Below are 144,179 nucleotides of genomic sequence, written 5' to 3' on the forward strand. Positions count from 1 at the left end.
ATGTGTTTCTTGCAGGGGGTGCTGGTAAGAACCCGGTGGGGTACAAATCCAGTGCAGCTGGAAATAAAGCTGAAAAAAGCCAAGGGTTATGTACAATGCTTGCAAAGCACCTATCAATTAAGTATGTGTCAATGGCACCCAATTAGCACTATAATTTTTGTCATTGCACATATCCAATGATTGCAAAAACCCACAAAGCATGTAGGCCCAGTGGCCACGGCCTGTACTTGAACAAATAAAAGTGATGGAAGAAGCTCTTTTGAGCCATTGTCTGTTGAAGTGTGTGGACATGACAAGGTCATGTCAAGTAGAAGCCAAAGCATCTTCCAATCACATGACATAAGCATAAAAAGTATATATATATGTAATATTTTTTGAGGGGTGGGGATTCCCCCCCCTTTTTCTCCCACTCTGATTGCCCCCACTCTCTGATGATTGGCCCCACTCTCTGAGCCATCCAGGTCACTGCTCCACCCCCTCTGCCGATCCGGGGAGGGCTGCAGACTACCACATGCCTCCTCCGATACATGTGGAGTCACCAGCCACTTCCTTTCACCTGACAGTGAGGAGTTTCATCAGAGGGACGTAGCACATGGGGGGATCACGCTATTCTCCCCAGTTCCCCCTCTCCCCCGAACAGGCGCCTCAACCAACCAGGGGAGGCACTAGTGCAGCGACCAAGAAACATACCCTTATCCGGCTTCCAACCCGCAGACATGGCCAGTTGTGTCTGTAGGGACGCCCGACCAAGCCGGAGGTAACACAGGGATTCGAACCAACGAGCCCCGTGTTGGTAGGCAATGGAATAGACCGCTATGCCACCCAGACGCCCCATAAGAAATATAGTTAACCATGCTCACAACAAAATTCATTATTTCATAATTGCTTCTCAATACTGAGACACCCACTCTGAAAATGGACACTAGGAGCGCTGTGAAGTAAATGTAAAATTAATGGGCATCCATGGATGAATTTCACGAAATCACAAACTATCTTAACTTTAGGAAAGTTTAGGGAACCATCTTAACTCTGTATTTCCTCAAGATGGTAGATATTCATTTATAATTGATGAGATAGAAATTTACCAAATGTAACTGACATTTGAAAATGGAGCATGTGTGACATCATGATGCCACACACGCGCTTGTTGAAGCTGATTTACAGTAAACATTTTGATGGGAAATGGTGGTCATGAGATGGCTACTATTGTTTTATTCTTATTACCAACACATCATGGACATAAAAGTAGATGAACAAATATCAAGTATTGTGACTGTTGGCTGGAACTGCTAATTAGCTATGTGACATGATGCCATAATATTCATGATCTGATATTGCCTTGTTGGTGTTGTTCCCACGACATCATAATTAATGTTGGTCCAGGACCATCATTGCAACGGACCCATCACATTGTTGCGATGTAGTGCCTTTGTGATGCAGGGAAAAAAGACCAGAAAAATACCAAAGCTAACCTAACGTAACCTCAACCACAACCTTACCCTAACCTTAACCGATTGCTAACCTTAACCAATAGCTAACCCATAACCTAATCCCACAACTGTCTTCTTTGCCCAAGTTTCAAAGGCACAACAGTACAACAATGTGATCAATCAGTTGCAATGATGGCCCTGGAGCAAAATGAATTATGATGTCGTGGGAACAACCCCAACACGGTGATATCAGATACACCGTCATATTATAGCAGCGAACAACATTGCATCCTGAACAACTGACATGGCCAATCAGCATTGTTTAGCCTCACGGCTACAGAAGCTGGCTTCTAAAAAAAGATTGTATGAATTTAGACTTATGTGGTCCTACTGATTAATGGATCTTGAGAGTATTTGAACATAGCACCTTCTAGAACTTAAAAAAAGAGAAACTGTAGAGTCATTTAAAGTACGTTTTTAGGGGTCCGCGGTGGTGTAGCGGTCTAAGCATCGGCTTTGTGTCGATGCAGTTGCCCACTGGGGACCGGGGTTCGCGCCCCGGTCTCGTCAGATCCGACTATGGCCGGACTCGATGAAGCAGCAATAATTGGCAGCGCTGTCTTCGGGAGGGGGGCGGTGTGGGCTTGTGTTCGTCACATGAATGCGTCTCTGTGTGTGTGTGGGGAAAACATGGGGAAAAAGCAGTGGTTCAGCCTGGATTCACCTTGTCACGCAAGTGGGGAGGCGTCTCCTTCCAGACTGCCGGCCGGAGAGATGCAGTTGGCGAACGCATGCAGTACGAGGGTGGGTGTTTGAGCTAAAATAGGGATCGATTGGCCACTAAAGTGGGAGAAATCCGAAAAAAATTTTTTTTTTAAAAAGTACGTTTTTAGTTACGTAGCCATGTCTCAGCCCTATCTTGCCCATTCATTTTAGATGCTGGTTGCACTTTCTTGTGGCAAGGTGTGCTCACAGGTGACTGAACAGTGGAAGAGATAGTGAGTGGTGCATCTTATTCAGGTAAACTATCTTTGGCGTGAGTGTAAGACCGTGTGTGGAGGAAAAGAGGAATCAGGAGAAGAGGACAACACAGACAGACAGTACTGCTGCTGTTAAAACTACAACACATAGCAACAATGCCACAAAGATCTGGCTGCGTTGACATCGAGGCTGGTGGCCGGGTTGCTCCTCATCTACAGAGAGCAGAGCCAGAGAAGCGCTGTCCGTGCTGCTTAGTGGGTCGGCGGTTTGCGGGCCGTGGGGCTCCACCATCCAGCGCAGGACATTGACCTTCATTTCCATGTCACTGATCATGTCGTCCATGCGGCTGATCTCCTGCTCCATGGCGCTAAGTTCCTGGGTTTCCAGGCTTTCTGGGATCACCGGATTCTGAGCCTGGTTCAGGTCCTGCAGACTGAGCGCCCTCGCCGCCACTTCACTGCCTCCCCCTGTTGCCAAAGACAACACTATGTGTTATTATCACATTAAACACTTTTTAAATTGTTTAGCAGCCAATATCTCCATCTTTGATTATATACCTACATCTTAGTGCAGCATTTGACCCCACTGATCATAGTTTTGTCTTTGATTGCCATGTGAATTCTTTCTTGATCGAAGTCCTATCTATCACTTTGTGAGACCATTGTGTTGTGTCTTTCATTTCGATAGTACATCTAATCATCCTGCTGTGGACTTTGGTGTTCCTCAGGGCTTAGTTTTTGGTTATTTCTTTTTTTCTCAATATATTTCACCTCTTGTCCAAATAATTCGCAGTTATGGACTCAATTTCCACTAGTATGCAGTCAACACTCAGTTGTTTGTACCTGTAAGGTGATCATAATCCTCTTTCCTGTTGCATGTCTGGAAAATTAAGCTTGTACAATGGGACATTTAGATATGCAATATAGTATTCATTCATTGCATTGGCATTGGGTGGTAGGCAGGAAGACACCCTGGACAAATCGCTGGTACATCACAGGATGTGCATGTATCCAGACTGTGTAGAATGTAGTAGAACTGACAACAATGCTTACCACAGCTGGTGAGTGTAAATCCTAATCAGATAAAATAGAAGCTACATTCTCCTCTCATCTGCTAGCCTCCACCCACAACACGCTTACACTTAATACATATGATTTGGCATAGTGTAATGAAGCAACACTGATACTGGGGAGAAAACAACCATAATTTAGAATCAATTGTAGATAGTATTCATATCCTGACGTCAACTAAGGAGAAAGATGGGGGGGGGTAATTACTAAGAAACAATCTAGTTTGTGTTACTTTATTTGTACCTGTAGGTACAATCAGCCTGCAAAACATAATTTCCTCCCCTAATTTGCTGGATCTCATATGTGCTATAATATCTGAACAGCAAAATGTTCTTTTTCGTTTTGGATTCTAATTTGCAATATTTAATATATGTTATCTATAGCACCAGTCAAAAGTTTGCGACACACTTATTCATAGTAGAGATGTTCTTTAATTTTTCAAAATTTCACTCAAGTACTAAATGAAACAACTTGCTGGTGTGGGGGTCATTTCAAAATGTATATTTTTTTAAAATTTAGAATTATTTTGGAAAGAAATTCAGAAATAAGCAAGGATTTCAAGATTTTGAAAAACATATTCAGTCAGGTGTGTCCAAACTTTTGACTGGTACTGTATGTTAGAAATAGATCTAGAATTCTTTAAACATAAGTCTTAAACGTACCATCTGTAGGATGCCCTAATTACAGTTAAGTTCACACTCTCCATCTTGTGATGGCATTTAGTCTCTGATTGTAGTTTACACAAAAAGTATTAATTTAGACCCGACTGGTGGTTAGAAACTTTCCCTCACAAGATGAGGGTCCTGGGTTTTGTTCCGGACCCTGTGTGTGGAGTTTGCGTGCTCTCCCTGGTCCCAGATAAGTTTTGTACCACAGTCCAAAGGCTTGATAAAGTGTCCATATGGTATGAATCTGAGTGACTGTATGTGTTTGTGCCCTGAAATGGACTGGGAATATTTCCAGGGTGCCGAATGCATGCTAGGGTAGACTTCAGCCACCTGTGTGACCTGAGCTGGATTAAATGGGTAGAGAGACTGGGTGGATGATAGTTTTGATGTTGTTTTAAAAGTCCTTTATTATTTGGCTGGTGAATTGCCTTGGCCCATTTGTCTGTTGTACAGGCTCGTGAAACGCAGCGTGGACGTTGCATAAGCCAAGATTTTGCTTACCTTGAATACCAGTCTGCACTAAGGGAGTAGTGTTGGCCAGAGAGAAGATGTTCCCCATGTTGAAGACTTTACACATGTCGGCATGCAGGAGCTCCATGCTGGAGGAGAAGGCCACCCATAGGAGCTCCATCTCCCGCCGCTGTGCCTCCGGCAGACTCTTATCGCGGAGATGTGTTGTCAGATGCTGACAGCAGCTCATGGCCAACTTTTGGGCCCTTTCCCGTGTTTGTCTCAACTCATCCCGCAGCTCCAAGCTGTCTGTACACCCACCAACACATGAGGCCAGGTGCTGGTAACATGCCACCACCTGTATAAAGACAGAAGAAGAACCGGAATCCATTTTCAAAAATAAGTACGGACCGCTTCACATTTCTACCCAGCATACAGAGTTTGAACAAATTAAAATGTGACTTGGGGGTTTCACTGACTTGTGAAAACTAACATGCAAGGACCTAGAAGAGCAGAGATGTCCCTAAAGAAGCCGGCACAGGATTTTCAGAAGAGATCCTTAATGCAACCTGTGCCCTGGTATTAGTACCGTAGCATACAAAACAAATAGCTGAGTAGAATATTTACTATATTTACTAGTCTATAATGTCCAAGGCTGTGTTTAGGCTAAGCACAAGAATGTTTTTTTTTAAAGTATTTTCTTCTTCTGAATTTATTTTGTACCACCTTTTCCAAAATTTGATGGTGGAATGTATTCCATTCCATCCATCCATTATCCAAGCTGCTTATCCCAACCAGGGTCGCGGGATGCTGGAGGCTATCCCAGCAGTCATTGGGGGGCAGATACTCTGGACAGGCCGCCAGTCCATCACAGGGCCCACACACACACACACACACATTCACACCTAGGGACAATTTAGTAAGGCCGAGTCACCTGATCCACATGTCTTTGGACTGTGGGAGGAAACCGGAGCACCCAGAGGAAACCCACACAGACACGGGGAGAACATGCAAACTCCACACAGAGGACGACCCTCCAAGGTTGGACGACCCTGGGGCTCGAACCCAGGACCCTCTTACTGTGAGGTGACCGCGCTAATGACTGTGCCACCGTGCTGCCTGAGTAATATGTTAGTTTATTTAAAAATGACTGAAATGACTGGTTATGTTCAAACAGTTATCCTTTTGATGTTTTGCATCCTTTCCCACTGTGCCTCCAAGAAATACCTGACTGGTCATTGAACTCAAGTGGATGAATTGTGAAGTCTGTGAAGTTGTTTAGCTTCATACGAATTTCTCAAACCCACAACATTTCACTTTATTTTTACAAAGTACAATACAAATGCATCTCACTTCCGTTAGTTTGGTTTGACAGTGCAGAAAACTGACCGTGCACAGACCGTCCTTAAGGCCTAAACTGAGCTACAAGTCCCCCAACCAGCTTCCTTCTATGAGCTACCGACCCTCCGAACACCATCCCACCACCGTCCCACACTATCCATCACATAACTCTGTTTCCTCGACTACAGTCACAATATATTCCTATGCCGTGTGTTATCGTTAAAGTATTTTTGGTTACTTGTTACTTTTGCTGCACCATTATTTGCACTTCTGTTCTGACACACAAAAAAAAAAAGAAGCTGATGCTCATAATATTAAATATGATACTCACTCACATCTGAATCTATGGTAAGGTTAATTTGCACTCTGTCACTTCTGAGTTGGGGGATAATCCATTATTTACTCAGGTCTGGTCCCTGTATGTGAAAGCGTTGAACGTGATCGGTCTGTTTGATGCTCTGATGCAGGCTGAGACTGCTCATGTGTGTGATATGTTATGAACCAGCTATGTGACAGTTAGCCTTCGCAAAAAAATATATTTGTACGACATATGATGATTTTCTTTGGCTCGGAATTATCCCCAATATCCACGGGGGTCAATTCTATAACGTTAAAAGTACCTGGAGCAAAACCTCAGCACAGCAATACACAGAACCATTGATTGCAGTCATCTTGTAGTACAATGTGTTAATAGGTCCTTTGGGGCTTACCGTGGGGAGGATTAGACAGTGTCGATCAAATGAAAAAATATTATCAATAATCTGATTATCATTGATCTATTTCTAGGTAAGCCATTGGGTGTTGTGCTGCCATAAATAGAAATGTAAGCATCCGATTTCCCAAGTCGTGCTTGATAAAGAGGTGGCTGCAGGACCACTACTTTTGTAGATAGATAAAGGATAATATTAGCAATAATAATCATAAGAAGAAGACCAAGAAGAAGGGAAATCCTCACATTATTACTAATGTACATTGCAATCTCTCTCTCTCTCTCTCTCTCTCTCTCTCTCTCTCTCTCTCTCTCTCTCTCTCTCCCCCCTATCTATCTAGCTGTATGTCCATCTATCTATCTGTTTGTTTATCTCTCTATCTATCGATCTATCGATCTATCTATCTAATTAACAACTGTGCTGCGTGATTTCAAGACAACTCAAATCGCCATAAAATAACCTCAGTAAGCAGAAGACTTCTTGTTCTGTTCTGGAAATGATAGAGATGAATTCTTAACTCAGCAGCAGGCTTTGCTGTTTGTGAAAAGGATGACAGCATCATTTAAGTGTTGCACTCCAACGTGAAATGGTATACTTCCTATTTGGTCATTTTGTTAAAAAAAGAACTGCACATTAGTAATAATGTCAAAGAAACAAGAAATAGTTGGTAGTTTGTTGGAAATATTGTCCTGAAATGATCGTGGAATGAGCCTAAAAATGCACTGGACCAAGACAATCTTTTTTCTTTTTTTTTTTCCTTAGTCAAAGTGCTTTTTTAGCCATGGGGTAAAATGATGTTATCTTTGTCTTGAACATAGTCACAGTTAGCATCTGAAATATTATCCCAAGAGAACATGTCAACAGCAGACAGAAAGACAATCTTTGCATCGCAATCTTTGCAAAATTTCAAGCCATTTTCACTAGTGTAACACAAAATTAAATCATTCTCCTGTGAACAATAGTATACTGGCACGGACACTTTCCATACAGATTTGCAGACTGCATGCGTTATAGAATAAAACTGTTCATGCAATGCTTGGCTGTATATTCACATTCAGGTTCTCAGGTTTGCCATCACTGGGTTTTTTTTAAGCCATAGTCCTTTTTAACATTGTGAGAAGTCAAGTCATGTTTATTTGACTAGCCCAAATTCGCAAGGTAGTCCTGAAGGGCTTTACAAGCAGTACATTATACAACAGTATACGAGAGTATGCGACATATGACGTGAAAAGCCATGTAGAAATCTGTCATGACAAAAAAAAAGCAATTTTTCAATGGGAATGGTGCATTAGCATCCTCTGGATCCACAAACAGCCGCAGTTCAAACACAAACCCCGTTCACTCACCTTTATCAAGGAATCCACCAGAAGCTTTCCATCAGCTAAAGCCTTATCTGTGCCGGCTGTGGCATCATCACCCACTTTGTTGTTTACAAGTGGCATGAGGGTGACTTGTCCGGGTGGGGTGGGGTGGGGTGGATGGGGTGAGGGTCAGACTTTTCCGGGTGCCCCTTCTCCTCTTCCTCTCTTCAAGGATGCTTCATTCAATGTCCCACTGCTGTGACCAACTCAGTCCTGAGGCCGGGCCAGCTGAATGACTTGCTGTAACATTCCAATCCACTAACTATGCAGCACTTACCAATATGCATGGCTTCAATGTGCAAAGGAAGAAAAAAAAACGCCTCAAAAAATATGTGGGGAAGTTAAAGAAATGTGATAAAATAAGAATGTGTGTAATAAATTGATGTAACACTTAAGCAACGGAGCTAATCCTGCGATTGACCCCTTTGCACTGACGCAGGCGAGGGTGAAGGGCTAATCTCATTAACTATCACCGGGAGCCGGGGGAAGATAGAGGAGCAGCTGGCCGCCTCCGCCACAACCCCTCACTTACTGACAGGAGGATGGCGGCAGCTCTGCAACCTCGAACACGCCTCCTTTACAAAAGTCATCACGAACATCCAATACCAACGTTTTCTATGCATGGCGACATGGTACAATGTCTGTGTGAAAGACAAGTCTTGTAGAAAGCTTACATCATCCAAATCCAATGTACACTGAGTTTTATGTTCTCCCATCTGGTTTATGTTAGAGGCCGCCGAGATTGAAGTGCAATTGATATTCCCACTGCAATCAAACTGATTAACAGAGACCTTTGAGGAACATATGTAGAATATGTACATGAACATGTAGAACATGTACACAGTTTTTGTCTCTCTACAGCGACATTTCCTTCATTTTATGTCCTTATGTTACCTGTATTTTCGGTGTTACGGTTTTATGCTGCAACCAGATTGCCCTTTGGTATTATAACAAAGAACTTTAATGAATTGATCCTCACAACTTCACACCATTTTCCTTGGACAACAACGATTTAGCATCAAAGCAAGACAGATTTCTATGATGGCGAGTAAATATAGACTAATAAGCAAATTATTAAATTTAGCATCAAAGCAAGAAGGATTTCTATGATGGCGAGTAAATATAGACTAATAAGCAAATTAGACAGTGAATAGTGATGCACTTAGTGGACTGGGATTCTGCACATCTTTGTAATATCAGGGTCTTTTGTGCTGCACTTTGCTCCGGGCTCCAGATAATGGATGGCCTCCTTTGACCAGTTTCATACAAGGTTCACAGTGACTTCTGGGGAGAGTAATGTACGTAGAACAAAGGTTTCTACACTGCAAACCACGAGACGCACGCGATAACATTTTATCTTTAAAAGCTGCAAATAAGGAAGGGATTTTATGAAGAGGCCAGTTGAATTGTTGGAGCCATTTTCCAATAAATTTAGTAATGTGACTTTGACATGTTTATGGATTATATTTATTGTCATGCTATTAATATTTATGTTTCTGTGTGGCTGTACTGATGATTTGATATCTATGTTCCTTAAGCTCTTAAATTGTTAGTTAGAGGCCTTTAGACAGGAAGCCCAGAGGTTAAAGGTCAGTGGCATGGGTCGGTAAGCATCTTTTCAACCATGTTGAATAGCTAGACCAGGGGTGGCTAGCCACGTGTATGCAAGTTCTGATTCCAGCTGGACCCCCCCACCAGGTGATGGAGTGGGGTTGGAGAGAAAACCTGCATACACACGGCCCTCTCCTTGGCACATGGCTAGCCACTGCTGAGCTAGGCTGTTCGGTTTTGAGTTTTCGTTTTGTGTTTATACTGTAACGTGGATGTATTAGAAGACACGCTAATTGGCGGGTCCGACCCTGTAGTCTAGCGGTTAGCGATGCCGCCTGCGGTGCGGGCGGTGCGGGTTCGCTTCCCGGCCGCGGCACTTCCGGTGGTTGCGTTTTCCCCCGAATTCACTACAATACGCGTCAATATAACACATGTAAGTCAACGAAAATGGCCGTGGTTAAATGTACGAGATAAAACGAAACCCTGTTGATGGAAAAAAAGAAACGGTAAAAAGTGAAAATCGTAACGGAACAAACCCGGAAGTTTAACGGAAGGAACGCACTCGCGCGACACATTGAGTTTGATTGACTGGTCAAAATCGAGCGTCGGTTAATGCGGCGCGTTGACCGCGTATGTTTTTTTTCCGTCTTCGTGTGTCGTTGCCCGGGGAAAATTACTGTAAACGAGACATTTCTTTTCAGCTGGACACGAATTGATGTTCTTCTTATTTTCGGTGGGTCTTTTTTAATTTAATTTTCCCGCTTTTAATCTGAGCAGGGTCTCTATCGGCGGGGTTTAGCTAGCGTTGCTAACACAGCAAGGCTGGCGGGAGAGGCGAAGGTTAGCTTAACTAACACACGTGTTCAAACCGCCCTGACGCTGGCGGGAGAGGCGAAGGTTAGCTTAACTAACACACGTGTTCAAACCGCCCTGACGCCGGCGGGAGAGGCGAAGGTTAGCTTAACTAACACACGTGTTCAAACCGCCCTGACGCCGGCAGGCAACCGCTGTTGCGCAGCCTTCACTGTAGGCTGCATTTATATTTACATTTCATCGTTTGGTGGACGCATAAAAGCGACTTAACGCTGCAAGACTGCCAACAGTTAGCGTTAGCAGACAAATTCCAACTGGCATCACGTTAGTGGTAGACATCACGTTAGTGGCAGTAGATCATAGTAATCATATAGCAGCACACGGTTATATGAAGTAGTAGTAAAGGCACATTTGCACGTTACATAGTAAACATGTCTTTGTTGTGGTAATAGCAGTACATTTGCAAAATAGTAGTAGGGCTACTATATTGCTAAGATTTTCACTGGGAGTAACGAAGAAGGACAGGATTAGGAACGATTATATTAGAGGGACCGCTCAGGTTGGACGGTTTGGAGACAAAGCAAGAGAGGCAAGATTGAGATGGCTTGGACATGTGTGGAGGAGAGATGCTGGGTATATTGGGAGAAGGATGCTGAATATGGAGGTGCCAGGGAAGAGGAGAAGAGGAAGGCCAAAGAGGAGGTTTATGGATGTGGTGAGGGAAGACATGCAGGTGGCTGGTGTGACAGAGGAAGACGCAGAAGACAGGAAGAAATGGAAACGGATGATCCGCTGTGGCGACCCCTAACGGGCGCAGCCGAAAGTAGTAGTAGTAGTAGTAGGGCTACTATATAAATCAGTAGTAGATTTGTTACATATCAAGAGTGCGTGTCATGTCAAGTACATTTCATGTAAATAGGAGAATCAAAATCCAAAGAAGACTTACACTGTAGATGTACATATCTTACATTGTAGATGTGCATATCATCCCCACAGAAGCATAAAATGACAATTGCAGGTAGAGGGAGAGCTCAATGGTAGACAATAGCCATGTCTGAGTAACTAAGGGTGCAACGGTGATAGTATTACATGATTCATATTAACTGCAGGGTGCCAATAGACAGTTTACAAATCTTGCTTTGAGACCATTTCAGCATTACGGTAGGCCATGAAGAGGAAAGTTTATAAACGTGTCATGATGGATGTTAGCTAGTCAGTAGCTTTAATGGAGACTGGCAGATCATTTCGTCAGCTTGGGGCCAAGGTGAGAGACAAGTATGGACCTAGATCTTTGGCCCACTGCAGGCTTACTGTGGTCTATTCATGGAGTTGGAAGAGGTGAGCTGCAGGGTTAATGATATTTAATCATGTGCCATGGAGGGCCATGGCTGCCACGTGTATGCAGGTTTTCTTTCCAACCTATTGCTACACCAGTTGATTTCACCGATTAACACAACTTCGACCAGACAGGGGAGGACTAGTTGGTGAAATCAGTTGTTGGTGTAGTTTTGAGTTGGAAAGAGACCCTTCATTGTACCTGGCATCATCAGCTTATGAAAGTAAGGCGATTTGGATGCAGCATGGGCACAGGCACATCACAGTGCTTGGGACTTGTGTTTTAAGTAAGATTTAATGTATCGAGCCTGGAACATTAGCAGTTCATCTGATGAGATATCTGTTATAACAGTCTCTGTCTGTTTCTGTTGTGACCTCCTTCCAGAGGGAGAATGGCCGAAAAGAGGAACAAAGTCCATTTTCAGGTCAGATCTATCACCGAGTCACTATTGTTTTGATAATCTTTTATTCCTGTTCTCAGTCAGGTCCTCTTATACCACTTGCACTGCTGGTTTTCCATTCTGTTAGGTAGTTCATTACATTTACCTGTTTTTCCAAGTGTAAAACCTCCCCGATTGGTGGCTGAAATAACTCGGAACAACAGATGAATGTAATAAACTACCGGGTAGCAAAGAAACCTAGCGGTACTGGTGGTATCTGAGGACTTGATTGACATTTTCTTTTGTTTGTCTTGTTAAATGATCTTATCACTCATGTTTGTTTGACACGCTTGTCCGAAACTAATGAAATACCTTGTTATCCTTTGTGCCATCTTGGTATAATTACCTAAAATATGAGAAAACTTGTAAAACTTAGTTAAGGAGATGTTGTTTTTGTTGCACAGGTTGAAATTACAACTGGAGCGCAATGGAGAGAGGCTTTGTTGAATCCGTCACTTATTGGTATGAAGAAAGTGGCAGAATGAAACAGGCAAAGAATCATAAAGAGGACAATTACATTCTTAAATTTTTATAGCTCTTTTTTTAACCAAAGTTTAGTGTTTTCATGTAAAAAAAATACTCAAAAGATGAAAATCAATGCAACTTAAGCAAGATCAATCAATCACACTTTATTTGTGTAGCACTTTTCATGCAAACAAATGTAACACAAAGTGCTTCAAACAAAACACTAAAATCTCCCCCCTCACAAAAAAACCAAAACAACAACAACGGTCAGGTAACACAAGTCAACAATGGTCAGGTAACACAAGTCAGCACAAGTCAAGATGGGAACACAAGATAAGAGACAAAAATAAAGTGTCAAATTAATAAATAATAGTTTTCAGTTAGATTTACCTGCTTAATAACAATAGTACTAATAATATGAATGCTAATAATGCCAATGCTACTATTGCTATGATATTGATAATAGTATTTTATCAGCAGCAGTAGTAGCAAAAGCAGCAGTAGTGATAATAACAGGAGTAACACTGTTAGTAGTAGTAGCAGTAGCTGTAGCAATAGTAGTAGAAATAGTAGTAGTAATAGGTCAATTCCTTTGACTGCACTCGTTGGATTCTTTTGTAGTAATTGATGTATACCAGAGATGGTGTGGACCATGCAAGGCAGTGCGAAGAATGTTCCAAGAGCTGCAGGCCGAGTATGGAGAGGACATACTAAAGTTTGGCGTGGTGAGTGCTTGGAGTTAAATCAATTGATCTCTTTGGCTAAATGTTGGACATTGTCACTTTTAAACGTAAAGGAGTTAAGTTGGTCAATCAGGATGTCACAAGTTCTCATTTTCATAATAGTCTGATTAATCTGTCCAAAACTAAAAACTCCTGTTTGTAGGAAAGATGTTGTGTTTGCTTCTTTTTGGGGAGCGGTTCAGTTTGCGAATAAAATTAAGGGGGGAGGGCAATCTTAATGGCAACAGAAAAATTACTTCTTCAGGGTTGGGGGAATAGATATCAAGGAATATACAAGAAAAAAAAAGCTGCTATTCGCTTGTGATGCCTTGATTTTCTCTCTTTTTTTCTTTTTTTTTTTCTTTTTTTTTTTTTTTTGAGCAAATAAACTCCATCTGAACGCTTTGCATTTGATTATGTGTGTCTCTTTTTCCAAGCAGTTTTAATAGTCAGGTGTGACTGGTCCAGATGGTCGACAAGGATATTGGAAAAAGTCATTTCAATAAGAATTTTTGCTTAAGAAATGCTTAAACTTTGTTGTTTCTTGAAATAAATGGGGGGAAAATCCTTTCAGTGGTGTTTTAATCCAGTATGCTGTTGAATTTGTTTGCAGGCAGAGGCTGACTCTTTACAGGAATTATCTTCACTCAGGGGAAAATGTCAACCAGTTTTCCTCTTCTACACTGTAAGTCTTTATATTCTATAAATTCACTTTTTTACTTTGATTTGCTTGAGTTTTTTTTTGTTTTTCCTTCTTTTTAAGTTAGATATAGTCAGAGCAATGTGAAGTGGTTGATTTTTAAACTACAGAAGTGAAATTTCAATTAATATTGAAATTGTATTGAGATATCCACCAATGGAAAAAATGGCTACCTTTTCAACATTATTGCTGGCATAAAAGTAAGCTATAATATCTACATTAAAAGACATGAAATAAACTGGATCAAGTATTCATATGGCTAATTCAACAACAAGTGGTAAAAAGTCTTCCCCTTCCGGTGTGGGAAGATGGCAACTTCCCATTTGTAGGATGAAGGCCAATGTTACTTGCTCTCTTAATTTCATTCTGTGATGCAACCAAATGGAAGTACAAAGAAATCTAAACAAGGATAAGAAATATAAAATCCACTTATTTTGGTGAAGCATATTAACAGCCATTAGAGACACCAGAAGAGTATCCAAGTACGGAAATGTTATGAAAAAAAAAAAAAACAGAAAAAACCCCCAACAAAAACATTATTCTGCAAAATCTTTTCTCCAGAGTGGTAAACTGGTCTCCATTATAAAGGGAGTCAATGGACCTCTTCTACAAAAAACTATTTTTGATTTGGTGGAGCAAGAGAAGAAGAAACAAGAACTAGGCTGTGAGTATGTACTGGAGGTGAGTGACTTTATGAAAGTTGGTCATCATCTACCTTTCTTGTTGTCAGCACCAGATTTTGATGAAAGCTGCATGTGGATCAGGTGATGCCTGCATATATGTCACACAGCTTTTTATATGTTTTAATGGACCAATATTAATACAGTTTACTGTTTCTAATGAGGATATGTTTATTGCAAAATTTAAAGTACCCCTCCACTCGGGAATGAACAAAATGTCTGACCTTGACTGTAGACGTGTTCCCTTGTCTACATGCGCCAAATGTGCATGGGCAGATCGTGAGGCAAAAAGGGGCCACGAGTCTTGTGTTTGTAAACGTTACTTTGTTCATTTTGAAGAGATCATGGAGAAATTGATTTAAAACGAAACGAAATGCCTCACAGTTGTTGCGCTGTCAGTTGTGCAAATCGTAAAGAGGGTAACAACAAGCATCTGCATTTTTATCGCGTGCCGAAAGGGAAAACTCCAATCGAAAAATGAAGAAGAACAGGTGTGGATTCATGCCATCAGTCAGGAGGACTAGAAGAAGCAAATATCAAATGCGAAGATTTGCGTAGAACACTTCATATCTGGTATGTATCCGTTTCTTACACAAATAAGTATTGTGACTGAACATATTGAAGTAACAGCTCTACATGTGATACTGTCCTAGTAGAGCAACTGCCAAACCAAAGTTTGAGTTGTTAATGTTAAGCCTTCCTCAAGTTTCCATCAGCTTTCTTGTGTCACGATGTTTGAAGTCATAATTTGACTCCAGCCTCGATCTCATAACCGTACAAACAGCTCAACTTTTGTTGAATACAAACAGTTCAACCGCACAAACAAACTACGAGGGCTTACCTTTGAGTTGATGAAGCAAAACTTGTTTTCCTTCGATAATGGATGGTAAAAGCAGTCTTGGACACGTCCACCAGCAAAGTAATCGTATGCTTCTAAAGACTCGTATACCTTCATTGATTCTTTGGTAAATATACTTGGTGTGTCTATGAGGTGTTCAGTCATGTCCCTCCAGCCGATGTTTGGCAACTTCGTGATGTCGCTTGTCCACTGAGCTTCAGCAAGCATAAACGGGTCGGGAAGTTTTTCTCCAGTGCTTAGCGTAAGTCTCGACTTGTAGTGCTTCCTGTCTTCCTTGCTTAGACCTTCAACATGTTCTGACATTTCAGTTTTCTCATATTACTAACTTTTTGCCGTTTAATTTGAAGTTTTATACGCTTTCATCTGAGTTTCATAGGTACGCACGTAGTTTCTCGGCCACGTTTTGCCACACGCTCTGCGCGCGCATCTTGTTTACAATGCAGCTTTTACATCACGTGATAAGGGGTCTGTACTGACTTGTGTCTGTGCAGTTCGTCACTAGAGCGGTGTTTTCACACTCATCTACTGTAGGGGGAGATGTCTGTTCACTTTCCGAAAATGTGAGATTCAAACGTACCCCAGGCAAGCTAGATTTGGTACATCTCAAATCCAAGAGCCAATTGCTGTTTAATATGCAAAGACACCTGAAACTTCCTGTGCAGAGCGGAGTTGTTGGTACAGAGAGCGAGTAAAGTTTTGACAGCAAACATGGTAGAGTGTGGAGTTTTTGGATGTCAAGTCAGTTTTATTTGTATAGCCCAATATCACAAATTACAAACTTGCCTCAGGGGTCTTTACAGCAACACAACATCCTGTCCTTGGACCCTCACATCGGATAAGGAACAACTCCCTAAAAACCCTTAAACAGGGAGAAACACTAAGAAGAAACCTCAGGGAGAGCAACAGAGGAGGATCTCTCTCCCATGACACACAACGTGCAATGGATGTTGTGCATACAAAATTTACACAATACAACTGGCATTATAGAATATATGAAGAATATGATGAGGAGGATGCCAAGCAGTGTCCAGACGCCACCGGAACAACCCAGGACCTGAGCCATGCGACCACCGTCACCATGTAGAACCCCCCCCCCCAAAAAAAACAAACAGTCACACATCTGAGGGATATAATGTTGAAACAGGATAAAAAAAATTGTATGGGGAGGAGAGTGTGTACATAATTATATACGTCACATTTTCTTTGTATACATAAGATATATACAAAGAAAATGTGATGAGGGGGATGCCAAGCAGTGTCCAGGTGGCGACCACCATCACCATGGAGACCTGGGAGGAGGACAGACTGCACATGCACACAAGGGAGACTCACATCACTCCCTTCACACACACAGAAGAAGAGAAAGGAGAAGACATCATTCAGAGAGAGAGAAAAGACGTGAGAGAAGACAACAGTTTGCAATAGTCAATAATCTATTCTCTATAATCTGGTCGGCAGAACACTGGTTGGTAAAATCATTGAGACAGAAACCGACCTGCCGTGCAGTACAGATTGTGAAGCACTCAATTTAAAGGCAACTAATTGTAGGTTAAGGCAAAAAGATGAGTTTTAAATTTAGACTTAAAGGACTCAACAGACTCTGATTGTCTGACGGCAGCAGGCAGGTTATTCCCCAAGAACGGGGCCCGATAGGAAAAAGCCCCGCCACCAGCTGACTTCTTTTTAACTTTGGGTACACACAGGAGCCCTGTATTTTGAGAGAGAGAAGAGCTCGAGATGGATGTAAACTGGACCCTGGTGCTTCCTTCCACTGTCTACCAACAAATCCCACGATACTACTGAAATGGTCAGAATTTATTTACAGACATCGGGCTGACATGCCCACAAACAAAAGTACACCACTTACCACTTGTGCATGACTGTGGCAAGTCTGTTGGCCATGAGGGGATTTGGACAGAAGGACAGAGGCAAATATCATCAGTCACAGATATATTTATTATGACACACACATACAGGCACAAAGAGTAGACAGAGCCAACCATAGATCAGGCCAGCACGGAGAGCTTTCCCAGTGGTTCCCTGGCGCACCTCGTGCCCCTTCCTCCCTTCTCCCGTTCCACTTCCTCACGGTGACAGCTAACCGGCAGCGGCCCCGCCTGGCACACTGTGCTGTCCACGGCACACGCGGCATCTCCCTCAATCCCGTGCTCACTGCCCAGAACTCCACCCCGGCATCGGTCCACTTCAGCTGTCCCTCCATCTCTCTCTCTCTCTCTCTCTCTCTCTCTCTCTCTCTCTCTCTCTCTCTCTCTCTCTCTCTCTCTCTCTCTCTCTCTCTCTCTCTCTCTCTCTCCATCTCTCTCTCTCTCTCTCTCTCTCTCTCTCTCTCTCTCTCTCTCTCTCTCTCTCTCTCTCTCTCTCTCAGTCTGCGCCAGACTGCCATCTCTCTCGTCTGGTACAGTCACCTCTGCCCAGTTCACACACACACACACACACACACACACACACACACACACACACACACACACACACACACACACACACACACAGATGTAGCTTGGCATACACAAACACACACAAATATGCAAACAACCACACACACATATGCACATTAATTAAAGCTGGGCCTGCACACACACACCACCTTACATACACCACACACTATTTATTATTATTACTGCTTTTTTGTGTTATTTTATTGGTGTTGTTGCTGCAGTGTTGTGGAGCCGGAACACAAGAATTTTACTCTCTTGTACTTGTATAACTTAACAAATAAAGAATCTTGGGTCTTGGTGAGGCTCCAGTTGCCATGCTGGCCCAAGAGGGCGAAGCGGTGTGTCAGCAGCCAGCATAGGGGATAAAGACTCCACAATCACACCAACTCACCTCAGGTGTGTCCTTCCCCCCGCTGGCACTAACAAGCCACAGCAACCCTGTCCAACTTGCTCCTCTTCTTCGGAATTGGTTTCCGGTTTGCACATGTACGGCTGAATTACTCCTATATTACCACTTGCCATTGTGTAGCATACAGTAACAAGCAGAAGCTGCTGTTTGATGAGCAGAGTCAACGGTGAGCAGGTATATGCACTACAGGTGAGCGGCAGAGAGGTGGGGAGCTGCAGACTGGGGGTGGGGGAGATTTGAACTGAGGGTTGGGATAGACACATATATACACACACACATATATATATATATATATATATATATATATATATATATATATATATGTGTGTGTGTGTATTCCCCCCCCCCTTTCCTCCCTAATTGTATGCGGCCAATTACCCACTCTCCCGAGCCATCCTGGTCACTGTTCCACCCCCTCTGCCGATCCGGAGAGGGCTGCAGACTACCGTATGCCTCCTCCCATACATGTGGAGTCGCCAGCCGCTTCTTTTCACCTGACAGCGAGGAGTGTCACCAGGGCGACGTAGCACGTGGGAGGATCACGCTATTCCCCCCAGTTCCCCCTCCCTCCCCAGACAGGCGCCCTGACCGACCAGAGGAGGCGGTAGTGCAGCGACCAGGACACATACCCACATTCGGCTTCCCGCCCGCAGACACGGCCAATTGTGTCTGCAGGGATGCCCGACCAAGCCGGAAGTAACACGGGGATTTGAACCAGCAAGCCCCGTGATGGTAGACCGCCACGCAACCCGGACTCCCCTGATTCTGGATTTTTTTTTAATGAGGGAGGGAGTAGATGTTATTTTCAGGGTTTTAGCAAGATAATTGAACTTGTTTTGCAGAAAAACACATCAGACAATTTATTAGATCAAGCAGAGCATTTTCTGTCTTAAAACATGACTGGAGGGGGACTTTAAATTCAAATTTGAACCAGAATATAAGTTTGACATTTTAAGAACTGAATTATGCTGACTCCTGAGTGTGAGCATCATGTATGAGCTCTAGAATTGCCATCTGATAACAAGGATAACAGTTGAGTTCAAATAGCTGTATTTCCAGTTATTCTCTGACTGGGTCCCATTCTATAAATCTGATTTCTTTGGAAATGCTTTGGTATTTTCAGATCACTTTAAATAACAATATATTACTTCTTACTTAGTACCTACAGGTTTGTATATATCTGTAAAAGATCAGTAAAAGTAAAATTCACTTAGTACAGAAGTCTTTATTTACTGGTTTATTTAACTTGCCTACGTAGATGGTAGATACATGAGAATCTTAGTCCTTTTTGAATTTGATTAGATACTCTCAGCATTTCTTCCTCAAGATGCCCTGTTGTGCCCTTTGTTTTTTAATGTGTGTCATTAAGTTACACTCCCTCCTTGTTCTCTGGCACCGAATGGACCACAGAACTTGACTTCACTCATTTTCTGTTTGACTTCTACTCAGATGGAAGAACTTTTCCTGGATGAAACCCAGAGAGCCAGAAAGAGCATGCTGACTCGTCTTTCTCCAAACTCCAAGACTTATGGTGTGTAGACAATACACAAACCTATGGCTACGGTAGAAAGAACATTATGGTCCACTGTTAAGGGATTGTTTCAGAAGAATATAAGGTGAATTTATGTTAAATTTTGATTGGAGGTAATGTTGGATTATGTGCAGGTACAGTAAAACTCATGCATTATTAATGAGTCGGCGAGACAAATTGTAGATTTAATATGCGTGGCGATTAAGGTGATTCTGATTTCAACTTCAGCTGTCTGTGTGTCTGTGACTTCCACAGACATGTCAAAAGGCATTTTAAATTCAACTGATGCTGAAGTTTTGATTACTGCTCTGTTGAAATATGTTAGATAATAAGAAAAAACTGCCTTTACATCAGAGTCAGGATCATGTTTATTGGCCATGTAGGTTTGCACATACATAGAATTTGACTCCGGTTTCGTGGCTCTCTCAGTGTACTTAACATAGAATAACACAACAATCTTCATATATATATATACATACACAAGGATTGACTTACAATATCAAAACAAAAGATTTATCCTTTGGTTTTCTTTTTTTTTCATGCATGGTGTTACAAATGACTTTAAATGAACGTTTGCATTTTTTCCGACTTTGTTTATTCATGAGCCCTTTGATGAACTCAGTACTGCCAGCCTGGCAGGATGTGTACTTGCTGATCTTGTATAAATATAAATGCAGTGATCAGAAGTTTCTCTTTTATTGTTCAAACTGCATTTTAAAGCTAGAGTGTGGCACATTTACATATAAATGAATATCTGTGATATTCAAGCCCTGGCCACACGAGTTCACACCATGATGATTAAGCCCGTCACCGCCAGGTAAATCTCTCTGTATGTCGCAGTATACCAGAGTTTTAAATCTAGTGTCTGGCGACGTTCCCGCACTGGCACACCGGAAGAGATAGGTAGTGATGCATTTTACGTCAGCCAGCAATGACTGCTTTTCCAGCGCTGTAGTGCCATGTGATGAAAGCATTTGCATGCCTCTGATTGCCTTGTCTTCAGGGCTATCTGTGAGAAAGCTTCTGGGCTTGGAAGCTATGGCGGTAAAGTGAAGGACTGTGGTTATGAATACCACAGAGTTGGGCGGTTTCAATTTTCTTGATTTTTCCTCTTTAAATAACACTTTCAAAATCAATTGTGATGGCACGGTGGCGCAGTGGTTAGCGTGGTCGCCTCACAGCAAGAAGGTCCTGGGTTCGAGCCCCAGGGTAGTCCAACCTTGGGGGGGTCGTCCCAGGTTGTCCTCTGTGTGTGTAGTTTGCATGTTCTCCCCGTGTCTGCATAGGTTTCCTCCGGGGGCTCCGGTTTCCTCCCACAGTCCAAAGACATGTAGGTCAGGTGAATCGGCCATACTAAATTGTCCCTAGGTGTGTGTGTGTGTGTGTGTGTGTGTGTGTGTGTGTGTGTGTGTGTGTGTGTGTGTTCCCTGTGTGTGTTCCCTGTGTGATGGCCTAGCGGCCTGTCCAGGGTGTCTCCCCGTCTGCCGCCCAATGACTGCTGGGATAGGCTCCAGCATCCCCACAACCCTGAGAGCAGGATAAGAGGTTTGGATAATGGATGGATGGAAAATCAATTGGATCAAACAATTTCTGTCCAACCCTGTATCTATATGGAACTTTATCCCTAACTGCATATTCCCCTAGCTAGGTGGCCTCCCTTTTGTATTAATGTGTAATACAGCGCCCCTAAAATACCCTCCCTTTTGTCAAATTTTCATAATCAAATGCTTTTTTATTGATCCTTACTATACAAGCACAATTTCTCTCCCCACAATTATTTAATTTGGAATAATAAAAATATTCCTTATAAAGGACAAATCTCTTTCTTTAAAGAACTGGTTCGACAATATTTTATTAGTCAACCAGCTGTTCAATTCAGAGGGCTTTTACTTACCTATTCAGAATTTTTTTGAGAAATAGGGTATTCCTGTGACTCCCAAAAAATGTTCTATTGTCATGGATGCTCTCTCCCAAGGGGTTACTGTGCTCCTGAAAGATGTTGTTAAAACGCAGCCATCTTGATCCTTTCAGCGTAACCCTTATGTAACGTGCATGGATAAGTAGACACATTGGCTGCTGGCTGACGGGTGGGACCCTTTAGTCGACTGGTTAACATTGTCGCCTGCGGTGTGGGAGCCACAGGTTCGCGTCCCGGTTGTGGCGATCCCAGACTGCCCCCCGAATTCGCTACATTGGTGTCAGAAGTGGGATGGTGAGGCCGTGAGATCTTCGGAAGCGCGTGCACCCAGAGGCGTGGGGGAGCTGATATGCTGAAGCCCGGGGACGCGCTTCCCGAAGGAGGGGGGTAGTGTAACGTGCATGGATAAGTAGACACGTTGGTCCTTGACTAACGGGTCGGACCCTTTAGTCGACTGGTTAACGTTGTCGCTCGCGGAGTGGGAGACACGTCGACTAAAGGGTCCGACCCGTTAGTCAAGGACCAATGTGTCTACTTATCCATGCACGTTACACTTACAATACCCAGGTAGGGAGAAAATACTTTATGTCTAGCCCCTCTGCCCGCAACAGACAAGTAGATCACCTGTTCAAAAAAGAAATTGTTACAACTCCTGGTGTTATTCCATACTGGAACATCTTTGTTGCTAACATCAGTTGGAAAAAAGTCTGGCCATACCATTAAAATACCTTATCATTAATAAAATAAGGGTGGGAAGCTACAAACTAATTCATAGATATTACCCAGCTAAAAGTTATCTTCAGAAAATGAAGGATAACATTGAGACAATCTTCTCATTTTGTGAAAACGGTAATGAAAGCACCTTACATTTATTTTGGACATGCCCGTATACTCAGACATTTTGGAAAGCTGTGTGTAAACTTAGCAAGAAATATTTATGTAATGATTTCTCCTTGTTATACAAAGATGTATTGCTTGGCTTCTGTGATGCCCGATCAAAAACAAATAAGTACTTTCTAATCAACCTCCTTCTTTTATGAGGCAAATTTCACATTCACAAATGTAAATTTAACAACCAAAAACCTTTATTTATTGTATTTGAAACATGAAGTCAGGCGTTATGTCAAAACTATTTCAACTTCCAACAACACCAAAGCTGTTAAAACCCTCAAAATGTGAGGACTTTTCAGCGTCTCTACATACTCTGTAATATAAGACGTGATACCCCTGGCTGCCAATCTCCATGCGGTAGTTTGCTTGTTTTCTTGCTGTATGTGTGGTAGAGTATGAGTGCTATGTTGCAAGCAAACAATTCTGTGTATTTTTGTATTATTAAAATTTAATTACTACTACTACTACTTTCGGCTGCTCCCGTTAGGGGTCGCCACAATGGATCATCCGTTTCCATCTCTTCCTGTCCTCTGCATCTTCCTCTGTCACACCAGCAACCTGCATGTCCTCCCTCACCACATCCATAAACCTCCTCTTTGGCCTTCCTCTTCTCCTCTTCCCTGGCAGCTCCATATTCAGCATCCTTCTCCCAATATACCCAGCATCTCTCCTCCACACATGTCCAAACCATCTCAATCTTGCCTCTCTTGCTTTGTCTCCAAACCGTCTGGCCTCCTCTATACTTCTCCATCAACGTTCTCAAAGCAAACATCGCATCTGTGGTGTTCTTTCGTGGCATGAAACCATACTGCTGCTCGCTAATCGTCACCTCTCCTCCTCTTAACCTAGCTTCTATTACTCTTTGCCATATCTTCATGCTGTGGCTGATCAACTTTATACCTCTGTAGTTGCTACAGTTCTGCACATCGCCCTTGTTCTTGAAAATCGGTACCAGTATACTTCTTCTCCACTCTTCAGGCATCCTCTCACTTTCCAAGATTGTGTTAAACAATCTAGTTAAAAGCCCCACAGCCATCCCTCCTAAACATCTCCATGTCTCCACAGGTATGTCATCAGGACCAACTGCCTTTCCACTCTTCATCCTCTTCATAGCTGCTCTCACTTCCTCCTTGCTAATCCACAGCCCTTCCTGACTCACTAGCCTCACATCATCCAACCCACTCTCTCTCTCATTTTCTTCATTCATCAGCCCCTCAAAGTAATCCTTCCACCTTCTCAACACGCTCTCCTTACTTGTCAGCACTTTTCCATCTCTATCCTTGATCGCCCTGACTTGCTTGTATTATTAAAATTTAATTATGGAATTTGAAAAAAAAAAATGCTGTGGCGGAAAAACCTAAGGAGCTGCCAAGAAAAGTTTCTGATGCTCCAGATAAAAAAGAAACTTGGCGTTCAGAGGAAGGATTAAAGTCAAAAAAGAAAGCGATAGATGGCGAGGTCAAACAGAAAACCATTGGTGTAGCTTTTCCTCATTGGAGAGCGCTGACAAAAGAGAAGTAATTAACTTCATTGCCAGAAGGGGGAGACAAAAATTCCACATTGTAGATTTGTTTTTTTTTGTTTTTGTTTTGAAACCCCCCCCCCCCGTTTTTTTTCTCCCCTTGGGGGGAAAAGGGGCCCTTCCGAGCCGTCCCGGTCGCTGCTCCACTCCCTCTGCTGATCCGGGGAGGGCTGCAGACTACCACATGCCTCCTCCGATACATGTGGAGTCACCAGCCGCTTCTTTTCACCTGACAGTGAAGAGTTTCACCAGGGGGACATAACGCGTGGGAGGATAACGTTATTCCCTCCGGTTCCCCTCCCCCCTGAGCAGGCGCCCAAACCAACCAGAGGAGGCGCTAGTGCAGCGACCAGGACACACACCCACACCAGCTTCCCACCCACAGACACCGACAGTTGTGTCTGTAGGGCTGCCCGACCAAGCCAGAGGTAACACAGGGATTCGAACCGGCGATCCCCATGTTGGTAGACAATGGAATAGATTGCCACGCCACCTGCCCCCCCATTGCAGATTTCATAAGAAAAAACAGAGGAATGAGATTATAAAAACATTTTGGGATATTATCATGACATGTGTAGTATATGTAGGAAATATATTTGTTTGATATTTTTCTCTGTATTCTGAAATGGTTGATATAGTACTGTTAACCTGGCGATGTGTTTTGATTTTCCTTCTCTGCTTTGGTGAAGTAGGTCTGTCTTTTGTTTCCTCTCCGGTCCTGCCTCTCCTTCGTCCTTATTTGTTAGTGGCACTTGAAGTTACGTTGATGTGTAGTGCCCTTCAGCTAAAGTCGAGGTTATGCTTTACTGTACAAAGAGGCGGGATGGCCTCGGTCAGTGGCGGATTAAGGTGGTCATGGGCCCCTAGGCTACTCTTTGTGTGGGACCCCCTTACTCCTCACGCTTTACCAGAAAACGAGCATGAAACTGTCCAGGCCAATGGCGGACCTGAACTACACATGTAGGCGTAGTACAGCGTGCAACATTTAGGATGTGTGTGCCTCCTACTAAACGTCCCTTTCAGGTCATCCATGAGTGAGTGAGTGACCACAATTTGCCACACAAAGCCTACGGCAGAATTTGCGTGCACCGTGGGAAAAAAGTAAGTTAGTACCATGTGTAAAAGTGTGCTAGGAATATTACACAAATTGAACCGCTGTCCAATACTCCAATAAAACAAAGCCATAAAAATACAATAAAAACAGCAGCAGAACATAACAGAAATAATGCAACAGCAGCACAATCATAAATATGTATTCCTACCTTTAGAAGTTGTTCTTCCTTGTTTTTCTGACAGAAGTCCTAATGAGGCTGGTAAAATCCACTTTGCACAGGATATCACTATCAATGGACATCAGAGACAGGTGATTCAGTCTGTTTTGGCACATTGTGGATCTCAGTCCATTTTTTTTTTTTTGCGTGTGTGACTTTTCCCCCTTTTTCTCTTGTACTTGGCCAATTACCCCACTCCTCTGAGCTGTTCTTGTCGCTGCTCCACCCCCTCTGCCGATCCAGGGAGGGCTGCAGACTGCCACATGCCTCCTCCGATACATGTGGAGTAGCCAGCCGCTTCTTTTCACCTGACAGTGAGGAGTTTCACCAGGGGGGACGTAGCATGTGGGAGGATCACGCTATTCCCCCCAGCCCCCCCTGAACAGGCGCCCTGACCGACCAGAGGAGGCGCAAGGGCTTCTCACCTGCAGACACGGCCAATTGTGTCTGCAGAGACGCTTGACCAAGCCAGAGGCAACACGGGGATTCGAACCAGTGATCCCCGTGTTGGTAGGCAACGGGATCTCAGTCTATTTTTAAGTAGTCTCAGTTCTGAAAAAGAACGCTCCCTTCTTACATTGGTTACAGGAAAAGTCATAAATAGAGTGCTATATCTCTATCCATTCCATCCATTATCTGAACCGCTTATCCTGCTTTCAGGGATAATGGAGCCTATCCCAGCAGTCATTGGGTGGCAGGCAGGGAGACACCCTGGACAGGCCACCAGGCCATCACACAGGACACACACACACACACACACCCCTAGGGGCAATTTAGTAGGGCCCATTCACCTGACCTACATGTCTTTCGACTGTGGGAGGAAACCAGAGCACCCGAAGGAACCCCACGGGGAGAACATGCAGACTCCACACCAAGGATGACCCGAGACGACCTCCAAGGTTGGACTACCCCGGGGCTTGAGCCCAGAACCTTCTTGCTATGAGGCAACTGTGCTAACCGCTGCGCCACCGTGCCGCATAAATATTAGCCTAATTGTTGTTTTTTTTCTACAGTTTCAACCTCAAGATAAAACTGTATCTTATTTGAGAATAAAATCAGATTATATAATGTATTTTAAGTATTTCAAATACACAAAATACAAGCTCTTAAAGTATTTTGTTTGAAATTACATCTTATTTTAAAATACTTAAATGTAATTAAATACATATTTTAAATACATTTAATTCAAATACTGCCCATCTCTGGCAATTGGAACATCGTGGCTAATTCCTGGGGTGTTGGAGGTACAGCAACTGGTATTTCGGGTGGTTGAAGTGTCAATTCCTCTGACTCCTTATCTGAGTGAGATGGTTGTGTGGCACGGTCGTGGTCAGCGTGGCTGGCGTCTTTGTCATGGCTAGAGCTAGGTGCAGCTCCCATTGCAGTTGTTTCAACTGCACCAATGTTAGCCCTTAGCTGGCAGTCCTCCTGCTGTGGATCTTCATTATGCATTTGTCGACTAGATGAAAATTCAGCAGCCTTGAAATATAAAGTCAATTTTTGGATTTTCTTTAGTAGATCTTGGTCACGCTGTTCTTTAAGCAATTTTGCTTTTTGTCCTCTGCTATCATAGTGTCTTTATGACATTTTGCTGCTGTGGTGCCAAGTAGCAGTGATGTTCTTTCATTCATTCATTCATTCATTCATCTTCAGCCGCTTCTCCCGGGTCGGGTCGCAGTGGCAGCAAGCTAAATAGGGCACTACAGACATCCCTCTCCCCAGCAACACCCTCCAGGTCCTCCTGGGGGATTCCAAGGTGTTCCCAGGCCAGATTGAACATGTAGTCCCTCCAGCGAGTTCTGGGTCTACCCTGGGGTCACCTCCCAGTTGGCCATGCCCAGAAAACCTCCAAAGGAAGGTGCCCATAGAAGTGACATATCATTTAAAAACCAAATTGACGAACCTGGCCACATGATATGGCCAGCAGCTGATTGGATAAATGTGGCCCACATATCTACCCAATCAGCTGCTTAATTTTTTAAATGTTTCTTTTGGGCCAGTAGGGGTCAAGGTTTTTTTTTTCCTGTTAAGTAAATTTAAAATAATTAAAAATAGTCTGGCCTCTCCGGGGCCCTTGCACGCATGGGGTCCCTAGGCTGCAGCCTAGAAGAACCTGTGCATTAATCCGCGCCTGGTGTCAGTGGAGCTGTAAAAAGAAGCCAGGGCTCTTCATTAGGTCGAAGCTGTCATCTTTCCATAAAAAACAATACAGGAATATATTTTTTTACGTTCTCTAGTGGACATGGGTCTAATTCTTTGGAAAATTTCAGAAAATCACTTGCCTGCTTGGACTCAATAACAAGAGTGCTTCACAACTTGTTCTCTGTGTGATTTTTGTGATGAATATTTTCACTTCAACCATGTTAATTAGGATGGAGAACATACAGTATATATGATCTTTGTACCTGTCTCAGAGCTGTCAGAGGATGGGGTCTACCACGTGGTCATCACAAAACCCGATTCTGTGTTCAAAGGCAAAGCTGAGGAAATCACCAAAAAAGTAAGTGTATGTTACCAAATCTGAATTCCATTTCCCTTTGGGCATGGGGATGTCTCACTTGTCCATTTTTTTCAATCAGGAATCTGAAGAACCAGAATGGTACGTAGAATAAAATTGTTTCCTTCTATTTTTGTGCTGGAGTTTTTAAAGTGTTATCGCAGGAGATGGCGCTATAAAGATTAGTTTTACTTATTGTAATTTAACAAAGTCCCGGTGGATCAAGTGTTTCCTTGTGTATCTGGTGTTGATTGCTAAACTTTACCAAGAGTATACACACACTGCCCCGCAGGTCACATGACAGAGCCCATTGTTTTTCAGCCTTTCTAAATGTTAAAGGTACTGTTGATTGCACACATTAGTGCTGAGCACACAAGAGCATAGAGTAGTAAGGGAACGCTAATATGTGTGTTTGCAAACTTAAAATGCTATGAACAAAGGGAGTGCACACTGATGAACTAAAACATTATGACCATCTGCCTAATATGCTGTTGGTCCTCCATGTACCGCTAACACAGCTCTGACCTGCTGAGGCATAGATTCTACAAGAGCCCTGAAGGTGTCCTGCGGTATCTGGGACTAAAACATTAGCAGCAGATCCTTCAAGTCCTGTAACTTGCGAGGTGGAGCCGCCATGGATCGGACTTGTCGGTCCAGCACAAATGCTCCATTGGATTGAGATCTGGAGAATTTGGAAGCCAGGGCAACACCTTGAACGCTTCATCAAGTTCCTCAAACCATTCCCAAACAATGTGTGGAGTGTTGCAGGCCGCATTATCCTGCTGAAAGAGGCCACTGCCACCAGGGAATACCGTTGCCATGAAGGGGTGTACCTGGTCTGCAACAATGTTTAGGTAGATGGCACGTGTCAAATTGACGTCCACATGACTGACCGGACCCAAGGTTTCCCAGCAGAACATTGCCCAGGGCATCACACTCCTGTCACCGGCTTGTCGTCTTCCCACAGTGCTTCCTGATGCCACCACTTCCCCAGGTAAATGGTGCACACGTACACAGCCATTCACGTGATCTGAAAAGAAAACAGAACTCGTCAGACTAGGCGACCTACTTCCACTGCTCCAAGGTCCAGTTCTGACGCTTGTGTACCCATTGTAGGAGCTCTCGATGGTGGACAGGGGTCATCATGGGCTCTCTGACCGGTCTGTGGCTACACAGCCCCATACGCAGCAGGGTGCGATGCATTGTGTGTTGTGACACATTCCTCCCATAACCATCATCAAAATTTTCTGTGACTTGTGCCACAGTAGACCTTCTGTCGGTTTAGACCAGACAGGATCGCCTTCATTGCCCTCGCACATCGATGAGCCTTTGTTTGTCCCTCCTCAGACCACTGTTGGTAGCTACTCGCCACTGCTGACCGGGAGCACCCCTCAAGCCTTGTAGTTTTCAGAGATGCTCTGACCCAGTCTTCTGGCCATAACAATTTGGCCCTTGTCAAAGTCGCTCAGGTCTTTACTCCTGTCCATTTCTCCTGCATCCAACACGTTGACTACGAGAACTGATTGTTCGCTTACCATCTAATCTACCCAGACCTTGACATGTGGCCTTGTTTGGAGATGGTCAGCGTCATTCGGTTCACCTGTGAGTGGTCATAATGTTTTGGCTCATCAGTGTATCGTGTTAGTGAGCTTAGTAAAAAAAAAATACTTGTCACTTTTAAATCCCTTCTGTTACTTTCTAATTTTGTTTTTTATTTAAAGAAATGCCTTTCAGTGATTTATTTGATTTTTAATGGGTTTTTTTTATGTTAATTTTTTTTCCGGTAATTATTCCAGTTTAATCTCAGTGCACCATCATCCAAAAGAAACGGAATAAAATTATTTCAAAGCAAAGATTCAGCATCAAGACCTGGAGGATTTTCCACTACAACACAGAGGGGAAAAGGACGGGTGTGCATAAAAACAACCCATCGTGTGTGCATGAAATCAGATATTTGTGTATCTTAACCTGTTCTACTTCATATCAGATAAAAGCTCCATACTTTCATTAGCAGTCTAGAAAAAGAAGCCCAGGCTGAGGGGATTTTTGTTGTATACTTTTGGATAGGCTTTAGGCGCTGGCTATTCCATTGTAGCACAAGTGGAAAGTGTCTTGAACAAGGAGCAGGTTCGTGATTTCTTCAAAGAGAGAAATGAAAAGGTATGAAATTTTCTTTTTACCTGTGGTACCAACGGGTTTATACCATTTTGTTTTCAAAATCTGAATTCAGTGAGTTGATTTAACCTTCTTTAATTATTCTGTGAACGACTTGGATCCCTGTCATGTTAACCCAGTTAAGAAAATAAACAGCTGATGCTGAAAGTTGTTTTGATCAAAAATGTAAAATTCACAATAACTGAACAAAAAAGAGAGAATTTCACAGTTGTACAGATCCTCCAGTGCTTCTGACACTCATTTTAAAAAAATTTTTTTTGAAATAGTTTGTGAAAGCCATGACCAGTGGGCCCGTCCATGCTATGATTCTCTCCAAGGGGAAGACCAGCGTCCTCAACTCGGATCACGCAGAGCTTGTCGAACCAAAGAAAAGGTTTATTCTTTCTGCACAAACATAGAGACAAGAAAATGACATTTGATTGGCAGGTCCAATAATATGAGGAATCCCTGGCCCAAGCCTGGATTCAGACCCCTGGCACAGATCAGTCTCTATCCTCTGTTGGACCTTGTTTCTCATAATTATCATAACACAAAAATCACACTCATTGTTACTTAATAATGGAACGGTTATGGTATAAGAATCATGATACTGCCAGAAAACCTGTTTGAACATAAAGCACTTAAAATCAGAACAGGACAAAAACGGCTATACTGCTGGCATTCAGTATCTTATTGTCTTGTGATAGTTTGACAAAGGGTACAAAATAATATTCTTTTTGATAGGCCAGACGAGGAATCAGTCAGAGACCACAGCTGGACAGATGCTAATGAACTGTCCAGTAGACAGCTGGCTTTCTTCTTCCCAACTGCTGGCATGACAGGAGCGACACGGGTGGAGGAGGAATCCTCCAATCCTCGAATCCTGAAGACCATCGTGCTCATTCACCCCAATCTCCTCACAGAGAAAGGTGTTTCAAACAACAGCATGATGAAGTGAAACTCCTGAGAAAACGTTCAGAAGACACTGTACATAAAAAATGTGTCCACTTTGTTTTTATTTCGCCCTTAGATGAGATCCTTCAAACAGTCAAACGTTGTAGTTTCCAGATAACCATCCAAGGGAAAGTGAGGCTGTCTGAGCAACAGGCCACAGTGTTTTACAAGGAGCAGCAAAACAACACAAACTTCTCTGCTCTCATCAGCCCTGTCACCAGGTTTGACTTTTTCACACCAACCCTGCAATATGTTTAGCACCAAGCCAGACTGAATGGAAATCATTCACATACCTTGCATCACTAATCCTCCCAACATCGTACACTGAAAGCATGCTGCAAGCAAAACAAATCAAGAGCTAAAGAAATCTCTATAAGGATGTTTATGTACATGTTTTAAGCAGTACACCCCATAAACATATATAGTGAGACATTTTAGTGTCTTTATAGCCTACTTCTAATAATGAACTGCCATCTGATGTATGTGATCCGATGAGCTGTATTTTCCATTCGACTGTGCTGTATTTATTTCAGAGTTGAAAAACCAAAATGAACCTACTTTAATTTCAATCCCATCTTGTATTTAGTGAGCCGTTGCTAGCATTGGCTTTGGTTAAAGAAGATGCAGTTCAGCGCTGGAGAGGTGTTGTGGCTCCAGAAACACAGAAGGAGACAGAGGAGGACTCTTCAGAGAGGTACTTCCTTCACCCTGTGGATTCTGACAGTTACTGCAACACATATCAGACCCTCACCCTTCAAATGAGTAGTATCTGCTCACGGTACATCATTTACAAGCATTAGCTGATAATTTATAAATGTCTGAACATCATTATGAATCAACATTTAGTAATGGCAACTTGTGTACTTCCGGTACTTATCCAGATTCGTGTATAGTCCTGCCTGCTTCTCCAAAGTGCGGGCATGCCGACCGCGATCTACTGTAGGTAATAGACTGACTGTGGAGAAATACCTCACACAAGCCCGCTTCAAAAAATCCGAACCATCCCTTTAACCTTACCTGAGGCTAGTGCCCAAACAGAGTTGATACTGATCTCAAATGTAACTGCAACTGAAGATTGTTTGCAACAACTTGACTGCTTAAGTTTAATGATATTTGAAGAGGAAGAAAATTTCCCAAATCATTAACCAGTATGCGATGGATGGGTCAGGCTTGTTGAAGTGCCAGATGAACAGCCTTGTGTCAGTAATTCATCTGAGAAGAGAGACCGCTGCGATTTCTTTTCCTCGGAGCAGATCACGGCTGGCGTCAAACTTGAGCACAAAGGTAAAAATGTTTGTTCGATAGCGAAATAAACATAAGATGTTGAGTCTGACATGATTCTTAAGGGCTGCAGAAAACGTTTGAAAAAAACTATAAAAGATTAAAATGTATATTCCTATGGTGTAAATCCCAGTGTACCATCTTGAAATGTGATGCAATAAAATTACTTTAACATGAATATAACATAATAACATTACTTGGAACTGTTCCATGGAGGATGAATTTGAAGCTTGGAGAGATTTACTCTCTGATCAAGGTTACTAATCAAGCCTCTTTTGATGTTCTGAAACTTTAATGCCAGTGTTTCCATTGGAGTAAATCGGTGCTGGCCTCCTGTCAGCATTTGTTAATGCAGTTCAGTGAAGCACAAAAGCTGTTCCTTTTCAAGTCCTGCACAGTAGATTGTATATTCAAGCCACACCTGTAGTGCTTGTAGGAGAACCCCTTTCAAAAAGAGATATGTTTTGTGAAGGAGACTGCAAGTACAGTGACTTTTGTTTCAAGGTTCACCACCCCCCCACATTCCCAGTAATCACATCTCAATTTTGTCCCAGAGTAAATTATGCAAAGTATTGTTATATGCAAGGAACATTCTCCTTTTACAGATGTGATTATCGGACACTTCAAAGAAGCAGGGTTTAACGTGTCACTGATCACAGAGGCAGCCGTAATACAAAATATAGCTGCAGAGCTCGACCGTGATGATGAGGGCAAGGTCGTCAACGGTCCTTTGATTAGATACATGACACAGTAAGTTACTGATCAATACTTTTGGCTGTCTGAATTTTAGTGATGTGTCCTCTCCCATATGCTCTTACATCAGTTCACCATTTGGTCTAGTTGGATAAAATTTAACATGCTAGACACCAATTTTGCTTCTATATCAAACTTGCTATCTTCCATATTTGCCTACAATGTTAAACACCAAGCCATTTTACCTGGGCAAGACTGACTAGACAGTCAAAAAGAAAGGAAAAAACAACAACCTTGATTTGGATAGTCATGGATTAACCATTTTCTTACATATGCCAGCAATAGATGTTATCAAAACGGAAATTTGTTTCAATGTTGATCTTCAGGATTTGAGGTTTGTCTAGTTGCACAAAAAAAAAAGAAAGTGAAAAACTCTTGAAAATTACTTAATTTTTGCAGGGGTCTCTCCGTCATGATGATCCTGAGTAAAAACTACGCCATGTCAAAATGGAGACCTATGACCAGTCCCGAGAAGGCCGAGAGACTTGAACCAAACTCTTTGCATGCAAAGTTTGTCGGAAGCATCCTGGAGAATGCCACTAGTGAGGCGTTAAATGTTCAGCATGCCATAGAGAACATCAGCTTTATCTTTGAAGAACAACCTTTGTAATATATAGCAAATATAGGACAGGAGCATGCACACCGTACCATAATCTGTAAATGCTGTGTGAAGAATTAAAAAAGAAAGAAACTTGAGCACACACTGTTTTTGCAACAGCTCGGAAAATTATACAAACCTCACGTAAATGAAGTTGTAACAGCATGAATTTGAATCTTAGCAAAATACCTTCATCCTCACTACCACCACACACAAAAAAAAACTATTTAAACCGACCTGAAAAACTTGACCAAAGCCATCCAAAAAAGAAAAAAAAATTGCTGCATGGATCCTCAAACAGCATTTTATACCAGTTGATAGTCAAGCTAAAGACTGCAGCTCAGAAAAAGCCTTCTCTCAAAGAAACCATCATGCTCCTAGTAAGTTCTGTGATGCTCTTTGTATGAGCCTGTAGTCAAAATCCCTAAAGCATGTTCCAGATAATACACTGGAGGCCAGAGTGTTCAATTTCCAAATCATTAATAACACTGTAATTAAGTGGTATATCTCAAAAAAAATTTCTGTAATAAAATTTTTATTCACATTTTAAAATTGAGCAACAAAAAAAAAACCCTTCTGATAAAAACACACACAAAAAAAACCCCAGGAAACTTAGTGTCCAGCATAGTAGTTGGGATTTGTTTTTCCAAACTGTCCAAAGTATTTAAAATATCTCCCCCTTATAACTTAGGGTGCACAGCCCTGTCTAACTCTTGAGGTTTTTCTTTGGCAGTGGCTTTTCTTTGACTGTCTTCCTCAGCGTTCGACTGATGACGCTCTTCCCCGGAGAGGTGACAGACTCTCTGATGTTGGCCAGGAGGCCTCGTTTGGCTTTGGGCTGCACAGGTGACATTTCAGATAGTTTGGCAATTTCAAGTTCTTCCCTAAGTAAGGCGATCGCCTTGTCTTTGGCCGCATTTTCTCGTTGAAGGTCGTCAATGGATTTGACCTGAAGGAGAAAAAGATAAATTGAAACCATGTACTATATACACAAAATAGCTCCTATTCCAATCCATTATTACTCCTCAAACGGCTACACCCAGCCACTAAAATGAAGAAATGCATGTCCAATGACCTGTTGATAAGACTCCTTTTTGTTAAAATGATCATTGTTGTTATGATTCATGAGAAATCTATATTTTGCTATTTTCCTATAATCTTTCCCTGCCATTCTGCCACTTGTGTTTTACTCTGGCGTATGAAACACTTAACCTGTTCATTGTTTTTCCTCAGCAGGACCTCCATATCCGCCGACTTCTGCAGGTAGTCATCTTTGACCTTCTTCAGCTTTTCACTCAGTTTCAGCAGCTTTTCCTCAAGAGAAACAATCAGCTGGAAGACAAAAACACTCGCAGTGGCTTTCATGTAGAAGAGGCAAATAAGGTTTAACCAAAAACTTATAGTTTGAATTTTGTCTCCTTCACCTGTTTCTGACAAATTTCTTCCATTTCGCACTTCTCTTTGTAAATATGTTCACATAGCTGATCAGCTGTGGGGAGGAGACAACACAACATTCTTGAGCCATCACGTCCATGGGTACAAATTCTTAAGACTGCAGATCTTTTACTGTGGACTGTAAATCGTCTGAATCAGTTTTGCAAATCTGCATTTTGTTAAGCTGCGCTCATACCTGGGTGTATAGTGATCTGTGTCTGGATAGACTGGTCCAGCATTGGAACTGGTAATGGACTGGTTCTGTTACTCGATATAATGTTCTCCATCTCCGACAGCTTGCTTCTCAGCACCTGCAGAGATCAGTTGAGGAGAAAAATTCTTGCCGTGAATAATGAGGATATGGAGTTTGGTGGCATTTGGACATATTTATCTAAACGTACCTCTACTTTCTCCTGCTCGACGATGAACTCATCGAGAGGAACGTAGTTGTCCTCTATGCTGTTCATAGCACACTGGTAGGCGTGCTCTTTGATTGCATCCTTGTACATCTCGAACGTATTCTCCAGCTTCTCCTCGTAGCTCTCTTTCAGTTCTGCAATCTGTCGACTTAGCAGTATTTTATAAAGCAAATGGCATTAATAGCAAAATTTTACATTTAATGTTTAATGAGTTATCACTAAGATCATAAGTGAGCCTCAACTATGAATAAAAACCACAAAAGGTTATACTCAGACAAAAAAAAAAATCTAAGCAATACAAATTTTTGAAGGGTCTACAGCCTAGTATTATCAATGAGTTCTTTCGATTCAAAACTGCAGGTGGTCAACTCATTCATGCACATTTAATTTTTAGCTCACATTTTGTATAGTCGACCCCAAAACAAAGACAATAGGAGAAGACAGAACGAGAGATTAAGTCTAGATCTCTGGCTAAATTATCCCATTTTTGAAACATGTAGTTCCCAAGATTTAATCTGAAAGACAGTGACAAGTGTGTATTGTTAATTCACTTTCTTATAGTTTTTCTCCGATTACAGGATCTCAGATGAATGTCTATGGTGTGCTGAAGAGTATCAACAACCCTAAGCTGGCAGTACTCAAATGTACACGGACAAAAATCAAGGGAAATCGACCAACGCCAAATCTGCATATTCATTTTTACTGCTATTTAACACTTGTCCTTACATCAATGTCCTTTGTCGTACTGTACTTTCATAAAGTGCAATTTTATAGATCCCTTATACCATATAGAAGAATTGTATATATTAGACATTTCTGCATTTATTTCCAATGTCCCTTTGGTAATCTGAGTGAACTCATGAATTTAAAAAGTAAGGAATGAATTTATGTCAAACCCAGGTTCAACAAATATTAGCTTCCCTCGTCTTATATTAAGAACAATCCTTACAAATGAGTGTACAATTCACTCTTATTCACACTGAATCACACTGGTCCACAAGCAGGTAACATCTGATAAATTGTCTTTAGCCTTTTTAAAACACCTTCATGTGCTCAGGATTCATGTAGGAAACACCCCCCCCCCCAAAAAAAAATCAGACCATCTTCAATGTCTGGAGAGGAACAGGCCTTTACCTGCGGAGCTCCTCACTCTCCATTAGCTCCTGTAACATGGCATCTCCCATTTCTTTGCGAATCTCAATTTCCTGGACCAGGTTTTTTCTCCTCTCAACAAGCAGCTTTGCCCGAAGATTTTCGATCACGTTCAGAAGCTCCTGGAAGTAGGTGGCCAACACGTGGAAGGTACAGACACCAATGGAAATTCAGTGTTAAAAACATTAGTAACACTACAAACAGTGAACCTTGTGGTGACTGAAGGGTAAACCACATGCCCAAAATATTTCTGCTTCCTATTTTTGACCAAGCATTCACTAAGTCCAAACTGTTTGACCAACTGGACCTACAGTTGCCTTGACAAGAAGTATGAGTCTGTTCACACAAGGCTCGTTAAATTAGTGATAACAGTAACACAACTAAATTTGTGGATATTAGAAATTAGACATTTCACCGGAGATGCCGTCATCATTTGAAAAGCTTCAAGACATACATTTTGAATTTGTTACAAACTGTCATAGACCTTCAGGATGCACTGAGCAGAGGTGGCTTGAGGAACGAGTTAAAAGCAAAAAACATTTTTCGAGCATCAGTGGCACCACCGATCTTGTTCTGATGGTAAATGGTCTTAGCCGTTTTTAAGCTGGAGGAGAATGATGCTCGGAGACACCGATAGTCATTGAGGTCAGTTTTACGCCATTTTTCTCTCTACCGCGCTGAGCCCTGCCCTTTGCTTTCTGATGACCTCAATGAGCCATGGACTGGGGGGGGGGGGGGGGCGTTACAAGCAGGTTTTGATGCCAGAGGGTGATATTGGTGCATTCCTACTGCCTTGCTCTCAAAAAATGTTTGCAACAGAATATTTGATCCTGATAATCAAAGAGGAATATTAAGTGATTGTACCTCCTGGGCCATGATGGACATGTTTGTCTCATCCTCTTCATCCAACAGCTCTTCTTCAGACAGGTAGCTCTCCAGGGCCTGGCTGTCAATCACCCCGTTCCTCACCAGGGGTTTGCCGTCACGACCGACCAGACGGGGAGCCAGAGACTCTGTGGGAATCACCGGGACCACCTACAAACAACATTTATGGGGATGGGTCTTATTGAAGTGGAAACTGAGGTGAGTTTATACTCATTTTACTTTCTATTTGAAAATTAACCTTTGGTGTCCACACAAACCTGTACCATGTGTGATGTCTGGTAGCAAAAGGACAACACTATAAGTGTGTGTTTTAAATGGACAGACAGCTGTGGATGCCGGCTCATCTAACATTCAAATTTGCTCCTCAGACTTACTTGTTGAGCAATGGCAGAGAACTTCATCACATGCACGTTCTCATTGTAGGTGGAAGCACACTGGTTGATGTTGACAATCATGGCGGTGCTTCCCTTCCCGCACAAAACAGTTTGGAAGAGTTTGGTGAGTTTGCTTTCTCTGAAAGGAATGTAGCTGTTCTTCGTCCTGACCAACAAGGGACAGAAGTACATGGCTTAGCAGTGTGTGTGTGTGTGTGTGTGTGTATATCTAGACATACATATAGTATATATTACTGCTATACACATAGCAGTTATATTATACACACACACGACTGACAGGTTGTTAGATACTTCTCACAACAATGCCATAAAAAACCATACTTTGTCAAAGATTAAGTTTCACTTCTGTGGATGTTTTTTGGGACTACGAAGGTCAATGAAAGGTTCTGCTGAAAAGTAAGGTCCCTGGGAAGTCACAGCCATTTCATACCTGATCTCTTGATTTGCAATCAAAGTCCATAAATGACTCACCAATTTCTCATCTTGATTTGGTATTAAGACAGTGTACTCTTCATTATTATTTTTTAATAGTATTTCTCACATTCGTCTTTGGTTCACAGGCACTACAGAACATTTCTTCAGTCAGTGCAGCTCATTGAAGTGGAAAACAAGCACATTGAACCACACTGAGTTAGACCATTTGGAGACTCATAACACGAGAGGGCCCACAATCCACTTAGATCCTGATGCAAGCCCAGAAGCGAGTCTGGAGTCTCCAGATGCTAACAACGTTCATCTTCAGGTAAGTTAAATAACATTCACCTTTTTCTGTCTGTGAACAAAAACATTAACCACCTGATTCCAATATTACCCAGTGGGACTACTGCTGAAGTATTCAGTGTGGTACTACCAACAATGACCAGCTGTATGAAGGCTAGCATACACAACTACACAGACATGACATCATTTCACATAAGCGCCGTAACAAATTAGTCAAACCTGATGGGGAATACTGGGTAGGTGAGGTAAAACAATTACTTTGGGCGTTCAGTGGTAGCTTTACCTGTCAGTCTTGTTGTTGCGGAGGGCTGTGATGCACTTCCCCAGAATGAGAAGAGAGTTGTTAATATTCCCCGCCTCCTTCAGCCTTTCTCCAAACGTCTTCGTTCGGTTGCATCTTTCAGAGCCAGCTAGATCACACAAAGAGAACCTGACAAACAAGCCAGTGTTAAACTGTTAGTGTGAAGCATTACCCACAACTGACAGCTAAGTCAATGTTGATGTACTATATTTCAGGTGTTGTGGAATTAGAGAGGTTAATGCAAGCTGTGTGGCCTTTAGCTGAAAATCACCCAATTAAACTAGAGCTATAAGTTGAAAATGAGTAATGAAATAGTCCTGCAGTCGGACCCCTGCCCTCCATTCTGTGACCATCAGCCACTTCCGACTGAAAAACCTGGCCATTTCCATCAGGTCCTGTGTCTTTCAGTGATGGAATAACCTTCCCCCGTCTCCCAACTGTGGAGTCAAAACTTTCACGAAGCAATTCTCTTACATTAAACGATACAATGCATTGCACTTAACATTATTTCAAGGTCCACAGACAAAGATTGTGTAATGTTAACAGATAAACAAAATTAAATTATAGGGATAGAATGAAGAAAATCAAAGAAAGAAATGCATTTTAAGAATGTAATTGAGCTATGACATATTGAATTGCTATTTCTGATGCAGAGAAGACCAAGTACAAGGTCATCGCAGATGTTTATGACTTAAAGTTCAGGTAAATGTACTCAATTTTTAAACAAAAAGGCGAAACTTCAGAAGAACTTCACCGTTCTTCTTCAGCGTAGTCCAATCGTAGTGAAGTATTTTCTCCTGACATTGCATTGAACAGGTGGCTGAGATTTAACCCCAGAACAGTTGATCTTCCAAGCTGCTGCTTTGGCTTTACAGAGAAACTTTGACAGTCGGCAAAACTGAATTCAGGATTTATATTCACATTACAAACTACTCACTCAGAGATCCTCTGAACAGTGGTGCCATCGATCTTCAGTAACTTCATAGTGAATATGCTGTGGCTGTGTGGAGGAGAGTCAGTCAACGCTGCAGAACAGATTTCCATGATAAAGTCCAATAAAAAAGTTCTCACCTCCTGCTCGAAGACTGGTTCAGCTTGGTAGATGCAGCGCTGCGGTTTTTGTTTCCAAACCGCAGCAGTTTAGAGGCTTCCTCCAGACTTTGGATGTTGATCCACTTTAGACCTGAAATGAAGTGAATTAGATAAGATTCTAAATATTACCTAAATATACATGATTGATAGTTAAAATTTCCAACAGACAAAAAAGCTCAAAGGTTTGACTGTAGTGGTTTCAGCAATGCATGCATCGGTCATGAAGACCGCTCATTCCAGAAAAGGAAACCAAAAGTATTCTTGTTAATGACATTCTTCTCAGTGTGCATCATCATAACCTATTACTTATCGAGTCACACAGAAAAAAAACCCATTAACGGCGATGGAAAATGATGCTACAGAGGGCAGTGTTCGCTCTATGTTCCATGTCATAACTGAACAACACCGAGTTGATGCTATGTTCCCACCTCGAACATACGTGTTCCCATCGCTGTCCTCACACACGCGCAGGGCACTGCGCTTCTTGAGTTTTGAGCAGGAGGTGGCTTGGAGCAGGTCATACACGCACTCATTGTAGATCTCAAAGAAAGCCACCCACAAAGCAAACTGAACGCCACTTGGCTCTGCTTGGCTCACCGACTCCACTGGACGGAGAGAAAGGTAGTAAAGATTGAAGTGGAGAATAACAGGGAGAAAGAAAACCTTACAGTTTAATTTTTACATTACAGCCGGCGTTAACACTCAGGGTTCCCTCATCTCATCATCAGCCACTTCTCCGGGGTTGGGTCGTGGTGGCGGCAAGCCAAGTAGGACACTCCAGACGTCCCTCTCCCCAGCAATGCCCTCCAGCTCCTCCTGGGGGATCCCAAGACATTCCCAGCCCAGACTGGACATGTAGTCCGTCCAGCGAGTTCTGGGTCTACCCCGGGGTCTCCTCCCAGTTGGACGTGCCCGGTAAACCTCCAAAGGAGGACGCCCAGGAGGCATCCTAATCCGTTGCCCAAACCACCTCAACTGGCTCCTTTCGACGCGAAGAAGCAGCGGCTCTACTCTGAGCTCCCTCCGGATGTCCGAGCTCCTCACCCTATCTCTAAGGCTGAGCCCAGACACCCTACGGAGGAAACTCATTTCAGCTGCGTGTATCTGCGATCTCACCCTTTCAGTCACTACCCAAAGCTCATGACTATAGGTGAGGGTTGGAACAAAGATTGACTGGTAAATTGAGAGCTTTGCCTTCCGGCTCAGCTCCATCTTCACCACAACGGTCCAGTACAACGTCCACATTTCTGCACCAATCCGCCTGTCAATCTCCCACTCCATCCTACCCTCACTCATGAACAAGACCCCGAGATACTTGAACTCCTTCACTTGAGGCAACAATTCATCCCCAACCCGGAGGGAGCAATCCACCATTTTCCAGTAGAGAACCTTGGCCTCACACTTGGAGGTGCTGACTCTCATCCCGGGTTCCCACTCTTTGGAAAGCTTGACTTTTGCTTGGATATACATGACAAGTGTTGCTATTATTCACTATTAACCTTCAGTGGAAGCCTCAACAGTCTCTACTAAATCGACAGTGTAGCTTTTAACTGGTCAGTGAATACACTGCTCAAACTTTACACCACTGATGTAAAATCCCAGTGGCTAAAAATTAATTTAGCTAACATTTCTCAATATGCCATCTCAGTAGATAAACATGACCTCAGTTTAACATTACGCCATAATTATAGGATCTCAGGTTATACAGTTGTATTTTGAGCTGCTAACTTTATAATGTTCCATCAGCTTAAATATTTCCAGGACATTTAATCCATTCTATAATTGTCCAGGTGTTTTCCATAATTAGAAAACTGGTCTATAAATTTCCAGGTTTTCCACGACATGTGGGAAACGCCAGTTAAAGGCCAGGTGGGAACTGATTCTTTCGGAGCTCCGTCAGTTTTAATCAGTGTTTTCGCTGCCTGATTTGAGACGTCAGCCTTAGTGTTGGATAAAGACTGTTAGCCTTCATCAAGGTTTTTGCGATAAACGATCAAAAACCAAGAAAAATCAGCGGAGATTTCAAAATTCCACCTTTCACAGCTTCCTTTATCAAAAGCCATTACTCTATGCAAAATAGTAATTTATCTGTACGAGTTTCTACGTGTTTGCTTTTCCATACTGGAGTAGGCAAGAATTATGCACCATCCAGATGGAAATACATTTGTAAAATACATTCAGTGAACCTTGGTTAAAAAAAATTTAAAAAGTCAACCCATAAGTGATAAAACCTTAAATTTTTCACTTCAGATCTACCAATTTGTTAATGCAAAAAATTGCCACACACGCACACACAATTTTTCAAATATTAGTGCTATAAATAACATGATTCAGCATCACCATTTTTTTTCCAAGGCTCCATCCACTATCTACAGTAAAATATGAAAATTACAATAATCCAATAAAAATCTACAACAAAATGCATTTATTTTATTTTAATTTTTTATTTCACCCCTTTTTTCTCCCCAGTTGCATCAAGCCAACCACCCCACTCTTTCGAGTCATCCCGGTTGCTGCTCCACCCATCTCTGCTGATCCGGGGTGGGCTGCAGAATACCACATGTCTCCTCCAATACATGTTGAGTCATCAGCCGCTTCTTTTCACCTGACAGTGAGGAGTTTCACAAGGGGAACATAGCAGTGTGGGAGGATCACGCTATTCCCCCCCAGTTCCCCCTTCTCTCTGAACAGGTGCCCTGACCGACCAGAGGAGGTGCTAGTACAGCAACCAGGACACATACCCACATCTGGCTTCCCACCTGCAGACACGGCCAGTTGCGTCTGCAGGGACGCCTGACCAAGCCAGAGGCAACACTGGGATTTAAACCGGTGATCCCCGTATTGGTAGGCAACAGAATAGACCGCTACGCCACCCGGATGCCCCCAAAATGCATTTATTGAAAGCCCCATGGGTTACAAATGCTTAAACCATGAGTCCTCTTCCTTGAGTAAAACATAGAAAATATTCAAATTATGACATTCATAGATGTAGAAGTCATGATATGGAACCTCTCTGCAGAATCTGTTCACTGCGTTTCAACATTCTGATTCAGTGAAAATGCTGCGATATTAAAACATTCACACCTTAGTTTCGCTATTTTAAAATGATTGTATTTTTTCCTCCTACCTCTACTGAGGATTGTGTGGGTTTGGTGGGCTAATAGGTTACCTGTTGGCAGGTGGGACGGTGCAGACTCTGAAGGGCTACTGAACCTGAGAGACTCACACTCCTGAACAGGACAGAATGCATGTACATAAACCACAGGTATTCAGCACTCGTCAACTCCTGAGGCAAACCAAACAAATCTGATCTTTATTTAGCTTATGTCCCAGTTAACGTGGCATGGGTGTGGAGCTCTCTCACCTCTTTGAATGAAGCAAAAATAGCAGCTTTAATGGTCCTCTCCTGCTTGACCTGGTCAGGGCTCAGACACCTGACATCATTCCCAAGGTGTGGTTTAAGATCCATACAAGCATACTGACGTCCTCCAATGTGCTGGAAGATGGTGTCCAGCACCTGCAGTAGTATTCCTGGCTCCTTCGGAGTCCCTAAAACCATTTCAAAATGTATTTAAGAATGACTTGGTCACCTTTTGGTTTAAGTTGAATAGCCATTTTGCAGTCCCCACACAGCGACAATAGATCTCCTACCACATTTCAAAAGATAATCATGTTAACTGTCATGTGCCCTTTAGTAATGGATGTTCTGTATACCAGTCATGGACCCAGGCCACCTTTGTATTTTGTAGCAAATGTAAATTTAATAAATACCCATCATATCTCATCTTCATTTTCCATTGTTGGTAGTTAGATTTATGGTCAGTAGTTGTTATTAAAAATGGGTCATTTTGACCTGAACAGAACATAAGGGTTAGAAATTAATTGTACTCCTGAATTACAAGGACAGCATGGAGGTGCAGTGGTTAGCACGGTCACCTCACAGCAAGAAGGTCCTGGGTTTGAGCCCCGGGGTAGTCCAACCTTGGGGGTCGTCCTCTGTGTGGAGTTTGCATGTTCTCCCCGTGTCTGCGTGGGTTTCCTCCGGGGGCTCCGGTTTCCTCCCACAGTCCAAAGGCATGTAGGTCAGGTGAGTCAGCCGTACTAAATTGTCACTAGGTGTGTGTGTCAGCCCTGTGATGGCCTGGCGGCCTGTCCAGGGTGTCTCTCCGCCTGCTGCCCAATGACTGCCGAGATAGGCTCCAGCATCCCCGCAAAACTGGGAGCAGGATAAGCGGCTTGGATAATGGATGGATGGAGGAATTAGAAACCCGAGTATCTGAATATACGGAATAATTAAAATAGTTGAGTATGTGCTGTTTTTGTAGCATGTGTGGTACACTTTGTTGAAAGAGGAATAGTCTTGGACATACTGCTAATTTTAGGAGCAAGATATTTCAGTAGCTAAAATCCTGAAGCTGGTTTGTTTGCCAGACAGCAGTAATGTAGCAGTGTACGAACATCCATCACAGTATAACTATTACTTACCCGAGTCACGAATTGACAGTACGACTATGGACAAAAATGACCTAAGTGTTACACCCTTACCATGTATTGTGTACGTTTTCCCAGCATTTGTCACACCATAGCTGAATAACAAGGTAGTCTTTCCATCCAAATATTCAGATACGTGGCTCTTGACGGTGCCCTCAAATAGCTCAGCCTGCGTTGTATCCGGTCCGAAAATCTGTGATGGAAAGGAAAATCATAATCCACAGACGGAACTACAGCCACCTGCAACATCCACCCGGTAGTCTGCATCATGTCAGCGCTGCCCGCGGCGTCTGAACTGTACTACTGGAAACATGTGTTTTCTTACAAAATTATACCTACCCAACATCAATAACTGGACATTATCAGCAAACAAAAATGACCCGTTCAAAGTTACATTGACACGGGGCTAAATTACTCCCTCCCTGAAATACAGTAGTCCTCAGGACCAAGAAGGCCAAGTTATACCCATAAACAGCGTTGGGCCTGTTTGTAGTCCATGTGATTCTCACCTGAGAGAAAGAGAACTTGTTGACTGGCAAGCCAATGCCCTTCCCACTGTTCGATGTAGTGGCAGAGCCCTTTGGTGCATGTAGCGCCACCATCCGGCTGTTCTCAATCACTACGCAGCCCTGAGGGGAAGAGGATAAACGGGCTGTGAGGACCCACATCAGCCCAAAATGAGGAAGAGACACTAGTGTGTAGAAAACATTGTCATCTAATAAGGGCTGTACATGGTCTTTGGTCCAGTCATTTGATTTTTGTATAGGTTTAGATAAGCATTATGGAGCTCAGTAAGGTTAAAACATAACAGGAATCACTGTGGCATTAGATGTTGAGCTGATAGCAGGTTAGCTCCTACTTTTTGTCAAGGCTGGTTACTATGAGGTACATCCATCCATCCATTATTGAAACAGCTCATCCTTACTCAGGGTTTCGGGGATGCTGGAGCCTATCCCAGCAGTCACTGGGTAGCAGGCGGGGAGACACCCTGGATAGGCTGCCAGTCCATCACAGGGCCAACACACACACACACCTAGGGACAATTTGGTATGGCCGATTCACCTGACCTACATGTCTTTAGACTGTGGCAGGAAACCGGAGCACCCGGAGGAAACCCATGCAGACATGAGGAGAACATGCAAACTCCACACAGAGGACGACCCGGGATGACCCCCAAGGTTGGACTACCCCGGGGCTCGAACTCAGGACCTTCTTGCTGTGAGGCAACCGTGCTAACCACTGCGCCACTGTGCTGCATGAGGTACATACAAGGAAAAATTTGACCAAAACTGATTTGTTTCCCCTCATTTTCTGTTTTGGTAACCACTAAGAACATACGTTTTTATCTGTCTGCAAACTTAATTTTTGGGGTAACTTCGCTGTCATTCCCCAGCGGTGTCTGGATCAGAGAAACGGTGTGGTGTATACACACTAGAGATCACTTTTTACCATCACGCCTTTTACTGTACCTGATCCTCGTTGTCACAGACTTCCTCCTTGGAGAAAGGTCGAACTCTCAAGTAGACCTTCAGCATCTGCTGCTGGTCGGCACCTGACACATCCAGCTTTAAATATGGTAGGATCATTAATAAAAGGCACAGACAACAACGTCAAACATCAGCTTAGACCTCATGTAGGATTACTGCAGTGGTTTACATCAGAAAGGTCCACAGGAATTAAAGTTTGCTATGTAAGCACTTTTGAAATGTGTGATACATGATGGAAGTATTAAAACCTTTACTTCTAACTTACAGAACAGGCTTAGAAATTAAGTTGGGAGCAGCTCAAAAGATGAAATATACACCAGGTTTTATGTGGGGGGGGAAAAATGAAAGCCAGTTTCGTTGTCTAAACAATTTCAACATTCAGGACACAGATGGAAATGGGTTGACAGGCATACCTTTGAATGAATGGGTTGACAGGCATACCTGATTTGAGAGGCGGGAGGACATTTTAGAGACCTCCAGTTGGTGGTTTTGATGTAAACTGCTGGAAGGCAGATGATCATTGCATATGGACACCATCACGTCCAGCTGCACCAGGTTTACTTCCTCTTGGGTAATATTAAGTGAACTAATCTCAACACAAGACAGCTCAGGAAAACACTAATCCATATACATGGACAGTATTTGCACAAAAAAAAAAATATTGGGTTAACTGTCAGTAACTGCTAGACAGGTTTGCCGGCCTTCCTCCACGGAAACTCACAGAAAAAAGTCACGTCACTTTTTTAATTGAAAGCAGGTGAGACTTACCCTGTTAAAACCGAGAAAACAAGGGATGACCAATCAGTGCAAGGGGGCGGTCCCATCACTTCCACTCAGGTCCAGGCAATTTAAACTTTGATTGATGATTATTCAATTGATGACAAATTTAAAAGTTAAAATTGAACTTACTTTGTCACTTCAACTTTACTGTTACTGAATTGTCTTTGAGTGCTGTGACATAAAGGCTCCATAGGACATAATCAGTCATTCAACACAGGAGCATGAACCTTAATTCAACCTGTTAATTTTTCCATTTTATTGGTTTAATTTCATTGTTTTTATTCTGGTTTCTTTTCATTACCTTCTTTTTTAATCACTGCACTTGCATATTAATATGCTGTATACATTCAAGTATAATTTGTACGAGTAGCACAGAATGCACATGGCATTGTGGGATGGCAAAGGGAGCACATGCTTGTGGGAAGTCTCATGTACAATTTAGTGAAGCAGGAAAGGGTTTGTGTTGCTTGTTTTGAGGGTGTGCATTTTACATTTTCCTTAAATTGTGCCTCTCGCACTCGTGAGCCCAACTGTCCATGGTTAGTTCAAAGTATTTGGCTGTGAAGAACTTTGAAATAAAATACAAACCAACTTCATGTGTTATCTGCTGGGTAGTCCAATATGGGCTGTTTCCAACAAAGCCAAAATCATGTGTTACATTTCCAGCCAGCATACGAAATTGAATGTCACGAAAGTCCTTCCTCATTTTGCAATTCTTTTATCTGATCATGAGCACAATTTTAAAATACCCATTTTAATACTGTAAATATAAACCTGCAAGATTTTAATTCCATAGGACAACCCAAAACATTCAATTAAATTGGGGCATTTAGGATTTTAAGTGTCCATGCAAGACTTCCTCAAATACAAAGACTTCTTTTTGGCATTTGGGAGGAAGGACAGGTCCAACTGCAACGTATTAAATCATCCAATTCTTAACTTTAAGATTTGCAAACTCAAATCTTAACAGACGTAAATAAATACACACAATTAAACAAGTTTCTTTTCTCTTTATTTCATCATTTATGCATCTGCAATGGTGACCTCGACCTCGACCCCTGGTTCGATACTGATGGAGGTGATCTGCTTGACAATCTCAGATGGGCTGTGAAGGTCTATCAGGCGCTTGTGGATCCTCATCTGGAAGCGGTCCCATGTCTTGGAGCCCTCACCGCAAGGGGTCTTCCTGGTGGTGATACGAAGAGTCTGGAGGTATGGGGGAGGGCACAAGATTTAATTTCAGTTAAGTCCAGAGGAGGGACCCATGAATGGTTCAGTTCATTGGAAAGGGCCATATACATTCAGCTGATTGACTTAATAGTGTTCATGTATTACAAAAACATCTCAATTCCGGATGAACACCCTTACTTGGTTGATAATTTGACGGCTAAATAACCTGACAGTTTCTAAAGGCTGTCGTGTCATTCAATGCCACTTGACTAAAGGCCATCAAGGCAATACAATAAACAGCTTGAGATTAACCTTTCAGTGAAATGTCTAAAAGCAAGCCATGGTAAATTTTAGAGTACATCTTGATTAAGAGGCTGTAACTAAAAACTTAAAATTCATATTCGAATACACTTTTATACAGAGTAAACAAATAGGTCTAGAATGACATGTAAGCAATCATGTAACAACCCCAAAGTTATTAGCCCATCTTATGCTGCAGGAAACTGTCAGCATCTATTTGTATTGATATTCAGGACCAAGGTACTATATTCCAAGTCATCTGATATAAAACAGGTTCTTCTGATGTTGGATGGTCATCTTACTGACTGATCATATCCCCATTAATACTTTTGAGACTTAAAGAACAAACTCAGTCAGCCTGGTCAAGAGAAGCTTTGTCAGGCCACACGGGTCAAATTAAAAAACTGATTGATAAATAAATGATACACTGAATTAAACATATCCAGACAAGAAGGTGTTAAAAGTGATATTTGATTTAGTAAGACTCTTTTCATTGCAGTACCTTAGTTGGCATGCGGACTGGTCCCTTAACCTTCAGGTTCTTCTCCTTGGCGCCACGGATCAGGTCTGCGCACACTGAAGGGAGAAGAACATTAAAGATCAATAGAGCCCAGTAGCCTGCAGATCACCCACAGAACAGCTTTAACCATGGCTCAGAATAGCGTATAAAGTAATCAGGTTTTAAAATCATTGTCACATTTATATCCTCATAGCTCAGGTCAAACAGTACCAATTGTTTCTTTAAAACATTATACTTTGAGATTAATTACCCTTCTCCAGAGATTTCACATTGCGGCTGGTGAGTGTGATGCGGATGCGGTGAATGACCACCTCAGTCTCAACAGGTGCCTTACCGGTGTCTTTGAAAGCCTGAGGAATTTAAGTGAGTTATTAAAAATATGTCTTGATGCATGCTCAATAATCCAGGTAAGAAAGTCAAAGAAGGTTGAATCAGTTCATCTGGATATGTTTGACAGAAACGTTTCATCACTCATCTAAGTGACATCTTCGGTCTAAACTGACTGCAGGTATCCCCACCCTTATAAACAATACAATTGCATAACGACCCAAACCAAAGACCAGTGAAACTCTAGTTAATGGTCACGTCCATATTTGCATATGAAACTGGTCACTGGTTTCAGTCATTACGCCACTGTATTGTTTATAATGGTGGGGATACCGGCGGTCAGTTTAGACTGAGGAGGTCACTGAGATGAGTGGTGAAACGTATCTGTCAATAAATGTTGTACCCAAATGAACTGATTCAACCTTCTGATTATTAAAAATGTGCTTCAAGAAGAAAGCTGAAAGCACCCCCCCTCCTTTAGAATAGGAAAGTTTTTCATTTAAGATTACATACTTAACCAATGCTTGGATTTTACAAAGAAGGCAAGTCAGTGAAGAGAACACATGAACACAGCCCATCATTTTTGATGCATGACAAACACACTGGCCAGTCAGCTCTGAATTCATGTCAGCTGGTGAGCGACTTTCAAGACAGTAGACAACAAATCACAGCTAATATACAAGTCCACCAGTGATTTAGGACAGCTGATCAGAAGATTTCTAATGTGCAAACGACCAAGTAATCTACAAACTAAATGGGTGTTTCCCCACCTGAGGTGTAAAACCTTTTATGTAGATACTATAACCACGCTAGAACACGTTGAATCAAAGCCAGCTTCCATCTGACGTTGTAAACAGTGATCGACTTTGTATTGCGTCAGCTGCACAAAGACTTGTTGCTCTTACAAGTTGCTGAATCAGTAGGTGTTCAAAGATTGATGGTTTATATGGGGCATCACTTATTTAACATCAGTATGTCTGTTGGAATAAGTCTGAGGGTGAAACATTCAAGTTAGGCGTCTTGGTGGTACAGCCAGTTAAACGTTGTTGGTTCGAATCCAACCTGGCACCTTTGCTCCATGTCTTCCCCCACTTTCTTCAACATATTTACAATAATAATTCAGTTTATATGGGGCTTTTCGAGACACCCAAAGCGCTTCTGGTCTATCTCTGCTGTCCCACTGAATACAGGCTAACCCCCCCCCACCTACATCTTTTAAAGAAATTCTGCATAAAACTCCACTGGGCCCTCCACTCGGAGATTTATCCATTTATAACTTCATACCACCAATGCAGCAAACCCTCTGCTGACCACACCACCACTGCTGGGTTTGCGAGTGGTTTCAGCATTTGTAATACTCGGGCGTTCAATGTATTTCTTCGCCACATCCAAATCTCTGATCTAGCCATCCAAGTACGCGCCCACCTATCCTCTATCGATCCATCCATTATCCGAGCTAGCGATCCCAACCAAGCTAAGAAGCGCGCCATCTTCTGACGGTGCGGCTGTAGTGAGCGTTATAACGTGGTGCTATAGTTCGCGTCTTTCGGTGACCCATCTATCCCTAACACGACTCCCTGGTAGGACGCAGTTCGCCATGTGACGGTCTCATGTGAAACGTGCTCCTAGAGAACCGAGCCTAATGTCGAGATTTTCAGCAGCACGTGGTAAAACGGCTCCACTTTCTACCTACTTACTGCTCCTCACATCGGATTCAGATTCATCCCACCGGACCTGAGCGGTGGGACGTTAACTAACGGCAAAGCACAACAGACGCTCACCATTGCGTAGTATTCTTCCTGACCGACTTATTCGGGAGAGAACCAGGCGAACAGCGGTGAGCCAGGAAATAGCGGCGCCTTCGCAGTCCAGGGAAAGGCCGAGAAACGGCTCGTTTGCCTTTATGTACCACTCATCCGGGTACTTTGGGTGTTCTTCTTCGTCGTTTTACTGGACTACAATTTAAACTGCGCCATCTATGGACTGGATGTGGACTTTTAAAGTCCCAAGAAAACAATAGAAACGGCAGAACTTTGTTTTATTGTTCTTTCACATTTTCTCTCTTTGTTTTTTTGTATATTTTCTTCGCTCTCTCTGAATGATGTCTTCTCTTCTTCTGTGTGTGTGAATGGAGCGATGTGAGTCTCTGTAGTCTGTCTTCCTCCCAGGTCTCCGTGGTGATGGCGGTCGCCACCTGTACACTACTTGGCATCCCCCTCATCACATTTTCTTTTTATATCTCCGATAAATCTATATAATTTTGTTATCCTGTTTTATTGTGATATCCTTCTCTCACTAAGATGTGTGACTAATGTTTTTTGTTTTTAACATGGTGATGCTGGGCATGTGGCCCGGGTCCCGGGCTGTTCCGGTGGTGTCTGGACACTGCTTGGCATCCTCCTCATCATATTCTTTGTATATCTTATAATTCCATTATAATTCTGTTTATTGTCTTTCAATGTGTTGTGTCAATTGTGTAAGCACAGCATCCATTGCACTTTGTCCGTTTTGGGGGAGAGAGCCTCCTCTGTTGCTCTCCCTGAGGTTTCTTCCCATGTTTTCTCCCTGTTAAAACCTGTTATAGGGTTGGGTTTTTTTTTAGGGAGTTGTTCCTTATCCGATAGGAGGGTCTAAGGACAGGATGTTGTGTTGCTGTAAGGCCCCTTGAGGCAAATGTGTTATTTGTGATATTAGGCTATACAATTAAAATGGACTTATTTAGAAATCATAATAAAAAATGCCCCATGGGACGAAACTATTGACCCATCACAAAATATACAAATATAGCAAATCTTGTCTTTGAAATGTGACCAGAGTAGGCTGGTCTAAATAAAACAGGCGTAATGAGCAGACAGCTGTACAGAGGGAGAGGCTGAGAAGGGCAGCAGTGGACTTTTCACGGTCTCTCTCTGCAAGGTCTAAACCTATTGTGGTCCCCAGAGTGGAAAACCTAAACTTCTCAAGTTATACGATTATACCAGGTCTGTCATGTGACCATCCAGCAGTATGCCTCTTTAGCCATTTTGTGAACCCACAGGAGTGTCCAGTACCACAGCATCGATGTTTTCATACGAGACAAAACCTACTTTAAATCACCCATATTAAACATTAGGTCGGAATAATTGGCAAAAAAATAAATCAAGCACACGGTAAGAATTATTTAATGAAACCCCATTAAATTAAAACACATTGTTTAACGCTTCACAACTGAACACAATTTGTTCACATTAAACATATTCTCCCCATTTTAAACACACCAATCTGGGTAAAACACATTTGCAAATCCTCACAACATCCTTAACAGTTAACAAATAAAAACGACAACTGACTAAATGTCAAAAGACCACAGTTGTTACTGACAAGTACAGAGAAAATTAGACCTGCAGTCCAGGGTGGGGGAATTTAATGGGCGTGGTCGGAGGGTTCGGCGCGTGCCAGGCAGGGCAGACCGTACGCAGGTTTTCCCTTCCAACCGCACGCCAGCCGACGTCACCGATGAGCACGCCTTCAACCGAGCAGGGAAACCACCTGTCCCGGAGTCCTGCTGGGATGAAAACCTGCACCCTCCGGGCCCTCAGCTGTACATGGTTGAGTACTACCGGCCATGCACCAGTGCGATCCGGTGCTGGTCCTCAGGTACCCCTACTACTGACTCCCAACAGGTAGTTCACTACAGACCCTGTCGCTGCAGTGACTCAGGAGGCTGTTAGACCTGAAACAACACATGAACGCCATTAAGTACCCGGCAGAATGGTACCAGTGGTGCCTCAGGACCAGGACTGGGAAGCACTGCACCGATACAACACGGGGCCACTGGCTGGTCCACCGTCCTGCAGGCTATATGCACTTTAAAATACCTTTAACAACCAGCCGCCATTAACGTCCCCCTTCCTAAAAGTCCAAGAAAAGCGAATCGGTGCAGCAAGTGTCAGCTGTGGGTGCGCATTTCATCAAGGTGCCCCAGCAGCGCCGGCGCGCTCGGCCGGGAGGGCGCGTCGCCGCTCCAGCACCGGCACACCAGAGTCTCGCAGGCGCGCCCCCGCCCAGTCTGGAAGGCCGGCTTGCCTTGCACCGGCGGCCGCAGGTTGTGCGCCACAACCGCGTAGAGGATGTGATGCCGGTCGCCGGTGTAGGGCTGCTCCCGGACCAGCAGCTGCCAGAGGGTGATGCCGAAAGAGAAGATGTCCGCTTTGGCCGTGACGCGCTCCCCCTTCAGCAGCTCGGGGGCCCGGTGCGTGTAGGTTCCGCCGGCGGGGGACGGGGGGCGGCCGGCGGCGGCGGCGGCGGCGGCGCCGCCGCCCTCGCACGCCTTGTCCAGTTTCAGCGAGCAGCCGAAGTCGGCTATTTTACACACGCCGTCCTTGGACACCAGCACGTTGGCCGGCTTCAGGTCCAGGTGCACCACGCCGTGCGAGTGGAGGAAGCCCAGGCCCCGGACGATGTCGGTGGCGTAGGCGAGCCAGCGGTCCGCCGCTATTGCCTCCGTGCTGCCGTAGATGACGCTGTGGAGGTTCCGGCTGCCCGCGTACTCCATCACGACGGTGCCGATGCTGTTCTCGTGCTCCAGCGTGCTCGGCACGCAGGCGCTGGCGGCTATGACGCGCACGACGTTGGCGTGTCTGAGGTCGGCGGCGTGCAGCTCCGCCCAGAAGCTCTGCCGGGACGCCAGCTTGTTCTTGGCACACTTTTTCACCGTCTTCACCGCAACCGTCTCCCCGAGGTAGCGAGCTTTGTACACCGAGCCGAACCCCCCGGAGCCGATGGGCTGCATGGACCTCAGCTCTTTCCACTGCACGACGGAGGACCAGAGTCTGCCGGCGGCTCTCCTGGGGAAGTTGTGCACGGGAACTTTTAAAGTGGCGTCGCCGGAGTATTTCGCCAGAGGGCTGCTGCAGGTGCCGGTGTCCGGAGACGGGTAGAGGTCTTTGGGCAGCAGGCGGGTCGCGGGGATCGGAGACGGCATGCTCCCGTTCAGCGCTCCCGACTAGCGCAGGTGCGTTCCCTCCGTTCGTATCACGCGCACCTTTCTTCTTCGTCTGCTTTAGTGTAACGTCGAGCCAAACCCGCTCCTCCCTGTTCCGGAGGGTTTAATGCAGTGTTTCCCCAACCCGGTCCTCAAGGGAACCCCTATCCTGCAGATTTTCATTGCAACCCTGAATGGGTACCTGTTTGTAGTTATTCAACCAATCAGCAAGGAATGATGTCAGCTGTTGCACACCTTGCATAATTAAGTGCTGCGAGATGATTGGTCGAGTAAGTACAAGCAGGGCAACCCTGAATAGGTACCTGTTTGTAGTTATTCAACCAATCAGCAATGAATTATGTCAGACGTTGCACACCATGCATAATTAAGAGCTGCGAGATGATTGGTTGAGTGCAGGGTTGCAATGAAAATCTGCAGGATAGGGGGGAACCCCTATCCTGCAGATTTTCATTGCAACCCATTCTGTCAGCTGTTGCACACCTTGCATAATTAAGTGCTGCGAGATGATTGGTTGAGTAAGTACAAGCAGGGCTACCCATGCAGGGTTGCACTGAAAATCTGCAGGATAGGGGGTTCCTTGAGGACCGGGTCGGGGAACGCTGGTTTAATGGCACAATAACGACAACCTGCGTTGTTCACGCAGCATGCTGCGTTCACGCAGCTCGGGGTGCTTTTACATCGCAAACAGGCAGGCGGAGTTACAACAAAACAGTCACAACTCAAGCAAAAGGGAAGCGTCAGAACAATATTGTGTGAACGATCTGTACTGTGGTGATAAGAGGACGGCAGCAGCCCTACAGAGAAGCCCTCGCGCTGTATGCGTGCAATAGAGCTAATTTAGTTTTTTATTTTTTTCAGAAAGTTTATCCAGGGGAAGTTGGCGCATGCGTGGATCTTCTGCGTGCAAACCAGTGCCGCGCATCACAGCACAGAATAGGCTCGTATTGATGGGCACTGCAGCTAGTGATGCCGGTTCAGGTGAGTTTTAAAACTATTCTGTACGTTTACAAACTTGCTTCCCCGCCCCTAGGGCACCCCACCACCATGACGCACCCCATAACGCGTCTCCTTATGCTGGCGGGGGTAATAGAGGTGGAGGGGGGAAGGGGGGTTGTAATTTAAGATGAAGGGCAGGGTAGGGTTAAAAAAAAGTCTGACCCCTTAGGTCGAGGGTGTGCTGAGGGTGCAGCTGGTAGTGATGGGGCACTCCTCAGTAGTATATCTACTGCAAGACGAGGCTGGTGATGATGGTGGTGGGGGGAAAATGTCCAGCTGTGAATCTGAGCATGCGCCAACTACAACCCCTGTGTTCAGCCATACACCGCAGCCGGCGTTATTCCAGTCACTGTAGATAAGCTGTTGTTACTTTCTGATTTTGTTAGTTTTATTCCTATTTATTGCTTTTCTTTAGTTTTGATTCGCTAATCTACACTTTTACAAACTTCTTGGTAAAATAAGCCCATTAACCCTTTGAGATGAAGGAGTGTCCTTTATCTCAAATGACATGCACATCAGTTAGTTAATCAGTTCTTTTCTGTTGTTGAAAAACTGACTTCCTTGTGATCTTGGATAGTTCACTCGTGAGTTTTTGTGTTATCCCCCCCCCCTCAAATGTTGGCAATAAGAATGCTGGTTTCTCTCGGGGGGGGGGGTGATGAAGAGATAGGTAACGGGGATTGGTCAAATAACTTCTTTCAGATGTTTAGTGTTAAAAAAAAGGCAGTTCGTTACTTTTGTAAAGTCACCTCGATGTTCAAAAGCCGGAGATGATCCGGAGTTCAGAATTGACAAAGCAAGTCTCCCGTTTGTAAATGGCAAACGGGCGACTACACGAGTCGCCTCGCTTGCTGACAGCAGAGAGTAAATCGCCGTGATCAATACGTCACTATTTCCACACTGGATTTGACCAGAAGGTATAAATGAGCTGTGTGTCGAGCGATACAGGCGTGCTCAGATTTGTTGGTACCCTGACAGCTCACTGAAATGATGCTTCATCCCTCCTGAAAAGTGATTAATCTAAAAGCCGCTTTGTCGTGCGTACTTGCATCTCTTTGGTGTGTCATAAAATGAAGCAGAGGAGCTGTGAAAAGAGAGGAATTATTGCTTATTCTACAAGGATTTTCTAAAATGGCCTGGGCACATTTGTTAGTACCCCTAGAAATGATAAGTCATTGGATCTTAGGGATATTTCCTACTAATTAGTTTCTTTAAGTGGTGTCACATATGTCTCCAACCTTGTAAGCAGTCACTCGGCCTGTTTAAACGGAGAAAAGTAGTTGCTGTGCTGCTCGGTATCATCGTGTGCACCGAACTGAACGTGGACCAGAGAAAGCAAAGGAGAGAGTTGTTTGAGGAGATCAGACAGAACATAATAGACTAGTCAAGCTGCAAGACCGTCTCCAAGCAGATTGATATTCCTGTGACAACAGTTGAAAATGTTATTAAGGCTTTAAGGTCCATGGAACTGGAGCCAACCTCCCTGGGTGTGGCAGCAGGCAGGTTTTTCCGCAAGAACGGGGCCCGATAGGAAAAGGCCCTGCCACCTGCTGACTTCTTTTTAACTTGGGGTACACACGAGCCCTGTATTTTGAGAGCGGAGAGCTTGGAATGGAATGTATGGGATTTTTGTTTGTTTTTGGAATTCCCCCCCCCCCTTTTCTCCCCATTGTATCCGGCCAATTACCCCACCCTCCGAGCTGTCCCGGTCTCTGCTCCACCCCCTCTGCTGATCTGGGGAGGGCTGCAGACTACCACATGTCTCCTCCAATACATGTGGAGTCCCCAGCCGCTTCTTTTCACCTGACAGTGAGGAGTTTCGCCGAGGGGAAGTAGCGTGTGGGAGGATCAGGCTATCCCCCTCCTGACCCGACCGACCAGAGGAGGCGCTAGTGCAGCGACCAGGACACATACCCACATCCAGCTTCTCACCCACAGACACGGCCAATTGTGTCTGTAGGGACGCCCGACCAACCCGGAGGTAACGCGGGGATTCAAACCGGTGATCCCCGTGTTGGTAGGCAACGGAATAGACCGCCACGCTACCCGGACGCCCCGGAATGTACGGTTTAAGAAGGTCAGACAGGTAAGATGGGGCAAGCCCATTTAGGATTTTACAAGTCAGCAGAAGCACCTTGACATCTGATCTAACATGGCTAGGAAGCCAATGAAGGGAGGCAAGAGTTGGTGTGATATGGTCAAATTGTCTAGAGTTAGTTAGGATTCTAGCTGCAGCACTCTGAACCATCTGAAGACTTTTAGTACCAGCGTGTGGCAGACCTGACAACAGAACATTACAGTCATCAAGTCTGGATGAAACACATGCATGATCAGAGTCTCTGCATCATGGACAAGAAAGACCGGATTTTAGCTGTTACGTGAGTGAAAAAGGCAGCCTTGGTGATTTTTTAAAATGTGCTTAAAAACATTGGGCAGATGAGTCAAAACTGGAGCTTTTTGGCAAATCCCATCAACTCTATGTTCACACGAATAAATGAAGCTTTCAAAGAAAAGCACCATACCTACAGCGAGACATGGAGGAGGCTCGGTTATGTTTCGGGGCTGCTTTGCTGTGCCTGGCACAGGGTGCCTTGAATCTGTGCAGGGCACAACGAAATCTCAAGACTATCAAGGCATTCTGGAGCAAAACGTACTGCCCAGTGTCAAAACTGTCTCAGACACAGGTCATGGGTCCTTCAACAGGATGAGGACCCAAAATACACCACTAAAACCACCCGAGAATGGAAAAGGAACAAAACGTTGGGACTATTCTGAAGAGTCCTGAGCTGAATCCTATCAAATATCGATGAAAAGAGTTGAAACTTCTAGTCTGGAGAAAGCGGCCATCAAACCCGAGACAGCTGCAGCAGTTGGCCCAGGAGGAGAGGGCCAAAATATCTGTTAACAGGTGCAGAAGTCTCATTGGGAGCTAAAGAAAATGTGTGACTGCCTCTTAAGGTTCCACCCATCCATCCATCCATTATCCAAACCGCTGGTCCTGCTCTCAGGGTCGCGGGGATGCTGGAGCCTATCCCAGCAGGCATTGGGCGGCAGGCGGGGAGACACCCTGGACAGGCCGCCAGACCACCACAGGACCGACACACACATTCACCCCTAGGGACAATTCAGTACGGCTGATCCACCTGACCTACATGTCTTTGGACTGTGGGAGGAAACCGGAGCCCCCGGAGGAAACCCACACAGACACGGGGAGAACATGCAAACTCCACACAGAGGACGACCCGGGACGACCCCCAAGGTTGGACTACCCCGGGGCTCGAACCCAGGACCTTCTTGCTGTGAGGCGACCGCTGCGCCGCCATGCCCCTAAAGGTTGTGCAACCAAATATAAGGTTAAAGGTCCCATCATTTTTTGTCCATGCCATTTTCATTTGTTTTATTATTTACAAAATTATGTTGAATAATAATTTTTTTTAAAATCGAAAGCTAAGTCTGGTCTCTATGACATATGGAATAAACAATGGTGGAGGCCGATATTTCAGAGAAACTTGTGCGTTCTTCGTATTTTTCGTGGAGGGGATACCAACAAATTTGAGCGCGTCTACGTCCGGGGAAAACGTATGAGATGTGGCTGATCATTTTAACCAACAGACTCACGATTGGATCCTTCTTGTAGTTTATTGAACTTTCCATACATTGTGTAAAAACACTGGAGTTGAAGACTGCAGCTCTTCTCTCTTTCATAGCAGCAAAGGTATGAAGATCAAATCAGGTTATTCTGCCAGACAATAAATAATCTGCCTCTTTGGATAATGTCAATGTTAAAAATAAAAAATAAAAACACAAAAAAAGGAGAAAAAAAAAGATAAAAGCTGCGGCATTAATTTCTATTTTACACAACTTATAAACATATATATTTATACATATGTTTGTGTGAATTACTTTGTCTATATTTATAAAAATACAACAGTAGTTTGTAAAATAGATTTGAAAGTAAAATATGGAGGATTAGCAACATGAGTCCATCATCATCATCATCATCATCATCATCATCATCACAGGATGGCATTGTTGAAATGCAATGAAAAAACAAAACCAACATGGCTGGAATGCAGTTTGCCTCTGAAATTCCTTAGCTCATTTTCAAATCAGGTCATGCGGAGTGATTTCTTATTTTATTATCATAGTCTTCACCAGCGGTCCTCCTTTCTCTGAGTGGATCCACTCGAGTCCATCTCCCACCGTGACAAAAGTTCTCCCAAACCACACGCACGCACACGCACGCACGCACACACGCACGCACAGGTGAAGATGGGGGGGGGGGAGCATGTGATATTACAGGCAAGTCTGTAAAAAGACTACAAAAGTCACAGTACAAAAAAAAATAGATGTAGCTATATATATTACAACCTGGCACACACACACATATGCCGACTGTTCAGCTAAAATGTATATTTTTTGTTTTTAAAACGATACAATTAAGAACTAGATAAGAGGTCTGTAGCACCTTAAGGAGCTTTAGAAGTATATGTTAGCAGCTTGATCCAATACCGAAAAAAACAATATTGCAGTATTGCAGTGTTTCTTACATACACATTCAATAAGGTTCACTGGTACCACTGAAGCTTATAAAGAAGGTCGACACGCATTGCTGAAAGGTCCGTGTGTCTCACGCCGAAGACTCACGCTTCCGCCGTCCTCTTTTCTCCAGGGGGCAAAAAAACAAAAACAAAAAAAAACTGCCCCCCCCCTACACGCTCGAGCGTCTGCGAACGTGCACCACGTGGTCCGGGAGCCACTCCGCGGCTGTTGAGGGGAAAAAAAACCACACAGATTTTTTTTCTTTTCTTTTTTCTTTCTTTTTGGGAAAAAAAGAAGGAAAAAAAATGATTTGTGTTCGTCTTGTTTTTTTTGTTTTTTTTGTTTTCCTTTCAGATTCCGTCGAAAACAAGTCTCGACACCTTCACTGGGTCCGAATCCACGTGTGACGAGTTTTCCCGCCCTTTGCGCTCGTCCCCCCCCCCCCGAAAGAGGCACTTCTTCATGGTGACGTCATAGTCGACGAGGGAAAAAAAAAAGGTGTTGGGTTTTTAGAATGAAATAAGATGGCTGAAATCAAGCAGTGTTCCTTTAGACAGACTGAAAGATTTGAGGTCAAAAGGTGAATGGATTTTTTTTTTTTTACTGTCTCCCCCATGTAAGCTACTGAACATGTTCAATGGTTGTTTTTCAAACAACGAGTTTAACAATATGTGAACTTAGTATATAATAATTAAGTGCTACATAGTCAGTATACGCTATATTATTGCCTGTGATCTCACCAGCGGGTGAACAGTCACTAGCGTTGGCCTTGATGATCCGAGCCTAAAGTCTGGGGTTCAGGTACACTATTAGTTAAAAGGCCCCACAATGAGATACACAGAACACTTGTGCAAGTAAAGCAAAAATGACACTTTGATAGAAAAACACTGTCAAAATTGTACCTGTAAAAATAAAACATTTTATATTGTATTTACATGTTACTGTTCTCTAAAGAGCTAAATATATCATCTACACATTTTGTAATAAAGGTTTTAGACAAAAAAAAAATATTGGAGGAAACAAAGGCATTCAATTTACAAAAAGTGCTATGATTACAAAAAAAACAAAACCATATAGCGGCTTGCTAATATTTCTTGTAAAACCACAAACCTTCACAAGATACAAATAGCAAACGTCCATAACGCTTCATAAACATTACACATTCAGCTCCACGTCTCAGACATCACAACCCATTATACAAATGTACTGTTGCCATTCGTGTTTCCATAAGTCCTATCAGTTATGAAGAGAAACATGTGATTATAACACTTTTTCTTAAATCTTTAGATTTTCGGAGAAAAAAAAACAAAACAAAAAAAACAAAAAACAATAAGCATGTGAGGTAAATGATAACACTATTAAGTTATGTACACATGGTGACCAAGCATGTAAAAGGAAGGGCTGGGCTATAATTCGATATTATCATTGATCGTCTGTTCAGTTTAGACGATCTAAAAATGAATGATAACAAGAATCTATCACCTAGGATATCGCACAAAATGAGGTGTGAAGTATTTGAGGGAGTGCTGTTTGAAAACTGGTTTTGGTTTGATATTTGACATTACCGACCAGGTCGACGTGACGAACCTCAGCTGGATCTTTAAACACGGTGTGTTGGCACATATAGGTGGATATCATGATATTTATCAGTATCGTGTGAACTTCTCTGTGGTTACCGTGATAGTCAGTGGCGATGTCTGACTGCTGGATCTGACTTTGTCCGTGCTGATGATTGAGTAACATGGCTACTGTATGTGCTTTAGTTCACAACGCACACCGGTTGAGAAAAGCACTCCTGGCCTTAAATAAAGGAGGAATGAGAAGATTGTGATGACACAGCCTTTTGACTGGACAAGAGCCGTTTTGGGCACAAGACATTTTTTAGAAAAATCTGAACATCTCGTTTCCTCTCGGCTCAGCATCCGAAACGTAAATCACATTTTCCTGTTTCGCAAATCCAGCACTGCCTTGCTGGTTGAGCTCTGCTATGTACTAAAGTAATACTAGTTGGTTAAAAAAAAAACTACTATACACTCATGCTAATTCTTAGTGGAAGTCATTTGCTTGTTAATGTCTATTTTCTGACTAAATGTCTTTAATTAGCTCTTGGGGGGGGGGGGGTTTATCCAAGCCTGACTGGAGTTTTCTGACAAGTTTTCCAACAGTGAAAGAGTCTCAAACAATACTGATTAAGCACAATCTTTACTGTTATTGTTTTTCTTATTTGGAACTTTGAGTATTTCTATATTTCACTTCTAATGTGCACGAGTGCCTAGACCATGTGTTAGGTTTGGGATCGGTTTCCTCATCGTCAAGCTAGACTGGGTGCAGGCTGAAACTGAAAGACTCCAGTTCTCAACCAGACGCGTTCATTATGAAGTTTGATGCTATTTTTAAATGAGTTTGATAATAGGCTTTTTTTTTTTTAACGAGATTCTTTGCAGTAATAATGACAGTGTACTTCCGAGATCTGGATACAGCAGTCGGCTATGTAAGATGTCAACTTCATTAGCTGAATTTTGAATTGTTCTGAATGAGCAAAACCACCGTCTCGTGCTAGCTACCACCCGGTCAACACGTGTCCTCCCAAAACATCAGAACTTCACACGCTTTACTTTCTAGGTTTCCTGTAGTTAAAATGAAGCTTTGCACACTGATTCTACCTAATTCACGTGGCCGGAGTGACAATCTTTTACGTTTAAGTTACATTAAATATTCTTGGCTTGCAAATTTTTTCAAACCTTTATTTATCCAGGCAAGGTTTGTTGTGGGTGCATGCCCTACCCTGCTCTGCACTCACACAAATCAGCACATTCATAAGCGGAGCTCCCTTCAAATCACCAACACTTTCTACATCTTAATCACATACCAGATTCACTAGAGTAAATGGAGGTGAAGTGCCTTGCTCAAATGCATGCCAAGCTGTTAACTGGAGTGTGTCTCATTCTTTTTCGCCGTCTAGATTTTCTCAGCTGAAACAGACCCGCTGGTCCAAAGTCCCTAAAACAAACTTCACAATATTCCTACTTATACAAACATCTCAGTATAGTTAAGATAGTTGAGAACATGAGCCCCATCGTATCCAAAACATGAAGAGTACAAAAACTACAGTCAGATGAAAGTAAAATGAATCCGTGCACCTCTACTGACAATGTATGGAGACTGGATTTGTGAAATTCACAGGATGTGTCATGCTAGCGATTACATGGAAATGAGCTATTCTTAATGTGATGCTCACAGTATTGACATGAGTGCGTCCATAGGCGATTGAGAGACAGACCATATGAACATCTTAAATCAAAATCTGAGCTCAGATTTGGTGATATTCACAGTATCGATACATGTGCAATACTTGTTTTATACGTCTCTACTGTATAACTTTAATAAGATGTGGAATCCTGCAGTATAAGTCACATTATTAGAGGATGTAAACACTGTTCTCCCAGTAGCTCTGTCCATCTAAACTTTCACAAAAACTTGCCCAACATACTTTAAATTGTTTCTTTCATAGATTCTCTCACAATTTATCCCCATATATCAATATAGATTTGCACCGAGACTTCATATTTCAAGCCAACATTTGGTGAAGCATTGGCGAGCTGTGCTGGAGCACCCGACTCCGTGCAGTGGAAGCAAATGTCGTGGCTGACAGCAGGAAACTGAATGACGTCCTCTGACAGGTAACATTCAATTTCAAGGCAAGTTTGTATCGGACAGTAAGGTTTACACGCAGGGCTGGGCGATATGGACAAAATCAAGTATCACGATATTTTTGGACCAAATCCCTTGATTATCGATATTATTGGGATGACTACTGGTGTTTTCAGAAAACATTTACGCAATCATGTCTGTGAATGTTCTCATTCATCCAGGTCATGGTTATCCAAAGGAGTTCAATCAAGTGCAACTGGACTTGGTATATATCCCTGAGGACGTTTCGTTGCACTTGATTCAACTCCTTTGGATTTACGCAATCAGATTTTTGATAAATAATCATCATAATGCCTGTATAATAACTACGTGGGTGAAGGCAAATAACAGAACCGCTAGAAAAGTCTGATCAGTTCACATTATTACATCAATTAACTGTAAGGCAGCCTTTAAAACCAGGAAAAGACAACACTTAACGCCATATCACAATTTCCAAAATTCCAGACGATACCCCTTCTTATATCATGATAGATATACCGATTTATCGATATATTGCCCAGCTCTATTTGCACATAAACCAGAACATTAACAATGCCCCTCCATGATCAGATTAAGAATTAAGATCAGTTATTAGATTATCATGTCCGTGTTAACAGTTATTGGATCCACGAAGCCAGTCTCTGTTCCTCAGAGAGCGTCCAGCATTCGTCTCCGTACTGTTAAGTTGTCATCTCGGCTCTCTCAGCTGTCTGTTCTGTTGGAGAATTGATTGTCACTAAACCGGCCTGGATGGCAGCACTAAGACCAGCACGGCGTGTGTTCTCCGTTTTACGGGACAGTGTCTGATTTTGATGCAAACATAAAGGAAAACCGAGCCCTGCCGACGCTGCAATGCAAAGGCTGAATGGCAGCCTGTATTTACCTACATTTATCAGAAATACACTTGCTTTGGTTTAGTTGTAATGGGATCGGAAAGCCGCAAAACACGTTTTTGAGCAAAGTCACATTTGGCAGGAATATAACACACTCTACTTCTTTTTTTAAAATTCTAGATTTTAGCCTTTTAACAAATGAGATAACATAAGAACATTACACAATTTGGACTTCAGGATGCCAGTAGCATGGAAGAAGAGCTGCACTAAAACTGAGGTTCACTTTACTAATAAGAAATGCATCGAAGTAAAGCTCAGACATTTTTGAATTTTATGACTTTTTGTCGGGGTAATTTTTTTTCTAGAAACCACAAATATTTCCCAAAAAAATTTTTTTTTGCTTGCTTAAGCAAAATCAGAACGGACAGAAGTCTTTCCTGCAAGGTGACGATGAAGCGAAGCTGTCAGTTAGCGGCGAACCGGCCGGAGGAAAACACACATCTGAGGAGGCGTTAGCTGAAAACTCATATTCAGAAACATGTAGGGGAATTACTCCTTCACGGCAGCAGAATCGAGGGTCTTGTGGAGACCGTCCAGCTCCGTATGCATGTCTGAAAATGTTGCTGGCATATACGAGGCCTTTAAAGCATTCAAGCGCTTTCAGCACAAAGTATGTATAAATTAAAGGTTATGACTTCCAGATGTAAAATAAACGTTTTTGCTACTTTCTCATCCTGCTGCAACTTAAGATGTCTCTTTTAGTCCGGGATTTACAAACAATGTAGGCTAACTTCACCACCTCAAAAAAGAAAAAAGAAAAAATTGAAAAGCCAAATTGAACTACGTAAACAGTCGGGCTGTGTGTTAGGAGGTCCGTCAGTTCACGGATGCTCCTCTTCTTAGAGGTCTGAATAAAACAGTACCCATGTTACCAGATTAGTGCTTGACTGGGTGGCGAAAGCGGCTTCACGAAGCGTACTCTTATTGTCTGTGACTCCACACTTCTACATCTTCTGAACCCCCAACCAGCTCATTTCCAACTCTCTCCTTCGCCACTGAAGCAGTGCTGGTATTTGCTTTGCTTCCTTACTTCCTAGTTTGGTTGTCTTTTTATGAAGAAAGTGAGATGATGTTGACGGGGTGAGAGGCGGCAGGTCAGTAGCCATGTTCAAAACCATCAGCAGTTGCACAACAGTTAGCCTAATTTCACATAACGTGTAGTAATGTGTGGTGTAGTTCCTTGGTAGTCAGCTGAGATACCACTACTCGGGGAGTTTAGATGGGTCTTTTCACATAGCGGTTTAGGGAAGTCCATGGCAATTCAGCAGCGAGCAGCCACGTGTGTTTGAGTGCCACAATGAATGACTTGAAGCTTAAAAGTATTTCTGGGGATAGCCATGTGGACTCATGTTTCTGACTGCCCGGTGCCTCCTGACTAAGACATGTGGTTGAGCTTAGCTTTCCAAACCGGCATTGCTTTGTCTCTGATGGACAGCGAGTTTAGAGGAGAGAGTATGATAACCAACAGTCCTTGGTGTCGTCTCTGTCCTGTGATGAAGCACACAAACTAGGCCCGCTTAGATGGGTGTGTTTAAGCTAGCTGAATTGATAATACTGCGCATTTCAAAAACTAGCAGCAATGCATGTTTTCATTTGGTTGACTTTGGTTTGCGGTGTGGGGAAACCTTCTGACAAACTTAAATGATAGACAGATTTGCACTTGTGAACAAAACGCCTCTACTGAGGAGTTGAGAAGAAACTTTGCCATGACCTCTCTCAATGCACAAAATGGAGTTTGAAACTGGTAACACTGGTGCTCAGTAGTTATTCCTCAGTACCTAGTCTGCAACAAGGTGGATGATTCTGTTCTGTGGATCGCTTAAAAGTACTACCACAAAAAGAAAATCAGACAAATGACAAAGGTCAATTGTGATGACATTCAGCATCACAAAAGTTCAAAGTGCTTATATGAAAATCAATTAACAAAGCAAAATCTGCACACTAAGGACAATATCTTCTAAAGTAACAGGGGTTAGGTATAGAGAAGAAAATATCACTGCAATCTCATTTCTATGTTTAAAACAAACTCCCCCTATCCGACAGGCAGACTAATGTGTACGCGGGCGAAGGCTATCGCTGCGGTGGTGAGGGTGTAGTGGTGGTGAGGATTTGTGAATGGAACAGATACAAACCTTCAGACATCCCAACAGTACCCATCAGAATGTGAACTGAGCCAAAGCACCTGTGGAGGTTCCTGTGTACTACTGTCAGTGCTCACGGTCACATACATCTGTCGCTTGTGTCAGTGTCTGCACATGTAATCACCTTATTTTCTGGACATCTTCAAAAACAAAAATGTGTTTTTTTTTTTTTTACTGGCATCTTTATGTATCATAAAACAGCCTGGCTGTTTGTCTATCGACTGGTGTAAATGTATAGCTTAACGTGTGTGTGTGTGTGTGTGTGTGTGTGTGTGTGTGTGTGTGTGTGTGTGTGTGTGTGTGTGTGTGTGTGTGTAAAAATTTGTGCAGATGTGAGAGCACGTGCATGCCAGAGGCAGTACATACTGTGTCACTGAAAGGCGTGGTGGAAGCGGGGTAGTGTGGTGGGTGTGCTCAGGCTGGATATAAAGGAGGAGGTCAGCCCCTGGAGGGAGCTTTCGGCAGCCTCTGGGCCATCTGGGGGCTGTTGGGGCAGCTGGACTAGAGGCGTGGGCTCTTCGGTGGGTGGATAGGGAACACCCAGCGAGCTGCTGCTGCCTGCCTGGTTGTACGGTGGGCCGTTCAATGGCAGAAAGTTAAAGAGCTGCGAGAAGTCCAGCAATGAGGAGGACGAGGCCAGTGAGTCACCTATCGCCGAGGCTGACACCGCTGCTGCAGTTGTGGACATTTTAGACAGGGACGCCTCCTCGCTCGTTCCCTCCAATACACCCACCTGCTGCTCCAGCTCCAGCTTGGAGGAGGAGAGCTGAGTGTCTTCGGCTGCAGAGGAGGAGGAAGGCATGGCGCTCTGCAGTTCCATCAGGTAGGTCTCCAGTTCTCCCTTTAGATTCTGCTCCCGCTCCTGGGAGGAAACAGCATATGAGGTAAAGTTGGAGCCCAGGGGGTACTTCAGAGACAGGGGATGCATCGAGGTTGGGAAGGGCTCTGTGTCCAGGACGGGACCTGTGTACATGTTGAGCTGGAGCTGTCTCGGTGGGGGCAGCATGCCTGGGAGCTCCCCCTTGATACCCCCAGATGAAAGGTCGCAGACAAAGGGCTCCAGCGAATCGGCCGGCTCAGTCTTTACCCTCAGCAGCTCCCGAGCGTGGCTCTTCTTCACGTGTCGTGTCAGGTGGTCCTTCCTACCAAAGCGCTGAGCGCAGTACTGACACAGGAAGTCCTTGCGTCCGGTGTGCACCACCATGTGGCGTCGAACATCTTTGCGGGTGTAAAACCGACGCTCGCAATGTTCACACCGGTGCTTTTTCTCTTTGGTCCCGCCAGAGGACTTACCGGCATGGGTTTTGAGGTGTTCCAGAAGCACCTCGGTGCTGGCGAATGGCTGCAGGCAAACCTGGCAAGTGAGGTCTCCGCTGTTGGCCGCGTGAAGGGCTAGGTGCCGCTTGAAGCCCAGCTTGGTGTTATAACTCTTGCCACACTCCTGGCAGGCGAACGCCTCCTTGTATGGGTCGTGAGTGTGCAGGTGATTCTTTAAGTGATCCTTGCGGTGGAACATTTTCTCACAGTATGAACACTTGTGGCTTTTTTCTGGCGAGTGAGTTGCCATATGCCTTTGAACATAGACACATTTTATGAGCGCTCAGAATATCAGCAATTATCTAAGTGCTTTAAGTAGGCATGCTATTTCTAACTCACACAACACACAATCTGACAGATGAAAGAGTGAAAATACAATTCATGAACATATCATCTCTGACTACTACATGACAAATGGAGTGAAAGAGAGAAGCAGCATGCTGCAGCCTGCGAGACATGGCCGCCTGTCTGTACCGTAGCAGCTTGTATTTGGAGACGAATGCCTTGGTGCAGTCGGGGTGGGAGCAGCGGTAGGGTCTCTCTCCTGTGTGCGAGTACGAGTGCACCTTCAACTTCTCCACGCTGTTGAAAGCCTTCTGGCACACTTGGCAGGGGAAATTCTTCTTAGGCTTCCCCTCTGCTCTTTTGCGCCTCCCAGTGGCCGGCACGAGCTTGGCTTTCTCCAGGATGTGGTCACGGTGGCCCTGGGTTCCCGTGGCCATGGCACCCTAAGGCAGACCAGCTACATGGACAGGGGCGCAGTGCCTAACTAATATGGGTGCCAGTGCTCTATCCAGTTTTATGTGCTCAACACCGCCCGGACTGATAGGCCTGAGGAAAGCAAATGAGAGAGAGAGGGAGAGAGGTGGAGTGAGGATGGTTGATTTACTGGGTGGTTATATCAGAGGGTGACAAAGTACTGTGTGTACGTATTCTGGCACAGCTACAAACACAGTTTGAAATGTAATCACCTGGCCCACATCAGAAAATCCTTTTCATTCCTTGTAAGACTAAGAACAACATTAAAACTATAATTAGACTTAATGTACCATCATGCAGATAAAGTTATGTTAATACAGCATTATTAACATCCAGACATGTGGTGGGACAGCTAGCCAATTTCTATTTGGCAACCGATGGGGCCTGTAAGCAAAATCTATGAGTCCCTGATAGCTGAAACTACTTCCCTGAACCTTTCCCTTGTGCGATACCTTACTGAAAGAGGTGCAGAATTATGCGATTTTGCTTGATGACTGTGTAGATTCCCATCATTCATCAGGGGGTATAGGATTTCGAAACGAAATCTACCGTCTGGAGATTTGAAAACATTCACCGTTCGTCCGTTTGGCTTGTTCGGTTCTAATCTCGTGGGCAAATCCAGCTTTTTATTTTAGTGAAGGAGGCGAGGACATCCGGCCATCCGTTCAGAGAGCACCTTTCCGGCACGTCGCCTCGCCCTTACCTACATGTGGACGTCCTCCTTCACCACGGGGGGCGGCTTTCCCCACAAGATCAGCACTGAAGAAACCGATCGGGTGAACGGAGAAAAGTTCTCAGTTTTACACCGATGGTCTTGTAATGGTTTTTACTTCTTTTTGACACGGTTCTGCTCTTTTACTAGAAGAATCTCTGAAAATCATGTTGTACTTTCAGCTTTGATCCGTATTTGATACCAGGCCATCTGAGATTCAGTATGAAGAGTAGAACTGGCTAACTATGAAATGCTCTAATTCAAACAATTGCCTTAAGTCTAATCAAAGTTAAAAAGTTGTGTGTCAGTAGATTAAAGACAGACCGACGAAAACCCCGCTGCATAAACACAGAAGAAAACTAGTGCAGAGGAAAAAGGAAGGCCGTGAAACAGATTGTGTTGACCGTACAACTGTCCAAACCCCTGCAGGGCATTTTCTTGTCTCTGCAGCAGAGAATTAGCACACAAAGAACAAGACAAAACGATGACAATAAAACTAATTCAAAAAATGGAAAACATGGAGAATCAACACAGCAAATGAATGAATAAAGTTAAAGGTTCCTGGCTGACAGGGCCACGCCGTGAGCTGAGCCCAGTTTCACTGATGGAGGAACAAATACTCAGAGAAGGTGTCCACATTTACCACCATGCAGCCGGAGCTGTTTTGCTGTTTGCAGATGAAGACACGCGGTGCAGACAAATTGCGCAAATTGCTGCTTGCATGTATTTAAAAAAGACCAGTTATTCTCCCATTACGTTGTCATTAGAAAGCCACGAGTGACAAAGCGAAGACCCAAAGATGTAAATCTCATCCGCAATCTGCCGCGGGGCAACACGGCCTTCGCGCCGCTTCTGTCATTTCAGAAAGCCAGCAAACAACTTAAGATGATTTTTCCTAAAAGCAGAAACTGTGCTGCCATGTGCATCTCTAAAAACAATTAAATCCATGCTGTGTGCCGAAGCTGCACGCGTACAGGGGCTGCACAGCCTCTGAAAACTAATTAGAAGCGGTTATGAAAGCAATGTCTGTCTTCTGGGTTGAAACGAAGAGTTAGTGAAAGCGTTCATGTCCTTAATATTGTGTTGGAATTTAAGTGAATCGAGGGAAAATACTGAAGGAATTAAATATGACAGCTGTCTAATCTATTCTGACTTGGTGATGAAATAAATGTGAAAATCTAAACTTGTTTGGTTTCCTAAACAAGGGCAGAAATGTCGGATATTCACCAAAAGAAGCAAAAAATATTTTGTCATCGAAAAGGGAAATAATTTTGATCCCAATCGTCTGTTGAGAAAATTCCTGATAATCTACTAGAATTAAAATGTCCTGTGTGAATAAGAAACGGTTCAGTATGTTTGGATTTACTGGTCTTTCTACAGAGTTTAGTGTTTGTATCTTAGTTATTATGCAGAGTTTCAGTTTTACATCCTTAACTGGAACCAGACCGGTAATATTTTATAGAATTATGGCATATAATAGAAGTAAGACATGTTTTATGTAAATAAGAATTAATTCAGTCCAACGGGAAGGTAGCTCCCTGAACAGGTACAAAACCTCACTGAATTCCACATCATATTCATGACTAATTTTTACACGCTTGGAAATTGTTTCTGTAAAATCTGGGAAAGTAATTTGTCCTCAGCTCTTACCTAATTATGTGATTATTAATATGAGAAGAAATAAAACAAGCTCAAAATCAGAAGTATGAAAAAGTGAATCAGAACCTGGCCGTCTTAAAAAGCAGAATGCTCAAAATTAAAACGCCAAACGCCGACATCACAGCCGAAATCTGTGATTTTTACTTGATAATTTTAATCACAAACAAATGCAAAATTTCACGTTTCTCCTACAAATCCGAACAACCACAGAAGCAGACCGGTGTGGGCGAATGAGAGGAATCCTTGATGCAACTTGTCAGTAAATAAACTTCAGATTTTCAGAAGCCGTTTGAGGAGGAAGAAGTTCTGATCCATTCACGCCCCAAACCAGGAACGCGAATGGACCAGAAACTGTTGTGGGTAACAAAAAGTGCAGGGACACACATGAGGAGGACTCTGCAGATGAAGAGCCCTTTCACATGGCCAACATTTATTCCACCTTCATCCAAACACACCCCAAACAAACACACATGAAACAACCTTTTAGGGCTCCTGAAAGACAAAGCTGCTCTCTCAAAACCAGCCTGTCTTCTCCTCGACTCGACCCTCCCTGTCACAGTTGGCTTACGTGTGTGACGGAATTACACGTCTAAACATAAAGTGGTCCAATTTGTATGGGGGGGAAAAAAAGGCCAACACACACACTGATGCTACTGTCCACACGGCTCACCGTATGCTTAAAAACATAAAAATAGTCCAAACGGGGATGAAATGCTGAAAAATTAAAACTGAAATTGTTTACTTTAAATATGCATGGGGAAAGACAGGTGTTGTTGTAGCCAGAAGAAGCTAACATGCCCCTCTAGGAGAGATGCCCCAACACACTGCCAACATCCCACCAGCACACAACCACATCCATCCAATGAGCACAACAACAACAACAGCAGCAGCAGCAGCAGCAGCAGCAGCAGCAGGCTACTTCCAAATATCTCTTCCCCAAACAGGAGTGGATGAGAAATAAATACACTGCATTTGGAAAAGGATCCTCACTAATCAGTAGACCGGGCTCACCGTGGGAGCTCGCAGGGCTATCAACTCCCAACGACCACCAGTGCACAACTACACGCTATAGTGCATGATGTCATGGGCTACAGGACTATAGCTCCTTATTACGGATTACTAACACAGCCATTACAACCTGCCACGACCACCGCGGCCAGCACAGCTTGCTTCCCCCCTAACGAACAGGGGTGCTCGTCTGCAGCGATGTGAACGACACCATATGCACAATCAAATCTTAGCCATAAGCCAGGCTGCCTTAAGTTCTCCCTCCATTTTGGTGGGATATTGACAAGCAAGTCGTCTCCGTCTCTTGTTTGCGGGAGCCCTGAAACGGCTCACACATTAATTGTCATCTCTGCGGGAACGGTCGGGGTAGCTTTGGACAGATGGCAACGTGTGGGTAGCACATAGCCCAGAAAGAGTAAACGGGGCTGATAAAACGCCACTGTAGCACGCACAGTAGCCGCGCTCGGCGTTGCCGTTTCGCAGAGTGAGATGTGCCCCCTGATCGATAAGGTTATATAGTCGCGCCGGGTCATTATCCAAAACTTTTTAAAAAAAACACACGAGGGGGGGGGGAAATTAAAAGAGCACGCGCGGGCAAGCATTAATATTGACATTATCGCCGGATCCGAGTGCGCGTGTGCTCCGGCGGTCGTCGCTGCGCCGTTGTTATTATAATTCCCAAATAACTTCAAACTGAGTTGACATGTTCACAAACTTTCTCCCAACTTTTTCTCTCCCCCCCCCTCCTCCTCCTCCTCCTCCTCCTCCACTCTCCTGTCCGCCGCTTCCTACGGCTTTCGACAATCCACGGAGCCGAAACGGGGACAAGACTTGCGCCGCATGACATAATTTATTTAAATTTCCCCCAGCGCTCGTGCCTTCCCTTAGGGTTTTCTCCGCGGTCCCGAGCTGGGGTAACTGATTAACACAAAACTTTTTTCTCTCCCCCACAGCTCACCCCTCTCTCATAATTTAAATAACCCCGATATTTTAATTTAAGAACCGGGTAACCATTTGCTTATTTCACACCAAACTCACCCCGGGCGCCTTAACATCCTTTCTGCTGGGTTTTTCTCGACTTTCAACTATTTTCCGAATTTTTAATAATTTTTTCCTCATATTTTTCGCTAGACGCGGCGGGCCTGAAAATTGTTTGCTTTCTCCTCTTTCCAGCAGCCATTGTGTATGCGCTGCGGTGCACCCAAACTACGCGTTAGGCCACGCCCACCCACCCCCGAGTCCCGCCCGCCCCGCGCGTTCTGATTCGCCCGCGCCGCCGCCGCTCTCGCCCCCGGTGTCATTTAGAGTCGCTTTGAATAAAACTCAATTTTTGGACTCGCCGGGGATACTGTCAATCGTTTTAACCTCGGTTTAGTTTCATTAACAACGGTGGGCGGGCCGAGATATCGGCGACGGGATCTCACTGGTTTACCGCTGTGTCGTTTTATGGAGACCTCGGCACTCATCCGGCGTGCGGAGCTTCCTATTGGTCCAGCGTTCTGTCAGTTTCCGGTGGACGTATGGGTGATTTTGCTGGTGCGCCGTTGTGCATATATCTTTTTGACATGTGCATGATGGGTAGTTTAGAGCCAGTTTAACCTCACTAGGCTGCATGTGACTAGCGATGCAGAGGACCACTAACGGTGGTTGGTTTTATGGCAGAAATACTTTATTGATTACCCAGGCTCAGGTTAGTCTAATGTGGTGCATGTGTTGCGCATGGCCCCCGTTTTGTTACCAGCTTGGATAACCTTCATTGCTCTCGATTCAAAGGCGCACCGACGAGTTATTGCTGGCGAGGAGCAGTTGGAAATTCCAAAGGTAGGTTATTCATCTCGCAATTCATTCCTTATTATGATGTTACATTATGTGCATACCAGAAAGCTGGAGCACTTCACCGTCTTTCACATCCGCTCGCGGACGTCAGTGAAGGTCAGTGTTACATTATAGGAGATGGCCAGTTTCACTGTAGCTGACAGAGAAAGAAGACCCCCCCCCCCAAAAAAAACAGCTTGGAAAAAAATGCATTTTGGGCCTGAGCTTATTCTTCCTGAGGTTGTTTTTAACAAACATAAATAAAATAGTAGTACATTTTGGGGATTTTGGTTACCCAGGGGTGAAAAAGAAAATCACAATCTTTGCATTTTTGTGACATACATTTACTTAAGAAATTATTCAGCTTCAACTGATCATTTCTTTTTTTTCCCCTGGAATTTCTTTCTGCTTCCATACTACTAATCCATTGTAATGTAAAAATGGAAGGGAAAAAAACAAAAGAACTAAATGTCTCCTCAATTTCCCAGAAAGTTGGATCAGTTCGTGAGATTGAAGAGGTCACTTAGATGAGGGATGAAACGTTTCTCTCAACGAATGTGTCCGGGTGAACTGATTCAACTCTCTTAAGATTTTCTTACCTGGGCTACTGAGCGTGTGTCAAGACACGTCTCCAGAATTTATTTCACAAATTCCATCCATCCATCCATTATCCAAACCGCTTATCCGGCTCGTGCAGGGATGCTGGAGCCTATCCCAGCAGTCATTGGGCAGCAGGCGGGGAGACACTCTCAAAAATCACTCAAAGGATAAGTGCTGAATTAACTGTTAAATTGGGCCAGGTATAGCAAACTTTCTTGATCGTGTTATATAGATTAACAAGGTCCACATGTTGTTGTTTTTTTTTAAATTACCCGTGTTCAAATGCACGATTGCACATTTAATACCACAGACTTTTGAGGTTTCACAACTGAAGCAACAGCTCAAAAGTAGTCCTACTGTCACGAAGACAAAACGAAAAGCACCGGGGATTTTGAGATGAAGTTGTTAGGAGGAGAAAGTCACAAAATGGTTGGTAAAGCTTTTAACCTCTCTAGAAGCACTGTTCAGTCTGTCGTAACAAAATGAAAAAAATAAACTAAAATGGCACAACCCAAACACTACCAAGGTCAGACTGTCCTACCAAACGGAGAAACCAGACAGAACGGATATCTGTGAGGAATTTGGCCAAGAGATGAGCTACACAGTCGCAGAGTTCGTTGGCAGAAATGAGATAAAACTGTTCAGACAGCAGCAGTCTCCTCAGCACTTCACAGATTCCACCTCTTTCTGAGAGCAGCTATAAAAAAAAAAAGGCACTTCAGAGAAAACTAACCCTAAAGAAAAATGTCAGTATTTTGCAACCTGGATCTTAGTTTTGTAGTTTTTTCTATTTGCACATAAGTTATGGTGTCGTTTTACTCACCAGCTTCATTTAGTAGATTTTGGACAGGGAACCGCCACTATACTCAGCTTTACAACGGTGTCTTATGGGACCAGTGAACAGGAGTCTTAAACCTGTCCTTTAAACAACAAACCCCCCCCCCCAAGTGTCTCAAGTCAGACTGTGTCCATGACTGTCCATTTTCTAGGACTTCTCTGTTGTGCTGGCCAGCTAGTTTATGGATGGTTACTAATACCTACAGTAAGTAGAGGCTGCTACTTCCTGCAGGCTGAACCAGGAAGTAGATCAGCCATGTGATAATATTGGACATTTTGGGTAAAAAGCTTTAACTTGTGCTTTCGTTTTCACTTCCATATATTTGGTTTAGGTAACTGGGTAAATTAAATTGTCTGAAAATTTGTGTTCCGTTGTCTCGTAAGACACTGCTGTAAAGCTGAGGTCCCATTTCCAAAACCAGGCCAGTTAGTAAAATGATAAACCAATATGCACGATGGCAAAAAACCACGAAAGTAAGACCTGGGTTATAAAAACTGGAATTATCCTTTAAGTCAGGTTCGGAGTTTGCTTGAGGCTACGCGACAAAATTTGAGCCGTTCTCGAAGATTTTGTGACCCGATGGGACTAAAGTTTGTCCGAAAGTAAAATGAGTTTGGTGCAAACCAAACACAGCCGAACAACCAGGAAACATCCTCCCGACCATCAAGCATGTTGTGACGGCATCACTGCCATCCAGGGCAAGATGGATGGAGCCAAATACAGACGGACCTTTTAAGAGATCTGTGTTGAGGGTGAGGATTCACGTGCCGACAAGACAATGACCCAGAGCACACGGCAAAAACTACCGAGAGATGGCTTAAAGGAAGAAATTGAATATTCTACAGTGGCTCAACCGAAGCTTTTTATATTATCAGCGGCGTCTTGTTGAAGTGGCCAGTAGTAGGCAGAACCTTAGAGCTACCAATAGAGAGATATTGATTGGAATTAGACAGACGTGTGTGGAGTAAAGGGTTAAAGTTGGTACTGAAGTGTGTTGTTATTTTATGTGATACCAGCTACGACTGGCGCAATCGAGGGAATGAAGGACAAGTGTGCGTGTGTGTGTGTGTGTGTGTGTGTGTGTGTGTTTGTAGGTGTTGCATGGGGGAAGTGTTTTCGAAGGCCAGCTCAGGAGCTTAGCTGACTCGAACGTTAAATGAGGAGCTGGGCTGGTTTCTGAGAACAGAAGGGTTTGATGGACAGAGGAAGAGTTCAGGCTCATGTTGTGGCTTAAATGTGCAATTTCCAAGCAACGGCAATATTTCAAGACGTTTTCACTATTTACAGTAACTATCACGCCATTTCTCATTTTGCTTCCTTAAAAAGTCTCTGTTGCAAGTCGGTGAAAAGCACATCTGTCAGTAACGGCGTGAGAAAGTACTGGACCGCAGAAAGAGAAAACGACATCGAGCTCGTATTTATTCAAAGTAAAAATCACAAGGTTCTTTATGTTACTCACACATGATGACGCGCTTTGTAGAACACGTTTTGGACTCTCTCTGTTTTTAAGGGACGGGATAAAATGTAAATCTAGACGTAAAGGAATGTAAAAGGATCTCGGACGCTGGCGGCCATACCGACACGTACCCTGGCTCTGCCAAGTGACGGAAGCGAAGCAGGTGTGGGCTTGGCTAGTACTTGGGTGGGAGACCTCTGGGGAAAACAGAGTTGCTGCCGGAAGTAGTATTGTTGGGCCAGTAGGGGGCAGTCTCCACTCTGGTCCTAAAAAAAAAAAAAAAAACAACAAATGTCAAATCCCAATGCCTCAGTGCAGTGACGGGGACGCTGTGCTGTAGGAGATGCCGTCCTTCGGATGAGACGTTAAACTGAGGTCCTGACTCTCTGTGGTCATTAAAGATCCCGTAGCACGTATCACAAAGAGTAGGGGGTCCCCTTGGTGTCCTGGCAAAATGTCCAACCTGGCTCTCTCCATCTGCCCACCTAATAATCCCCCCCATGTAAGTGGCTCAATGGTTCCTCCCTCTCCACCTCAAGCTGAGGTGTGGTGAGCGTTCTGGTGCAGGGTGGCTGCCGTGTGTCACCCAGGTGGTGCTACACACTGGTGGTGGTTGAGGTGAGTTGCCCCCTTCAACGTGAAGCGCTTTGGGTGTCTAGAAAAGCGCTATATGAATGTAATGATTATTATTACCCCTCCGACTCCAACTTTAGGTTTGCAGAGGTGAAATAAGAACACCAGGGGCGTCCGGGTAGTGTAGTGGTCTATTCCATTGCCTACCAACATGGGGATCGCCGGTTCGAATCCCCGTGTTGTCCCCGGCTCGGTCGGGTGTCTCTACAGACACAATTGGCCGTGCAGGTGGGAAGCTGCATGTGGGTGTGTGTCCTGGTTGCTGCACTAGTGCTTCCTCTGGTCAGTCGAGGTGCCTGTTCTGTTCAGGGGGGAGGGGGAACTGGGAGGAATAATAGCGTGATCCTCCCACGCGCTACGTCCCCCCGGTGAAACTCCTCACTGTCAGGTGAAAAGAAGCGGCTGGCGACTCCACATGTATGGGAGGAGGCATGTGGTAGTCTGCAGCCCTCCCCGGATCGGCAGAGGGGGTGGAGCAGCGACCAGGACGGCTCGAAGAGTGGGGCAATTGGCTGGGTATAATTGGGGGGGGGGGGGGAATAAGAAAACCATCAGAGTAAAGGAATAGCCGGTGTAGTTTTTTATGACTGCCATGCAGAGACTTTCGACTTGTGACGGCTGGCTTCGTAAGAAAGCTGTAAGGTGAAGGTTGGGTGAAGGCAGAAAGTATTAATGGATGCAATGAATCATTTTTCTGAATGGAAATAATTTCGATTGTGAACTCGTAGATCATCTCGCCGTGATCACAAAGGTTAAACCAGTGTTGATGGATGGCTGTTGTCACAATCCCATTTTATCATATCTCTTTTTAACATATGCTGCAGAATCACTTCTTCATCCTCTGAAGCCGCAGTCAGTCAGTCTATTTTTGTGAAATGTCCCCCTCAGGTTAAAATGCATTTCATCAAAACTAAAACTGCAAAGTGGATTTAATGCCGGGCTTAAAACCTGTGCCACAAAATCAACAGATGAATCTAATTTTCTGCAGGTTTGTGACATTTCCGTACAACCCAGCCAATGTGTGTGGCTGTCTTAACCTGTCACTCAGACCACGCAGACATTGTTTGTACTACACTAACTAGAAGTTAACAACACAAATTATGAGCCTGCTATTTTTCATCGTCATTACGAGTCCACCTAATAAACAAATTAGAAAAAAATCAAAAACGCACATGGTACCCGTCCAAGTTTAGCTCATCGTGTCAACACAGGTTACATGAGCTGCACAGGGGATCCACCTCCACGTCGAAAAAGATAGATTTATTTTTCTAATACTGTTGTCTCTTTTTGGAGGAAGGTTGGTGCAGTGGTTACCACGATCGCTTCACAGCAAGAAGGTCCTGGGTTCGAGCCCCGGGGTAGTCCAACCTTGGGGGTCGTCCCGGGTTGTCCTCTGTGTGGAGTTTGCATGTTCTCCCCGTGTCTGTGTGGGTTTCCTCCAGGGGCTCTGGTTTCCTCCCACAGTCCAAAGACATGTAGGTCAGGTGACTCAGCCGTGCTAAATTGTCCCTAGGTGTGTGTGTGTGTGTGTGTGTGTGTGTGTGTGTGTGTGTGTGTGTGTGTGTGTGTGTGTGTGTGTGTGTGTGTGTGTGTGTGTGTGTGTGTGTGTGTGATGGCCTGGCAGCCTGTACAGGGTGTCTTAGGCTCCAGCATCCCCACGACCCTAAGTACGGATATGTGGTTTGAATAATTGATGGATGTATGGCTGTTGTCTCTTTTTGCTTATGATCTGACTATGTAGAGTACATATGTCATACTGATTCATTAGCTCAGGTTGGACGGTTTGGAGACAAAGCAAGAGAGGCAACATTGAGATGGCTTGGACATGTGTGGAGGAGAGATGCTGGGTATAGTGGGAGAAGGATGCTGAATATGGAGCTGCCAGGGAAGAAGAAAAGAAGAAGGCCAAAGAGGAGGTTTATGGATGTGGTGAGGGAGGACATGCAGGCGGCTGGTGTGAGAGGAAGATGCAGAGGACAGGAAGAGATGGAAACGGATGATCCGCTGTTCATACTTACCACATTTAAGGTGGATTTTGGCCTGGTGGTCTGTTCAGGGTGTCTCCCTGCCTGCCGCCAAACGACTACTGGGATAGGCTGCAGCATCCCTGCGACCCTGAGAGCAGGATAAGCGGTTTGGATAATGGATGGAGGGATGGATGTCCTGGCTGGTGTACAAGTCAACAGGAAAATCCTCCCCATTCACCACAGTGTACAGACATAAAACACCGTCCGGACAATTCGGCTGTTAAAAAGAGCTCATGGATTCCTCACATTATGCTCTAGAAAGATAATCTACTACATAATAATCTGCAGCGATGAGTTTACAATGCATTTTAAACAGTAGATCTGATCATTATTTGTATGATGTAATCTCTTAAGCATTTTTTCTGGGGGAAAACAAATAAATTACTAGACACGGCTTTCTATTCTAAGCACTTTTAAAATGGTACCTCGGAGGTTCCTCTGTAGTTATATTAAGGAAGCAGGGGAAGTTTTACTTTTTGACCGAGTTGAAAAACTCGTCTTGAAATATGACACAGTCAGACTAGCACACTGTGAGTTTAGTTTCTAGATTGTAATAGAACTTGACATTGATTTGAAAAAGTAGTTGTTTACGTGATGTCTGTCCAGCCTTGTCTCATCATTCAGGTCTGCCCCGTTACATTGGCATGCTGCGGTTTACGGTTTGGTTTACATCACCTGTTATCAATAGGTAAAGTGAAAATAACCTGTGCAACAACTTGAACCTGTTGATATTGTCCCCTTACATGCAGATCCAAATGGATAAAAATACACGAAAAGTTCGGAACCAAGACATTAACCCATGCATTGAAGTAAGCTAAATGACTGTCTACACAATACCATCAATCTCACGGTGTGATAATGGTGCCGGCTGCTGGGTTGAGTTGGATAATGTTGTATTTGTCTCGATAACCAGACCCCTTGTTTTTATACAGGAGAGTGACGGGTCTCAGAAGTGCTTGGCTGCAAACAACTACGATAAGAGTGTGTGTTCAGCGTATTTCCAGAGATATAAGACCTGTAGGAAATACTGGGTGAGTATTTATATTAAAGGTCAAATCTTATCAGAAAAGAAAATTGAAACAGTTTCAGAAAAGCATTGTGAATTTCATTAGAAACCGTCAGCTGTGCTCTTTCACCGCCTGGCCTCGTGTGGTTTTCTGAAAAACATTTCAGGTTTATCTTCTTGTCGGCAAACTAAGCAGTGTCATTTGGATCGTGTAATAGAGCGACTGATGGAGATAATCCAGGCAGCCAAAACTCATTTCAGCTCTTATCAAGCAGGTGCTTTAACCAACCTCTGGGATCTGAAACTTCATCCTCTGTTGCGTCTGTCTGTCTCCTTGTTTTAGGAAACCACTGCCACCTCTTAAGAAAGTTGAATCAGTTCATCTGGACACAAGGTTTATTGAGAGAAACGTTTCATCACTCATCTAAGTGACCTCTTCAGTCTCAACTGACTGCAGGTATCCCCACCCTTATAGACAACACGTAACGACCGAAACCAACGATGGGTTTCATATGCAAATTACCGTGAACATTAACTGGAACTGGAATGGCCATGTGTACTATTCACAGAGGATTTGGGAACAGTTGCAATCATAGCATTGTAAGATGGAGACGGATGTACTCTTAGCCCCCCCTCCAGGAGGAACGCTGGTTTGAATGGGGAGTCAAAGAGGCCTAGAGGGGGGCCAAAGAGTACATCTGTCACCATCTTGCAATGCTGTGATTGCAACTATTCCCAAATCCTCTGTGAACAGTACACGACCATTGTAACTAGTTAATGTTCAGGGTAATTTGCATAGAAAACTGATCGTTGGTTTCGGTCATTATGCCACTGTATTGTTTATAAGGGTGGGGATACCCGCAGTCAGTTGAGACTGAAGAGGTCACTTAAGTCATTTTCATTTGTATTGTCCATTATCGCAAATTTCAAATTTGCCTCAGTGGGCTTTATAGCAGCACAACATCCTGTCCTTGGACCCTCACATCGGATAAGGGACAACTCCCTAAAAAAAACTCTATGACAGGGAGAAAAAATAGGAAGAAACCTCAGGGAGAGCAACAGAGGAGGGCTCTCTCTCCCAAGACAGGCAGACGTGCAGTGGATGTTGGGTGTACTTGGATGAGTGATGAAACGTTTCTCTCTCAATAAGCGTTGTGTCCAGATGAACCGATTCAACTTTCTGTGATTTATTAATGGAGAAAAGTAACATAAAACATAAGTAAAAGATTCAAGCTTTAAGAGGTAACAGATGTGAAACACTTACGTGAACGTGATAGTAGATATTCTCATAAAGGCCCCATTTTTATGGAGCTGGCCCAATGTGTTCAGCTTGAGAAGGATGCTCTGTTCACTGCTCTTAAGCAATGATGAGTACTTGTATGTATCAGCTAGCTGACAGTTGATATGACACAAAGAATGTATTGAATTAAAAGGTCCATTTGGTTCCTTGTAGCACAACATAATGATCCAGAGGAGAAGGGACGGCATCAAGCCGGACATGCCCACTGCTGAGGAGAGACAACAGATCCTCGCTGCGATCGGAGGAAAGCCATACTGAGGATTTCTGCACAAGATCAAATTCAAATAGAGGGACTACTGCTTTCCTGGACTGGCGAGTCTAGGACAGACCAGCAGGCTTGCGAGTTTCAGTGCCTCTGATTCATTGCACGACCGACCTACAGGGTTGTAGGTGCAATGCCATCGCCTGTGTGTATTTCTGAAGTCCAGACCAGGTGGCTGCACTGCACCTGCACTTGCTTGGGGTCGGTCAGTAATCTGTAATTTAAGGAAAACAATGACAATGAGGAGACCCATGTCATCCAGGCACCAAGTAGAGCTGAATTCACATCAGTCATCCAGTAATATACATGTCGAAACAAGACAAGAGCATCCATGGGACCATCACTGTAGATTTAAAAATGTTTTCGCCCTTCAGATGCAGCGGTGGATGCAAACCAATCGGATGAGCGTTGAAAAGTTTTCAAATCTATGGCGGACAGTCAAGTGTATGTTTTCACATGGTTTTCAACAAGTAGAGTTGAATTTTCTGCTTTTCGTTCACAAAAATCCCCAGCGATATCACAACATTTTGAAGCTATGAAAGATATTTTTATGTTGCCTAATGGATGAAACAAATATATATCTAAATATCTTGATAAATAGTGGATTGAGATTCTGCCACGTGTGCCCTTTTAAGTATATTGGAGGTCCTTGATAACAGTGTGTGCTTGATGGAGGGTGTTTCTGTGCTCAACAGAGATGATTTGATTAAAGAGAAACTGTGAAATCAGTTTGGTAGTCATGGCCCCTCCTTTCCCCAAAGGTGTTCAATGCTGAAATACTGCAGTACTGCAGCGTTTGTTGTAATTCGGGTTCAGTCTCTTTGACAGGGAGGAGAGCTGCCTACCACAGTGCTCCTGAGCAAGATGTTGAGCCCTCTCATCCTGACGTCCATTTTGAGCTGTGCCAGATGAAAAGTACTTTTACATTATCGACAGACTGCTGTGGGAGAATGTCTTCTCTGCACACTAATCCATTTAAGGCACTCAATGTCTAATACTTTCGAGTCTGATGTAAATAGGTGTATTGCATCAACACAAATCAAGTACAACAAACCGAGCCGGTCCCGGGACGAGAGCAACTGAAGCATCTTCTGAAGGCCCACTTCTTTTATGCTTTACCCCTGTCTCCTCCCAATGCAGAGCTTGAACTCGGACCACTCTCCACTTCAAATCATGTCTCCATATTTCCTATCAAGACATTGATTCACATACTGCCATCTAGTGACCGCAGTGCGTTAGGTCACCTGTTGGTTCCCTGAAAATATAATGGTGTCTAACACACAGCTCAACTACCCTTTGTTGACGCCATTATTTCCATAGTTGCCATGCATCTAAAAATAACCCAATACTTACTTTAACATAAATGATTATAATTTTTGAGTGAATACATATAGATTATACAATACGCCGCTGAGTAATTAATTCTTCCTTCCATAGTGTTGTATCCGGCTATTTTGTTGCCCGGTGCTGGATTCGATACGGCGAGCACTGCGTCACAAGGCGACGTCACTAACCGCTCGGCTAAAGGGTCAGACCCGTTAGTTAGGGGGCTAACATGTTTTATCAGTAGTTTACAGTATCAATTCTTTACGCTAACATTACTGTATAATCTCAGTTACCACATTCGTCGCCTTTTCGGTGCACAAAGATCAATTTATTTGTTCCCTATTCAAAAAAGTTAATTAAAAAAAAAAAGCTCCCAGCTTTTGTTCCCGCGCGGTAAAAGCTCGTCTATTCACAGGATGGCCCCGTGTCCTGCGCGGGGGCTGTTCACGAGCTTTCACCCGGAAACAAGATGGACGCTGCAAAGACGCGTCGTATTCTGCTGCCCAGCCTTGTTGCTGCGCTACTGCGTCACACAAAGCCGCCAAAATGCCGCTTTGCCTGACTTGTTATCGGGGTCAATGCTAATAAATAACTTTTCTAACTGGTCTACGTTACCCTGCGTGGACAGCAACTAACGGTTACAGCCTAAAACCTTACAAATTACATTTCAGCAAAAAATATATGCAGGACGTGTTATAAAATAATAATAATCACAATAATAATAATTCTAAAATATTAAAAATAAAAAAAAATAATAAAAAGTTTCTTAACGTCAACCAAACATTTATTTCCGTCCGTCGAGTTTCCGCCTAAATGACGTCACAAGCCAGGAAGTCGGGGGCGTTCGTGCGAATCGGGCGGGAATTCGTTTCCCGGAAGCGCGGCTGCGGTTTCTGAGCCCGGCCCGCCGTAACGGACAGCAGTCTCCCCAATATTCGGGATAATTTAGCGCGGGTACGATTTAAGTCCTTAAAGTCATTTCCAGTTGGTGTTTTTTTTCCTCCCCCTCTGACATTGTTCTGGTTTTGCTGGCGACTTGGGAGAAGGAACGGCCTCCGTGTGGCGGCAAAATGGCGCCGAGCTGCCAAGACAGCGACGACGAAGACGACGGAAGACATTTTGGGCGCAGAGGTTAATTTATATTTTATCAAACGTATTGTTAATTTCACTCAGTCTGGGCCTGTCTGGCGGTCCTAAGTGTCACATATGTGAAGGTGGTTATGCTAGGCCAGTGGTTCTCAACCGGGGGTCCGCGGACCCCTAGTGGTCCGTGGTGTAATTGCAAGGGGTCCGTGAAAATAAAATATATTTTAAAAAAAGATCCTATGACATTTATAGGAATAGGATTATTTTACTCAAATGTGACTGAGACCTTTATCTACCTAAACTATAAAGGGTAACAGGACTTTTTTCTCTAATTACATCTGTTTCACAAGTGTCATTTATTGTATTTTAATAAGAGATCTCGCTCCCGTTTGCATTGTTAAAAGTTACTGCATAAGAATTCTGTTGTTACATATATCTGAAAGTTACTGAATACATATTCTGTTTTGTTACATATATCTGAAAGTTACTGCATACATATTCTGTTTTGTTACATATATCTGAAAGTTACTGAGTACATATTCTGTTTTGTTACATATATCTGAAAGTTACTGCATACATATTCTGTTTTGTTAACTATATCTGAAAGTTACTGAATACATATTCTGTTTTGTTACATATATCTGAAAGTTACTGCATACATATTCTGTTTTGTTACATATATCTGAAAGTTACTGAATACATATTCTGTTTCGTTACATATATCTGAAAGTTACTGAATACATATTCTGTTTTGTTACATATATCTGAAAGTTACTGCATAAGAATTCTGTTTTGTTACATATATCTAAGTTACAACTGAAAGCTCTTATTTTTCCCCCAGAGTGAATAAATGCTATAATGCATTTAAAATGCAGTTTCTACTGTTTCTATCAAATTGCAACCCCCCTGCCCCAAGATCAGGTGGAGGGGTCCTCGGGGTAGATCAAAAATACGCAGGGGGTCCAGGACCCCCAAAAAGGTTGAGAACCACTGTGCTAGGCTACTGTAAATCGCAGTCGGTAGTAAACGTCCGTCCGTCGAGATGGAGTTGGAGTCTTGTTTCTAGGCCAGACCCCGGTGATGAAGGTTCGCGGGGGGGGGAACTGACCGGGCACGTTTTACCAGCAGGCATATCCACTGAACGCTGTCGTGACTCTCATGACCGTAAAATCCATTTTACAAGTCTGGTGCTTCAAGTGGAGCAACAGCCACTGAAACCCAGTATTTGGCATGTGTCGTTGAGAATAACAGACGAGTGTGTCCCCCTGGTGGTAGTGTGTGAAATGACGACTCCTCAAGGCGGTTTATTTGAGATATATAATTATAGTTATAACAGTTATATTTGAGCCATATTTGAGTTAGTCTTTATTGATTCCGATTATCTTAGTTCAAATATTGGCTTTTTACAACACTTTTTTTTAGTATTTTCTAATACTTCTACAGAGGTAGAAAGAGTACTCGAAACTACCGAATTAAAAGCACTGCTACTTCAGCCATAATTGACTTCAGTGCAGAAAGTATTGATGAAGAAAATGACTCTCAAGTGAGGATAAATTAGTTTCGTATTACTTTGTTAGTTGCTCTTGTTCTTTTCTCTTCAACAAACAAATACATCTCTAACTAATCATGTGGAAATATATTAATTTAGTTGACATAGTCTATCTATATAATTGGAAACGACCTGGACACATGAGCACACTGTATGAACATAACAAATTAATAATGGAAATGTTAACCTCCAGAAGTACACTATATCACCACTAATTAAGACTCATTCACACAATTTCTTCATTCAGCCATTTTTCTTTTTTTCTTTTTTTTACTCCATAATGGTTAATAAAATAAAAGTTAGAATTCCTTATTATAAATAAATTCAAAGTAAAAGTACTATGATTTTATTATACTCAGAAAGTACCGGTACAAGGAAGAATTTACTCGAGGTATGTAACGAATTCACCACTTTCCACCTCTGTATTATCAATATGTTGTACGTCATTGCTGGACAAATCCTTACAAGTCTGCCATTTAAATTGAACTATGTTGATATTTAGTGATGTGGTGGTAGATTAAAAAAGTGGTTAAAATACAATCCTCAGTCAGTGATCATCAATAGACAACTACCAATTCGAAAAAGCTTTCATTCGTTTCCCCCCACCCCACTGAAACACACTAGTTCAAGTTTATTTATTGAATGTTACAACAATATAGCGGTACACATTGCTCCAGTGAAATACTTAGGCATCAGGCTAACCCCAAAAAGCTAGAAAATAGAGCATTTAAATTTAAAGTTAAACTAAAATCTGAAATCTAAAATTTAACTATCTACAGGCCAACCTAAAATTAACTAAAATCTGAAATTTAAAATCTGAAAATTTTCATTCAACATTCTAAAATGTACAGTATTTACAAGGGTTAGTAATAAAGCCTAATAATAATAATAGATAATAAATCCACTAGTCTGTAGAATAACTTACATCAGTCTGACTGATTTGATGTACACTGAATTTGTGTAATGAAGATTTTAAAACTCAGAATATTACCATGATAAAAAAGTATAAAAAGGAGTATAAATAGTATAAAAGTATAAGGAGTATAAAAAGGAGGGTAAACTGTAAGCAAAAATAATTTGAACAATAAATTGCGTTTAGGTGTGTTACTGTTGATACGGATTTTTTAATAACTAGGAAAATCTTTTGGCCAATAGAGAAGTGAATGGAGATTCTTCTGCGGTGGGAACGCAACCTTTCAAGAGAGTTTAGTTTTTCACTTTCCCTCCATGTGGAATATATAAAGTGTGACAAAAATATATCTGGTTGCATCTCAATATTTGAATTGAAGAGTACTTAAAAAAAATCTTAAAATGGATCGTTTCATGTATACAGTGTGATGTTGGACAGAGCAATAAGTGTAGTGTGTCCATCAAACAGTGGGACCATATGGAGCCAAAACCTACGTTTTTTTCCTCCTTTTTTTATCATATATACTTGAAATCTTTTAAATTTATACTCAAATATACTAAACATTAAATATACTAAAAATACAAAAAACCTGCATTCTATTTACTTAATGGTCTGAATATCACAGTCTGGTTTTAGTCTTTCTTTTTTTTTTGCACTAGAAGATTTTTCTTGCAGCTGCAGACATTTTTGTGGTTTGCTGATCCACAGATCTTCTTGTCGCCTTCCATCAGAATCATCATGGAGATCTTTGTTGATCGCTGCCGTTCGTTCAGCTTAGCATCAAGGATTTCTTGAACTTCAACACCCAGTACATAATAATAAATTTACTCATATTTTGACCTTTTTTTGTGACATGCTACTTAAAGTAAACATGCAGGTGACACACTACATAATATTTCCTCTTTCAGTCTTTCTAACCTTCAACAGATTACCTGTCTGGATTGCTTCTTTGCTTCAAGCTGCCGAATGCCTGAGGACCGACTGAGCCCTTTGCAGAAAAGTCTACTGGCTTATATAACACAAACTGGTGGGTATTTTATTTATCTGAGGTAATGCTATTCTGTGTGTGTTACGTGTGTATGTGTGTGAGAGAGATACATCGATGGACTTGAACACTCGTTTCTGATTATAAGGTTGTTTTAGGTGTTCAGTGTCTCCAGCGTTTTGTTTCTTCCCCTTATGCTGTATTCACAGATTTGTTGTGATGCCACCAGGTTTTAAAAAATGCAATGAAGAAATGCTTTTGCCCTCTGCTGCCTTTACAATCATCCGTTACTGAATCTGTGATCGTCTTAATTAAAAAGGTTTTAAAAGCAACTTTTACACACCTCATATGATGTCCTAACAGGGTGAAATTACAAAACGAACGAATATAAGATGCTCTCCATTGTTGATTAAGACTGTTGAAATTTAGTACAAATTCACAGGAGTATTTCCAGAGCTATGCTGTGTGTAGAGTCCTCCATGTTTGTCTCTTCTCATTCAGACCAGGGGGGGAGCCAGACGTTGTAAACATTTGGGGCTTAGCCCAAACTTAGGGGGGCCCGGGGGCATGCTCCCCTGGGAAGATTTTTTTTTCCCCATTTAGGAATCGGGAACAATTCATTGTCATTTTATCTGTGTACTTGCACACACAAAAGAAACGAAATTTCGTTTCACCCAGCCCACAGCAGTGCAATACAAAGATAAAAACATATCCAAAATTTCCCAAAAACGACACCACCAAAAACATACAAAAATAGAGAACAAAGCAACAAAAAAAAAAAACACAAACAGTTATCGACACAGTCCATTCAGTGCAACACAGTCCAAAAAATTTCACTGTCCAGAGAACGAACGCCAGCCAGGACGACTGTCGGAACTGCCGGTCTGCATGGGCTAGCAGTTAGCTTAGCCTGTCCTGCTTCCCCGTCCTGTCAGACCGCCCTCGGTGTTTCCTCTTCGGGCGCAGCTCCAGTCAGGCCCGTGGTCCTCAGGCCCACAGGATGCAGCAGACCAAGCTCTCTGTCAGCCGATCCAATGCCAGATCTCCCAGCTCTCCCAGCCATTAAACGAAAAAAGAAAAAAAAAACTACACAAGATGACACAAAACTTAGACGCACACGTGGACAAGGACACTGCATAGTTGGTACTGGGTGATGCTGCCGCAAACATGAGTTTGTGCCACTACCTAGGTGAAAAAATATCATACTTACATTTTTTAAAGAATGTACTAAGTACACTTTCATGTTCTTTGTACTTTTTTTGTCGCCTTCAAGTATACTAAAGTGTACTCAACTACTCCTTGAGTACAACTTCAGTTGTTAATGACATCTATTTCGAAGTATACTTTTTAAAAGTATATTTTAAGAATACTTTAGATTAAGCACAAAAAGTAAAAGTATACTTGTACTAACTTTAGTATACATAGATTATATTTCTAATACACTAAAGTATACTACTTTTTGACCCGGGTATCTTCCCACACCGGAAGCCACAGCTATGTTTACAGCAGCTATATTTACAGCAGCTACGTATATGGATTATTTTTCAAGCTATTTGAGATAATAGAGTGCCTAAAAACCTGCACATTATTTGGGGAAAACATTATATTTGCCCAGGAAAAGAATTCATCGTATAGAGCCTACATCCTATTTCGTATCTTATTGTTCTCCAACTGCCCTCATTATTCTGGAACCATAACACAACAAATGTGGAGGATGACTAATTTTCACTCCTGCCACCTAACAATAAGCAAAAATTGTCTGATGTTACTATGTATAAGTAACATAACATAGGTAGGGTAGGAATCCGGCATAAACAGCATTACTAATCTTTAAACTTATTTTTAGTGTACTATGACGGAGAAGAATTCACAGGATGAATGTTTAGCTGACAAATCTGCTATATTTGAATCCATGTCATAATAATCTGGGCTGCTCTAATCGCAAATCAAGGATCAACAACAATGCCAAGTAAATGTGGTCCTCAATATTCTGAATTGAATATTAGGCCAACAGAAGAACATTTACTCAAATTATATTAGATTTCTTTAGGATAAACAACACGGGCATGTATTATTATCTTACAGTTATTTATTTGATCTACTCCTGGTCACGGTGTTCTCTTTTCCTCCTTGTTCACACAGACATGCTACACATAATTTTAGATTCACTGTGACTTACACTTCCCAAGAATACAATTATTTCTGATGTCCATTGCAAATAAACACCTATAAATCTGCTTAGAAATCAGAGAGAAAAAAGAAGCTCCTTATAACTCCAGAACTTGCCTGGGAATCATCACGTTTTGAAGTTTTCTTCAGTATCAAGGTAATTCAGTGATAGTTGTCAGTACAGCCAATGGTACATAGCAAACAGGAACTTAGCATAGCTAATTTGGCATACTTAATTTTCCAAAATGTAAACAATTATAGGCTAAAGAAAAAAATAGGGCTCATGCTGTGGGCTGTGGGTTAATCTATGGCTACATATTTCCTGTTTCTTGGAAAAATTAAGTTTATATCTGTTCATATAAGTGAAGACTTTTAACTTTTAATGTAACATCCAAAATTATGTTAATAATTATCATAATAACATAATAATTAGCATAATTATCCATTATACTGAGATGTTCATTGGGAGTGATGAAGAAGGACAGGATCAGGAACGAGTATATTAGAGGCACAGCTCAGGTTGGACGGTTTGGAGACAAAGCAAGAGAGACAAGATTGAGATGGCTTGGACATGTATGGAGGAGAGATGCTGGGTATATTGGGAGAAGGATGCTGAATATGGAGCTGCCAGGGAAGAGGAAAAGAGGAAGGCCAAAGAGGAGGTTTAAGGATGTGGTGAGAGAGGACATGCAGGCGGCTGGTGTGAGAGGAAGATGCAGACGACAGGAAGAGATGGAAATGGATGATCCGCTGTGGCGACTCCTAATAGGAGCAGCCGAAAGTAGTAGTAGTATTAGTAGTAGTCTGTATACATATAGCTGGGTGCTATGATAGATGCCACCCTATCATGGACTTCTCATATAGAATTTATTTGTAAGGAGATACAGCAGCTCATTTACTTTCCTCGTAGACTCAGATCTTTTGGAGCCAGTAGCCAGATTATTTTTCTGTTTTTTAAATCAGTTATTCAGAGTGTCACGCTGTGCTGCAGTACAGCCTAGCTCGGCAACCTGTCTGTGAAACTTAAAACTAAACTATGCAATCAAATCCAAATCTGTGTAAAGATTATTGGTCAACCAGTGGCACACTCCTTTCAAACACCTCACAACAAGAGCATACTCAGACACGCTAACAATATCTCTTCTGACGCCCTGCATGTTTTAAACGGAGAATGTCAATTTCTGCTCTCTAACCGGCCATTTAGAGTCTCAATTCAAATGTAACAAGCTGAAGAGTTCTTTTATACATCAGTCTATCCTGTTGCAAAACCAAAATCATTGTGCTGAGGAGAGAGAATTGCAGCAAAGGGTTGACGGTGGTAGTGGAGGTGGCTGGAAGTGAAAGAGTTGCCATGATGGAAATATTAAAGGAGGTGTGGAGAGGTAGTCGGTCGCAGAATAAGAGGGGAGAGGACTTTTGAAGTCACAATGAAGGTTGCAGAGGGGAAATCTAAATTGATGGACGGCGTGCGAGTGAAAGGGGCAATGATTCACACGAAAGACATCACAAACAATGCCATGGTGGTGTCCTTCATCAACCTGCCTGTCTAGCTGGAAGGCTGGAAGATGCTGGCAAAGCTGGAAGAATTGGGGAGTGAAGGCTTTATCGCCAATTAAACAACACATGTGGCATGGTACAGAAATAGCTGACAGAACGAGATTCTTAAAAGTACGTTTTAACGACCAGGTCCACAAAATTTGAAACTCTCAAGAGATGCACAATATTTTAGAGTCATTCATGACAGACAAGTTCATGTGTGCGGACTCTGCATTAAACCTTGGCACATTTTTAGAGGCTGCTCTTGAGTTTATTTGCTTTAAATGTGGCAAGAGGGGACACTACGTGAGGGAGTGTGACGAGTTGAGAGAGACGGAGAGAAGAGGAGCGGCAGAGAGAAGGAAACGGAGGAGAAGAGGTGGGAGCAGAGGAGAATGGTGCAAGGGAAGATGACGACGGAGAGCAGATGGGGGAGGTGGTGGAGCGAGAAGGAGAGGAGGACGAGACTGCAGTGGAGGACACCCATGGAGGCGGAAGAAACGGGAGTGGCTGGAAGAGTCAGAGGACAATGAGGAAGGAGAGCATGAGGCAAAAGGAGGCGATAAAGGACGAGAATGAAGAGTCTGAAGAGGAAAGTGAGGATGATGATGAGGAAGATGATGATGAGCACCCGCCAGTGCAGAATGGGGAGACGCTGGCGGACTACCAGGCCCGCACAGAGGAGTACTGGATGGGTCTGGACTGTGCCAATATGAACCCTGATGCCAAGGACAAGAAGGTGGCTAAGGTTGGCCTTGCCATGGCTAAAATTTTCTATGAAGACCAGTAGCAGGATACTACCACAGTGTTCATGTGTGCCTCTATGAATGTGATTTTGGAGAGAAACTTGAGTAAGGATGCAATGTTAATTTATTGGATTGTGTTTTTGGCCATGCAGGGTTTGCTGTTGGGTTGGGGAGGAGTGTAGCCCATTGTGAGGAGAGGGAAGCTGAGGTGTGGAGTATTTTTGGAAGTGTGGTGGGGAGAGACGTTGATGTGCTGTGTAGCTATGTTGGAGAGGAGGAGTTTGTTGGTGGATTTGTGGAGGTGAGCACTTCTGTTGGTGTTGCAGAGGGAGGGAGGGTGATGTTGGATTTTGGCTGAGTGGTGTGGTGTATGGGGTATGATATAGTGGAAATGGTATAAATGTAAGCTCTCCAAACTCCTTCAATGCACTTGTCGTTGGGTTTTAATGATCTATCACAAAAAACAAGTCAATTTGTCGAAAATGTAGATTAACTTTTATCAATATCAAGCTTCAAGTGTATAATTATGGCAGTTATTTCATGTCTCATTACCTTTTTTGTTTGTACCTCTGTGTTTATGTTTAACCCCTTTTTTGCATTATATACCTAAGTAATGTTAGTTACAAGTGTCACTGTGTTAAGTGCAACTGTGTTACCATGTTGTTTATACATTAGAATTTGTTCAATAAAAAAGGCCGTTTTGTTCAAGAGATTAACACAAATTAAACATAGATGTAATAAATACATCAAACAGTCATGACAAACATACATATCACATTATGATAACTTTATTTATATAGCACTTTTCTAAAACAGTGTTACAAAGTGCTTTACAAAGAAATAAAACCAGACAATGCAAAAATAACAATAAGACCAAATAAGTAAAAATAAAAACAGTATGAATAAATAAAAACATATATCAAACATTTGTAAAAGCTTTCACAAAAAGAAAAGTTTTAAGATGAGATTTAAAAGAAGCTAGAGACTTGGTTTGTCTTAGTTCAATAGGAAGAGAGTTCCATGGTGTGGGTGTGGGGGCTCTAACAGCAAAAGCCTGATCGATCACCCTTTGTGACAAACCGATTATATCCTCTGGATTCAGATCTCAGTCAGCAGCACACTAATGTTGGTTTAGCAACAGGATAAACTAATGTTTAAAAGAATTCTTTAGCTTGTTGCGTTTAAATTGAGAGACTCTAAATGGCCTGTTAGAGAGCAGAAGTTGATATTATGCGGGGAGTCAGAAGAGATGCTGTTAGCATTTCTGAGTATGCTCTTGTGAGTTGTTTGAAAGGAGTGTGCCACAGGTTAACCAATAATCTTTACACAGATTTGGATTTGATTGTATAGTTTAGTTTTAAGTTTCACAGACAGGCTGCCGAGCTAGGCTGTACTGCAGCACAGCATGACACTGAATAACTGATTTAAAAAACAGAAAAATAATCTGGCTACTGGCTCCAAAAGATCTTGAGTCTACGAGGAAAGTAAATGAGCTGCTGTATCTCCTCACAAATAAATTCTATACGAGAAGTCCATGATAGGGTGGCATCTATCATAACACCCAGCTATTTGTATGAAGGCTGCTACTACTACTACTACTACTTTCGGCTGCTCCTGGTAGGGGTCGCCACAGCGGATCATCCGTTTCCATTTCTTCCTGTCCTCTGGATCTTCCTCTCACACCAGCCACCTGCATATCCTCTCTCACCACATCCATAAACCTCCTCTTTTGCCTTCCTCTTTTCCTCTTCCCCGGCAGCTCCATATTTAGCATCCTTCTCCCAATATACCCAGAATCTCTCCTCCACACGTGTCCAAGCCATCACAATCTTGCCTCTCTTGCTTTGTCTCCAAACCGTCCAACCTGAGCTGTCCCTCTAATATAATCGTTCCTAATCCTGTCATCCTTCGTCACTCCCAATGAAAATCTTAAAAGCTATGTGTATGAAGATACTTGTGAAATTTCTATGTTGTGAATGGTCACTGGAGGCAGTTGAAAATCAGGAGGAAGGCGAAAAATAATTTGCTTTCTCCTATCAGTGTTAATAATAAGAGCATTTTTATCACACCATTCAATTAGCCAGTCAATATTACACAGGTAAAGTCTGGTATCATCGCTGTCAGTCAGCAGAGATAGTAAGGTGGAATCATCAGAGTATTTTAAAAGAAACTGGCTGGGCACAGGAGGTGCAATCTGCAGGGTACAATGTGAACAACACAGGTGAGCTAATGCAGCCTTGAGGTGCCCAACATTAGTCCTGATTGGAGAGGAAAGTGTATTATTTACCTTTACGTGCTTTATTTTTATTTTATTTTTTTAGAAAAGAGTTGTACCAGTAAATAAGTTTCGGATTGAAGTGTAACTGAATCATTTGGACAGGTGTAGATCAGGTTGGATTGTATTAAATGCAGATGAAAAGTCCAGGAAAGAGCTCTGGCATATGCTTTAGGTTTGTCGAGGTGTTTTGAGATGAGATGCAAAAGCGTGACAACTGCATCTTCTGTGCTGCGACTGTGCTTTTAGGCAAATTGAAAAGGATCCTGTGTGATACCTGTTGCTTCGTTGAGATGTGGGACCATAATGTTTTCATATGATTTCATAATAACAGATGTAAGTACTATTGTTTAGGACATTGTTTTTGTTTTGGAAGAGGTTTTATATGAGATGTCTTAGCTGCCACCAAAGAGTGGATGTCCCTTAATTTCCTCCATCTAAACCCCTACTAAGCTGAAGTTCTCTTAATTGGTCCTGATAACTTTGCCACTGCAGTTGATCAGTTTATTGGTCCACTTTATTCAAACATCAAACCTATTGCTAAAAATCTTGATATCATCTTTGACCAGAATGTTTTTTGATCACCATGTTACTAAGCTTGTCCAATCCTGTTTTCTTCAGCTAAGAAATATTGCAAAAATCAGAAATATTTTGTCTTATAAGAATATCGAAACATTAATTCACACTTTAATTTTCTCCCGTCTAGGTTACTGTAACTCCCTCTACTCTAGCCTCAACCAAGCTACTTAAAATCGTCTACAGTTGGTTCAGAATGCAGCTGCTAGACTACTAACTCGAACTAGCTGTAGGTCCCGTATTACCCCTATTCTTGCATCCCTCCATTGGCTACCCGTAAAATTCAGAATAACCTATAAGATCTTATTGATTACATTTAAAGCACCGCATGATCTTGCCCCCAGTTACATTTCTGATCTTCTCATTCCTCATTCCACTTCCAGATCACTCCGATCCTCAAACCTCGGCCTTTTATCCAACCCTCACTCCAATTGCAAAACAGAAGGTGACCTCACCTTTGGAGTTTTAGCCCCAAGCCTCTGGAATAATCTTCCTCAATCCATTAGATTTGCTGAATCTTTGGACTGTTATAAGTGGCTTCTAAAAACCCATCTTTTCAGGCAAGCCTTTTTATAGATCCCAACCTCTGCCTTCTGTTTTGGTTAGTTTTTAGCTTGGTCTGGTACTCCCGATGCCATGTTTTATAGTCATTCAATTTATTTTATGTATTTATTCGTATTTTGTGTATTGAGTGTAAAGCACTTTGTAACTGTGTGTTTTAAAAGTGCTACACAAATAAAATTTTGCTTGCTTGCATGCTACTGGCTCACTTATATTCACTTCAGTCCAAACAGCCTCTTATTTCCAGCGGTTTTAAGATGAATCATTATTGATAAAAGACTGTTTTTATTCTGATCTACCATTTTGTTTGTTTGTTTGTTTGTTTTACATTTAATTCTGTTCCCAGATGTTGCACAGTGTCGGTGTGAAGGAGGGGAGCCCACAGCAACCCACCTATGCCTACCCTGAGGAGGTGAAGGTGTTGATACGTTCTGTCTTCCCAGAGGACATCAGCGACTACCCCGACCCCTGCCACGAAAAGGTCAGCATGGGGTCAAACACCTCCTCACCGTTTCTGCGGGCCTCGTGTCGATCTCCCCATGTAGGAGAACTGATCTGTGATCATGTTCTGCCTTTCATGTTGCTTCTCACCGCCGATATTTGATTGGTTTTCCTCCAGAAAATGTTCATCATGCATCAGAACAATCCACTGAACTGACCTGGTAGGCTTTAAGAGAGGCAACTGCCACAACATTAAAGATAAATGCAGTTTAAGAGCTAAAGCGGGAGCTGAAACTGCCATGAAACTGCTCATATGGCATGTATTGATGCATGCTCAATAATTCAGGTAAGCAAATGAAAGAAGGTTGAATCAGTTCATCTGGATACAAGTTTTATTGACAGATACTTTTCATCACTCAGCTAAGGGAAATCTTCAGTCTAAACTGACTGTAGGTATCCCCGCCCCTTATAAACAATACAGTTGCATAACGACCGAAACCAACGGCCAGTTTCATATGCAAATATGGGTGTGACCATTAACTAGAGACCATTAGCAGACCATTAAATAACTAACCATTAAATCTTCTGTGAATAGTTCACATGGACATTGAAACTGTATTTAATAGTCACACCCATATTTGCACATGAAACTGGTCATTGGTTTCGGTCGTTATGCATCTGTTGCCATCTTACAATGCAGTGATTGCAAACATCCCCTAATCCTCTGTGAATAGTACACATGGCCATTGAAACTCTAGTTAATAGTTACACCCATATTTGCATATGAAACTGGCTGTTGGTTTCGGTTGTTATGTCACTGTATTGTTTTTAAGGGGTGGGGATTCCTGCAGTCAGTTTAGACGGAAGATGTCACTTAGTTGAGTGATGAAACATATCTTGTCAATAAAACTTGTATCCAGATGAACTGATTCATCTTTATTTGATGCTCAGGTGGCAGTTTTTCCAAAAACACACAGAGGTTGAATACTTGTATAAACTGTGTTTCTGCTGCCATGTGAGGTTCCATAATTAGTTTTATTTCGATTGAGAAAAAAGTGCTTTGCATGAAGTCGTCTTCCAAAGTCCATTGTCAAGTAAACTGAAAATGACGTTAAAGGCTGAATGACCATACAGTGGCTATGCACCGATCAGCCAAAACCTTAAAGATACCTGCCTAATATTGTGTAGGTCCCCCTCATGCTGCCAAAACAGCTCTGACCTGTCGAGGCATAGACTCCACAAGACCTCTGAAGGTGTCTTCTGGTATCTGGCAACAAGACATTAGCAGAAGATCCTTTAAGGCCTGTAAATTCCAAGATGGGGCCTCCATGGATTGGATTAGATTTTTCCAGCACATCCCACAGATGCTCAATCGGACTGAGATCTGGGAAATTTGGAGGCGAAGGCAACACCTTGAACTTTTTCATGTTCCTCAAACCATTCCTGAAAAATGTTTGCAGTATGGCAGCGCCCACTGTCCTGCTGAAAGAGGCCACTGTCATCAAGAAATACCTTTGCCACGAAGGGGTGTACTTGGTCTTCAATGATGTTTAGGTAGGTGGCATGTGTCAAATTGATGTCAATATGAATGGCCAGAGCAGGGGTTTCATAGCACAACACTGCCTCCGCCGCCTTGCTTTCTTCCTATAGTGTATCCTGGTGCCATCTCTTCCCCAGGTAAATGACACACATGCAACCAGTCATTCACATGATTAAAAAAAAAGTGATTCATCAGGTCAGGCCACCTTCTTCCACTGCTCAGCGGTCCAGTTCTGATGCTCATGTACCCATTGTAGGTGCTTTCAGCGGTAGACAGGGGTCAGTATGAGTACTCTGACAGGTCTGCAGCTACACAGCAATGCACTATGTGTTCTGACAGCTGTCTTAGTCAGCATTAACTTTTTCAGCAATTTGAGCTACAGTAGCTCTTCTGTGGGATCGGACCAGACGGGCTAGCCTTCACTCCCGATGCACATCAGTGAGCCTCGGGCGCTCATGACCCTGTTGCTGGTAGACCAGTTGTCCTTCCTTGGACCACTTTTGGTAGGTACTGACCATTGCATGCCGAGAACACCCCACAATACCTGCTGTTTTGGAGATGCTCTTACCCAGTTGTCTAGCCATCACAATTTGGCCCTTGTCAAGGTCACTCAGATCCTTATGCTTGCCCATTTTTCCATCCATCCATCCATCCATTATCCAAACCGCTTATCCTGCTCCCAGGGTTGCGGGGATGCTGAAGCGTATCCCAGCAGTCATTGGGCAGCAGGCGGGGAGACACTCTTGACAGGCCTCCAGGCCATCACAGGGCCGACACACCCATTTTTCCTGCTTCCAACACATCAGCTTCAGGAGCTGACTTTTCACTTGCTGCCTAATATATCCCACCCATTGACAGGTACCATTTTAATGAGATAATCAATGTTATTCACTTACCTGTCAGTGCTTTTAATGTTTTGGTTGATCGGTATAAAAAGTCTACACACCCCTGTCAAAATGGCAGGTTTTGTCATGTAAAAAAATTGAACCTGAAACTAAGATGAATTATGTCAGAAATGTTTCCGCCCTTAATGTGAAATTGCAGCCTATAAAAACAAAGGAAAAAACAATTAGAAACATTTCAAGGGGGAAAAAATGCAAAATACAATAACCTGGTTGCATAACGGTGCACACCCTTTTATAATTGGGGATGTGGCTGTGTTCAGATTTAACCAATCACATTCAAACTCATGTTTAATAATAGTTAGTATACACCTGCCATCAAATAATGTGACTGTGATTAACCCCAAATTAAGTTCAGCTGTTCCTGTAGGATTTTCATGACATCTTGGTTACATCCAACTGCAGAAGGTATGGTCCACAAAGAGCTTACAAAGGATGAACAGGATCTCATTGTTGAAAGGTATTGACCAGGAGAGGGGTACAAAAGGATTTCCGAGGCATTGGATATACCATGGAACACAGTGAAGACAATCGTCAGTAAGTGGTGAAAATATGGCACAACAGTGAAATTTCCAAGAACAAGATGTCCCTCGAAAATTGATGAGAAGACAAGGCGAAAACTGGTCAAGGAGGCTGCCAAGAGGCCTATGGCAACATTAAAGGAGCTGTAGGACTTTCTGGAAAGTACTGGTTGCTCCCTACATGTGACAACAATCTCCCATATTCTTCAAATGCCTGGGCTATGGGGTAAGACGGAAAGAATGAAGCCTTTTCACACGAAAAAAACAAAAACAACCCCAACTACTTCTCTAATCACCTGGCAAGCCTACTTATACCTGGTCAACCCATCCAGCACTGTTTGTCTCCGTTCTCTTGATGACAGACCATGCTTTCTTTGTGCCTGTGCTCGATCGCATTAATTCAAAACAGACTAACGTTACCACAGAAAATAAAACAAAAACCATCTCATCATGGATCCCAAACTGCAAATCAATTCAGGTGACGATCCATTGGACAGCAATTCTCCTCCACTCATGATATTCCAACAGCAGTCAGACCAGTGGCGCCGGCAGCTGTAATCCTGTACGCACCGTGCGCTATTAGCCAGTGACGTTAACAGGATCTGCCGTTGTCTCAATTTTATTTTCAAGATAGAATGTTAAAAAAACCAAAACAAACCAAATCATAAAAAAAATGTACGCATGGTGCGTACAGGATTACAGCTGCCGGCGCTACTGAGTCAGACCATAGCCAATCTTCTCACCAAAGCTGCTTGCGCTCTATGATACACATTCCTTAACCTCGTGGGTACCCCATCCAAGCCCACCTCATGACATCTCTTCAATTCTGACTCAGTCCCAGGCTTTCTCTCCTCTGTCCACAAGGCCAAGGACCTGCGGTCACAACAGACATAGACGCAGAAGCCAGCTCCATCTCTCTTCTCATCAGTGGCCTCCCTCATGACCAACTCCTGATAGCCCTCCTTGGCGCACTTGAGGTGCACCTCCATTGCATTGGCCGTCTCCACATCCAAGTCCCGAAACAAACATCAGAGACTTGACTGTCACTCACCTTCAGCACACTCTAAAGAGGAAAGGCATTCCCTTCAGTCGCTCCAATAATAAAAACAGGTTGTTTCAACTTTACTTGGCATCCACCAGCACTTCCGACTCAGCACACTCCGAGCCTCCTGCATTTCCGGCACCCTCACCTGAGCTACCCATCTCCAGGATCGTCACTCACGATGTCACGGCACCTCCTCCTCCAGCGCCACAGCCAGCACCACCTAGAGCACAAACTAGGAGTCATCAGGACACTGTACCACCGAGTTGACAATGCCCCCACTGACACAGTGGCCGGGGAAGGGGAGAAATCTCACATTAAACAGGCCCTGGTTAAGTGTGGTTATCCTAACTGGGCTTTTATCAAAGCCAGGAAGACGCCCAAACAGTGCACCAGCCGATCAAAGAAAGGAGAAGGACAACAGCTGTCTAAGCATAAACCAGTGGGGATTCCGTATGTGGCGGGGGTGTCGGAACAGTTGAGTTGCGTATTTTCCAAACACCGTGTCTTGGTTGCTTTCAAACCCCAAAACACGTTGTGCCAGAAGTTGGTCTACCCCAACCATCGGGTCCCCTGGCACAAACAGAGCAATATAGTGTATGCTGTTAGGTGCCAGGAGGATTGCCTGACTTGTACATCGGAGAAACCAAACAGATGCTGGCCAAGAGGATGGTACAACACAGACGAATTAACGCGTCAGGCCAGGACTCCGCAGTCTACACCCATCTACAGGCCAGTGGCCACTATTTCAAGGATGAGGCTGTGCACATCCATGATAGGGAGGAACGCTGGTTTGAACAGGTAGTCAAAGAGGCCATCTATGTGTAGAGGGAACGACCATCCCTGAACCGGGGGAAGAGTACATCTGTTGCCATCTTACAATGCGACAGCAACCATTCCCAAATCTTCTGTGACTAGTACACATGGCCATTGTAACTCTAGTGAATGGTATTGCCAATTTGCACATGAAACTGATAGTTGTCTTTGGTCGTTATGCCACTCTGTTGTTTATAAGGGTGGGATACCTGCAGTCAGTTGAGACTGAAGAGGTCACTTAGATGAGTGATGAAACGTTTCTCTCAATAACGTGTCCAGATGTACTGGTTTGACTTTCTTTGATTTTCTTATCTGGATTATTGAGCATTCAGAAAGACTGTTCACATGGGCACAGATCAGTTTAAATAGTACCGTGCTCTAGAACAGCACACTGCTCTATAATAAAATAATCCAATAAGTCTATATGCTTTGTCAGCTGTGGAACAACTTGTAGTTATTTATTATTAAGTCCACATGATGGTGTGAGGATATCTAGAAAAAACTGGCTATTTATGTAGCATTTTGACATTTTTCTTTTAATGCAATCATACAACACAAGATAGGAGCAATCACAAAGCATTCCTTGCATAATGTAAGGCACAGAGTTACAAAAAAACAACAACAAAGGTTACATTCATGAAACAAAAGAAAGACAATAAACATGAAGTGGAAATGAAAGGATGACATACATTCATAGTTTTTCTAATCGTTATGGATTTACCCCCAAAGTTTTGAGAGATTTATAATACAGCCTTAAGTCATTGCCAAAGAAGGGGAAGCAGGGCTTGATGGAGATGAGGATCTTTACCAGCGTTAATAATTGTATTCATTTAAAAAAGAAAAAAGAAAAGACCAGACAAGAAAAAGGAGCTGACGTTTTGGTCGCAGAAGACTGTGTGGGGACTATGAACACTAGAGGGAGCTCTGCGATCTTTTACTTTATAGATAAGCTCGTGAAGTCAGCAGAGGCACGGCTTCCGGTGTGAGACTTAGTTTTAAATAGAAGTGTGTGTGTGTGGGGGGGGTCGCTTTTTAAATTGAAAATCAAAATATTAAACAGGACGACGAAAAGGATAAGAGTTATTGTTTGACATTTTGTTTGGAATTCTCTCCCACGAAAGTTTCATCTTCAGTCTAAACAGAACTGCGGTTAATTGTGCTTTTTCACTCACCACCCTCAATCTGCCAATTCCCACCATTTTAAAGCCCTTCCTAGTGCTGTTTAATAACCGATTAGATCGTTGATGTGAGAGAATTTACAGATGAGATGGAAAGGTATTTTTTGCGTCTCAAAATGATTTCGTTAGATATTTTTGTCAAAAAAAATGTCTGGAACACCATGTTTTTCAGTGTGCATAGTAATCTGCTACTTCCTCCCGTTAAGTCTCGCCGCAGTGGACCATCCGCTTCCGTCACGTTCAGCACATAATAAAGATGCCAATAACGATAATAATAATAATAGTAACGATGGCGGGCATGAGAACTTTTACTTTGAAATACGAACTCTTTTTCCGCTTCTGGGAGATCGACGGGTTTTTTAAGTTCACGAGCGGTTTCGCGTGCGCGTGTGACGCGACCGCCGGTCAGGCATCAAGTGGAAGTCGCGTCTGATGCGTCGTGTTGGTATTTCTAAAATTTACTTCGTTATTTTCCAGCGTTTACTTTTTTTCTTTCTTTCTTTTTTTTACTTTATTTGGTTTTTCTACACTTTAACGCGAAGCAGACTCCGGTATGACGGACGGGTTTCAAAGCGCCGTCTTTGAGTGCCGCTCTGACGAACTGAGCGTTTATTCCAGAACGCGAGCGAGTCTTAAAGTTTGAGTCCCTGTCTTCTCCCCCGGGGGATGAATATGGACGACGAGGATAACAAGGCCGGCGGGGAACGTGAGCGGAACTCCCCGACGGACCTCACCTGTTTACCGGACCGGTACCGAACCGCCAAGTTCTCCCTGGCAGCCTACCTTATCTGCTGGACGCTACTGAGATGGTACCAGGTGAGATGAGCGAATGCTGAAAACTACCCGTTGGCGCAATTCTGCACTTTATTCGTCAATCCGTCGTTGTCATCAGTCGCGCATTATTGATGGGGCCACATCATTAAAACGCAACGCTGTACGCTGTGCTGGAGGTGGAAGCGCTTATAGGAAGTTTCAGGCAGATCTGCACATCAGTCAGGACCAGTCTCAAGTGGTTTGGTAACAAGTCTCTTCCTCATGGCAGAATTATAGGCTTGTGTAAAGTATCTCATATGATCAATAAAGCTTTAACGCCAGAGGTTTATTCTGTTGATGCAACCCTGCAACAAAATTAGATTTTGCCAAGAATTGGAAAACTATACAGTATAATTAACAGCTGGGGTTTCAGTTGTCTGACTTCTTCATTGTGTAAAGGGAGAGTTTCACATGAAGAGTGTCTAAACAACTACTGCATGCAATCTGCAAATCATCCATTTACATCTAAGCTTCAAAGACACTTCACAATAATCAGGTAACGCTGCTTTTATCATTAAAATAGAATGACAGTCTCAATATTGCAATGACCTATCATTAGGGTTGACTGGATAGTTCAAAAAGGCATTGAAACGACATAGGTTTGTGAGATTACAGCATAAAAACGTTTTGAGTGCAGTATACAGTAACTTAGACACGTATCCATGTGTACACATACAAACTTTAACTATATAGAGCATTCCTGCTCTCCTCGTGTTTGTCTAGGGTGCATGTCCATATATACCCATTCCCGTAACATGAAATGGAAATTCGTCTCAGAATTCCCGTTTATTTTCAAATCCTGACGATAAAAACATGGAAGCTTTCAAAGTATGTCCAATTTTATATTCTTGAGACCCCTGAATGACCCAGAAAATATTCCCGAGCTCCTGTTTTATATTGTGTTTATTGAATCTCTTTCATCTCTCCAGATTACAACCATTTAAAATGTCACCGTTAAAAGGTTTGACTAGTCAGCCATGATATGGCTCTTATTAAGGTTCACACTGTGAGGTAAACACGGTCAGCTATTACCTAGCATTTGTCAATGTCCGTGTTATCTGTTCAAAACAAACCAGTCACATGATGACGAACAGCTGGAATGGAAAGTAGCTTCAGAGAAGTATTCACTTCTCAGTGATGAATTCTTACTCTTGGGTTTTGCAAAGTCAAAATATATTTTAATGCAATCTTTTTCTACACCCATATGAGTAATCCTCTTGTCATGTCAAAATGAAAAAGTATCAAGTGGTCTTCAGAACTTATGTTAATTAGAAATAAAAACTTGAAAATTACTTTATTGAATCATCAGAAGCAGAATCATGTTTATTGGCCATGTAGGTTTGCAGTACATGGAATTTGGCTTCAGTTTCGTGGCTCTCCATGTAATTAACATAGAATAACAACACTACAACACAACAAAAATTGTTAAGCATGCATCCCCATTGTTTTAACAACTTAATAAACCAGGCCAGGTATATTCAATTTTTTTTCATCACGTTACATAACTTGATAAGGTTCATCTATTTTGATTTGAAATCCACTGTTGTTCAGTGGTGTGATTGCACTTTAAAGCTAAGGTAGGCAGTTTTCTTATTGCATCATTGGGCAAAAATATCATAATAATTTTTCAGCATATTTTAATTCAAGTGGTCGGAGAGAAAACGACTTCTGCACCTCCGTTTGGCTTTGTATTCAGGCTTTAAAAAGTCTAACCCAGGACAAGATTTTAGCCATCACAGGTCAACTACTATACACGTTTCACAAGTCTCACTTTGACATTTCCTGGTTGTACACGAGCGTAATGGGCTGAAGAGTGATGCGGAGGTCATTTGGTGGGTGGGTGGAGTGATAGGAGGCAGCAGAGACAGAGAGAGGCAGAAGGTTTTGCATTGTAATGTCACCTATTGCAGCTTCAAATACCACTGACTTTACCAGGTCCCACAACTAAAAGAACAGATTGGACTATAAATCCTGCTGTTACAAAGACCAAAGAACTGCTCTGGGAACTTTGAGTTGAAATTGTTTTGGAGCTAAAATTTTGCCAAAACTTTCAACCCTCCTCCGCTCGTCGCGTGGCTGGGAGGTTCATATCCCAGATTCGCCGTAACCAGTCATGGCCAGAGCGTCCACGGGGTAAGGCCTTCATTAGGCCACCCTTACCCGAGGGATAGCGGGTGTAGATCGGTGTAGTGTTCGGGGACTCGTCATTCTCCAGCGACCCCTCTGGCCCACCCGGGCCAGAGGGTAGGGGGGTAGGGGGTCCCCCGGTGTCCTGGCAGCCAAGCAACTGAAAGCATTCTCCCTACGTCTCCTTCGCGGCCTGAAGGTAATGTATCCATGCGAGGCTTCAGCGTGTAAAATAGCGAGAGCAGCCGACACGAGTTTGAAGGAAGCTGGTGTTACAACTATCTCCTTCCTGTGGCAACGTGAGCCAGGGGGGTTATTCGACGAGAGTTCCGGCCATATGCCTTTGGGTTAATTGGGTGGGATGAGGAGAAAAACTAGAAATAAATTTATATATATATATATAAAACACTTTCAACCCTCCTGCAGGAGCACCAATCTTATTTAAACAAAATGGAGAAAGTATGCATCCAAGATGAGGCTGTTCTTCTAAACAGAGAAATCAGACAAAAAGGGAAATGATGAGAAATGTGATCAAGATGATAAGACAACATGGAGATCTGAGGAAGTCTCCGCTCATCTTTTATTGTCTCCTCTCCATTGGATTACATTGGCAACATTTTGATTGGCTGCGCTGGCTGTCAGTCACTGGCACTCCTCACTGGTAAATTCACTCTTTGTCAAGTTCCGCCCTTTTCCCGTGCTTCTTGGTTACTGTTAGGTTAGACAACCAATAGCCCCAGAGTCTGTTTCCATTGAAAGCCTATTGAAAATACGTTTTGATCAAATTTCTATTTAATTCACTTATTTCATTAAAAAAGTTGTCTCTCTAATAAGAAACGTCTGGCGTACAGTACAGTGACCAAGCGTTATGTGAATTTTTTGAAAACTGGTGAAAAAAAAACATTTTTTTTGTTTTGTTATGTAACTGTCATTGCTGCCCTCCAGGGTGCTAACGATAACTGTCTCCCCACCACAGACTTAAAGGTAGAATGGGTAGGATTGTATGAAAAATCAGTGTGTTGACTCATGCAAAAATAATCCCTCTCATTCATCACTTGTTGGCAGCCATACCAACATGTACCCTGGCTCTGCCAAATGACGGAAGCAAAGCAGGTATGGGCTTAGCTAGTACCTGGATGGGAGACGTCCCGGGAAAACGGAGTTGGTGCTGGAAGTGGTGTTGTGGGCCAGTAGGGGGCAGTCTCCCCTTTGGTCCTAATAATAAAAAAAAAACCAAAACAACAAATATCAAATCCCAATGCCCCAGGGCAGTGACGGGGACACTGCTGTAGGAGACGCCATCCTTCAGATGAGATGTTAAACCGAGGTCCTTACTCACTGTGGTCATTAAAGATCCCGTGGCACTTATTGCAAAGAGTAGGGGGTCCCCCGGTGTCCTGGCAAAATTCCCAGCCTGGCTGTCTCCATTTGGCCACCTAATCATCCCTCCATGTAATTGGCTCAATGATTCCCCCCTCTCCACCTCAAGCTGATGTGTGGTGAGCGTTCTGGCGAAAAATGGCTTCCATGCATCAACCAGGTGGTGCTACACATTGGTGGTGGTTGAAGCAAGTTACCCCCTTCAATGTGAAGTGCTTCGGGTGTATAGAAAAGCGCTATATAGATGTAATGATGATGATGATAATTATTATTATTGTTACTAATGACCCACTAGACTTGTGTGGTGGTGTCTGTATCTGCAGAGACCCCGTCCTCTGCCTGTATTTTCTTATTTTCCTTAGTTTGCTGTGTACGGGACGTTTCTGAGTGTTAACCTTTTGGCAGCGGGACTCTATAAAAACATAGTGACCAGGTGCCAGATCGAGATCATTAGCCCGCATCCAAAAGGAAGCTACGATAATGTTGGCCACAGTGCTGAAAAAGACACAAATATAGCAAGGCGAAATGCCAAGCGGACAAAGCTCATTCCAAAACAAGAGTGAATCTGGGGTTGGCTTGCACCCGCTGGCAAGCGCTGAAGGAGAGGATGGGAATCGAATCTATCTGAACGCTTTTGGAGCCAGGGGTCTCAAATATCTTCCAATTGTCGGGAAAGGGCCTCCAGCGTGCCTCAGACAGTTACATAAATGATAAAACGTGAAAAAGTTGGAAGGCTAAAGGCTGGATAGAAATTATGGCTGCAACCAACCAATGAATCCACAACGTGAAACACACCCTTCATCCTAATTTAAAGCTGTAATCAACAGCCGAGCAGGAAAGGAGATTGGAGCAACAAGTTTTGCTGAAGCCATTACATCTAATCTTAATCTTAAACAAACTGTCGTATGTTTTCACTGCACTTGCACTGAGTCAGCGATGCCTCCGCGGCTGGCACTGAAAGGATTGTCAAGGCTCGCTGCACATTGGGTTGACACAGCCATTAGCGAGGGTAATAAGAAGAGGGTGTGTCAGGAAGAGGGTGAGGGGTGTAGAACTGAACCCCGGGCTGGCTGGACTTGGCCCAGGTCCCCGTCTCTGCAGTGCTGACATCCAGGACAAGCCAAGTCATGTCTGGAGTCTGCCTGCAGGCCGCCACCGCCTCACCTTGCTCCTCTCCACATATCATGCAAGGAGGAGCCCTAACAAAGAGCCAGCAGGCCAAATCCAGATCTGCTATCATGTCAGCTGCTAATGTTTCTTCTTTCCGATTCTAATGTTTTATTTATTAATTTCAGGTGGTTTTACAGGTTGGGTGGTACGCCTGTCTTGCGAGATGTGTCTTCAAATGATTTATGGTTCTGGGTGGAATGGAAAAAAAGATTATAGAGTAGTTATGGATTCTGGTCACAAGCCATTTTATAGGGCTAGTTCAGAACAGGGACAGCTAATGAAAATGCCTCAAGCCCAATTAAAACATATGTCCATACTTGTCACCACCGAGAGAGATGGACTAGTTGAGATGAACAAACATGATGATGTCATTAAATTCTGTTCGTGTTTTATTTTCTTTAATTCGACAAATGCATTTCCGTCGGCCATTTAGTGCACAAAACTCTTCACTGACAAAAGCAAAAACCACCTGAAGCGGTTGTTTCAACTTTTTGTGATACTGAGGAGGTTTTATTGAATGTTGCATCAGTTTCCATCCAGGTTCCTAATGTGATACCCCATAATGCATATAAAAATACTTAAATGCAAACATGGCCCCTCTCTCTCGCTCTATCTGTCTGTCTGCCTCTCTGTCTGTCTGTCTCTGTCTGTCTCTCTCCCTCTCTGTCTGTCTGTCTGTCTGTTTGTCTCTTGTCTGTCTCTCTGTCTCTATCTGTCTGTCTCTCTGTCTGTCTGTCTCTTGCTATCTGTGTGTGTGTGTGTGTGTTTGTGTGTCTGTCTGTCTGTCTGTCTGTCTGTTTCTCTGTCTGTCTCTGTCTGTCTGTCTCTCTCTTGCTCTCTGTCTGTCAGTCTCTCTGTCTGTCTGTCTGTCTCTCTGACAGATGTTTGTTTGACAACAGATGCCATACAGGGGAGCTCTTCTTTGTTTGTGTTCGTACCCACCATCCTTCAGGATTTCTCCCAGCAGAAATCCTGAAGGATGGTGGGCCAGTTCTTCTTAGTCACATCCACGTCCTGTTCCTCAAAATATGGGAAAAGGAGGAAATCCCTGCACAGCTTAGGGATGCCCTCTTTGTCTCCATCTGTAAGAAGGGAGACAAGGCAGACTGCGGAAATTACCGTGGCATTTCGCTACTGTCCACCACTGGGAAAACTCTCGCCCAGGTTTTGGCTAATAGACTCCTCTGCCTGTCAGAAAACAATCTCCCCGAGTCTCAGAGTGGATTTTGCCCAAATAGAGGTACAATGGACATGATTTTCATTGCTCACCAACTACAAGAAAAATGCCGGGAACAAAATCAACCACTATACATGGCCTTCATAGACCTCACCAAAGCCTTTGACTCCAGGAACCGTCAGGCTCTCTGGCTCGTTCTGGCAAAAATTGGCTGCCCGGACAAATACATCCGGATACTGAGACTACTGCATGACAATATGTCAGCCACAGTACTCAGTGGCAGTGGAGATGAAACGGAACCCTTCAGGGTTCACACTGGAGTCAAGCAGGGCTGTGTCATTGCTCCTACCCTGTTCGCCATTTTCATTTCTGCTATCCTCCATCTTACGGGTAAACACCCACCACAAGGAGTCAGAATCATGTACAGAACCGACGGACAACTCCTGAACATCAACAGATTCAGGGTTAAAAGCAGAACCACCACCATATCCATCATGGAGCTGCAGTATGCTGACGACAATGCCCTTGTGGCCCATTCAGAAGAGGACCTACAGTGCATTCTCGATACTTTTGCCAAGGCATACAAGCAGTTTGGTCTGGCCCTTAACATAAAAAAGACCCAGATCCTCTACCAGCCACCACCCAACACAAATAACCCTGCTCCACCCCCAACTATCTCTTTTGACAAAACCAGACTGGAAAATGTGGACCACTTTACGTATCTCGGAAGCCTGCTATCCTCCAAGGCTAACATTGATGAGGAAATACACCACCGCCTCAGTTGTACCATTGGGGTTTTCTCAAGACAGAAAAAGCGTCTTTGAAAACCGTGACCTCCAGGCCAGGATGAAAATTCTGGTCTACAGAGCGGTAGTGTTGCCCACCATACTGTATGGATCAGAATCTCCTGGACCACATACAGCAGACACCTGAAGGCACTAGGCCAGCTCAGATGGACTGGCCATGTAATCCGTATACCTGACTCTCGCCTTCCAAAACAAGTCCTATACTCCCAGCTTCTCACAGGACAACGTGCTGCGGGAGGTCAAAGGAAAAGGTATAAAGATAACATCTAAGCGAACATCAAAAAATGCCACATAGACCCTAAGACCTGTGAGGACACAGCAACCAACAGAGCGACCTGGAGAAAACTTGTCCGGGAAGGAGCTGCACTATATAATAATGATCTCCGCCGTGCTGCAGAAGACATGCGCAGACTCAGAAAGGAGGGAGTTTCCACCAAAAAGGCCCAAACCAATCCCACAACTACCACCACCCACTCCTGCCCACACTGCACCAAAATATGCAGCTCCAGGATCGGCCTCTTCACCCACCTGAAGACCCACAAGGACCAAGAAGGAGGACAGTCATACACGACCCCGAGTGACCGCCGATGATGATGATGGTGGTGTCTGCCTGTTTGTCTGTCTCTCTCTGTCTGTCGCTGTCTGTCTGTCAGGCTCTCTCTCTGTCTCTCTGTCTGTCTCTCTCTCTGACAGATGTTTAACGTTTGACAACAGATGCCATACGGGGGAGCTTTTCTTTGTTTGTGTTCATACCAGACTGCACCATGAGAATGCAGACATTGTAAACTGGAGTATTTGTGATACTGTACGTGACGGTCTTTCAGCTGGTTTCAGTGTGTAAGGAGTCGCCTGCCTGCCTACATGTGGTCCGCTGTTTTGTCTCAACATCAAAATAAAACGCACCACATGTTGCAGTCGCCGCTTCTTAAAGAGTGTCATGGTTTATGTGCAGTTTGTGAGTTAAACAGTTAAGTTTTTGTCTTTTGTTATGTGGCTGCACAACCTCTTCTGTGAAAATGTCTACGTGGAGACCATCTCCATGTGTTTGTTAAACGCAACCGTGATACCAGCAGTCCATGAAGTGTCTGACATCATATAGAGGTTTTGCTCACAAATGGATCATAGTAGTAGTAATATCAGTGGTAGTAATACGTATCAGTAGTCGTACTAATTAGTAGTAGTCACCAAGTCTTTTGTTAATTAGTTTTTTCCCTCTTTCTCTCCTCAGAAACTTCGGTGCCTGTCTAACTCTCATCAGGTAAGCAAACAGAGGACAATTTATTACAGTTTATTTTATTTTGAGAAGGCTTTTTTGTACAATATTTTATGACTATAAGAATGTCGTCTCATTTTGGATTATTAGATCAATCTTTTGCTTTTAGGCGCTAAAATTTGGAGAGGAATCACTCGGCCCAGCCACCCAAAATACTGCCTTGAGGGAATCTTATTCTAGACATGGTTGCAATCTTCATATTAGTTTGTAAATATCGTTTAAGAACTTGATGAATTATGATTTTGGACTGTGACACCGAGCATAGGCTAATTTACATCTAAAAACTCAGCTGCTTTTTTTTTTTAATATGAAACAAAATGTGAGCAGGTCTGTGATAAAAGGGAACATAATAGGTGTGGTGGTTGTCATATTTGTATGGGATAGGGACTTGTTAAAGCTTGTTAGATGCTTTGGGCTGCGAAAAAAACAGGATGGAATAAAGAAACAAGAAAATGATGAGAACACTTATCATATTAACACTTTATTCATGATTCTGGGCCTGAACAGTGCTATCTTTACATCCCACTCCACGTTTTATTAGTGAGACGATTTGTGACCTCTCAACATGACTTTTACCTGTGGTTTAAAGATGAAATTTCTCCTCTCTGTTTGAAATGTGTTCTAATCCTTTCAGTAAAAGATGCTTCTGTCAGGAACTGTTGTGGGATAATGAAGTTGTGGTTGGGACCGAGGGGACGGGGGGCTGCCGGGGTTCAGATCGTTCAGGTTGTGGACTTCTATCTTCAAGGCTATCCTTATGTCCATCAAGGGGGAAAACCAAAGGTTCAGACAGCCTGTTAAACCCACAGTTGTGTCTCTAAACAGGTATCATCCTCCTGAAACCCTCTGGTTCCACTAATAAATGGGTTCATGTCTCTCTGGGAGTGGAAGGAGGCATGGCACATATTGCCAGCAGATGCTAAAACTCATTATGGCACATGGTGTTTAAAAGACTTGCTGAGCCTCTCAGACTTTATTGAAGTGCAAGTTGACCCTTTGCCGTTTAATGTTTTCTGGATCAGCGCTAATGTGCTCTCGGTACTGTTTTCAAAGGCTCACGTGTCCTCAGAGAACCTTTTAATAGTTAAAACCAAAGGACACTGCTGGCTCCTAACGTTGACTTAAAGCTCTATGGCGTTAATTCATTAATGGATCCTTATTCTAGATCAGATTTTACTCGAATTTTAGTATCCCTATAGGGAAATCGACTTTGTGCAACACTAGCTATTACTAAGCTTGGTAAAGAAAGAAGTATTTAATGGAAACACAGCCTCTCAATGGGGTCTTGAACACAACCAAGAGAGCCATGTTAGATAAAAAGACCTCCAGAGAATATAAAATGACAGCATACGTGCACGGTGTGGAAATGTAAGCAGACACTTGAAAGAGGAAGGGATTTTCTCATTGAGGAAACTTGGGAGGGAACCTTGTTAGTTGGCTCTCACGTTGCACCGCAGGACTCGATTTGAAGAGTCGATGGAAGCGGCTCACTAAGCCTGGAAAATCCCCTCAGACCCTCTTTTGTTTGTTGTTGGGGCAACTTTTCAACATGGCGCTAAGGACTGACGGCGGCTCCACCGTTGTGATGTTTTAATATTCCTCTTCATACACCCTGTCCATCAGATTCTCGGGGAGCCCGACTTATTATTTAGCTGGAAACCACACTTGGAGGACAATGCTGTGAAATGCTGTTTTGTCCCCCCTCCCTCACTTTGTAATTTTCAGGCCAAGCGTTGCTGGGCATTAATTCAATATTATCGTTTATCGTCTTTCAATGGTATTGTATTGGCATGAAATCTGGATATTGTCATTTCATGGTAATTAATGATAATGAGAATCTGTTGCTTTAAGTTTTGCACAAAATCGGGTGTGAAATGTTTGAAGGGAGTATTATTTGGAAATTAATTTTGATATTATTATTTACGTTACCAAAAAGTTGAATGTGATGAACCTCAGTTGGATTCTTAAACATGGTGTTTTTACATACGTAAGCTGATATTGTGATTATATACGTATATTGATATTGTGTTAAACTTGCGATGATTATCCTGATAATATTTCCCCTATCACCTAGCACCAGTTAAACCCAGTTCTTTGTGTAACCTTGTAATGGAAATATGAAGGCTCTGTGCTGCTGTTGGTCTGCTGATCCCTGAAGTCCATTTCAACCCTCTGATTTTTACACATTATCAGTTAATGCCAATATTTTGATTATTGCGTCCACATGGTTGCTGGTTATGTGGTTATTCTAAGAGCTGCCTCAGCTCGATTCCTTGTTTCATCACTATATGTTCCACAGAAACAACATATTTCCCTCCATCTTTCCTCCATTTAGCCAAACCTTTCTGTCGCTTTAATCTGTAGATAGTTTTATTTTAGCTGTTACAGAAAACTCAGCTGACGATGGCATTCATTTCACTATTTATAGCAACTGAAAGACAAACTGGAAACAAAGCAAGAGAGACAAGATTGAGATGGCTTGGACATGTGTGGAGGAGAGATGCTGGGTATATTGGGAGAATGATGCTGAATATGGAGCTGCCAGGGAAGAGGGGAAGAGGAAGACCAAAGAGAAGAGGAAGACCAAAGAGGAGGTTTATGGATGTGGTGAGGGAGGACGTGCAGGTGGCTGGTGTGACAAAGGAAGATGCAGAGGACAGGAAGAGATAGAAATGGATGATCCGCTGTGGTGACCCCCAACGGGAGCAGCTGAAAGTAGTAGTAGTAGATTTATAGCAACTGAAAGTAAACTACATCGTCTTTAGTTCTTGTTTTGGCAGCCATGTTTGTTGTCATCCAGGACCCGTGACTTCCTGCTGGCATGTGGGATTTCAAAAACAGAAAGAAATCGGAATAAGATGGCGATGTGCATCGAAAGATTGGGCAAAATGCCGAGGTCTTAATCTGCTTTTGAATATGTACCCCAGTTTTGGAATTCGAATAAAGGTGGTCACGTGACCATTTCAGTTACATCTGTGTTGCATAACTAGTAAGATCGCCGTATTAGTGTGCATGTAAAGCATATAAACCTGCCAACCACAGAGGAAAGTTAGAATTAGTGTCAATGTATGCAATTACAGTGTTGTCTTAAGTGAATGTAGATGGACTTTTGAGATCTAGGACAAAAAAAAAAAGGTTGTTGCGCCTTTCGGGTAGTGTCTTGTGTCAGTTTCACCAGATCCCAAATACTAGTGAATGTAGTCAAATAACACTAATGGGCAGCATGGTGGTGCAGCGGTTAGCGCTGTCGCCTTCCAACAAGAAGGTCCTGGGTTCGAACCCCGGGGTTGTCCAACCTTGGGGGTCGTCCCAGGTTGTCCTCTGTGTGGAGTTTGCATGTTCTCCCCGTGTCTGTGGTGGGTTTTCTCCGGCTGCTCCGGTTTCCCCCACCATCAAAAAAACATGTTGGGGTTAATACTCCTGTCTGTGCCCCTGACCGAGGCGTGGCAAGATGAACTGGAGTTGGTCCCTGGGTGCTGCACGGCGGCCGCCCACTGCTCCTAGCTACACAGCTAGGATGGGTTAGATGTAGAGAGGAATTGCCCCACGTGGATTAATAAAGTATCTCAAAATCAAAAATCAAAATCAAATACTTATTCTTCAATACAAGCAAATATTTAAAATGCCTGAAATATGACCAGAATGTGCTATGGTTGTGCAGTGTTCCCACAAGTTGAACAGTTTGATCAGTCATCTTAAGTATTTCATTCGTCTTCAGCGAAAAAGACTCATCCGTGTGGACATGGTGTTTCCCATTTCTTAGGAATAGAGGTTTGGTGGTAAAAAGTAATTTGGCCAGAATAACCCAGCTCTTCCCGGGCCAGCTATTTTCTCCTGCTTCTCTGTTGACCATACGTCTTCTCTTCGGCGGTGGCGGCTCACCAGATTGGACTAGGCCAGTTTGTTTTTGAAGATTTTGTTACAAAAAGGCTTTGGGCAAACTGGGACAAACCCGGTGCCAGCCGTGAAGTGCCGCCTTTGGTGTGGGCGGTTTTTGCCGGGTAGTGTGACCTCGTCCGCTGACAATTATGGAGGCAAAGTAGAAAGGGCCTGTGTGCGTTTGAGTCGGTGCCTGTCCATGGCTCATTAGAGCAGATTAATAGTGTCTCTGGCAGCCACTGGACCATTGATATTTCTCTCTCAAGGGAAATGTGGCTCAAATGGGTGTCTGTGCACTTTGGCTGGTTGAGACTAGTTTTACTCAAGACTTATTTTAGCGTGCTTCTGAGCAACGAACAGCGCTGTTAAGTATTTGTTTGTTAGCCTGTTGACCCACACACATCTGTGTGCAGGTTTCGCCGGCGGGTTCAGAGGTCAGACAGGTGGAAGGGGTGCAACGCATTGCTCATGGGCAGGAAACAAACCCGCGACCTTGGGTTTGTGTACGATGAGGCGTTCGTAACAACCTGAAGACACTTTGCTGTCTGGTTATGAAGCAAAGCTGATGCTGTTTACTAGGGCTGCACGGTTATGGCTGAAATGATAATCATGATTATTTAGCTCGTTATTGTAATCACAGTTATTTCTCATGATTATTAATCCAGTTTTGGGGAACAGAATTGTTTTTACTGAGAATTTTAAATCAACAGAAAGCTGCCTTCACATTCAGGGATCAGGAACAATTTATTGTCATTTCAATCGTGAACTTTGCGTACTCAAAATAAACGAAATTTAATTTCTCCCACCCCACAGCAGTGCAACACAAAAGATGAAAACACATATCCAAAATTTCCCAAAACGACACCACCGAAAACATACAAAAACAGAGAGGACAAAGCAAAAAAACACCAACAGTTAACAACACAGTCCGTTCGGTGCAACACAGTCCAAAAATTCCCCTGTCCAGAGAACGAACTCGGACAGCACGTTGGCGCAGTGGTTAGCGCGGTCGCCCCACAGCAAGAAGATCCTGGGTTTCGAGCCCCGGGGTAGTCCAACCTTGGGGGTCGTCCTGGGCTGTCCTCTGTGTGGAGTCTGCATGTACTCCCCGTGTCTGCGTGAGTTTCCTCCCGGTGCTCCGGTTTCCTCCCACAGTCCAAAGACATGTAGGTCAGGTGAATCGGCCGTACTGAATTGCCCCTAGGTGTGTGTGTGTGTGTGTTGGCCCTGTGTGATGGTCTGGTGGCCTGTCCAAGGTGTTTCCCTGCCTGCCGCCCAATGACTGCTAGGATAGGCTCCAGCATCCCCGCGACCCTGAGAGCCGGATAAGCAGTTCGGACAATGGATGGATGGAAGGAATGAACTCCACCCAGGATGACTGTCGGAACTGCCTATCCGCATTGGCTAGCAGTTAGCTTAGCCTGCCCCGCTTCCGCTTCCTGTCAGACCACCCTCGGTGTTTCCTCTTTGGGCGCAGCTCCGGACAGGACCGTGGTCCTTGGGCCCACCAGATGCAGCAAACCAGGCTCCCTCAGCTGATCCAACGCCAGCTGTCCCAGCCAGACACCTTCAACTCCCCTTCCTGCTCTCCACACGATGAACCAAATGAAGGCGCAGACAAAAACACTGCGCAGTCGACGCTAGGCGAGGCCGCCGCCAGACCGCCTCGGTGTTTCCTCTCGGGCGCAGCTCCGGTCAGGCCGTGGTCCCTGGGCCCACAGGATGCCGCAGACCAAGCTCTCTCCACCGGTCCAACGCTAGTTTACCCAGCCATTAAACGAAGAAAAAAAAAAGCGACGATCAAAATAAAAAATTTTACACGATGACACAAACTTAGACGTGGACAAAGACACTGCGTTGTCGGTACTGGGTGAGGCCGCTGCAAACATGAGTTCGCGCCACCATCTTCCCACACCAGAGGTCAAGTTCAAGTTCATAATGTATTTTATGAACATAAATAGACACTCACATGTACAAATCTTCTCATCAAAACAATACTTTCTTCATACCAGAGCAAGCTAAACCCAATGGGAAGAATCAGGCAATATTGAAATGGCAATTAATATACAATTAATTATGCAGTCCCACTATTTACTCTGATCTAGCGGCCAACGTCCTACATCAGACCTGCTACGAGTGCTGCTTTTGACAGGCTGTATAGAGGGTGTGTGTGTGTGTGTGTGTGTGTGTGTGTGTGTGTGTGTGTGTGTGTGTGTGTGTGTGTGTGTGTGTCGTGGGGACGGCAGGTAATAGTGACTGCAATTTAAATATAACTATCTTATAATCCAAGCTCTTCCTCTCTCCTCCACTCACTCATGTCTACTCACTACTAAAGCTGCTCTCACACACACACACACACACACACACGTTGGCCCGTCGTCCACAGATTTTAAAATGTGTTCTTACGTGTGCTGTTTTACTAATAAGTCTCCTGCTTCAGAGAAACGCCTGCCGTGAGCGAGACAAAGGGGCAATAAAACCTCCCCGCAGAGGACGTATAAGACATCGGATCATGAGCTGATATCCGATGACTGGACTTTGCATCTCCGTTGCAAATGGGCGAGCGCAGTAAAGTTCAGGCAAATACAGGGAAATCCTTCCCTATTCACACACAGACACACACAACCGTGTCTGGAGTCTAACCCCCAACCAGGGCTCGCTAATGTCATTCGCTCATTTAAAACCAGTTCCTCAGCTGTGTCGTTTAAAGAAGCGGCGAGGCACTCTGCTTGGCAGACGCACCGAAGGACGAACCCCGCACAAAACACCGTGGACGGCGCTAACCCGAAGGAGAATCGGCTCCCCGACTCAAAAACAGTGGCAGACAGCCCTCCTTCCTTCTGTCCTCCATCTCTCCCTCCCTCCCTCCCTCACTTTCTTGTCTCATGTTTTCTCTGTGGCGGGTTGGGCCGGCGGGGGCTGTGCAGCCCTGTGTGAGTTCAGGCTACCGGCTGCGGTAGAGAGAGGAATACTTTGGGAAGTAGCTGTCAAAAGTGCGAACTGGAATTCAGCACCGCCGTGCAAAACGCCTCGCCGGTGTGTTTTATTCTTTTCTGTCTGCGTCGGCCGTGCAACCTGGCACAGGATGGTCCGGCTCTGCCATGGCACAGGTGAGGCTGTTTTCTGCATGCAGGGGAAACCGAACTGTGTCTGGAGGTGGGAGAAAGGGTCGAAAATGACCCGGGAAGTTGATTTTGGGGGTTCGTGGTCTTTTTTTCTTCCGCTCTCCATCTGATTACAATAGTAGCATGTTATGTCATGACCTGCCTCAGTAGTCCCCGCTGTTGTTAACCACTCACTGTTTGACTGGGTTTGACCTTCCTGTTGAAGTTGGAAGTTCCACTTGAAGGCTGATTTTTGGTCCAAAGTCAATGATTCTTATCATTTTGCTTTTTGTTTTGTTTTGGACTTCTTTGGTATCGCAGTGTAGTTAAAATTTGAACTGACTTGATCGTGCAAAACTTTTTGTGGATGCAGATTGAAATCAGTGTTATGTCACGATGCTTATTGTAATAGCGTCTCTCTCTCGCACGCTCTCTCTCTCTCACTCTCGCTCGCTCACTCTCTCTCTTGCTCTCTGTCTCTCGCTCTCTCTCTCATTGTCTTTCCTTTTTCCTTTTTAAATCTCTCGTTCTCGTCTCCCTCCGTCTGTCAAACAGTCTCGCAAAATGTGAGCAGACGTGCAGGGCGGTCCCCCGACTTTCCTGCATGGCATAACCTATGTTTTTAAAGTAGTTTGAGAACGCACACATGCAAACACACACACACATGCACACACACATACACGCACACACATGCACACATGCTGACTGTGATCACTAAATCAGTGTCCAGAGGCAAACCGCTCACATTCCTCTCGTACAAGAGGGTCAAGAGGGGGTTGGTGGGCCATCGTCCAGACTTTAACACATAGTTGACACAAGACAGATATTCAGGAATTTGTCTTATTTCACATCCAGCCAAGCTGTGGAAAACGGATCGTAAGAAGGGTCTCAGCTGGCCATTTCCCATGCTCCCCTGCATGCACGGCTGTGAGAACGGCTGATATCTTCTCATTTGCCGCCGTAGTGTTGTCTTGGCTCTCACCAGGCATGTTTTCTACTCCCTCCAACTGTCTGGCAGTCGAAGGTCAAGCGCCTTCGGGTTCAAATATACATCACTGACTAGGAATTCTACTTAGCAAGACGTTTACCAACTAAATCGCTTTTCTAACAACTAAAAGTCAAGTCAATTTTATTTATACAGCTCTAAATCAGTTGAGTCCAACAAGGTTTTACAATCATTACGGTCTCCAACAGAGGTAAATTGGACAAATGATAATGTGCAACTCCTAACCAATCAACCCTCTCTCCTTTGCATCGTCTAAGGCTTTTTGCTAATTCTTCAGGTTCGTGTTTTGAGTTTGCATTTGTGTGTGTATGTGTGTGTGTGTGTGTTTGAGTCATAGTTGTGTAATTTCACTTAGTGGAAGTGGACCACTTCTTAACTCACAAGTATTTTGCTGCGATGGAACCGGGCGGCGCTGTGCGTCAGCTGACCTCACAAGTCGGTCACAGCACAAAAAAAAAGTCCAAACACAAAGAGGACTCAGAACAAAATGGAGCTGAAGAAAACCCTGTGGTCCTGTGGACTAATTTTGTGGGTAAACACATGGGTAAACATTAGGAACACACTGACAGCACATTTTCACTGTTGATACTGCTTTTGAGTACGAATCTTTTAAGTATCGTCTGATGTCGAGTACCAGTGCGACCCATTACTTTTGCTGAACAGTGCAGACTTGGACCATTAGTTTGGGGTCAATGGGCAAAATAATTGAGATGGATCAGTTTTTTTCCCACTATTGAAGATATATAGACTTCCATGTCAGGATCAGAGGAATGGATGAGAGGTTGAGAGCGACAAGATTGAAATGGTTTGGGCATGTAGGGAGGAGGCATAGACTATATAGCAAAGAAGGTATTGGACCAGGAAATACCTGGCAAAAGAAAAAGGAAGACCAAGCAAAAGATGGAGAGACCAGATAGAGGAGGAAATGGGGAGGGTTGGACTGTGGGAGAGGGATGTGTCAGACAAAGCTATGGAGGGCAAAAATGCAATGCGGTGACCTCTGAGAAACGGAACAAGCTGAAAGAAGAAGAAAGAAAGGCTACCATGTGCCAAAATGCAGTAAATCAAATTATTTTGCTTTTATTTATGACATGTTACTCATAGCTTTTGGCATCGGATTTTAGTCTTAGGTAATATCTCCAAACAATACTTCCTTTTAGCCTGTTATCGACCCAATATCTGATACCAGTATTGGTATTGGTACACCCTGTGTAAAAATACAGTTAGGAAGATAGATTGATATAAATTAATGATTCATGTGAATGATTGAAAATAAAAAAAACTCCTATAACTAAGATTAAGATGCCCTTCTCTGAAAGTCTGTTTTTCAGCAGAATTCCCTCATCATGGAAGATTTCATATATACTGCAGGTGAAACCTTTTTTTTTTTTGGATCCCCCCCGTTTCTCTCCAATTGTATCCGGCCAATTACCCTACTCCTCCGAGCCGTCCCGGTCGCTGCTCCACCCCCCTCTGCCGATCCGGGGAGGGCTGCAGACTACCACATGCCTCCTCCAATACATGTGGAGTCACCAGCTGCTTCTTTTCACCTGACAGTGAGGAGTTTCACCAGGGGGACGTAACGCGTGGGAGGATCACGCTGTTCCCTCCGGCACCCCCCCCCCAACAGGAGCCCTGTCTGACCAGAGGAGGCGCTATTGCGGCAACCAGGACACATAACCACATCCGGCTTCCCACCCGCAGACACGGCCAATTGTGTCTGTAGGGAAGCCCGACCAAGCCTGAGTTAACACGGGGATTCGAACTGGCGATCCCCATATTGGTAGGCAACAGAATAGACTGCTACGCTACCCCGACGCCCCAAGTGAAGCTATTTTAACCACTGGAGAAACCTCCTGATGGCTCAGACGCTCTGACACCCCATCGTATCCTGAGCCGACACAGGAGTGTGTTGGGCGTATGTTTGTAGCTTCATGTCACCGATTTCCGTTGAAAATGACTTGCTGACTGTTGCTTTGTCACTGGTGACTGAACATAGGGTCAGCGTTGAGGTGAGGCATGTGCAGTAGTGCTGAGGGCTAATAAGGTAGGAGTTAAGGAATGCATGTAGTCAATGAGGGGTCCCCATAGGAAGACAAAGCTGTGTGTGTGCACGTGCATGTACGCATGCATGTTCATGTGTTTGTCCTCTGCACTGGTCCAGCAGTCTCTCTCTGGTTCCCAGGTCAGCCGTGTGTACCACCAGCCATCTCTTCCTCCTCCCAGTGCCTGACCACTAATTCTGGAGGCTCTCTCTTCCAGCATCCGGCCAAACTTTGACGTCTCCAATTAGAGCGAGCCAAATGCTAAAGGTCAGGCCAGACCAGGACCACAGCTGCTGCTGTGCCGCACATGCAGGCGCTCCGACCTGGCGTCTGTTTCCCTTTTGTTCTTATTTTGTGCCCTTGCTATTTTTGTGGCCTCCTCCTTTGCTAATGGTATCCAGGCCGGACCGCAGGGTTGGCCTTCATCGCCTCCTCTCCTCGTTTGACTTTTGTGCGCCAATAAATCTCTCAAACTCCCTCCTGTTTTCACGTGTGTCACATGAGTGAAAACACATATGTTTGCCCCAGCAGGGTATGTAAACTCTCACTCGGACACACAAACACACACACACACACACACACACACACATGCTGAGCCAAATGTGTACACGAACACAAATGTGCATGTTATTGTGGGAGATTTCATCCATGCCCTTGTTTGTGAGTAATGACTTTTTACAGTGTGAAGGGTTCATTTGGGTGGCTGCTTTGGCATTAGTGCATTCCAACATGGAAGTTGGCCATGTTGAGTGTTTTCAAACCCTCTGCTCCTGTAGAGATGCATGAGGAGGAAGGGCGCTGTGGTCTCGGAACATGTTTTATTTTTTTTAATTTAATTTTATTAAAATGTTCCCCCCTTTTCTCCGCAATTGTATCCAGCCAATTACCCCACTCTTCCAAGCCATCCCGTCCCGGTCGCTCCTCCACCCCCTCTGCTGAGCTGGGGAGGGCTGCAGACTTGGTTATGATGTCATTTTACTCATCAGCTTCATCTTGTAGATGTTGGACATGGGCCACCGCTGGACTCAGCTTTACAACAGTGTCTTATGGGACAAGTGAACAGGAGTCTTTAAACAACAACCCCCCCCCCCCTTGTGTGTCAGTCAGACTGTGTCCATGGCTGTCCATCATCTATGACTTCTCTATTGTGCCGGCCGGCTAGTTTATGGATGTTACTACTACCTGTGGTAAGTATAGGCTGCTACTTCATGCAGGCTGAACCAGGAAGTAGATCAGCAGTGTCATCCTCCACTGATCATATTGGACATCTCACATCATAACTTTTAACCTTCACTTTAATTTTCACAACCAAATTCATGGTTTACATAATTGGGTTAAATTGGACTTGGAAACACAGAAACATGTCTGACGCTCCTGTTCACTTGTCCCATAAGACTCCGTTGTAGAGCCAAGTCCAGCTCTGGTCCCCTGATCAACATCTACAAAATGAAGCTGATGAGTAAAATGACATCATAACCAATGGACACAATGGCAAAAATGATGAAAACAACGCATGGGTTGTGTGTTAAACAAAACATACAGAATTATCCTTCAAATGTCCAAAGAAAGCAGTAATGGTTGGGAAATATTAAAGCCTTGCAGGTTATATGTGTGCTATTTGATATGGAGCAGCGCTCTTCGCTTTGAAAACACATTGAGTGGAGCTCCTGGTGAAAAAGTTTGAAGTGAAACCTGTTTGTAGTCTGAAGAGAAGGGGGTGAATTTGATCCACTGGGGCTGCGAGTGGGGATGACTTCCCGTTGGTTAGTTATTGTGTGTGTGTGTGTGTGTGTGTGTGTGTGTGTGTGTGTGTGTGTGTGTGTGTGTGTGTGTGTGTTGTGTTTTAAATAATATGGGAACTGTCGCCAGCCCTTGTTGCTATGCCATGGTTCTGGGCTGTTGTAGTGAGAGTATTTGGCACACATGTGCCGATGTCATTCCAGTGAAACAAACCTCTTCATATATACAGTGAGGGAGCAGGTAACGGGGGGGGGGGGTTATTTCAAGCAGCGTTTTGACAGATTCTGTCGTCGAAGCACATTCGGTGACGTCATGTCCACCTAAAGGCAGGCCCGGAGATGAACTGGCTGTCCTTTGATCCACCTCTAACCCACATTCCTCCTCCTGATGAAAATAGAGAGGAATAGAAACCAGTCTGAAGGCCCAGTAGGCCAGCAGAAGGGAAAGAGTGGGGAAACGCCAAAGAAAGCATTCCTCACAAAGGAGGACAGAGAGAAGTGGGTATGGATGAAATGAAGCCAGAGGGATAGTAATGACTGACTGGCTCCTTTTTTCTTTTTCTGGGCCTGTGGTTTCTCTGCCTGCTCATTAGGTTTCTCTGGCCTTCCAGGCCCAGTGCATCAACAACACTCTGTGTGTGTGTGTGTGTGTGTGTGTGTGTGTGTGTGTGTGTGTGTGTGTGTGTGTGTGTGTGTGGTTAGAAAGACAGACAAACAGAGGATGGAGGGTAAGCGGGTGAGTCGGTGACGGATGAGAGGAACAGATAACATAATTAACAGAATTTTTCTGTTGTTGTTTTGACGAGTAAGCAAAAGGCCTTTTTTCCCTCGGGATGATCCTGCCCATTGAATCCAATGAAAGAGCAGAATGGAGGTGCTTTCTGTTTCTCTTGTGCCAGTGTTGAATCATATAGTAATGAGCTGTGCTCCACCGACTCCACACATGGTCCAGGAGACAGAGAGGGAACGTTAGTAAGCCTCTTCCCATCATCCAGCAGCTGGAAAGTCCAACCGGGCTTCATTGTCATTATTCGTTATGGCTCCAGGACTACTCACTTTGAGCCATGCAGAAAGCATAGACGTGTTTTTCCATTGCTTCATCATTATCGCGTTCCCTTTCCATATGTTGTAATTCAATATTATTGGTTATCATCTATCGGTGATGTGGCTATTGTGATGTCGTGATACACAGTATAAATTAATAATAATGAGAATCTATGAACTAAAATTCCCAAACTGGCAATAACCCAACATTATCAATATTATCGCTTATTGTCTGTCATTGGTATTGTAACTCGGGATGTTCATGATTAACTGTTTAACCGTTAACCGATAATAAGAATTTTGACCGATTAATACCATCAGTTAAACGGTTAAAAATATATGTATATTTTTAAAAAAATTGCTGCATACTAAAAGAAAAATAGGCTATACATATCAATCACCTCATGGGGGCGTGTTGACACGTGCACCCAGCCAGAGCAAAATGAAGTGAGCGAAAAGAAGTACTGTGTGGGACCATTTCGACCAAAAGGACTATAAGGTTATTTGTAAAATATGTAATGCAGTACTGAAATATAGCAGTACTACAAGCACAATGCAATACCACTTGCGAAGCAAACCTCCTCAAGCATCAGGGGATGAGAACAACAAACTTTAGCCTCCATGTTAGCAGGGGTGATGTGAAGACATTTTGCCCATCAGTATGGTCCATGGCGAGGGTTTTCAAGAGCTACTGGGCTATATTGAGCCTAAATACCAAATACCATCAAGACTGACTATTACCCGTTGAATTGAAGCCCGTTTTGCAGAGAAAAAACAAGAGCCTTAAAACGCAACTTGCTAGCACTAAGTTTGTGGCTCTTACGACCGACTGCTGGACGGTGCTCACAACGGAGAGCTACGTGACAGTTACATGCCACTATATCAATGAGGACTGGCAGGTTAAATCGACCGTCCTATTAACAGTGTGCCAGGCAGACACACGGCTAACGACCTCACAGCTAGACTAACTGATGCGGTTGAGACTTGGGGACTTAGTGGGAAAGTGTCTGCATGTGTCCAGGACAATGGACGTAACATCGTTGCTGTTAACTCTCCTGGACAGGTGAACTGGGACTCAGTTGCCTGTTTTGGATGTTTGTTCAGGAAGAAATTTGAATGTTGGCATATCGCGAGACACAATTTTGTTGTTTACACTGTTGACAACATGAATCTCTAACCTCAGATTTCTCTCAAAATGAGTTGTGAAATGTTTGAGGGATTGTTATCTGAGAAGTCATTTTGGTTTGGCATTATCCTTGACATTACCAAACAGCTCAGTTTGATGGAGCTCAGCTGGATGCTTAAACATGGTATTTTTGCATAAATAAGCAGATGTGGTGGCACATGTTGATGAAAAATTCCTCATGATTATCATGATAACTATATTTTCCATATCGCCCAGCACTGATATCCTTCATTTGAACAGGGGGCACACCACACCGGTCTCACCCTACCCCGTACCCCCCTGGTGGGGCCTGTTTTAAGGGGCTGCGGTGGTGCTTTGCTTTTCTGCAGCTACCTCAACCTTATCGACCATGAGGAGCCTCGGACACCTGATTTGCATATAGCTCTCATTAATTATTCAACTCGAGCAAGTGGAGCAGAGTGTTTTTAATTGTTGTTTTTTTTTTTTCCCCTTTGGATAGCGGAAGGGGTTGGAAAAAGCTGAAGGGACCCCTTACATAACTGTGTAAGGGCCTCTGGGTCCACAATTGTTATGCAAATGCAGGAGTGGATGCACTGTGATTTCCCTCTGTAGTTGTTGGTTACCCAGGAAATATGGAGGGTACTTCTCTAATACCCTCCCAGTGGCATTAGTATTACCACGGAGGTCTGGAAACTGTCATTTGTTGCCTCCAATGACACCTTCTTTCTGTCTTTTTCAAAACAAACCCCAAAAAAGGCAGAGAACATTTGCTTATTTCACCTGTTCATGTGTGGTTTTGTGTTAATCCAGATCACTCTCTCCGTAATCTGAACCTTATTACTGCGAATAACAGCAGCTATTCAGATTTTAGGCCGCTGAGGCTGTGAAAAGAAAAAGTGCATCCTGCTCTCGACCGCTTTCTTCTTCGCCCCTATTTTCTCTTATTAAAAGACTCCCTTTGAAGAGTGCACCGCTTTTGTTTTCTTGCGGTTGATGAAGAGGGAGACGTGAAGGTTCAAGTGGTTTTCCCATGCTCTGAAGTCCACCTAGGTCTTGTCTCAAGCTAACTGCTTTGAAGGTTTTCAATATGGTTTTATTCCACACACACACACACACACACACCATCCTTCCTCACCTATCAGGGTACATCTGACTCAAAAAACAAAACAAAACATGACTGCTTTGACAGATAAAAACCCCCATTGTAAACACAGAGCCCTTACTCTGTTGCCGGTCTGGTTGGTTGCATGAGCTTGGTGTGTTGCAGCAGTGTTTGCATTGTCATGTATATGTGGGAGGCCACCATCTTCTGTGTCAGCCAGAGAAGTTCTAGAAAGGGGGGCTCTCAGAGCATAAGGCCTTTCTGTGGGCCTTCTAGCCGGCCGGCACATTGTACATTTAGTGTGGCTGACACCCGTGACATCATGTGTTTACAGCCTTCTGGTCTTTGTGCAGGTTTAGCCTGCGACCCCTGTCCATATTGTGTTACGTGTGGCACCTTGTTTAGTGGCTCGACCGGGACGAGGTCAGCGGCTCATGTAAAGCAGGTTTCTGCAGTTACATGTCGATAACCCAGGCTGCAGTCGTCAGTTTTGTTTTTTGGGGGTTTTTTTTTGTTTCTTGCCACCTGGGTCTTATTTTTGTAGTTTTTGCCACTGTGCCTATGGGTCATGATTTAGTTTCAGTCACCGCCTTCATTGTAGAGATTTTGGGCACTGGACCACCGCTGGACTCGGCTTCACAATGGTGTGTTTTGGTGCCACAGAGCACATGTGACATGTTCAAAACAAGTCTGATTTAACCCCATTAAAGCTACATATTTGGATGTAAACACGACAGTGAAAGTTAAAAAGTTATGACCTTAGGCGTTCAGGTGGCATAGTGGTCTATTCCGTTGCCTCCCGTCACGGGGATCGGCGGTTCGAATCCCCCTGTTACCTCCGGCTTGGTTGGGCGACCCTACAGACACAATTGGCCGTGTCTGCGGGGTAGGAAGCCGGATGTTGGTATGTGTCCTGCTCGCTGCACTAGCGCCTCCTCTGGTCAGTCAGGGCACTTGTTTGGGGTGGGGACTGGGGGGAATAGCGTGATCCTTCCACATGCTACCCCCCCCCCCGGCGAAACTCCTCACTGTCAGGTGAAAAGAAGCGGCTGGTGACTCCACATGTATGGGAGGAGGCATGTGGTAGTCTGCAGTCCTTCCCAGATCGGCAGAGGGGGTGGAGCAGCAACCGGGACAACTCAGAAGAGTGGGGTAATTGGCCAAGTACAATTGGGGAGAAAAATGGGGGGGAGGGGGGAGTTATGACCTTAAATGTTCAATATTAATGGTCGATCCTGGTGCAGATCTACTTCCTGGTTCAAGTTGCAGGAATGAGCGGCCTATACTTAACATCGGTGTGTGTATGTGGCTTGTCTTTACGGATGCTATTATGTAAAATCCAAATAAAACCTGCTGCAATGGCTGAATGACTATTGCAAAGACAATTAGGTTCAATTGGACTTGTTGAAACATGTCCGATGCCTGTGTTCAGTTGTCCCATAAGACACTGTTGTAAAGCGGAGTCCAGCAGTGGTTCCATGTCCAGAATGACCATAATGAAGCCAATGAGTAAAAGGATTTCATGACTGATATGCACGAAGACAAAAGGTAGGAAAATAAGACCCAGGTTGTAAAAAATCTGGAATTGTCCTCTGACATCCATAGTTAGCCTTGTGTCACTGGTGAAACTGGTGTCTTGGTAAGTTCGCTGTAGTTCCCAAAATGACAAATCTTTCCTGGATTCTCACCCGGAAGAAACCTTGAATCTGAGAGAAAGTTGTTTTACTGAAGCCGGTGGTGAAAGAGCACAGCTCCCATCTCTGGTACACCGCTCTCTTATCACTGGCTGATATGAATAGAGATTCTTGGTGTGGTTTTGGTATCTCAAAGCCTTTGTGAAAACCTTTTTGTGAGTAGATGATGTAATCATCTCTTTGCGGTTCAATGCAGGGTCACAGTTTAAACCAGTAAGACTCAAAACCCCTTTGTTTTGTTGGCTAAGATAGACTTTCATCTGACATATTGGTGGGTTTATTCATGCTTCATATGCTGTTTTTCAGGAGATGGGCTCTGTACACTTCATTGGGTTAGACCTCAAAAATTGAGTGCACCCTTACCTCAACCAGGGACATCAGAAATTTTACAAATAATTTGGTTATATGTTGTTGAAGTTATTGAACATATTGCATCATATAAGAATAAAATAGGATGGTGAAGACCCGTCTCATGGTGATAATGTGGATTTAGGTATGTCATTATATCTGCCAGATTAATGATGTTTTTAGTAAGGAGGAATTGAAATGCTAACAGTGCAACAGCTACACATCCATTTTCACTTCACTATCACACAGTCATAATACACACAGTGGCGATGAACAACCTGTTTTGAAATATTATACAACAGCACTAAATCCAGCTGAATTACAAAAGACACAAATTGATATGATTTTTTTCCCCCACCGATGTGCTAAAAGGTTGTTGCCCTTGTGTATGTATCAGTTATATTGAAAAAAGAAACAAGCCTGGCCAATGTTCTTGTAAGCATTTTACATTTCATTTTCCTTCAGCATTGACATTTTCTTATTTAGCAGCTGCTTTTGTGCAAAACGTCTTACAGGTGAATCAGCGATAAGCAGATATACGTATTTGTGTGAGTCAACCTGCAGGCGTCATAGTCGAGTACCTGCCACCTCAAATGCATTTATTACTGTAGGTGTGCAATGGGAAAGTTGCATAATAACAATGTGAGTAATAAGGGGTTCACTTTAGCTGCACAATGCCACAAACCGGTCTAACAGTGATGCTTAGAGACCATCCGTGGGTTAAGGTAGACCTGGAAAGGGAACATTTTTCAGCCTTTTTTGAATGAAGTAAGCATGTCAGCAGCCATGTTGGGAGACTGTTAATTAAATACCCGCTTTAATCAGAAGTTAATTTCTCATATTGTCGTTTCTAGTCTTCTGAAAACAACATTTTGTATGTAAATGGCGGCGCAAACTCACGTTTGCAGCGACCTCACCCAGTACCGGTGTGGGAAGATGGCAGCGTGAATTCACGTTTGCGGCGGCCTCATCTAGAACTATCCATGCAGTGTCTTTGTCCACGTCTGCATTTAAGTTTTGTCTTTGTTTGATGGCTGGTAGAGCTGGTGCTGGAGCAGCTGGGAGAGCTTGGTCTGCTGCGTCTTGTGGGCCTGGGGACCACAGCCCTGCCTGGAGCTGTGACCGAGGAGGTAACAGCAAGGGCGGTCTGACAGGACGTGGAAGTAGGGCAGGCTAAGCTAACTGCTAGCCCATGCAGACTGGCATGGTTCTGATAACACTGAGGGTGGTCTGGCGGCGGCCTTGCCTGGCATTGACTGTGGTGTTTTTGGTGTTGTTGTGTGGAGTGTGGGGAGGTGTGTCGAAGGTGTCTGGCTGGGAGAGCTGGCATTGGATCAGCTGAGAAAGCCTGGTCTGGTGGGCCCAAGTATCACGGCCCCTGCCTGGAGTGGCACATGAGGAGGAAGCACCGAGGGTGGTCTGACGACACGGAAGCGGGGCAGGCTAAGCTAACTGCTAGCCCACGCAGACCAGCAGTTCTAACAGTCATCCTAGCTGGCGTTCGTTCCCTTGGAAAGTGGAATTTTGTTTTATTTTTTTGTTTGGAAATATGTGTTAGTATGTGTGTTCTTGAAGTTCTTGCAGTTTTTGGATATGTGTTTTTGTCTTTGTGTTGCACTGCTGTGGGCTGGGGGAAACGATATTTCCTTTCACTTCATGTACGCAAGTACATGAAGTGAAATGGTGAAGTGAAATGACCAAGCGTTCCTGATTCCAAATGCTTTGTCAGCTTAACTGCTCAATACACCCCAGTTTAAAAGGGACTGCAAACAAAGCTTCGAAGGGACACTTATCTCGCAGGCAGTTAAAGAATTGAACCGCATGGCTAGATGGCAGGAGGACATGCTGACCCTTTGAATCAGCAGATAGCGGCGGTCTCCTCGGGTGACTCACTTCTGTCCATGAGGTCTGATGACGTCACACGCCACCCATCCAAATGTGACATCCAGAAGGTGTTTATTTCAGCTTGTGTCAACCACAGTCTCATTCCACTTCTGTGACACCACCAGGACTGCAGCCTACGTGGGCGGTACCCAGTCTTTTATTTGCGGCCTTCTGGGAAGAAGAACTCAGCTCCCAGAGAACAGCCTGGGCCATGGCTGCAGCTCGCTGGCAATCTTGCTTTCATTCCCATCTCTCTCTCACACACACACACACACACACACACACACACACACACACACACACACACACACACAGTATAGTGTAAAAGATAGTAGCTGGGGAATATGTTAGCATATTGCTATGGGTTAAAACAGACGCGTGTGCATGCACCCATTATAATTCAGTGCCACATCCTGCACTGGTACAAAGTGGGCTGTTATTAATCAGTCAAACAGTCAGTTGACTGATGGGTTGCATGGAGCAATTAGCTGATTGATTTTGATTGATTGATGAGAAGTGCAAGTCTCAGCACTTCGAACAGTTGACTTGTAAAAACGTCTTGAAGAGGGTTTGTCACGCACAGTGTTTTAATAAAAATCCTCAGAATGTCCAAACCGCTTTTGACATGCAACTCAATGGAAAGCTGGCTATTTTTGGATGACATTAAAAGCGACGTTGAACCCACGCCACCATTGTGAAGACATTGTGTACCGCGTGCCCTCCAGGCTGGTGATCCACGGGGCGAGGCGGGGGCTTTTATAAACCACAGCGGGATTTGTGTGGATTTGTTTTAGGACATGGGAAATCAGAGGCACTAACTTAAAACAGCCAAAAAATATGCCCCCTTGCTATCGCCGTGAAGTCTAGTTTACAGCTAACAAATATTTCCAAATCCCATACTGAAGTTCATAGTTATTGCAACCTAGTACGTCATTAATTAAAAACATTTTTTTTTAGTATTTTGGATAAACATACCGTGTTCATTTTAAGATGCAGTGAAAGAGGAAATGACAGTGTCACGTTTTAGACAGCAGGGGGCACTGCGGTCTTTCCACTCAATATTTCCTCCTAACGTATGGATGCTGTAACAGACTGTGCAGTAATAACTGTCGGCGATGCTTGAGGGTTTCCTTTTTTCTCGTTTGTGTCATGAAGGCCGTTTATTCTTCACGAGGAAAGCTGCTACGCTCCCTGCCCGGTTTGTGTTCTTCACCTTTGTCTCAAAGAAGCTTTCGACTGCTGCAGCACACAACTTGACTTACAATGTGTAAACTTTAATGGTGACTTCCACTGAGGTCGGGGCTCGTTTTGCTTGATTATAAAGCTCAGTTGCTCACGCACACACACACACACACACACACACAGGCTGAACTCCCTGACTGCCTGCATATTTTGTAATTGTGTTTTGTGTGTTGGTGTTGTACGACCGGTGTAAATCGTACAGATCCTCTTAACTTCGGCCAGTTTATCGGCCGCGCCAGGTTTTCTGCGGTTGTTTGGACGGTCAGCAGAAGTATTGCAAAACATAGCTGCCAAGAGGGAATACATCATCCATGTTACTGGAAGACCGTTGTGGTTCTGGGTTTGGCCATTTTTATGCTATACATTTTATTATTCCTTTGTATTTTCTTGACTTCATATGTGAACACTGCACCACCAGGCTGCAAAGACTGGTTCACACCAGTTACCACAGACGCTGAGATTATTGATATGTGTCTGTGATTATTATTTAAATGTGGTATTTATATGTGACTACTGCATTCTTCTACATGCAGTATGTACTAAACACGGTAGCACATGTTGCATTGTGGTACAATTTCCGTACAGAAGGGCTGAGGGACGGTGAAAAAAATGACTAACGTGATACTTTTGTGTTATTTGATATGTAATGAAATATCAAAGAATACTAATAAGAAGTAATTTCACCAGATACATGCGGCTTTTATTTTTCAAACCTTCATTTGAAAAGAATTTATTACTCGATGAAGACGAAGGTGATCTTAGAGGAAATAAGGCAGTTGTCCAAGGAGTCATTAAACCAGACTAAACAATAGGTGTCAGATGCACCGCAACATACTTCCTCAAGAGTCATCTTAACAAGGCCAACCATGCTAGATTTTGTTTTCTACCAAGCAACAAGTGTTTTAACCTGACTGATGGGCCCAGTTTACTTCACACTGAATCCTTTGCAACGGGATGATTTCAAATTATGTGGATTCTGAAATGATATATTATTCATCCATACAGTTAGGTCTAGGTGTAATAGAGCCATACAGTTAGGTCTGTACAGTTAGGTTACAGTTAGGTCCGTACAGTTAGGTTACAGTTAGGTCTGGGTGTAATGGATGTAATATCAATACAGTGATATGAGGCAGGATGTGAGAATGAACGTCTCTACCTGTTGGGTCATCATATCCACATTACTAATGATAATTTCTCATAAGTATCTTGTGAAACTCCCAAGATATTGCTGCATTATCGATACGGGGGTATTCAGTCAAAAATGTTGTGACGTTTGACTTTCTCAGTATCATCCAGCCATACATACAGTATAGTCTGTGGACCGTTGTGTTTGTGAGACGTCCCTTTCGTGTACCTTGTGTTGTGCCCTACTGGAATATGGCTTGTGTTGTATTGCTGCACGCGGCTAACCAAGACAACTTCCTCTGCGTTAGCACATTGGAGAATAAAGTGATTCTGATCCCGATTGGGAAGAAAAACGGGGGTTGAACTCGAGCTCACCGGCCTCCTTAATGTTGACACAAAGCCTCCACCTGTGTTCGCCTCGGCTGGTAAGCTCACATTGTTATGCAACTCCACAGCATTAGGCCTCTCTCGCTCTCTCTTTCTCTTTCTCTCTCTCTCTCTCTCTCTCTCTCTCTCTCTCTCTCTCTCTCTCTCTCTCTCTCTCGCTCTCATCCCCAAGCACTTCGTCTGTTTAAAATAGCAACAGGTTGTGTGAGCGTGGCAAGCGCAGAGCGCTGTGGAGCCCGGCAGGAGTGAACTACAGAGGGAGGGAGAAGAGGGAATGTGAGAGGGTCTCTTCTCTCTCTCTCTCATCGCTCTCTTTTTCTCCCACCAAATTCTCCAAGCATGCTGAGTATTATGTGTTTTCTCCGTGCTATCTTCAAGGTAAGAAATCTCAGCTTTCTCTCTGTAAAGTAGACAGATGTTAATTCTGTGCTCGCTCTATCTCGCTGTCTCTCTCTCTCTCTCCTTTCTTTTCATTCCTCTGCCTCTGTAGTTATTTATCCAGTTTTATTTCTGTGGTTGGCAGAGTAGATGGGCAACTTGGCACCGGGTGGACTCTGGACTCAGGCCGCACTCTGTCATGTCATGCCACGCTGCTTTTGTCTGGCGAAAGTAGTTGTTGCCTTAACTTCCTGTTTTGGCGTGCCATAAACTCTGCGTCTCTTGTGACTTCCCTGCGTGGACCAGGCCTGGGAATTCTCAGCTGGCCTCCATTCAAAGTGTTGAAGGCAATCGCAGTCGGATTTTGACAAGTTCAGACAAGCTGGGATGGTGTTTCATTTCGATCACATGGCTTTTCACACACTAGATGTGAAAAATAGTCTCTGTAATGAGCCTCATTTGCTATGACAGAGGTAACCTAAGTGGCTCGGATACTTAAAACGTAGATTGGATGGCTTGTGCCGGTACAAGGGGCCTGTTTTGGCTTCACATCTTATTCACACAGCCACTGGCTGCCATCCGGCCATTCATGCACAGCGGGTGTTGTATAACCACGCGTTGTTGTGCCTGTGAGGAAAGACCTGAATGTTAATTGTGAAAGCGAGTTCAGACGCCTCATACTGTGTGTTAGTGAGTGAGGTGGAGAAGTCCCTCCATGAGACAAAGAAACGGTATTATCAGCTTTGCTGGGAATGGAGGCAGTGACAACAGCATGGACGCCTCACCTGTTATTAATTAGAGCACCTGCTCCATCCCATCTACTGCCGGCCACAGACTGCTCCCGCACTCTGCATTGTGGGAATCGGTTGCAGGCCATCAGGGCCAAGTTTGGGTCAAAGGACAGTAGAGATAGGTACCAAAACCAAATGCTTTTAAAGTGTCAGTACAAAAATAGGAGGTACCGGCCGGACCGATATGGTCTGTACAAACAGTGCTTACTAACATGTCACATAAACATACATTACTGTTGTTGTTTTTTATTATATTTATATATATATACTCTATTGATCCCCGTCGGGAAATTCCTCTCTGCATTGAACCCATCCTAGCTGTGTAGCTAGGAGCAGTGGGCAGCTGCCGTGCAGCACCCAGGGACCAACTCCAGTCTTGCTATGCCTCAGTCAAGGGCACAGACAGGAGTATTAACCCTAACATGCATGTCTTTTTGATGGTGGGGGAAACCGGAGCACCCGGAGAAAACCCACCGCAGACACGGGGGGAACATGCAAACTCCACACAGAGGACGACCTGGGATGACCCCCAGGGTTGAACAACCCCAGGACCTCCTTGCTGTGAGGCGACAGCGCTAACCACTGCACCACTGTGCCGCCCACATTATTTCAGATTTATTTCAGATACACACCAAATTATTCGCTGTCACAATGATCAAGTAGTGATCACTTCAGTTACCCATTTGGGGAAAAGAAAAATACCAAGCAACAATAAATAATAAAAATCAAAAGAGGATGGTTTAAAAAAGTTGGGAAGAGGTTATTTTGGAGTAGGCCCGCTTCTAGAGACGGTAAGACTAAGCTTAGATGGAGTTTGTTGAAGATGTCATGGCCGTTTCTTTGACATATCAGTCATATCTTCATCTGGCTCTTCCTCTATCTTCCTCTGTGTCAGACATGTGTGAGTGTTTCTGGCAGGAGGGTTTCGTAGTCGGTCTGTGCGATGCGTCGTTCCATCCAGGATTTCATCAGGAAACCTGCAGGATTGTGAACTGTTTGGTGGTTGGTGAGTTGTTGCATAGTGAGTCAAGCCTGAGGCATGTGTGTGTGATCCCACCCAGCCAGTCTACAGGGAGACCAGTTGTCAATACTGGAACTTTCATGGGGAGGACACACACGCACACACACACACACACACACACACACACACACAAACACACACACAGACACACACACACACATCTCTGTCTCTGTCTCTCGTACATCCACAAAGACATCCATAAGAACGTATAGTACATGAACACACTACAGTTAAAGAAGAGAAGCAATACCACCTCATTTCCATGATTCATTCCGGTACTTTTGTTTTACTTTAGTTGGTGCTCAGCAGTTTACTTTTAGTTGCCGTTGAAGCTGAGTTGGTGTTCACGGTGATGTTATTTGACCTACTATACTTATCCATTGACTATGTCCATTGATAAAGCCCAGCTATCCTAGCACCAAAAATTTTTTTTTTTAGATTTTTTCCCCCTTTTTTCTCTCCAATTGTATCCGGCCAATTACCCCACTCTTCCAAGCCGTCCCGGTCGCTGCTCCACCCCCTCTGCTGATCTGGGGAGGGCTGCAGACTACCACATGCCTCCTCTGATACATGTGGAGTCACCAGCCGCTTCTTTTCACCTGACAGTGAAGAGTTTCACCAGGGGGATGCAGCGTGTGGGAGGATCACGCTATTCCCCCCAGCTCCCCCTCCCCCCAAAACAGGTGCACCGACCAACCAGAGGAGGCGCTAGTGCATGGACCAGGACACATACCCACATCTGTAGAGACGCCAAGCCGGAGGTAACACGGGGATTCGAACCAAAGATCCCTGTGTTGGTAGGCAACGGAATAGACTGCCACACGACCCGGATGCCCTCCTAGCACCAATTTACTGAATAATACACTCGGACACATTTATACTGCCCAGTTCAACCAGTCTTCTGCTGTTGGTCAGGGTGTGTGTGTGTGTTTGTGTGTGTGTGTGTGTGTGGTGACTCGTTCTAGGGTGCATGGGCAGTAGTTAGTAAGAGAGGGGGAACTTTTAGTTCAGTCTAGTCTTTCCTTGACTAGAAAGTCACACCTGAATCAATCACCTGAAACGTTTGCCCTCGTCGCTTTTGGAAGCAACCCTACATTTGCATGTTGTCAGTTGGTCTAAGCCGTGTGTTTTTTCTGTCACTGTGATGTCCAAATATTTCAAGTGTGATTCTTCAGGAGGACACTAATGCAGATTTCTCAATGACTACGAATCAAAAAATTAGAAAAGTCAGGCTCGAAAGAGCGGGGCGGTTGGCTGGATGCATTTGGGGAGAAAAAAGGGGGAAAAAATCCAAAAAAGCCCTTTGATGGCCTGGCAGCCTGTCCAGGGCGTCTCCCCGCCTGCCACCCAATGACTGCTGGGATAGGCTCCAGCATCCCGCGACCCTGAGAGCAGGATTTGCTGTTTGGATAATGGATGGATGGATATTTAAGATCAATTCATTATTTGTTTTCATCTCATCTTTTTGTTGTTTAAGGTTTTAAATCTGTGTGTGTGTGTGTGTGTGTGTGTGTGTGTGTGTGTGTGTGTGTCGGGTTGATGGATGGGTGGTTTTGAGTATTTTTTTTCCAATTAATTTATTTCTGATTTTTCCCTTTTTCTCCCAATTTAGTGGCCAATCACTCCCTATTCTAATTCAAACACCGACCCTCATACTGTATGCGTTCGCCAACTGCATCTCTCCGGCCGGCAGTCTCTCTTTCGTAACAAGGCCTGGATTCGCCTTGTCACGAAAGAGACAAGGCGAATCCGGGCCGAATCACTGTTTTTTTCCGACACACCCAGAGACGCATTCATGTGACGAACACACAAGCCGACTCCGCCCCCCGCCCGAAGACAGCGTTGCTGCTTCATCGAATTTTCGGCCATAGTCAGATCTGACGAGATCGGGGCGCGAACCCCGGTCCCCAGTGGGCAACTGCATCGACACAAAGCCGATGCTTAGACCGCTACACCACCGCAGACCCGGTTTTGAATATTTGACTTGAATTTAATGTGTTTATTGCTATTTAGCACCATCTTTTGTGTGTCACAATGTGTAACCTTTGTCAGTCCAAAGTATGTTAAGTCATGCCATATCATGTTACATATCATGTCATTGTAAGTTGTCATGTTATAATATGTCAACTCATGTTTTTCATGCACATAGTGGTACAGAAGCCCTTCAGGACTTCAGCACAACAATCAGACAAGAATAAAAGCGATGTGAAATCACATATTGAACTGCCTTCTTGTTCTCTGGGTTTGCTAACAGCTGTTTAGTAACCATGGAGAATAAATATTGAACAGGCCTGGGCCAGTTTGAGTCAGCACTCCCGGTCTCCTATTAAATCCTCAGTAATGACCACTGGTCTATTGGCAGCCACTACGTGGTGATTGAAAAAGTATTTCTTTGCTGCGGCGATACGTGATGAAAGCCTCCGCTGTCTGTGAGAAAGGAAGGATACTGTTTTTTTATATGCTTTCATTTTACATTTTCTCATTTAGCAGATGCTTTCATCCAAAATGGCCGATGAGATTCAGCAATCAGAATATATATATATATATATATATATACACTACCGTTCAAAAGTTTGGGATCACATTGAAATGTCCATATTTTTGAAGGAAAAGCACTGTACTGTTCAATGAAGATAACTTTAAACTAGTCTTAACTTTAAAGAAATACACTCTATACATTGCTAATGTGGTAAATGACTATTCTAGCTGCAAATGTCTGGTTTTTGGTGCAATATCTACATAGGTGTATAGAGGCCCATTTCAAGCAACTATCACTCCAGTGTTCTAATGTTACAATGTGTTTGCTCATTGGCTCAGAAGGCTAATTGATGATTAGAAAACCCTTGTGCAATCATGTTCACACATCCGAAAACAGTTTAGCTCGTTACAGAAGCTACAAAACTGACATTCCTTTGAGCAGATTGAGTTTCTGGAGCATCACATTTGTGGGGTCAATTAAACGCTCAAAATGGCCAGAAAAAGAGAACTTTCATCTGAAACTCGACAGTCTATTCTTGTTCTTAGAAATGAAGGCTATTCCATGCGAGAAATTGCTAAGAAATTGAAGATTTCCTACACCGGTGTGTACTACTCCCTTCAGAGGACAGCACAAACGGGCTCTAACCAGAGTAGAAAAAGAAGTGGGAGGCCGCGTTGCACAACTGAGCAAGAAGATAAGTACATTAGAGTCTCTAGTTTGAGAAACAGACGCCTCACAGGTCCCCAACTGGCATCTTCATTAAATAGTACCCGCAAAACACCAGTGTCAACATCTACAGTGAAGAGGCGGCTGCGGGATTCTGGGCTTCAGGGCAGAGTGGCAAAGAAAAAGCCATATCTGAGACTGACCAATAAAAGAAAAAGATTAAGATGGGCAAAAGAACACAGACATTGGACAGAGGAAGACTGGAAAAAAGTGTTGTGGACAGATGAATCCAAGTTTGAGGTGTTTGGATCACAAAGAAGAACGTTTGTGAGACGCAGAACAAATGAAAAGATGCTGGAAGAATGCCTGACGCCATCTGTTAAGCATGGTGGAGGTAATGTGATGGTCTGGGGTTGCTTTGGTGCTGGTAAGGTGGGAGATTTGTACAGGGTAAAAGGGATTCTGAATAAGGAAGGCTATCACTCCATTTTGCAACGCCATGCCATACCCAGTGGACAGCGCTTGATTGGAGCCAATTTCATCCTACAACAGGACAATGACCCTAAACACACCTCCAAATTGTGCAAGAACTATTTAGAGCAGAAGCAGGCAGCTGGTATTCTATCGGTAATGGAGTGGCCAGTGCAGTCACCAGATCTGAACCCCATTGAGCTGTTGTGGGAGCAGCTTGACCGTATGGTACGCAAGAAGTGCCCATCCAACCAATCCAACTTGTGGGAGCTGCTTCTGGAAGCATGGGGTGCAATTTCTCCAGATTACCTCAACAAATTAACAGCTAGAATGCCAAAGGGTCTGCAATGCTGTAATTGCTGCAAATGGAGGATTCTTTGACGAAAGCAAAGTTTGATGTAAAAAAAATCTTATTTCAAATACAAATCATTATTTCTAACCTTGTCAATGTCTTGACTCTATTTTCTATTCATTTCACAACATATGGTGGTGAATAAGTGTGACTTTTCATGGAAAACACAAAATTGTTTGGGTGATCCCAAACTTTTGAACGGTAGTGTATATATATATATATATATATATATATATATATATATATTTGCGTGCCATTCTGTAATCCATGGGATCAGGTGTTAAATCCCTTGTGCTGAATATAGGGTGTATACCAAACAACCTTGCCCACTCGTCCCTACATTTAAGGAGAAGGTTGAAAACATGCCAGGGTGGTCTTGGACTGCGTCCCAAATGCCATACTACATACTATACTAACACTATATAGTATCTACTATGTACTAATCAATACTATTCATAGTATTAATAATAATAGTTGATAATTAATAATAATTAATTATAATAAAAAGTAATAATAACTAATAGTAATAGTATTGTACTATCCATCCATCCATCCATCCATTATCCAAACTGCTTATCCTGCTCTCAGGGTCACGGGATGCTGGAGCCTATCCCAGCAGTCATCGGGCGGCAGGCAGGTAGACACCCTGGACAGGCCGCCAGGCCTTCACAGGGCTAGTGTAGTAGTATTTATTTATATTTATAATACTATTTTGACAGTATGTCAGAAATGAACATACTAACAGGTTGATACTAAGGGAATGCAGTGCATGCATTTCCTGTTGGTACATGTGCGCCATCAGAACTGCAATGAAGGGGAGTCCACCAGTTTCAAACAAAAAGTTATTAAAATGTATTTAGAATTTATTAGGTTTTTTTTTCATTAATTATTCTTTTTACCGTTCTCCTTTGACGCGTTCAGAGATGTTTTTGCAGATGATAGCTGCTGCTTGCTCATGGGTTGCGTTTGTTAAAACATTTTCCAGCTCCTCCATTTCTGAATCACATTGCATTATGGGACAATAGTGTCCACCAACAGCACAGTGAAAAATGATGCAGATTTAATGTGCGTGTTGTAATTTTGAAGTATACTTCATTTTGTCAGTTTTCCAGTGTGAACACACTCAGAACACAGTTAGAATGCGTATGTAGTACGTATTTGGGACACATGCATGGTCAGGTGCTCTGTGATGTTACCATAGCAAGATCAACACAGCTGCACATAACAACATTAATAATGGATCTGTTTAAGTAAGGTGTGTCAGCACGTTGATCAGCATGGACAGACAGACAGAGCCAACACTAACAACTGTCAATGGTACTGTCACTTCTGATTGATCAAACACAACCATTATTAATGTTATTAGCTGAACCTGTGTTTACTTTTTTTTACTACTATTATTAATCCTCGTGGGGCCCTGGCGGCCTGTCCAGGGTGTCTCCCCGCCTGCCACCCAGTGACTGCTGGAATAGGCTCCAGCATCCCTAAGACCCTGTGCAGGATAAGTGGTTTGGATAATGGATGGATTAATCCTCATGGGGCAATTCTTCCTCTGCATATAACCCATCCTAGCTGTGTAGCTAGGAGCTGTAGGCAGCCGCTAGTGCAGCGCACAGGGACCAACTCCAGTTCGTCTTGCCATGCCTCGGTCAGGGGCACAGACAGGAGTATTAACCCTAACATGCATGTCTTTTTGATGGTGGGGGAAACCGGAGCACCCGGAGAAAACCTACCGCAGACACGGGGAGAACATGCAAACTCCACACAGAGGACTACCTGGAACGACCCCTAAGGTTGGACAACCCCAGAGTTCGAACCAGGACCTTCTTTCTGTGAGACGACGGTGCTAACCAAGCTTGCAGTGCTAACATCGCAGAGTACCAAGATCCAGCCCGCCGTGTTTTTAACCTTTGCATGGTTTTTAACCTGTACATCGTACCCATGGGGTCTTAAAAGTATTTTAAAAAAGCATTGAATTTAACATTCTCAAAATAAGGCCTTAAAAGTATTGAATTTCCTTTACAAAGGTCTTAGATTACTTCTTGTCCTTTCGTAGGATTTGGGTGGCACGGTGGCGCAGTGGTTAGCACTGTTGCCTCACAGCAAGAAGGTCCTGGGTTCAAACCCCAGGCCGTCCCAGGTCCTTTCTGTGTGGAGTTTGCATGTTCTCCCCATGTCTGCGTGGGTTTCCTCAGGGTGCTGCGGTTTCTTCTCACCATCAAAAAGACATGCATGTTAGGGTTAATACTCTTGTCTGTGCCCCTGAACAAGGCAATGGAAAGAAAAACTGGAGTTGGTCCCCGGTGAGGTGCAGCTGCCCACTGCTCCTATACAATAGGATGGGTTAAATGCAGAGGATGAATTTGTTGTAAGAATACAATTCATTGTAATTCGTTGACAAGGGGACGCCCCAGTGACTCACCTGGTAGGGCACGTACCACATAAGGCTGAGTCCTTACCGCAGCAGCCTGGGTTCGAATCCTGCCTGGGCCCTTTGCTGCATGTCATCCCCTCTCTCGCCCCTGCCTTTCCTATCTCTCTCTCGACTATCACTAGCCAACAAAGGCGTAAAATGCACACACACAAAAAAACACATGACAAAATAAAATGGCTTTCTTTCTTCTTAAATGGATATTGTAAGGTCATAAATAACTGCCAAATGAATAAAATGTTTTGTGTGTTTAACTTTACCATTTACCCTTGGATGTTTGTCAGATCAAGTCAAGTCAATTTTATTTGTATAGCCCAATATCACAAATTTGCCTCAAGGGGCTTTACAGCAACACAACATCCTGTCCTTAGACCCTTGCATTGGATGTTACAACAATACAGATACTGTTTACATAGTATATTGCTTTACATCTTGACCTTGGAGTATGCTCAAACTCTGGCGCGAATCAGTCAGTTGTCAGAAAAGGAAGGAAAAGGTCTTGCACCTTGCTACTAACAAGCCAACGTTAGCTTGTCACCTCAGAATGGACAAGTGTCATTTTAACCCCAAGTGTCTGCAGAATGAGTTAAGCCTATTCCAGGCAAGTTGGCAGCACAACAGCAGAGCTCATTGCTAAGTTCAGTGCTTTCAGAAGGAGCCACAATGAGAATATGGCTGAGCTCAAGAACCTGGATGAACAGACCTTGGCCAAGGGAGCAGGGCCGCACTTTCTGATCCTTAGAAGGGCACCAGCTAGAGTTAAAGGGAAGGTTTACAAGATGGTTGTGAAATGGTTTGGAGACGGTAGCACTGACGAAAAGACAGGAGGCGGGGCAGGAGGTGACAGAGTTGAAGATGCTAAGATTTTCACTGGGAGTGACGAAGAAGGACATGATTAGGAACGAGTATATTAGAGGGACAGCTTAGGTTGGACGGTTTGGAGACAAAGCAAGAGAGACGAGATTGAGATGGTCTGGACATGTGTGGAGCAGAGATGCTGGGTATATTGGGAGAAGGATGCTGAATATGGAGCTGCCAGGGAAGAGGAGAAGAGGAAGACCAAAGAGGAGGTTTATGGATGTGGTGAGGGAGGACATGCAGGTGGCTTGTGTGAGAGAGGAAGATGCAGAGGACAGGAAGAAATGGAAACGGATGATCCACTGTGGCGACCCATAATGGGAACAGCTGAAAGAGGAAGAAGAAGAAGATAATTCATAGGGATGTAGTGTTAACTTCAGAGTGTAAAATGATTTTGGAGGTGTTAAAAAAAAAATAATGTGACAAATAGGCATCTTTTTCATTTTATGTTATTAGAGTACACATGCACCGCTCACAAAGCTATAGTGTATTAAATATGAATGTGAGTACTGTGATCAAATGTTTTATTAAATGAATGTACTTGGTAAACCATTTTTTTTCCAGGGCTTAAAATCAATTCTGATTTTCCATTATATCCTTCATTCTTTTGCCAGTATGGCCACGAAGTTGGCATTAAAATTCCTTCTATGTGGTATTAAAAAAGTCATAAAAATGTTTAATTCAACTTGGAGAATCCTTGGGGTACCCTGCTGTAAATATCAGCAAAACTCACTAAGATGGCCCAGGGTTTAGTTACTTTTTAAGAATGACCGAGGTTTGTACAAAGATGGTAGAGAATTTTACACATGCACCAACAGATTTGAAGGTGTAGCTGTTCACCGTTGTTGCCCATAAAATGCAGATTACCTGTTTTAGAATTGAGGTTGGACGTCTTAATGCTTATTGATTTTGTGGAATTCATGTATTTACGTGGCACTGAAAAGGTGTGTGGGCCTAAGATGATGCTGGTAGCATACAGAGTCTGCACAGACATGCCGAGTAACCTGACACTGTTCTCATCCTTCCTCTCGACGCCCGCAAACAAAGAGGATTTATTCACACATTACCCAATCGGTGCATTTTGCTGTGTCGTCAAATTCAGAGAAAGGGGTTTAGAAATAGTGGCAGTTAAAAATGCAAGTATTTCGACAACATACATTCTGATAATTGATGAATCTATAGACTATTCACATGTACAATAGTGGTTTGAGAAATGTGCAGCTAAAAGGTGAGGAAATCTTAAATCCAGCTCCCTGTGGAGAGTGTCCAACATGGTGTGAAGAGTTCCCACAGTGAGCAGATTTAGGGTAGGAGGCATCTCTGTACACACACACACACACACGATGCTCTTTTGGGTAAATGACTTTGGCTGTGAGTGCGGGTCAAGAGGTCGGCGCTCTCTCAGACATACACAGGCCGACTTGACACCTTGGTTGTCATGGTGAAAGATGGAGATGCAGGCCGTGCTTCAAACACTAGTTATTAAATCTTTCCCTCATTGTCCAGGTTAGGGGGTGCGTAATGAAACCATCAGCAGCCCTGGATTCACACCGCCTTCATTGTTCAAGAGTGATTAATTAAACAGTCCCGGGTGGCTCCAGGGTGTCGGACGGTTCTTGGCAGATCTTTAACGGTTCTGGTCATTTAGACAGATTGTCCCTGGAGGTCTTTGTCTGATTTTTATCACCTGTGGGTTTGGTGTCTTAGCCTTGTATTTGTTAGATAGGACTCGGGTTTGAAAAATACCTCACTGGTTTAGCACAACCACATCTTTTTCAACCAGATCCATAATATTAACCCTCATGCTTTGTCCACCGATTAGAAGTTAGGGCTGGGCGATATAGACAAAATCAAATATTACAATGTTTTTCACTGAATACCTCAATAATGACAAGGTGATAACAATATTTTGGGGATGACTATTGGTGCTTTCATGAAATACTTACAAAGCAGAAAATGTTGACAAATGATCATTAGTACTGTCGATGTGGTGACAAAACAGTTGTCATTATTCATTTTGCTAAAATAAAATCGTGGCAATACACGTAGGTATTTAAACGGGTCAAAAACGGGTCAGAGACGGATCGAATTTCCTCCAGCGTCAATACAAGACCACGTAAGATGAACCAAACATCACTCGTTGAAGTCCTCAGTTAAAT

At 43.6% G+C, this 144,179-nt stretch overlaps 7 protein-coding genes and 1 non-coding gene across 9 annotated transcripts; 2 read left to right on the forward strand and 6 right to left on the reverse strand.

Annotated features, from left to right (window-relative positions):
- Nucleotides 1-2,501: 2,501 nt before the first annotated feature.
- Nucleotides 2,502-8,092, reverse strand: rgs9bp (regulator of G protein signaling 9 binding protein). Its single transcript, XM_056299914.1, has 3 exons — nt 7,997-8,092; nt 4,651-4,957; nt 2,502-2,878 (listed from the first exon to the last, which is right to left on the reverse strand). Exons 1-3 carry the CDS (start codon nt 8,090-8,092, stop codon nt 2,502-2,504), a joined length of 780 nt encoding a protein of 259 aa, XP_056155889.1.
- A 4,010-nt stretch (nt 8,093-12,102) lies between these two features.
- LOC130129661 (thioredoxin domain-containing protein 6-like) lies at nt 12,103-33,823 on the forward strand. Its single transcript, XM_056299251.1, has 11 exons — nt 12,103-12,135; nt 12,555-12,612; nt 13,237-13,340; nt 13,951-14,022; nt 14,599-14,718; nt 27,946-28,074; nt 30,513-30,619; nt 30,970-31,154; nt 31,256-31,400; nt 31,766-31,957; nt 33,613-33,823. The coding sequence occupies exons 1-11, from the start codon at nt 12,103-12,105 to the stop codon at nt 33,821-33,823; spliced, it is 1,356 nt and encodes a 451-aa protein (XP_056155226.1).
- A 694-nt stretch (nt 33,824-34,517) lies between these two features.
- zgc:56231 (uncharacterized protein LOC406257 homolog) lies at nt 34,518-46,652 on the reverse strand. Its single transcript, XM_056299252.1, has 18 exons — nt 46,629-46,652; nt 46,170-46,265; nt 45,210-45,329; nt 44,755-44,893; nt 43,574-43,758; nt 43,379-43,439; nt 40,638-40,814; nt 40,189-40,300; nt 40,055-40,117; nt 39,100-39,246; nt 38,076-38,241; nt 37,681-37,851; nt 36,799-36,938; nt 35,647-35,812; nt 35,436-35,556; nt 35,236-35,300; nt 35,024-35,143; nt 34,518-34,760 (listed from the first exon to the last, which is right to left on the reverse strand). The coding sequence occupies exons 1-18, from the start codon at nt 46,650-46,652 to the stop codon at nt 34,518-34,520; spliced, it is 2,316 nt and encodes a 771-aa protein (XP_056155227.1).
- Nucleotides 46,653-47,962: 1,310 nt separating this feature from the next.
- rps20 (ribosomal protein S20) lies at nt 47,963-51,219 on the reverse strand. The gene is made up of 4 exons (XM_056299553.1): nt 51,066-51,219; nt 49,208-49,307; nt 48,940-49,013; nt 47,963-48,173 (listed from the first exon to the last, which is right to left on the reverse strand). Exons 1-4 carry the CDS (start codon nt 51,066-51,068, stop codon nt 47,991-47,993), a joined length of 360 nt encoding a protein of 119 aa, XP_056155528.1. The 5' UTR covers nt 51,069-51,219; the 3' UTR covers nt 47,963-47,990.
- LOC130130252 (small nucleolar RNA U54) lies at nt 49,084-49,154 on the reverse strand. Its single transcript, XR_008812145.1, has one exon. It is a non-coding gene; the product is annotated as a small nucleolar RNA U54 (small nucleolar RNA).
- Nucleotides 51,220-52,531: 1,312 nt separating the features above from the next.
- Nucleotides 52,532-54,247, reverse strand: mos (v-mos Moloney murine sarcoma viral oncogene homolog). The gene has a single exon (XM_056299804.1). It carries the CDS (start codon nt 54,245-54,247, stop codon nt 53,213-53,215), a length of 1,035 nt encoding a protein of 344 aa, XP_056155779.1. The 3' UTR covers nt 52,532-53,212.
- A 12,653-nt stretch (nt 54,248-66,900) lies between these two features.
- Nucleotides 66,901-68,569, reverse strand: plag1 (pleiomorphic adenoma gene 1). The gene is made up of 2 exons (XM_056299800.1): nt 68,322-68,569; nt 66,901-68,101 (listed from the first exon to the last, which is right to left on the reverse strand). Exons 1-2 carry the CDS (start codon nt 68,567-68,569, stop codon nt 66,901-66,903), a joined length of 1,449 nt encoding a protein of 482 aa, XP_056155775.1.
- Nucleotides 68,570-73,377: 4,808 nt separating this feature from the next.
- On the forward strand, nt 73,378-82,639 carry chchd7 (coiled-coil-helix-coiled-coil-helix domain containing 7). 2 transcript variants are annotated; one of them, XM_056299640.1, is made up of 5 exons: nt 73,378-73,521; nt 73,759-73,806; nt 80,104-80,163; nt 80,287-80,385; nt 81,814-82,639. In XM_056299640.1, exons 1-5 carry the CDS (start codon nt 73,432-73,434, stop codon nt 81,916-81,918), a joined length of 402 nt encoding a protein of 133 aa, XP_056155615.1. In that variant the 5' UTR covers nt 73,378-73,431; the 3' UTR covers nt 81,919-82,639. The 2 variants fall into 2 exon arrangements, with proteins under 2 accessions (XP_056155615.1, XP_056155616.1); XM_056299641.1 differs by lacking the exon at nt 73,378-73,521 and adding an exon at nt 73,584-73,675.
- The last annotated feature ends 61,540 nt before the right edge of the window (nt 82,640-144,179 follow it).

The sequence above is a fragment of the Lampris incognitus genome, chromosome 19, assembly GCF_029633865.1.
Source record: "Lampris incognitus isolate fLamInc1 chromosome 19, fLamInc1.hap2, whole genome shotgun sequence".
Taxonomy (NCBI): Eukaryota; Metazoa; Chordata; class Actinopteri; order Lampriformes; family Lampridae; genus Lampris; species Lampris incognitus.

Excerpts from the sequence above, each read along its gene's own strand:
- LOC130129661 (XM_056299251.1), top strand. The coding sequence starts at position 12,103 with ATGGCCGAAAAGAGGAACAAAGTCCATTTTCAG. Across the intron at positions 13,341-13,950 it reads ACATACTAAAGTTTGGCGTG|GCAGAGGCTGACTCTTTACA; the intron begins GTGAGTGCTTGG and ends ATTTGTTTGCAG. Across the intron at positions 31,958-33,612 it reads ATGAGTAGTATCTGCTCACG|GGGTCTCTCCGTCATGATGA; the intron begins GTACATCATTTA and ends TAATTTTTGCAG.
- plag1 (XM_056299800.1), bottom strand. The coding sequence starts at position 68,569 with ATGGCCACGGGAACCCAGGGCCACCGTGACCACATCCTGGAGAAAGCC. Across the intron at positions 68,102-68,321 it reads TCCAAATACAAGCTGCTACG|GCATATGGCAACTCACTCGC; the intron begins GTACAGACAGGC and ends CTATGTTCAAAG.
- rps20 (XM_056299553.1), bottom strand. Across the intron at positions 49,014-49,207 it reads TGTGAAATCTCTGGAGAAGG|TGTGCGCAGACCTGATCCGT; the intron begins GTAATTAATCTC and ends TTCTCCCTTCAG. Across the intron at positions 48,174-48,939 it reads CAGTCCGCATGCCAACTAAG|ACTCTTCGTATCACCACCAG; the intron begins GTACTGCAATGA and ends CCATACCTCCAG.
- mos (XM_056299804.1), bottom strand. The coding sequence starts at position 54,247 with ATGCCGTCTCCGATCCCCGCGACCCGCCTGCTGCCCAAAGACCTCTAC.
- chchd7 (XM_056299640.1), top strand. The coding sequence starts at position 73,432 with ATGGAGACCTCGGCACTCATCCGGCGTGCGGAGCTTCCTATTGGTCCA. Across the intron at positions 73,807-80,103 it reads AGCAGTTGGAAATTCCAAAG|ATCCAAATGGATAAAAATAC; the intron begins GTAGGTTATTCA and ends CCTTACATGCAG. Across the intron at positions 80,164-80,286 it reads ACATTAACCCATGCATTGAA|GAGAGTGACGGGTCTCAGAA; the intron begins GTAAGCTAAATG and ends GTTTTTATACAG.
- zgc:56231 (XM_056299252.1), bottom strand. The coding sequence starts at position 46,652 with ATGTCCTCCCGCCTCTCAAATCAG. Across the intron at positions 46,266-46,628 it reads CCTCCCGCCTCTCAAATCAG|CTGGATGTGTCAGGTGCCGA; the intron begins GTATGCCTGTCA and ends CCATATTTAAAG. Across the intron at positions 40,815-43,378 it reads ACCGTCCCACCTGCCAACAG|TGGAGTCGGTGAGCCAAGCA; the intron begins GTAACCTATTAG and ends CTCTCCGTCCAG.
- rgs9bp (XM_056299914.1), bottom strand. The coding sequence starts at position 8,092 with ATGCCACTTGTAAACAACAAAGTGGGTGATGATGCCACAGCCGGCACA. Across the intron at positions 4,958-7,996 it reads TGGTGGATTCCTTGATAAAG|GTGGTGGCATGTTACCAGCA; the intron begins GTGAGTGAACGG and ends GTCTTTATACAG. Across the intron at positions 2,879-4,650 it reads AGTGCAGACTGGTATTCAAG|GGGGAGGCAGTGAAGTGGCG; the intron begins GTAAGCAAAATC and ends CTTTGGCAACAG.